The sequence below is a fragment of the Syngnathus floridae genome, chromosome 7 (assembly GCF_059516105.1).
Source record: "Syngnathus floridae isolate MCC-2025c chromosome 7, RoL_Sflo_1.0, whole genome shotgun sequence".
Lineage (NCBI taxonomy): Eukaryota > Metazoa > Chordata > Actinopteri > Syngnathiformes > Syngnathidae > Syngnathus > Syngnathus floridae.
The window spans coordinates 6,565,001-6,676,797 of NC_142419.1; the positions used below are offsets into that span (position 1 = coordinate 6,565,001).

The 111,797-nt window shown below is 41.6% G+C and overlaps 2 protein-coding genes and 1 pseudogene across 6 annotated transcripts in view; 2 read left to right on the top strand and 1 right to left on the bottom strand.

Annotated features, from left to right (window-relative positions):
* The window catches only part of fzd4 (frizzled class receptor 4), a 7,782-nt gene extending 1,423 nt beyond the window's left edge, over nt 1-6,359 (bottom strand). Inside the window, exons 1-6 of one of the 2 annotated variants that reach the window (XM_088381415.1) lie at nt 5,669-6,359; nt 3,657-3,794; nt 3,161-3,544; nt 2,064-2,209; nt 1,413-1,660; nt 1-1,227 (exon numbers count right to left, since the gene is read on the bottom strand). The exon at nt 1-1,227 is cut by the window's left edge and continues 1,423 nt beyond it. In XM_088381415.1, coding sequence (XP_088237541.1) covers nt 809-1,227; nt 1,413-1,660; nt 2,064-2,209; nt 3,161-3,544; nt 3,657-3,794; nt 5,669-5,932 — 1,599 coding nt within the window. In that variant the 5' untranslated portion in view covers nt 5,933-6,359 and the 3' untranslated portion in view covers nt 1-808. The remainder of the gene's footprint in view (nt 1,228-1,412; nt 1,661-2,063; nt 2,210-3,160; nt 3,545-3,656; nt 3,795-5,668) is intronic. The other variant, XM_088381416.1, reaches the window with a different exon arrangement.
* Nucleotides 6,360-49,598: 43,239 nt separating this feature from the next.
* On the top strand, nt 49,599-110,160 carry dync2h1 (dynein cytoplasmic 2 heavy chain 1). 4 transcript variants are annotated; one of them, XM_088381121.1, is made up of 96 exons: nt 49,599-49,761; nt 49,960-50,145; nt 51,188-51,503; nt 51,609-51,727; nt 51,938-52,082; nt 52,227-52,372; nt 52,489-52,575; nt 52,814-52,948; nt 53,034-53,147; nt 53,221-53,332; nt 53,457-53,581; nt 54,136-54,311; nt 54,626-54,821; nt 54,920-55,015; nt 55,322-55,483; nt 55,588-55,686; nt 55,779-55,918; nt 56,002-56,230; nt 56,335-56,462; nt 58,536-58,651; nt 58,810-58,937; nt 60,056-60,205; nt 60,381-60,586; nt 60,674-60,829; nt 60,920-61,034; nt 61,145-61,315; nt 62,119-62,277; nt 63,534-63,602; nt 63,706-63,860; nt 64,266-64,398; nt 64,484-64,601; nt 64,704-64,816; nt 64,930-65,043; nt 65,164-65,314; nt 66,168-66,373; nt 67,613-67,795; nt 68,051-68,233; nt 68,451-68,674; nt 68,822-68,937; nt 69,942-70,141; nt 70,254-70,385; nt 70,501-70,633; nt 70,712-70,919; nt 71,002-71,131; nt 71,960-72,115; nt 72,304-72,563; nt 72,661-72,907; nt 73,355-73,506; nt 73,642-73,786; nt 74,397-74,499; nt 74,625-74,789; nt 75,018-75,142; nt 75,449-75,697; nt 75,801-75,909; nt 75,983-76,096; nt 76,549-76,691; nt 76,815-76,887; nt 77,558-77,718; nt 77,854-77,991; nt 78,705-78,818; nt 78,907-79,067; nt 82,362-82,485; nt 82,571-82,692; nt 83,103-83,189; nt 84,092-84,218; nt 84,861-85,002; nt 85,532-85,641; nt 85,916-85,936; nt 86,245-86,343; nt 86,677-86,800; nt 87,110-87,273; nt 87,366-87,485; nt 91,333-91,467; nt 92,314-92,457; nt 92,888-92,977; nt 93,790-93,855; nt 93,987-94,037; nt 94,132-94,185; nt 94,422-94,553; nt 94,761-94,833; nt 97,445-97,605; nt 97,999-98,124; nt 100,035-100,145; nt 101,085-101,154; nt 101,263-101,348; nt 102,115-102,190; nt 102,340-102,560; nt 103,375-103,479; nt 105,221-105,337; nt 106,172-106,279; nt 106,383-106,484; nt 107,201-107,290; nt 107,968-108,077; nt 108,142-108,223; nt 109,331-109,447; nt 109,896-110,160. In XM_088381121.1, exons 2-96 carry the CDS (start codon nt 49,963-49,965, stop codon nt 110,055-110,057), a joined length of 12,921 nt encoding a protein of 4,306 aa, XP_088237247.1. In that variant the 5' UTR covers nt 49,599-49,761; nt 49,960-49,962; the 3' UTR covers nt 110,058-110,160. The 4 variants fall into 4 exon arrangements, with proteins under 4 accessions (XP_088237247.1, XP_088237248.1, XP_088237249.1 ...); XM_088381122.1 differs by lacking the exon at nt 85,916-85,936; XM_088381124.1 differs by lacking the exons at nt 49,599-49,761; nt 49,960-50,145; nt 51,188-51,503; ... (9 more) ...; nt 54,626-54,821; nt 54,920-55,015 and having other exon boundaries at nt 55,437-55,483; nt 56,002-56,038; nt 56,149-56,230.
* On the top strand, nt 80,054-80,926 carry LOC148394909 (uncharacterized; annotated as a pseudogene).
* Nucleotides 110,161-111,797: the final 1,637 nt, after the last annotated feature.

Consider the following 111,797-nt stretch of genomic DNA (forward strand, 5'->3'; position numbering starts at 1 on the left):
AATGACAACTGGTTATTCTGTTTACATACAGTAGTTGTCCCTGATTTACTGAAGTCTTCAAATAATTGATGCTCGATGGAGTCATTATTGCAGCATCCAAGTAACTAGTGGATTTCTGTGCTTTTGACTTTTCATGCACCAGTCTGCTGTTCAAATTAGTGCACTTGTGGCAGGCACAAACACTTCATGTTTTTCATCATAGTGCATTCCAGGTTGAAGCCGCTGCCCCCACCCCCCCCCCCCCAACTTACAAACATCTGCATTGATCAAATAGTGTCAGCAAAAAAAAGTTGCTACCACATTATAGGAACGTACGGCCGTTTGACACGTGATTCTAACTCTTGGTCTGGTATGTCTTTTCCATTTCCCATTCCATTTAAAAGAGAAAGACACGAGGCGCTTTGGGAAACTTCAGCCTGTATCTGAATACCATCTGGACATGGAGTGATCAATGGCCTTCACAGGCCTTTAAGGTAGAGGGGTTATTGTACCCAGCAGGTTCAGTCCCTGCTGCTGAGTAGAAAATTGAGGCAGAGGTAGACGTGGCACTACTAAGCTTATTTTGTTTCCAATTTTCATGGTAATGCTTCAATGCTACCTGCTTTGTCTGTGTTCTTTCTCTTCCATCTCTCCGGGTTAGAAAAAGTCTTTAGAGAGTTCAAGGGGCTACCATTGCTACTAGTTTTTGAACATTTCCACCTTTTTTTCACCGCCTTTCACATCCAGTGGTTTGTAGTACATCCTCCTTTTGTCAGGGTGAGTGTCTGTGAGATAAAGAACCAAGTTCAGTCTTGTCCATGTTTTTTCCTCACACCACTGTCTCGTTGCCTGTCCCCGGTTTAATCCAACCCTTGCCTGGTCCTCGCTTTCCCGCTCGACCTACTCTGCTGTCCTTGAGTAGACGGGTGGAGCAGCGTTGCCACGTGTGGAGGGTCTTGGCTGACCAGATCCACATACCCGAGGTGATGCCCACCAGCAGCGACATGAAGATTCGGAGCATCTCTGACGCAACGTAGGAGTCTTGCGTGGTGGCTTTGAAATCTCCCCAGTGAGAAAGTTGGTAGAGGTAACAGCCAATCACAGTGGACGCAGGAACTGTGTAAAGCACGGAAAAAACTCCGATCTTCACCATTAAACGCTCAAGCTTGTCTGTCTTGGCGCCATCCTTCTGCAAATTGGAGCGGATCTTGAAAAGTGCGACGAGGCCAGCACAGATGAATAGGGTGCCTACAGTTCAACATAAAACACATTAAATTAAATAATTATATGTAAATAACGTTTGATGCCCTGAAATTCTACAAATATTTTTTGGGATAAAACATTAAACAATACTGCTGTTATATTATAATTTATGTTCAGTAAAACTGGAGTTAAAAAGAAATTTATTGAGGCCTTCTCACACTTTTACTTACCTATAAGAAGGTAGGTTGCTAGCGGTGCTACTACAAAGCCCGTGAGCGCCTCCTGCTGGAGGTTGCCTACATAGCAAAGCCCAGTCAGATCGTCAGCATCCACCAATCTCATTATGAGAATGACAATAGTTTTAACAGCTGGGATGGCCCAAGCCGCTATGTGGAAGTAGGAGCTGTGCATTTCAATAGCCTCATGGCCCCACTTTAATCCCGCAGCCAAGAACCACGTCAGGGTCAGGATCACCCACCTGAGAAGAAGAGAACATCAAACGATGCATGATTGTATATGTCTACAGTGTAAATACAGATAGGGCCATTCTGTGTTATTCTTTATGGCGGCAGATAGTAAAGGGTTACACAACAGATGGCGGTGTCATATTTTAGGCCAGAATTAAATTCTTTGTGTTTACTTTTCCTGGAAAGGGGAAATCAAGGACAAAAACCAAAAGGAAGACTTTATGCTGTGTTTTTCCAAGAGTCGCACAACAAGATTGTGCAAAGTGGCCTCGTTCCACTGGTGGTGTTTATACGTATGAATTTATCCATTAAGTGCAGGCGTTATGGGACAGGATGGCCCGATTTTAAAACAGGATGCTCGTCTCGTGTTCCAATTGTTGTTCAACATGAGATGGTTTGCGCGTGTGCACTAACCAAAGAGAGGAGGCCATGCCAAAGAAGTAGAGCAGTAGGAAGACGATGGCACAGCCGGTGCTCTTTAGTCCTTCCTGCACTAGAATAGGAACTTCGGTGGCATCCAGGTCACATGACACACGTTCCCTACCCAGAGTCAACCGGACCTGAGGGGGAGATAAAAATACATGATTAAACCGGAAAGCAATTGCAAAACAAATCTTTTCATTCTTGACCTTTCTACGGTTATGGCAAAACAAGACCACGAAATTTTGTTATGTTCATGGAAAGAGCACATTGGAGAAAAACATTAACTAAATTAGTCTTTGACAGTGGCTGTGTGTGACTAAAAGAGGGAATTGTTTAATCTTAATGACCGATTATCCACATGGATACCAATGCGAGGTACAGCTGCCCGGCCAGTTGTTTTAAATACACTGCCTTCCCAAATGAACTAAATGTACTCTGTAAGCACTGATCTCTGCCAAGGCTGAACAATAATACGAGATATGGTAAATTCCTCCCTTCAAGCGCGGTGGCTACTGAGACGTCATATGGAGGAGAAATGGAACGATTGAAAGAGGGAATTGTTTTTCTGTTTCATTGCACACATTCTTTTCCCACTAACACTTTTCATATGTTACGTTCAATTGTGTCCCGTTACTGTATACTGGGTCTTAATGCAAATTTACAGTCGCATGCATCTGCCAACATTGTCCATCATGGTAACTGGGCCATTCCACAGTCTTCCACATACTTGTATGAGAATTTATTGCATTTTTGAATCATGCAGATGCCAAGTATTTTCTGTGAAATAAAATTTCTGGGGAAATTGTGTGCGAATGCTGGAAAAAAAATTGGAATCATGTGGTATGATACTAAATCAAATGAAATCAAGCTCAATGATGTTGAATGATATGAAATGACATAGCGTGAAATAGAGTGATAAAAAGTACATGTTAGTGGAAAATGTGACATGATACAGAATTACATTGATAACTATGGAATGAGTGGAATGGTATTGAAAGATAAGGAGTGATGTGCATTTATTTGGAATGCTTTTGCTAAAGTAAAGAAGTCAACCTATATATACGCACACACACAGAGAAATTACTCACCAGGTATGCAACACTGTACAAATTGCAGCACATGGACAGGAAGATGATGGGCCTCTCAGGGTAGGAGAATCGTTGGGAATCCAACAGAAAGGTCAGGACTGTTAAAGTGGTGGACAGAAAGCACAACACAGCCCAAACTGCCATCCAGGCATCCGTGAACACTTTGGCCCCACGCCTGTAGAGCCCGCTGTCGTAGCCGCACTGGAGTGCACAGCTGTCTGTCTGCTTCAGCCAGGTGTACTGGTCGGCCGCAGATCCCAAGGCCTGGCACTCCTCCTGGTGCGGAGGATGGCGGTAATATGGCGGATCATCATCCGCTGGGCCCTCCATGCACATGTGATTGTGGTCATTCTGAGGCGGGAATTGGCTGCAGTTGAGCGCCTGCTTAGGGAACAAAATGAAAAATACATATTATCATGATTAGGCTCCTACTGACTTACTTTCTCAAGCACTGTGATTGATATATTTGCAGTATATGTGAAGGCTGTTGACTTACATCGGGCCACTTGAAACCAAACTCCTGAAGCACTGGCTCGCATTTTCTCTTGACAGATAAACACATGCTGCCACATGGTCCGATAGGAATTGGCACTTTGTCCGTGCACATTGGCACATAGACCGAGCACAGGAAGAACTAAAGAAAAAACAAAAAACAAATTGCTGGTTACTGTTGGAGATTGGGTATCAATTTTTTCCCCAAAACTGATCCAAGGAATGCAGCAAAAAAATGATGCTACTTCCTTGCAAAAAAAGTGAATCTTATGACACCGTGGATTTTTTTCTAATAAAGTCAATTCTGACTTTGACATAGAAATTAAATGTACTATTACCATAGAAGGCCGTATAAACACAGGCTTGTTTTGATATCTGCTCTGTACCCCATTGCATCATCCAAAACCATTGCATCATGTCTATTCGTTGCAGGTCAACATTTCCACTTATAATAGCACAAACAACTTGGGTCAAGAAACCAGAGCCAGCATCAACCTGCTGCAAGGTTAGACACACAACTCTGCGTCTCCTAAAAACAACCCGAGGAGTAAACACAAGGGGCATGAGCCATGTAATGCTGCATAATCCCCCCTTAATCCAAGGCTCGATTTTCTATGCCATGGCAACTGTTTTGAAATAGAGCGATAAATCCGGGTTTCAAAGACATTTTCAAGAATGGAGTTGAAGTTGCATTTTATCGTTTCAGATGGTTATGATGTGACCTCGTTAAGGGGTCCAAAAGGTTTGCAGTTAATTTTTCAGTTTCTTGTGAGGGAGTGAAATGTCACTTTAATGAAGTACGTATTGATACATCGAGTGTTTGAATGCTACTGTATTAAAAATATTGTTTATAATGTTTATATTTCAATAATTTGTGACTATATGCCTAACAGCTTGAATATAGCGATGACAGAGAAATGGTGAGGGTGTTTTCCATGAGCGTTTGTAAACTGAGCACTGCCACTTCAGTGCCTAAAGCTGCCCTGGTTATTTGCCAGGAAGCCTCCCGTTCGAGCAAATGTTTGGGGATACGGTTTCCCTTTCACCTTTCCTCCCTCTTCTGTGTGTAGGAGGGGTGTCGGCTAATCTTACAGGGCAATTTTGAGCTGGAGCAGGCCAGGACTATGGGGTTTGCAGCAGTTCCTCTTTTCTCTGCCTGCCTCACACCCTGAGCACAAATGTCTTTTGAAGAATTTTGCTGACTGTAGCACATTCAAAGCAGTTGCCCTATATTCAAGCACCTGTCCATAGCAAGTCGTTCAAGTTCTAAAAAAAAAAACAAAAAAAAACCACAAACAAAACAAAAAAAACACCTGCAGATAGGTCATGAGAAAAGATGCAATAAATTGGCAAAAAATGCATAAAATTGGGGGGTAACTATATTACAAAAATTCTAATGTGGGGAATGCGCTCAAAACGGCACATCACTAAAGCTGTTAAACGTATACTGCACAAATATAGGCGATTGTGCAGAAATCTGTGCCTGTTTGGTTACAATTTGGTACTATTAATGACAACTGGTGCTTTCTCCCATGTAATGAAAAAAACATTTCATTGTTCTGCTTGCCACTCAGTGACAGAAATAGATGCAGTAATTGAGATTTGTGGACAAATCAAGTAAACTTAAATAATTTCTTGTACAGTGTAAAGCACGCATGGACTGAGGATGGTTGGCAGATGATCGAGGCTAAACTGGCATTGCACTAGAGTCTAGTGACTAGACTGATATGAACTTTCCACTTGCAGTACTTCCTCGTCGCGGTACCACCAACGTCAATACTTGTGATGGCAACTCTTTGTTGGTATGCGCTCCCTTTCCTCCATCCGCGCAGGCACGCAGGCACGCATGCACGCACATGCTTGCAGCAGACAGTCTGGACCCAGCATTGGCTATTTGAGTCTCTGTCCCCAAATGTGTGCGTGCTTGTGCGTAACAGCCACGGTTCTCACAAGTTGTTCTGTTGCGGTCTCCTTATAAATAAACACTCGACCCGGGGTCGTATATGTGTGCCGTACCTTGAGCTGGCTGGAGCAGCCGTACTGTATGAGAGGGGTGAAAGTGTTCAGCTGCAATTCTGCGTCAGACTGGAGCACGTTACCGACGTGATTGGGCATTTTCGTGACGTTGTATCCCAAGCCCTGGCACATGCTGATCCGGATGGGGTCACAGGTGATCTCTTCCACTTCATCACCGAAGCCGCGCACCTCGCACGGCGCAGCGAGTAGACCGGACAGGAGCAGGAGGACTGCCCGAGTGAGCGACACCATCATCCGCTGCATGCTCACTCCAAAACGCAGTCGACCACTTTTGCAATCTTATTCCTTTAAAAACCTCGCCTTGGGAAACAATATAAACTCTCCAACGCGCCCAGGCGTAGTCCCTTGTGGTCACCTTATCCTATACGAAGGCGTTCAATAGATGCGTATAAATCCAGAGAGAACTCTGAAACAAATATAAAAGCCGGTTCTTGTAAAAACTGCGCATGCCGCTGCATGCCAAAACAAACCCCACGTTTTTCCCTGGAAGATTCCGTAAAAGTCCGCCAGTGAAGGGACAGCTCCAGTGACCAGCTTTTGCGCCGCCAAGCTCCAGGCGACCGACCGGCTTCTTTATTGTGTCTGTGTGTGGGGAGACTTTTGGGTCCGTCCACGATACAGCCAACCAATCGTTGCGCCTCACTTTTTCTTCTCTAACCAACCCACGGCCGGGGGCGGGGTCCGGTAGACAAAAAAAAAAAAAAAAAAAAAGTACTTTACTCCTGTCCTTGAGTTTCCCTCTCCAATTGTAACGTGATCAAGCACAACAAATTTTGACAGATATCAAAAGCGCAATTTTAGAGCTCAAGTGTAAACTTAGGGGCTGATTTCACATTTAAAATGGTCCTTTGAAGGAGCTGTATCATGGAAAATTAACTTTTTTGCCATGTTGGAATGGCAATTCCTCATCACCACCCCCCTAAAGCGTTTTCCTCCATTCACTTATCTTGCTGCGTTGCTGCTCACTCCTCATTTCTAAGCACTAGCCTGACCCGATCAAAGTAAAAAAAAAAAGTCCTCACATTGCGATGTCACAAAGTGAGCTCCACCTCCCATACCGCCCCGCCCCCTGCAGACGAAACTCACGCCCACTTTCTTAGCAGCAGCTATCAAAGTACTAATCTGAAGTACTAATTATTGTTGGTGACTTTTTTCCTACGTAACATTGAGATGTCCTACGCACCCCAAGTCTACTGATGTGTGACAGTACAGCAGAAGCGGGGTTTGAGTGAACCAGGCGTCTTAATTTCTTAACTCATATTTCTTAAGAAAGTAGATTGCCGAAGATAATATAAAATCATATAAATGCCTATAATTAACTGTGGAAAGTTTAAATAGCTTGAGACAGCTCATTTAAAGCTAAAACTGTATACATTGAGCTTCCATTCTCTAAAGGGTCAGCACCTCTAAATGGCCTTTGAACTTGGCATTGTAATTGAAAATAGTTGCTTAAGTGATGCTGAAGCACTGCAAATCTGTTTTGCATTGCAATGAATGCACATACTGGACAGGTTTTGTTTCGTTGTGGCACCCTGGGAGAAGGCTTCACCTTTCCAGCATGAAAGGAGTGAAGAGTGAAGGGACTTTAGGAAGAAACTGTAAAAACTCTTAGTCGGATTAGGTTTTTGTCTGTTTTGCACACTTCTTTCTCAGTCGATGCATATTCCAGATGTAATTGTACCTACCAGCTTGATTTGAGAGGTTAGGAGCCTACAAATACCATTGCCCTCACCCCACCCCCTGCGCCCCAAGAAATGTTTTGGAACACGATTGGAACAAGCTTTGTGAAATTAAACAAAAGTGTTTTAAAACTGAGAAAAGCAACAATGGCACGAGAGAGAGACTTTTACTTAAAGTTGGAAAACCCTGCAGCTACAGCAATCTGGTTTTATGGTGCTGCTGTGCTGTGTTTTTATCACTGGTTAAATGGAGTGACGCGAGAATCTACTGTGACTATTGATTGGCATCAGCAATGACCACCCCGGCAAACCACCCTTCCCCCAACACATGCACACACCCACGATCACCATACCCCCTTTGTATAAATCAGAGGTCAAGACCAAAAGTAATTAGCACTGAGCCAAAACAATAGATTGTGCTGCCCCAGGAGTTGATGGTTATCAGTGGTGTGTGCGTGTGTGTGTGTGTGTGTGTGTGTGTGTGTGTGTGTGTGTGCGTGCGTGCGTGCGTGCGTGCGTGTGTGCGTGCGTGCGTGCGTGAGTGTGTTTATGTATGGCTGTGAGAGATATGCACATGAATTTGAAAGCTACAGCCAGACTTTTTGCACTCTTTACTACACTAGAATGTCTTTTTGGATAGCTAGAATGAAGGTTTTAATTTACAAACAAACAAAAAGTATATGCATTAGAACAATACAGACAAAGGGGAAGTCCAAGAGTTGCCAGTTTACTTTCCCAGTTTCTGTAAATGTGAATAGCAGCAGACAGCATGTTGAAGTGCAAGCAAATGAGCGTCACACTGAGTGGATAATGAGCAACAATAAAACTATGAAGCTATTAAACAAGTTATCTAATTCAAATGTTTAACAAGACTTGCGCAAACTGTTTGGTCAGACTGAGTGAACTCAATAAACTGCATTGAAGTTTTTACTATGGACATGTTTGCCTGCTTGTTAGGACATTTTGGTGTATGTTTGTTTGGTAAGTGTTTTTTCTTGACCATATTACTTTTGAGCACGAACACAGCAAACTAGCACTCAAATGATAGAGGGCATCAACATCGGTCTGACGACACTTGGCTCCTTGCGATAAATCATAAATATTATGATTATGTTGACTTGGTAATTGATAGTGACTGCATGCAGTAGGCCACGAATTGCACTCTGTAAATATAGCGTCAAATTGTGTCAAACACTTCATGTGGGAAGAAGACGGGTTTCGGATTTTCCGCTGGGCACTTGAGGACACTGATGAATCCACTGATGGTAGGTTCACATGAACAGCATGCAATCTGTACCAAACACCTGTTATAACATCAGGTCCTGTTATTAATGAAGTGAAAGGGTAAACATTTCAAGCAGCGGAGTGGACAAGATGTCAGCACTATGGACAGCATGCACTTTGAGGTTTGTTTTGCAGTCCTGGAAAGCTACTGTACTTTCCACTGCTTTGGGCCAAGTGAAAATGGCATGGATTTTCAAGTAATCTATCCCACTCTTTTCTCCAATAACAGTCATTTTTCTCTCTGTTTTGCCTAGTGTATGTTTTTATCAAACAACCTACATATAAAACATAATTTAAATTAGTTGCTTCAATAAAATTGAATCTCACTAAGTGAAAGCATTTTAATTAGGTGGTAATTCTTTCCATATTGTTTTTTACACTCAAGGAATAAACCATTTCTTTCAATGTGTCACTAAGTCTGTGGTCAACATGAAGTTTTGACAATTTGAAGTGAAATTACTTTAGAATCAGGGGTGTCAAACTCATTTTTGTTGCGGGCCGCATCATTGTCATTGCTTCCTTCTGAGGGCCATTATGACTATCAACCCAAATAAATGTATGAACGTCTCATATACAGTAAAGGCTACACAACAAACTGATAACTCGTTTTGAAATCAGAGACTAGTAAGAACTGTTCAATTTTTTAAAAAGAGGAATGTTAATAAAAGTCTCTGTTTTTTAAAAGTGAAGATAATTTTCAATGTTAGTATTGACATAAAATCGATACACAATTTGTCTTTGTGGGCCGACTATAATTACCCTGCGGGCCAAATTTGACCTGCGGGCCAGAGTTTGACACCCCTGCTTTAGATGTAGGGATGTTAACACTCCATCCTTTCAGTTTGAGAGCAAAAAAAAAAAAAAATTGTGTATCAGACACCACATAGCATCTCATGGCTCATGGCCCAGGCCTTCAAGTGCGGTATTAATAGGCCTGCCAACTCCTTGGAATGGTGTCAGTATGTGTGAGTGACAGACCAGACCTGTCTATAAGAGTCCATGCACATTGGTTCATTTAAAATGTTTGTGTTAACACTATTGTTTTGTGTATAGTGTACTGTATGTATACAGTATATGTATGTGCGAGTGACATGTTTTTGTTGGGAGTTTGACAGGAAAGCATTTTGCAGGTGTTCTGTCCCATGTGGGAGAGCAGGGTCAGGTTACCTTGCAAAGCACATGTGCAAACTGCAAACCACACTGGAAAAAAACCCAACATAAATTTACACCAAGGTATCAATGAGAATGTTGCACTGGGAAGATGAGAACTGATGCCCAGATTGTCAACAACTTCATCTCGGTATTTATGAAGCAGTAAAGTGACAGCAGCGCCTCTAAGGCTTTCGATAAAGCAAATCCGCACTCCTAAAACAAAGCTTTGTCATTAACATCATATTGTTGTGCACGAGTTTTGTGAATGAGGAACTCTGGTCCATACTTAGACTGCAATTCTTCATATGAGAAAACGATCTGATTATTATGTAGTTTGTAAGCACGGGAAAATAATATGTGAGGAAGCATTGCAACAAAAACAATGTTTACTATTGAGTAAACAGTACAGTACTTGGGAGTACTTGTTGCTTCTATGAGCTCATAACCTTCCTGTCATTATCCAAACAGTAAAATGTAAATGTAGTTCCCTGATTCAGGTATCAGGTTCTTTGTTGCAATGCTGTTCAAATGCTGATAGGCTGTAATGGTCATGACACATTCAACCCCCAAAAGAATATCATTTCAATGTTGTTTGTTAAATTGAAACTGGTCATGTTTTGCAGCAGATCTCCTCATGTATTTTAATACTTTCCTTTTTCTCCTTGAAGGGAAATTTGATTTTCATTCTGGTTTCCAAGATGCAAATGAGACTGCTGACCATCTCTCAGGAAAGTGTTTCAGTTTCCGTATTTTTGGTTTCTGCAGAACACCTTGCAGCATTTCTGTAGAATATGTGGATTTTCCTTTTATCAGTACTATAGTTGCAACCAACTGTCCCACTTGACATAATTTTTAATTTACTCTATGGATACTTCTACAAGTTCTTACCAATTAGTCCTTCCACCTACTACATGCTTCTCCCCATCTGCTGCTCAGTTGAGAAACTGTCCAGATCACATTTTCTCAGTTTTTTTTGTTAATGTAAATCAATTACAGCAGAAATGGCAGTACACCAGCTGTGATCACTTTGTGCAAACAAGCAATAAAATTGTGAGGGGTTGTTATGGGACTGCAAGAGTATGAGAAGGAACACATTTTCTGAGCACATCACGTGGACTACATCCTATGCATCATAAAAAAACATTTTGGCACGCATAAGGATAGTCTATTCATTTCTAATTCTGGCTACATTTTGCAGCTTTAGCTTCAGCCCAAGGCGACTCCGTGTGGTGTCAGGCAGCAGACTGCTGATAGATGGTTCCTGTCCATGTCTGTAAATGGGCCTCTTGTTGGGGAGTTAACCCCTCTAACCCTGCTCGTCTGTAACTCCACACTGATCTCTTACTGCTTAGGGCAGATGATTTTTTGTTTCTCGGAAATCTGATGAGCAGGTGGTAGCGTCCCATTTGGGGACTGGACGGATGTGAATGCACAAAAAAAAAAAAAAAAAAGAGAGAGAGCGAGAGAGAGAGAGAGAGAGAGAGAGAGAGAGAGAGAGAGAGAGAGAGAGAGAGAGAAGAGAGAGAGAGAGAGAGAGAGAGAGAGAGAGAAAAAAACAATTCCCTTGCTGATTGGTTGTGTGGGTGAGACTCAGGCCCACTGAAGAGAAAATAAGATACATTTATCTTTATCCCTTCCTTTGTGCATCTGCACCACCAGCTGATGGCTGCTTCCTCTCATTATCGAAATGTCACAACGACACTATTTAATGGCTGCTGAAGACAATTATGCAGGATACATGAGGTCAAGGGTCATCTAAGTAGGCTTGGAAAGATAAGTCTATTTACAGTTGGGAAATGTGTCTAATTAAAAAAAACAATGAATTCAATTGTTAATCCAAACTGATTGCCAGATGGATGCATTACTACGCCTCTTGTCAGCATCTTTGCAATTTAGCAGACTGATTCAGTTCAAGTTACGCATTTCCAAACCTCATTTGCAAGGCCTGCTTTTTAGATATGAAACTAAAGTACCCCCTTAAAACCATTTTTTTTCTAGATAAGCAACGTTGCACACAGTGTTTTTCCTTTAAAAGCTTATAGGTGGCAATAAATGATTTGTCAGCCATCTTATGGAATGCTAACACCGATACTAAATAACCATAAATCAACATACTTTTCAATTTTTGCAACTGTGTTAATTGTTATTGAGCAGCTAGTCACTAAACTCACCACCATCCATTTCTTCTTACAGATTGTTATTCATAGTCTGTGCTAACTTCCTAGGCACCTGTCTCTTCTGCATCTTATTGCTCCACTCCCTGAAATAGATTCTCAAGTCTCTAGAGGAAAAGTCAACACTGTCCATGCCGTGGGAATATTGAGCCCCACCATAACACACGCAAGCGTAATTTCATAGAAATATACTCATATTTCAGTTTGATGCCATAGATATATTCTGTGAGCTATCAGCAGCCACTGAACGACATGAAGCTGTCACAATATTTCATCTTCTGGCACACAACTGTAAGAATAGGACCTCTCTGTTACGTTCAGTTACAGCTTATTAGAATGCTTGACTGATGGAATCCAAACCATGTGACACTTCCTTATGTGCTAGGGTTTAAATATTCGAGTATGAAAAAAACAACGGAATTTGTCTTGCCCTGTGCTACAGTGCCGCAGAATAGCAGATACTTTGTGAACAACTATTGAGATGTCTCAGTTAAATAGATATAATAAATAAATCGATAAATCAATAAATCAAGAAATCAAGAAATAAAAATCTGCTTTCTAAAATTACTTGGCGAAATTGATTTTAAATGCTTAAAATTTCTTTAAAGATCTAAGGTGTGATGGGGGGAGTGCAAATTGTTATCTTCGGTTATTGTGTGGACCGGCAGCATAATATTCTCACCATAAAACTTCTCAATCCACTTGCGCGTTGGCTTGTGTGCATGTGTGTCATTTTTGTGTCACGCAGTGGTTGACAGACAATGTACGTACCTACTGAATCTTTATCTCGCTCAACGTTCACACATGCACAGACTGTTAAACAAACAGACCTTACTGACACCCGGACAGCTGTGGACAAGGTGGTTTTTCTGTTTGAATGCTCTATCCAATCACAGGCCACAATTACCCTTGTCCTTGTCTGTGTGAATGCAGCTGAGATGCATAGAGCCCTTGGCTTTCATCGAGTTGGGAGCTTCAGCGTGGTCACGTGACCAGCAAGGTCTGCGTACAGTTGCATTAACAACTTTAAGAATAAAAAGTTATCACAAAGTCTGATTTCTGTTGATCACTATCTACTGAATGAGAATCATATTGGACTTCTGCCTTTTGCCTTATAAGTTGGTATTACACACAAAGAAGGCACCCTGATATGATGGATCTTTTACAGTCATGGTACAATTGACTCCTACTAGAATTTCTTGCAATAATTCATTTAAAAAAAATATATATTTTTCAAACAAACCTGTGACTGGTACTTCATAGTTAAGAGTCAGCATACACTATACCCCTGGCAAGCCTGCGAATTACAAATCTTCTGGTTTGCTTATATTTGCTTGGGAACCTGAAAAGGAATGCAAAAAATGGAGATAGCTGTAGTGATTCATTTTTAATAAAGTCTAGTTTTGAAAATTTATTACTCGAATTTGGAGCACTGATACCTATAGTAACCTCAACTTAATCAGTAAATCTTGTTTTCAAAATAACTTCTAATTTATGTTGATTATTCACTTACCTAGCAATAGCAACAATAGCAAAATCCAAAGCAAAAATGACTGAACAGTCTCTTGGTCTAGATCTCTGAGCTTTGCTTTCTCGTAGGAGAACACTAGTCAAATGATTTACAGAGCAGCTGGATACATAAAAAATGTCTACTTTTCCTTTAGTTCCCTAAGAGGTGGCCAAGAATGAAATTGAGCGTTTGCATTCTTGTATGTTTTCCTTTGCGAGGATTGTGATTTGGACAGTTGGGATGAGGATTTTTTTTTTTGTTAAGCGGGATTTGGACTGGATAGCACTGATTAATATGCAGCAACGTGAGGCTTTGAAGATGGGTTATTTTTAATGTGCAATTTAATGACTGATTGGTTTAACATTTACACTATGTGCTCACTCACTGTTTAGCAAAGGGTCAAAGGTCACACATGTAAAAGTAATTGTGTCCTCCCCTGCGTCACTGGTTCTGTCTTCATTCCTTTTATATTACTCTTCTGTCGTTTCTGCATTCCTTCTTGCTGTATTTTTTTCATGTTTTCTTTGTTCAATGTCTCCAGTTCTCTAAGGCCCAGTAGCAATGTGTACCTGGCAATATGTTTTAAAGCTCTACAGGGGCCTGGAGAGTAGTTTGAGCCACGAAAAGCAGTTCGGAATGAAAATAAAGAGGCAGCAGATAGAGAAAGGGTACAGTTATTGGAATTTTTTTTTCGAACTGCTAACAGCTATTATTTTCCCCTTCTTTCCACCCTCAATGCGGAGAGTGCATTACTGGCTTTAAATACTGTGACTGAATGCACATCTGCTAATCTCCTAGACTGAAACTTATACACCATTTGACTTACATGACTTTATACAGTTACCAGCATGCAAGATTTATGGTTACGTATTATGTTGTACACACAGTGCAGTCTGTGTGTGGTGGAGGATGTGGTGTGGTGTATTTGTTTGTCTTACTAAGTGTCACTACTACCACAGACCACAGTGTAGCCATTTTGCCAGTCTGTCATTTGGCAGGTAGCCTGTAGTTAATGTCAACATAAGATGTGTGTGTTTGTGTCTTTGTCAGACCCATTTTTAGTGGTTAGGGCAGTTTGAGGAAGTAAGACTCACTTTTACATACACCTACAAATAGCTGTAAGAATCTGGAAAAGTTAAGACATTTTTTTTCATTGTATATATTTTTTATGTAAGTCCTCACATCTACGTTGGGTCATCTGAGCAGTCAAATATGTACAACACCAGACGTTGGCTTATACGAAAATGTATGTCAAAATACTGTTTACTTTTACGTGAGTATCGTGTTAAGACACCATACAGCAACAGCAACTTTGGAAAACTTGTGTTATTTGTAGAGTTGTCACTGTCACACATTGCGCTGAAAAACAAAACAACAAAACATCTCTCCGGGTTTGGGGGCATAGCTGAATTGTATACATATATTAATATAAAAATTAATACAAGAAAGTTGATTACGTAGCACTCACTGAAAAACCAATCTAATATTTTAAGTATGAGAATAGTTTTGAGTAGCAAGAGGATGGGCCACTTAAGTGGGGAGGGGGACATCGGAGTGGACAGTGGATTGAATGTGAGACAAATATTTGTGTGGATGTGTTTATAGTTCACATTCTTAGCTACAGTAACTAAAAAGCTTTCCGGGCCTCACAGGAAACCACATTGCTAGAGACAGTTTGTTCATTGTTGTGATGTACAATGATGACACTGCAAATGTAAACCTTGATCCTATAATGACCCCTGACGATGATGGAAGTGGATGTGGTCTCTTCCAGGAACCACATGTATAATGGGATACCTGCGGGTCCAGTAAACAGCAAACTAGATTACCGGGTGTACATATCAACTCTGCTATTTTACAAGCCTCCTCGGTCCTTGGTACTTTGGCCATGAAGATATCAACTGTCTTCAATGCACACCTGAAAAGTGAGTAGCAAGGAGGCCCCATGGAGGAGCTATAATGCAGCCTTTTAGACTGACAGTCATTTTAAAGGGTCTATAAAAACAGATGTTATGTTCTCCCATGCATTTAGCGACAATAAGAAAATTAAAACAACTGAAACACAGTTTTGAGGATTTGACCGTATTTTGTACAGTAAATAATTTATTTGTATTCATCTCAAAAATGGTTTCTATCAGTGGTGGCTGGAGGAGTTTTCACAGGGGTGAAGGGAACACACCATATATATATATATGAAAAAAAAAAGCAATATATATTTCAATTATCTTTTTTCACTACGCGCAACAAGAAAGAATAAAACACCACTTTGGTCCCTGATGGACTCCTCGATGTGATCTCGGGTGGGAGGAGCCAACATAAATCAGAGCGAGACACGAGGACCAAGCGGGTTGCAAATAATGAAACGAGGTGTACCCCGGATTTCAACTCAATAGATCAGACAAGGAATATTTTGATTGTGTCAGACCACAGTACACTCCTTCACAACCAACACCAAAAAAGGCAATCTACTTTCCAAGGAGAGTGTCCATCCCCCTTGTTCTCTTCCAGATATGTAGAATCTATTCCAAAGTACACTGAAATTGTTCTGGCATTTAGAAACATATTATCTTGGTTTTACCTGTCATTTCTCATTACTATACGGTAGTTGCAATGGGAGGGCAACATACTTCTCATACTTTCACAGTTTGAAATGTAATTTAGCTGCAGAAGACGAGATGCCCAATTACATACAGTGGATGTCATACAGTGAATATGGAAAAACAATAATTACAATCTATTTGAAAAGGGTAATTTATTTATTTTCAAGCATAAAAATAAATCCAATATGACCGTTGAAATCTTTTTAAGGAAACCAAGCACGCTGGTGTTCAAATTGCAAGTCTCCATAATGAAGCAATAAAATATAGGAGCCAATGTTGCGGTGGAAAACTCTGCGTGGACCCACTGTGTTGTGCAGCCACCCAGGAGAGACAAAACCAGAAGTTCCTAGTAAAGATAGCTTCGAAGAAAGGACATCTTAGTTTTTGCACACACTTATTTTTTTTTTACTAGATGAAGTTAGACTTTTGTTTTTCAACACAGATAACAAAAACATGTATATCTTTTTTTTTTTTAATAGAGGTTATTTGTTCAGCCAGTTGCATTTTATATTTTCGAGATTGCTCATACATGGCGACAGCTGTACTGCATTCCTAACAATAAGGTCTTTGGCGCCTGGGCATCATGGTTCATCACGTCATATGGGCAGTGGGCAATTTTTAGCACTCACCATACTGTAATAGGGTAAATGCACTTTTAGTCTATGCATGTACTTTACATGATAACAATGTTACTTTTTGGGAGGATTTTCCAATTATAGTCTCTGTTTTTAAACTGCGGGTCTGTGAAATGTGAACAATTGTGGTTTAGTCCAGCACATGGTGAATTAATTTGACGCCTGGGAGAGTGTGTCTGTGGATGCGTTTTGGGAAATGCCACTGTAGGAGCCTGATGTTGCTGTAGATTATACTAAATATACACACACGCACACACATAGTTTGGCATAAATGGGCTCAATTATTATTTTTTTACATTTCCATGTGTCATTTAGTCTGTGCACTAAATATTATCCTTTACAATTGTGTCTGTGGTGGCGTGTACGTGTGTGTGTGTTTGTGAAAGACTTTATGAGATCATTGAAAGCAATTAGCTGTGGCACTGCAGGCCTCGTTAGAAACTTGTTGATGGATCGGAAACATCCACTGCGTAGTCACACTTAGTTGTAGTCTCCTCAAAAATCCTTGCTCTGGTCAACTCAAGTTTGTTGTCCATTCGTGCAAAAATATGTACATGCATACACGACAATGCAATGATTATTTTTTCTTTTCGGGGGCAAGATTTTCTTGCAATTCCTCTGATGATAGCCACCTGTTATTTATCAGTGACACACACATATACTCATATCTCGACTCTCATCTTGTACATACATCACTTCCAAGTAAAACTACCCATAAAGTGATAAACTCTCCACACATGCCAAGTGCTCAGTGGATGAACTGGCCCAGCTTATGAGCAGCCTGGTGTGGAAAGATGTTTGGCTTGAGTAGCGGCATTTGATGAAAACCCTATCATTTTCATCCTTGCTCTTGCATTTCTATTTCAATCACCTGATGTAATTTTGCAGCGGGGAATATGTTGGATGGCAATGTCCACTTGCGACCATGGCTATGCTTCGCTCTTCGAAACCAGCTAACACCCAATCTAATCAGTATACATTCTCTTAACATGACAACAAACCTCCTGGTGATTGTGTTAGGCAATAATCATTTTTATGAGTGTGTCCATGTGTGTTTTGCATTCGTGTGTGAATATGCGAGCAAGTGAGCCAGATATTGAGCATGTTATTTTTTCTCCAGCGCGCAAGTTTGTGTTAATGTGGTAATAGCCACAATGTTGTACTCTCAAATTAGTATGTGGTTTTGGAAAAGAGTTTTTTTGAGCAGATGAAAGGGATTTGCTGGGATGGGGAGGACTGGGTACTGTATGTGATGTTTGCGCGCATCTGTGCCTGATACATTTCTATGTTTTGTGAACGTGTTCGTATTACTGGAATGTAATTATTTGTATTATAACATTACTACCTCGAAACCATATGCATTACAATACTGTATGTCTGTGTTGCTCTTGATTTACCGTCACCAAAACAAGCAGTTGTACTACTTTATGTACAAGAGTTACATCGCTAGAGAGTACCAATACTAGGTATTGGTACCGCTAACAGCCTTATGTCGAGGTATTGGTACTCATGGCAGCGGCTGATACCAGTATTGGCTGCCTTCTTGTGGACATTTTATTTTCAGGAACAAGAAATTCGAAGTGACAAAAAAAATTCCATAAATTTCATGTAATTTTAAGGAAAAATACTAGATTGGAATATATGTACTACCTAAAAAATTGCGATAATTATTTTTGAGGGGAATTTTTATCAATAGCAATTACTAGTGGTATCCATATTTGGTATTGGTATCAGTGACTGTCCAAGAATTGAGAACTCTGTATCAGTCTTAAAAAAAGTGTTATTGAACATCCAGAGTTTATTGCGTACAAAAAGTAATACATATATGGCTAATTTAGGTAGTTGCTAAAAGCAGGGGGAGTCAGTATAAGAGCTCAAAACGATTCTGGATGGGTGGTTAGTGATAAAAGTTTCAAACCTTGCAAAGCACTCGGTAAACAAAACAAAGGATGAGCTCAGGGTCAATGTCCAAATGTAGATATCCTCACTGAGGTACTGCAGCTTAGTGCAGAAGCTGCCAAAAAGCAGCAGGACAAATATTGTCTTAAAGATGATAAAGGGCAGGTTAAGGGAAGGTCCTCATAAAGGAGAGACAAACAATGTTGTTGGAGACGAGTGGTGGAGGTCTTAAAAAATGACCTGGCTGCAGTTCAATAAGTCTGTCAGAGAAAGATGTGTCTGAAGGTGGACAAGGAAGGCCAGGAGGAGACAACACAGGCCTGCTAAGATTCAGCTCAACGTTAAACAAGTTGTGCATGCTTCCACTGCAGTTCCTTTAGTTTTGGGTTTCAAGACATGACAGGGAATCAAATCATTCTCCATTTCATCTCAAAAACATTATCTGAAAGTTTATCTCTGTCCTTTTGCTGAGCATCATTCATTGCTTTCTTTCAACAACATGTAGTTTGTGTACTCCTGAGAGGGAAAATTAAAAAAGAGGGAGGAGGTGAAAAAACTGTGGTGAGTGGAAAAACTGAGTGTTTAAATGTGTGTTACCAAGGCGCAAACATATTTGTGTAGTTTACAGCCCTATAATGAAGGAGGAGTGTTGCAGTTCCTGCTGTGGTTGCATGAATGAAGGATGAAGATTATAAAAACGAAGAGAGAATTGAGTTGTGGTCGCAGCTGTAGCCGAATCAAAGGAACGGGCTTGTGCTTCTGTGTGTCAACATGTGTTTCAGTTGTATCTCATGGCTGCTTCATCTGGTCCTCATTTAACTTAGTTTGGCTGCTCCTGTGTCAAACTACATGTGTGCCTGAACAAGTGCCTGTGTCTGCTTGCTGATAGCCAAATAAAAAAAAAAAATTTTTGTTGTTTATTACTTGTGATAGTTTGGCATTGGTGAATATTTGGTAAGGTGGCAAAGAATCAAATCTGAGGTAGGAATTAAGAATAGCTACTTAGGGAGGGTTGTAAACTGTTTTCTTCCTAAAGCATCTCTCTTGGTGTGATTTACATCACTGACTTAACGTGCCACCAGTTAGCCATCGGTCAATGATGAGCTTCAAGTAAGTACAATTGTGGCATGCCCCGCCCATTGCCATTTTTGGCCCTTGTTTTTGCCTTTCCTGGACAGTTCAGTACACTGCGTTGGCAGCATGGGTCAGCCGATAACCGCTGCAAAAAAGACAACAACTTGACAGCTGCACCATGTTTGCGACATCCCAGCTGTTACTTGTTAGCAGACTTAGTTGTAATACTGTATTGAAGAATGCATTAGATTGTAAATGCCTAAATTGTGAAACACAGTTCAAATTCAACATACACATTTGCAGAACACAGGTCTGGTTCTCAGGCTTTGCACTAATGTGGGGTCAGAGTTGGGGCCCCTCATCAATCACCACATCATTAGAGCTCTGTAATGACCCCCTCCTCCTTTCCTTTTACTTCTTTTTGTCCTTTCCTCATTGCCCCCTGCACCTATATTTCTCCAATCCTTGCTCCCATTATGTGAAACAGTTCTTGTAGAACAGTGGTGTCAAGCTCATTTTTGTTGTGGGCTGGATCGTAATCATTTCCTTCGGAGGGCCATTATAACTGTCAACCCAAATAATTGTATGAACTTCTCATGTTATATACAGTACAGGCTACACAACAAATTGATCAACAACTAGTTTTGAAATTGGAGACTAGTAAAAACTGTTCAATTAAAAAAAAAAAGATGAATAAAAATAAGAATTGCTAGCAACATCTCTACTTTTTAAAAGTGAAGACAATTTGCAATTTTGGTATTGACACAAAGTTGATGCACAATTTGTCTTTGCAGGCTAAATACAATTACACTGTGGGCCAAATTTGGCCTGCGGGCCAGAGTTCGACACCCCTGTTTTATAAAATTGTCACAGGCACTCAGACCCAAAGAAATTACATTTGTATTAAATCGTAGAATCCAAACACTACTTATTGGTGATGCAACTATGATTGTGTATGGTTGGGAGCAAGCTGGGATAAGCTGCAGCAACACCCTAGTGAGGATAAGAACTACAGTAAATGGATGGATACAAATGCAGAAAAGTTTTGAGTTGATGATTGACAATAAGGTCGAATTTATAGAACACTAAATAATAAAACTGGAATTATGTTTGAGTAATGTGGAAGATGTTAAATTCACTTTGCTTCAATATAGTTCTACTTCACTGGTTGATATTTTGAGAATACAATTTCCTATAGAAATCCGGTTTGCTTACAGCACATGTGTGTTTTGATTACATGACTGATAATAACTCAGTGTGGAAAGGCGAGCACCACATCTTCCCAGTGGAATCTACCCGTGGGACCTTTCCATAGATTCAAATAGTTTTCATGTTTTTTGTGTGTACCACCTCCCCTCTTGAAATAGCATTGTTATTCATTCTCCACTGTTATTTGTTCTGCTTCTTTTCTGAGTGGGAGACCAACTTGTCTGTTTAATGCAAGAAGAATTTGATTTAAAATAAAAAAGTAACACAGCCATATTGAGAGGTTTGTTGACTTAACATTCTTGTCCCATGACTTGCGTTTGGATAGTAGGATGGTACAAAAGTGTCTGCCAAATTTGTGGTATTATTTGGCTCCACACGGTCTCCACAGTCAGTACTTTCTTTAAAGTTATTCTCTGCAGGTTTTAGGCCCACAAGTCAAATGGCACCATTATTTATGGTTGAAGTGAGAATTGGCTGTTGAGGATGCCAAAAGAAATACCTGTCTGAGGCCCCTCTCAGAACCCATTACACACATAATTGGCTCTAGCAAACATTTAAGTGCCAGCCAGTGTGTCTTTTATGAAGAGAATCTAAATAAAACACAGTGAAAAATAAGACAGAAAGTCATAATTTTCATAACTGCGTGTCCCCCACTGTGTCAATGAAGCCTTTTTTAATCAGCCTGCTCTGAGCGGGCCTATTCCGCACAGTGCCACCTACAAAACCTTGTAACCTTCTTGAATATTATTCACAAGTGTGATGAAAATAAAAGCCAATTAATAAAAAGTAGGAAAAACGCCTTGTGCGTGTGTATAAGCACTGTTTGTATTCTAGCAGCTGCCCTCCTCGCTCAGTGCCACATGTGGAAGTAATAGAAGACCAAATGTGTTCCTCATTATGGCAGCAGCAGCAGCGTGTATGGACATGGTCAGGATACACAGACAAATTAGCTCATTTCCCCTCACACACGCACACACCCATGCACACACACGCACACAAATACTGTACACGTACGTATATGCAAACGACAACGCTCACAAGCTTAGACAGCCGTGTGTACATTTCTCGAAATTCGGATGCATAGTAGTTTGTTGGCGATAAATTCACAGAAAATACTGTATGTGTATAAATAGCACTGCAAGAAGAAAATATGTCAATTCTCTGGAATTAATCTGTTTGCATTTTTTTTTTCTTGAACACAAAATGTAAAGGTCACAGTGTAGGGTGGGACAAGTATGTGAACCTTTTGGGTTTAATAAATGGTTGAGCTTCCTCTCTCAGCAATATCATCAACCAAAATGTTTCCTTCCTTCCTGCACAACAGTCAGGCGGACTTTTGGACCATTCCACTTTAGAAAACTTTGAGTTCAGCAATTAAAAAATCTTTGGGATAGTTGGTGAAAATGTTTTTCTTTGAGATTTGCTTTGCAATTAAAGATATTGGTGAGTCGTAGAGGGGATGCGAGACAGCGGTGGGTGCAGTGGCATGCAAAGCCTGGGGCGAACGGCCAGTTTCGATACGGACGTGCGTACACGAAGATTCTTGCATCTGGATTTTCTTTTGCATGAGGTGTATTTTGGATTTGATCATACGCCGTATTTTAGTTTGAAAGATTTGCAAGGCTTTGTATGTGAAGCCCCTGAACTTTTTCCATTTGTAGACAATCTGTTTTGCCATGGCTTGATGACCATCACGGCTTTCGTGACCCTTTTCGGTTTAATGCAAGTTAACGATTCTTGATCGTTGCTTTTCTGAGATCTCTTTTGTTCAAGTCACAGTTCACTTCTGGACAATGCTTCTTGAGAATGGAAAACTTAAAACTACACAGTCTTTTTTTTTTTGTACGGCAGGGCGGCATTAATCAACTATTACAATCTCGTCACATTGATTGAACTCAAGATTGGCTGGCTCTCGACTCTGATTAGCGCTTACAGAAGTCATTAACCTAGGGGTTCACAAACATTACTTTTCCATCCTGCATTATGAATGTTTTCATGTGTGTCCAATAAAAACATGAACCCATATTTGGGTGGTAATATCTTGAGATCAGATCACGTTTTGTGCCAATTTATGAAGTAATCCAGATGGTTCCGAAAGGTCCACACAAACATGGCCTTGTGCTTCATAATGTGTTTGTACTGTACACGTATAGTGCTCATGTTGGTGTCAAGCACAGATTTATTGCAATGCAAAATAGAAAAAAAACATAGTCATAAGTATCCTTATTTTTCCTTTCTTATGTGTTTTTGAGTGAGCAAGATTTTACTTGTGAGTGTGTATCATGTCTTTAGCAAATGTGTGCACAACGGAAGGGTCTGGCTTCCTGCTTTCCAATTGGACAAAGTTGCAGGAAATTCACTCTAACCCCCACTCCAACCTTCAGACTTAATTTTTTTCAGTCATGTTGTAATTGTCCTTCATAGACCTGCTAATCAACGTCATAAGATTTTTACCTTTGAGAGAGGAAATTCAAATGCGTATAAGGTGGTGGCAGAGCGACAGATGGTTAAGTCAGTGACACAATGAATAACTTTTATTGGGCTGGAATTTGAGAGTCATACTATTTAACTTTGGTGGCGAATGGTATTGTTTTATGGCTTTCACATGGAATGGTTAAGTGTTGTAGCATATTTGTAGAAGACCAAACACATAAGATTGCACTTTTATAACACCTCAAATAGACACACACCTGGGAAAGATAATTTGTTCCTTTGCTGAGCATTGACATTCTAGTGAAAATTTTATTTCGGATTAGACTTCCTGGCCTCGCATTCATTTCTTTCTATTCACTGCGGTGCATTGTTGTTTTGTTGGCAGGTCCCATTTTGGGGAGCACAAGTGCATTGGTGGTGAACAAAGCAATGGGCTGGTTGTGGGCATGTTGCTTCAGGTACTTGTGGTGCATGGAATTTGATCTTGAATGTCCACAAGAGTAACTGATCCATGAGATTGTTATCAGGTGTTAATTCATTGCACAGAATTAGTTCAAAGTAGATTAAAAAGGGGTTTTACAACGATGGGGGAAATTAACATTTTTAGGGTTATTAATGATAATTATTTTACAATATATTCTATAATATTTTCAACAAATTTGTTTGCAAAGGGAGCCTATGAGAAATCAAAACAATGGCTCTTGGAACTATCCTGTGTTTTTGACAAAAGTACAACCCAGTTGAGTGTGAGTCCAGCCTTTAATTGTGATGATCTGTTGTGCCAAATTACATTTAAGAAAATGGAACGTTTTTCTTTCTACATCCTTTGATTTTTGTGTGTAAATATATGCATGTATGTTTCGAAATACTTTTTCTCGTCTGTGGACAGAGTACTGTTAAGTACACCGTCATGCTTGTCAAAGGGATACGTCCTTCTACCTTTGGCGCTTTTGTGTCTATATAAAAGGCAATGGGAGAGGTGCATGTGTCTTGGACCCTTTGTATATGTGAGCTGGAACTAAGCTGATAAGAACTGTTAGGTGAAGAAGACGGACAGGTTTGTAAGCAAGATAAACTAAAAGGAAGGATAGTCGGATAAGTGATCTCTGTATTTGTGAATGGGTACATGAGTGGACGAAAGGAGGGGTGACAAAATTTACAGGCATGTCAAGTTAAGTGAGTTAATGATCAGACAGATGTCGAAGCTTCTCCTCTCCCTCTGTCTAACGAGGCAGGAGCACTCAGCCCAGACTAATGCAGCTTTTATCCTTTCTCCTTTGTAAACCCTGCTCCTTTTTATGAGCCGGTTTGCTGCTTAATTAGTGGTCACAGTGACGGACAGCTTGAAGCCAAGAAGGAGAGAAAAAGGCTGCAGTGGTCAATAACAGACTGACGAGGACGATTAAACTTGCCTGCCTACTTCTCTTACTCCCATCCACCATCTCTGTTCTGTTCCTGTCCCCCAGTGACCTTTAACCTTTTAGTATTGAACCCCCTGCCTATTTGCGGTTCACCCTTTACGAACTCATATGATCCTAATGTAAAAAAATAGATATTGATTATATTTTTATAACAATTTAAATAACAAATAACCACCTTATGTTATTTGAGTTTGAATCTGTTGAGCAATAATGGTGCAATTATTAACATGGGAGATAAATGTATATATATATTTTGTCTATTTCTCAAGCTCTACACAATAATGATGTATGAATAACGGAGCCCATGTGAACTTGTCACAGAGTCATATGAGCACAACGTGATTATAATTGGCCTGGAGTTGATCTTTGTGTAGCCAACTAACTCACTCGCTCACTCGCTCGCTCACTCACTCGCTCACTCGCTCGCTCGCTCACTCGCTCGCTCGCTCACTCACTCACTCACTCACTCGCTCGCTCGCTCGCTCACTCACTCACTCACTCACTCACTCACTCACTCACTCACTCACTCACTCACTCACTCACTCACTCACTCACTCACTCACTCACTCACTCACTCACAATTATGGCCCTGTGATGAAATCTGAAGAAAGGCAGGCAGTGATAATATAGTTCAGTGACAATTGTTTATTTTATTGAAGCAACCTCCAAAATGACATAAGGTGACTTCATCTTATTCAAAAGCACATTTTTCACGGTGTTGTTGTATTTGTGCATGTGGACAGACGAATGACATAAGTTCTGTTCAATCTAGCCTATTCAGTGACTCATTCTCCATCCTAAAGTCTGTCAAGAGCAACTTTTCCGCTTAGCAGGACACCAATTGGCTGGACCACCTGTTGCTGTTGGCGACAGCACCCTGACAGGAGAATGTGATTGGATGGTGAGGTCGTTAACCTCTGCATAGAGAAGGAGGTGAACCCTGGCAGGGGGGGCGACAAGGACACACATCGTCTTGATGAGCACACATACACACCCATGCTTACACTTACAAATACCCCCACAACCCGCTTTTGTACCCCCGCCCCCATGCCCACACATTTAAGCACACTCTCCCCTTCGCCTGTCCTGCTCCTCCCCTCCTCCTCTGAGTGAACGTTTAGCAAAACAGCGACTGGATCTATTGAGGACCAGTCTCTTTTCTCTTCTTCTCTTTGTCCACAGCTGATTGGCAATTTGTCTGGAGACGAATTAGTTTGCTGGTTTCACAGGAGAGGATGAACAGCATAAAGGACCAAAAGCCAAAGAATTTGAGAGCTAGTTAAGAGAGGGTGATAGACACACAAGCAAGAGGGTGAGCCCGAGAAAGACAGAGGCGCAGATTGCGGGACGGCAATACTGAAAAGACTGAACGAGAGTGTTGATTGAAATGCCGGCTATGGTTGTCTGAAGGCTTTCAGCTTGGACAGAGTCCTTCAAGCAATTAAAAAGGCTTACTGCGCCTCTGCTGCCATTGTTGGAGATGGAAGCATTTCACATACCTCAAAGCTTTAATGATACTTTGTGTGGCTCCTTAGTTCAATTTCACTCCACTTGAAGCTAATAATGTACCTAATAATATATTGGGGACGATTATAGCTGTAATGTAATGATATGATGGTCAGAAAAGCACACATTATTGTGGAATTTTGAAAAAAAAAAAATATGTTTTTGAGTTTTTAGTGTGACCCTCTACGGATCTATCAATTTGTAATCATCTATGTCAACATACTGTCTTGATAAAAAAAATATCAGATTTAAAACAGTGATACAAATCCACATTAGATGCACAGTTTTTAACAGATGACATTTGAATATGGACACATCTTGATAAAATAATATCTGACTTAAAACAGTGATACAAATCCACATTAGATGCACAGTGTTTAACAGATGACATTTGAATATGGACACGGCTTGATAAAGAGAGCTGAAACAGAACAAAATTCCTCAACTTCACTTCGCAACGTAATCACATAACAACTAGAAATAAACAATTACACCATCTCACTCAACTATATTTATGGTCCTCCACCCTTCCTCCTCTATGTTGGAGCAGCTGCGGAGGAGTGTCCACTATCCAGGATTGCGGCCAGTGAAGGGTTTTAGGTCCGAGTCCACCTCTCAACTGCACCCAGGATGCTGGAAAGCTTCCCGTTGCTCCTTGGTTTCATAAATAATGTGTTCCTGCTGCGTTCAAGTCACATTTCATGGATGTGTTTACATGATAATAAAAGTCAAGGGAATCTATGCAAAGCTGAGCACATTCATCTGCAGTTAAGTTACTCAATATCAACAAATTCTGTTACTCACACATTCTTGGGGTGAGGTGAAATCTCTACCAGCGATGATGTGTCTATACTTTTCCGCTGGGACGTCCCTTATTGGGCATATTTGATGATACTAATCTCACCGACAGACAATGGCTCTTCCTGAAAGGCTGTATATAAGATCCTCTGACTTGGTTTCATTGACATCTCCTTTCAGGATGCCTATTGTTCATTTTGTTTTGCAAACCTTTTTGAGCAGTGGCACTAATTGTGTGTATTGTGTTGTATGGTGTGTAAATTTTAACCTCATGTATCCTACGGAGACGATTTGGATGGAATTATCAAGTGAGGCGATGCAACAACTTGATGCGCTTGTTGGAGCTTTTCAACTGTTTGACATCAGAACAAAACAGTCCATCAACAGTTTAATCCAAGAGTATGTGTTATCCAATTAGTTTTGTTTAAATACATCCTTGTCTCTCTCAACCACACACAAAAACACACAATCCAAGCTGCCGCATCTCTCGCTGTGTTCTTGAGTGCCAAGTGTTGAAACTCTAAACACATGTTACGTTATTTCCTTTTCGACTCAATGCGTCTGTGACTACAAGCTGTTCTAATAATTGTCCAAGTGCATTTTTCAGATGTCTGCCGTTGGACCACCTCATTGAGGCTGTCAGCACGGGAGAAAACAAGAAGCCAAACAATCAGATTTTTGAGGAGGCAAAGTAAAACATTAAAAAAAAAAATTCTTCAGACAGACAGAGGAAGGGTATGAGAGACGTCTGCTAGCAACTGCTGGGAGAGAAAGAACAAGAGGTCGGGCTGTTAATGGAAATGCGCCTCTGTCATCAGAGCTCAAGTCTAAGATATATTGTACATGGCCTTCATTATATGTGGATTAAGCACGCACACAGGTGCCCACATGCACACAACCAAGGGAACATGGTCAAATTACAATGCTATGTCCCAGCCAGCCTCATGTGCAAAGCAGGCTTGCTCTTAATCTACTGAATAAGTTACAAACGCAAGAAATGGACCTGCTTCAGTCAGACCAATCAAGCATTTAAGCTTGCTATTTATTTGCAGCCCATGGCAATTAGATTTAAATAAACATCCAATCAGTGAGAAACACGTACAGTGAGGCAGCCAGGAAGTTGCCTCACTATTAAGCACAAGATGGAAGCAAAGCTATGTCACGTCACCACTTATAACAAAGCAAAATTGAAACGCGCTTAATCTTGTAGGCATACATGCTGCCCGACTGTGTTTTTGTACTTACCCATAACTCGTTTTGACAAAGTGGGACTGAATGTGGAGCATGGTTTTAGGCAAGTTGGCCACCATGTACTGAGAGTATAAATGCTGGCATGAAGCCCAGGCTTCTACCACATGGCCTACACATTAAACTCCAAAGACTTAGTTTGCAGATGGAATACTGAGAGGTAGCTGGTCGCTACTCAAGTAACATTACATCAATGGAAAGAAAAGCAAGTGTACTTGAGACCTTTAGCACAGTAGTTTTCTCCTTATCTCTTAGTTAGCCTTTGTCATTTTTTGTCTAGTTTTACTTTGCCGTGTGAAGGGACATCAGGTCAAATGTTCTCTTTTTACTGGCTCTGTTTCAACCATCATCATCTATTATCTGTCCTCCCCCCTGATTCATTCTCTTGCATGATTCCCCCCCCGCCCCCCGTCTCACTTTTTGATAACCGATCGCCCTTTTCTGCAGCAAAGCAGTTCTCCGTCTTTGTTTCTCACGGCGGTGCCATTTACCATGTCACATCATTTTCCTGCTTATACTCTCTCACACTATGTTCACTCCCTCTCGCAAGTCCGGCAGAGACAATACACAAGAATAGGTGTGTAGCTTGTGGAGGGAGGTGAAGTTGCATTTCAGTAATGTTAGAGACATCCTGTTACACGTACACACACATGCACACACGCACACACACACGAAGTACATGAACTCATTTACAAAGCGGATGTTGGCTGGACAATGGATAGCTCTCAAGAGTGTTTTGGAGGAAGGGGGCCCATCTATACCTCACCTTCCACTGCCTATACACTACTCCCTGTTTAATAGTTTACGACCCATGAAAACATATCCGACTTGGGAACTTTTACTTTTATGACAGCATTTGTCTTTGCAAGAAGATGCACTTCTTTTCACATTAGAGTATAGTTTCTCTCTATAGGCGGTGTCATGTATTTAAACTGTTGTGACAAAGCAAATTTGAATTTAGCAACAGTAAGTGAAAGTGAAAGTTGAGCAATGGGAGGTACAGCAAAAGAGTGGTTCAATTAAGGCCCTTTTTATACTCTAAGAAACTGCACACAAACTCAGAAACTATACTGTAAAGTGGAATCGGGACCGTAGCAAAGCCAACTTTGCTTTAAACCTGTCTTCATTGATTATTGAATGATGCGAACAGAGAATGCACAGCATGTTCATGTAATTCTCTTCCATCCTTCCCCAGACACTACAATTAAGCAAAAGTGGCCTGAAAAATACAACTTTAGTTCAGAACAGCTGAGTGTGTGCAGCTGACCATACAATAGTATGACAAGGGACGTGTGTTGCTCTTGCTTTCATTTGTCAGAGTCCATTTTCACCCTGCAGTCGAGATACTGCTTTTCTTCAGTGCTTCACAATTTACTCCTGCATTTTCTACAGGCTGTCTGACTGGAGTGGGAACTTTTGAATGAGAGTCATCCAAGCCAAAACATATGATAATGAGCCTTTGTTGGATCGATGTAAAACCTCCAGTGTATGCAAGGTTGCGAGGTGGAGATGAATGGAGGTGGAGAGCAAGGGATGAGGAGAATGCAGAGAAAAGGAGGGGACTCGCGGCAGTGAGAGAAGGAGCAGTGCCCCGGTGTTATTGTCCTGTCTGTCAGCTGCCGGAGGGGAAGAACAAAGCAAACTGGTGGCCTGTGACGTATCAAATGTCTGTCTCACTTGCTCTGACTCTTTGCCATGTTATTCACTCTCCCACTCAGTACATTCACCCCGGGAAATGTGTGACTCTTGTGTTTGTTCTGTCCCTCTGCTCCCCCCACACCTTTGTGTCTTTTCTCATTCTTGATCTTTTACCACGTTAATATCCAGTCTCCTTCCCACATTTAGAAAGCTCTGTCCCAGGTAAGGTTGGAATCATTAGAAGCTGCATCTCTGGATTACAAAGACTACACCACCGGGTGGAAGGTCATAGCAAGGCCAGTACACTCCACACCTGTCTCTTGGCACCAGGGCGTAACAAACCTGTACCCCAAAGATTCAATTGTTTCCAACTTTTATTGACCCAAGGCATCCATTTGCAACAGGTGTATACAGAGGTTTGTTGTCCCTTCAATCATCTAAAAATATTTTAATTGTTCTGTCTGTCACTATACGTCACTGGCATAGAGAGATGAATGAAGATATATTTTCAATTTATTAATAATGATTTATGGAAAAATTGGGTACTTTCCTGCCCAATGATCTGTCATGACAGACAGGAATTTGGAATTACCACATTAGAGAGCGTCCTCGGTTTGTGATGGTCTTGAGCTATGACATATAGTGGTTATGAACAGCATGTAATGAACTAGTTTGCGACCGTTCCAGTGTGCTAGCCAACCACCTGTCATATATTTCTGCGTGGACTTTGGGAGTAGCCAGAGTATCCCTTGAGGACCCGCATAAGCACAGGGTGGAAAAACAAACTCCACTCATGAGTCTAACATCAAATCTTACTGTAAGACAGCATTGCTAACTAGTCTTTTACTGTGCCACAGAAAACAAACCGGTTTAAAAAAAAAAAAAAAAACACCCTCTGGTCAAGTACTCCTTAATGGGAGAGTAATTCAGGTACTCTGCGTTGACATTCTGTTCTGTGTGCCTTGCTAAAAAATAATCTTGATACAGTATTTGGTACCGTCTGGTTCTGACTGTAGAGGACTGGATGTTTTACTTCCTGGTATTAATGAGGTAAATGACCTGAAGAGCATTCATTGTGAGGGGAATCCCTACTTGTTTGGCTCAGTCCACTCTGACTCATGTCGAGGTGAGAAGTGGAAAAAGCAGCTCCTGTTTTTTCCCAATCTGTCATCTACTCCACTCTTCTCTTCCTGTGGTACACGATACTGTCAAATACCTGTGAGAGAGATTTTTTCCCTCAGTAAAACTGGGAGAACATTTGTGGCTTCCAGATAACATTCCAATAAAAGCAGGCCGCTGCCTCAATCTCTGTCATCTCTTGCTCGCGCTTTAACAGTTTTTTATGTGAGCTTGACTTGCTGCTTACTGATGTCCAAACCTGGAGTGGTTCGACTCAGCCGCCGGGAGGGTGCCAGAGAGGTGCAACATGGCCCCAAACATGGTAGAATTGACTTGCACTGGCACAAAAATTAAGCCAATTTTACACCGAACGCACGGGCATCAGTCTACAAAAATAGAGGTCTAAAAATTTAACATTGTAATAATATCTATACACATATTTCCATTTTGCGATTGCCACAGTTAAATATTGTTTTTTTTTTTGTTTTTTTGTGTTAAGGCAGGCGCCAAACGAATCTTATAGGACTAATAATGAATTATACATCTTCATTAAAATGTCAATAATTACATAAAATGGGCTTGTATGAGCCATGAAACGCCAGGGCTGACTCTTGACTTATTGGAATGTTGTTGTTGATTTTGATCAATGTGAATGTTTGCAATTGAAAGACAAGGATGATATCAACATTAATATCAATTACCACTGAGAAACTGTTGTATGAAAAGAAAATGAAAATCTACCTGTAACTAATAGCTTTCATTTATAATGGTGCTATTATACATATATAATAATTATACATTATTATAAAATAAAAATTGTGTTTACCTTGCCTTCCTCATGTGCCTGTTTTGGTTGACATGTCATTTCCGTTTTTCCAAAGCTCCTTATTCATTTTGAATTGATTTAAATTGAAAACTTCGAGCATGAAGAATAATATAATAAAGCATGTGTTTAGCAACTAAAGACCATTTAATCTCCTTTAAAACTGATGCAGTGCGCGCAATGAGCACATGCTTCACCCAAATAGACGCCTTTCATTCCAAACTACTGTCCAAATTAGCTTGAACAATCAATTGTACTCAAATGGATCAAATGTCTTCAAATATACTTAATGACTATTTCTACATGACAATATGTAGTTTAGGCTTTATAGCCCCCTCACGGAGAAAGTGATTCAAAACGACAACAAAAAATATTTTCAAATCCCATTGTATAAAATCTTTAATGTGAGAGAACACACAAATGGCCTTCACAGTGTGAATCAAGTGTTGATTGGACAGATAACACGGGTGCTGTTGCTGCTGCTATTTGTTGACAGGATGCAGGCCGGCTTTAACCTTTGACTTATGCCAGTGGCCAACTATAACCTTCCAACCCCTTGCTTTGTGTTTTTCTTTTTCTTCTTCCTCTTTCCTCTTGTTTTGCCATCCAGATTTCCCAGGGGGTAACAGACCTGCGGTTATGTTGTTTCTCCACAGCTACACAACATACAGTCTGTATTTTTGCCAAGAATGATTTTCCCTCTATGCATTTCAGCAAACCTCTTAATCATTTGCCATTCCCACAGAAGAATGTGATTATCTTCATTAAGATGTCTCCCTTTTGTAATTATGTAAAATGAACATTAAGTGCGGTTTTCCTTTTCTCTATTTTTCTAACCCCCTTTGTCACATTTTATCAGCCTTGATATATGTACATGTGTTAATATGATTGATATTGTTGCTATTTGAACTGAGCCAGGTCAGACACCTTTGGCCCCTTGGGGATACATTACCAACACCCCACTCACCCTCACTCCCTTATTTAGCCTTCAGTGCTACTTTATTTTGAACACAGCATGGCAAAACTCATAACAAGTATGCTGAGTGAATCCAAAGGTGGATCCGTTTTGTTTGGCTCTGTCACATTCACACGTGTGATCCGCTTTACTGGAAGCAGTTTCTAAGACGTTTGTTGACAGACTGTTGAATTTAATTTGTACACGTCTGCGTGTTTGGGAAAGAATCTGACTCCATGCTCTTGCAGTCCTGTCTTGTAAAGTGCATGCATGGACCCATGGGGAGTGTTTGTGAATGGAACTGGGGTGAAGGTGATTCATAGACCATATTTTTTGACACCTTGGAGGTGAACTTTGACCTGGGTGACGGATTGTTCTGCCAGCTTGAGTTAAGTGACACCAACAGCGTACACACGCACACAGGGAAGCCTTTGTCAATGTAATGGATACACATTTTGAAAAGTCTTTCTTACATTTAAACATTGGGGATTAAATTAGAATTATCTTAATTCAACAAAAATAGTTTCAGAACTAACTGAGAAGATTTTCTCCCCGAAACAAATGATGATATCTCCCAATTGTATGCTGTCTTTCTTGATTAACTTGATGGTCTTAAGGGGGCATAAATCTGTCACACAGATGGATCAAATCTTATTTTGGGGACTTTCCCTCCATTAGGGCTCAAGAGGCAAAGCTTTGTGATACAAAAATAAACATTTGCTGTATGGTAAAGAAAGGATTGTGTAGGTTTTACGAAAGTAAAGTTTGATAGTCTTAAAAGGCTCACGAGTGTGTAGGCCATGGAAAGAATTCATGGAGTGAATGTGGGAGTATATGTCCTAATAAAAAGATAACATGGCATAGCTGTGTGTGTGTGTGTGTGTGTGTGTACGTGTGAGTGCATGTGCGTGTGTGCGTGCGTGTGAGAGTATGTGTGTGCGTGTGTGTGTGTGCACATCCGTGTGTGTGTGCACGTGTGTGTGTGTGTGTGTGTATGTGTGTGTGAGTGTGTGTGTGTGTGCGCGCGCGTGTGTGCGTGGTGCAAGAGAGAGAACTGTATTTATGAAACCCCGGGTCAAAGGTTATCCTTTCTAAACTAACCCTCCCACACATAGACACACAAATGCAAATTTACAAACATTCCTTTCCCTAATAACTAAGAGTTTTGTCTCCAAACTCAAATACTTATTTGAAGACCCAAGAGAAACAAAAAAAGAGGACAAGAATAGCTACTCTTTCTCTAGCGACTAATCCCTTGTCATCTCCATGGCAACACACGGTTAACAGAGGGTTCAGGGGTCAGCAGGTGACCTCCACTGGTCCCATCTGGGTCAATGCGGTGACAGAGGGTGATGATAGAAGTTCTTGACATGAATTAAGAGGAGAAAAAGTGATCTCCAGTCCATGCGTATGTGCAGATAATGATCAATCAGATTTAGGAAGAAAACAAATGAAGTCATTAAAAAATAGTAAAGCTTGGGGTAAAAATTGTCACCAGTTTACGGACAGCGCGCCAAATCTATTCATCAATTGGAAGAGAGCCCCAACTGCAGTCCCCACTGTACTGTAATCTGTGAAAAAAAAAAAATTGTGCGTGTATGCATGTGTGCAAGTTACACTCCTGTTGAAGATACAAAGGTAAAATCATGATTGTCGTTCCTGAAGTCTCACTGGTGAAGAAGTTGCACGTTGATGTTACACTACAGTAAAGCGGTCAAATGACCCTGTGGCTTCTATGGAGACATGTAAGAAAAAATAAAAAATAAAATCACAGATGGCGAGGGACTGCGTAGCTCCAATGTGCTCAAGCAGCCTGCATGGAGCAGTAAATTATATGGTTTCCACCTCAAAGGAAGTCTGCTGAGTGTTCAACAATGCACTGACTGTAGATGTGAGTTCTCCAGGTGTTTGGACACATGACTGTCCCTCATTTTTCTCCCTCCAAGTCGCTGTTTACTTTAAGTTCAAGACTGAGAATACTGTATGAAGAAGATGCTGAAACTTTGGTGATTTTAAAATCTACAAAACAATTACCTTGAGATAAAGTCCGAGGTGAAGCTTCACCTGACAGTTTAAATGCATGATTTTTGTATAACTTTGGAGGTGGAGTTTGTTTTAGCTGTGTAATGGATATATTAAATGGTGTGTTTATGGATTTGGCATGGTAGTTACAATATTACCATTTAATGTCTGGTTACAAAATTAGAAGGGAAGTGAATAACTGTGACACTGTGACAGCTTTTTGGTGATGGTCCAAAGACACGTGGATTCCAGCGTCATATATCATTTATTGCTGCTGTTGCTTTGCGGTAACCCAATAAGGCCTATATTAAATTTGACATCTGGACTCGATGTAGAGGAAAATGGTTAATTTCGAAAGAACAAGAAACACACTTGCAATATAGTACAGACCTCAATGCAAGACTGCTTGTTGGAGCAAGCAAGGGAATCGTTGCGCCTGGCTGTAGTGAATAAAACAGGGATTAGTTTGAGCACCGAAAGACAGATAGGAAGAGAATGAGAAGTGCAGCGGAGGCTCACTTGTGGTTCTGATGGTCCACAGAGTGATCTGCCTGCATGTGCACACGGGTCAAAGTGTGTCTGCAAGACTTTGCATTAGTGTGGTTGTGACTCTGGAGTCCTCCAGAGCATAGACCACAGAGGTCTCACTGTGACCCTATTATCTACACGAAACATGACACACCACGGGGGAGAAAGGCATAGTGAGAAGAATGGGGCGTGTTAGCCTCAACATCGATTGTGTCTCAACATTCATCCATCCGTCTGAAACTGTACTACTGTAACAGTGTGTGTATGTGCTTGACACACAAGGACATAACATGTTTTGTGTCAACACGGAAACACGTTTTTACTGGGCTTGGTCCTTAATACATACAGTAGTTTCTTTGTTGGGTGATATATTTGTCCGAAACACGGGGGCGTGACCAAACATTTTTTATGGGGTGGCCAAGGTGACTCCACTGCAAAAAGAGAATCAAGCACAGTGTTCATTGCAAACTGTATGTGTGCTAGCAGTACTGATACAAGGTCATGTACAGGGTCCGGCAAAATGATCATTTGTAGGTTTAATAAAATGCAAATAAATTAACATACAACATATATATGATGCCATTTTGTTTTGTTTTGTTTTGTTTTGTTTTGTTTTGTTTTGTTTTGTTTTGTTTTGTTTTGTTTTGTTTTGTTTTGTTTTGTTTTGTTTCGTTTCATTTCGTTTCATTTTCGTTTGCTTGATTAATCAATTTATGCTCTCTGTTAATGACGTTTACCGTAAATATCACTAATCTAACAATCTGACGACTGGAACTCTGACTGCAAACAACAACAACAACAACAACAACATATCACAACATGTAAAGTCAGCAGCTGTAATTCAAGAGTTCTAATGACGTTTGAAAAGTTGGCAATATTTGAGTTTGTTGCCAAGGGAGACAAGTGACTTCAATAGCATGTTAGGTTGCACATGCAATCAATGAGGCTTGGTTACTGTTGGTGCTGTAGATGTTATCACTGAAGGGTGAGGGCTGGGCTGCACTTTGGTGTATATCAGTTTGGCTGCAGTGTGGTTTAAGGGGTTCTACATTTTGGTATAAGTAGGGGCTCCTTGCTGGGGGTTGACTGGAGACATTCTAAACCTTAGTTCCTCTCTTTCTTTAGGCCTGCTCAGGTTTCCCAAATGCTGCCAGCTACAAAGCGATATCCAGCCAAAAAAGAGATGGGAGCACAAGTACAAGGGTGGGGGTGGGTGTTTAGTGAGGTGGGAGGCTGGGGGAGATGTGAAAAAAGGGAGTCCAGGGGGAGAGCATGGGGTGAAGGAAACTAAAGGTATGGAGTGTAAGAAAAGGATGATTAATTGATATATAGAAGATAGAAGAGAAAATATGAAATGCAGAAGAAAATAGGTGTAAATAAAATATAGCAAAGGGTATTGCAGGTTTGAGACTAGGAAAAGAAGTATAATAATAAATTGGGAAAATTTTAAAAAGGGGCGTAGCCCGAAAGTCAAAGTAGCCCCCGTCTTTCTGCCTCTTTCACTCTTTCTTTCAGTGGGAGCCGTCAAAATAATGGATTGTCACGCTAAACGGCCGGATACAAGAGGGCAAAGAAGTTGCCCGGGCAGGGGAGTCGGGAAAGGAGGGGGTAATTGTAGGAGGCCAGGGGGGGAGGCCACTTTGGACAGACGGGGGTGAACACACTAAGGGGTCTGCTATGCTTCCAAGGCAATTTATTCCCTATTACCCAATGGCGACAAAACATTGTGAAAGACCAATTGTTATTCCAATGCTAAGATCACACTATTAACTACTTTTGCATTTTAACTTTATTTCCCCCAGAGATATAAACACAGTTATTTGTAACTAGAATTGTCCTAGACTTGGAAGGGTCTGCACTGTATTCAGAGACACTATAATTTGGACATTTATTCACCACCCGGGTAAAACATAGCCACTTACGCCATCTAATGAAATCAAATCCAAGAGCTGCATAAACATTTTCTTTAAAAGATAACATTGATTGATTGATGCTGTCAGTGGTTTTAAATTTAAAACTTTTTTTTTTTGTCGGTGTAATTGGTGGTATACAACACTTGTCTTCTTTTTTCTTTAGAGGTCAAGTAGAAATGTCAAAATAAGATCTTGTAGAAATACAAAACTTAGCTCACTGGATACAGAAACAGCCCAAAGTTGAAGACATTGCTGAGACATCGGAGTTGTGAAAGCCACCCAGTCCAGAAAAATTAGGAGAAAATAACACATTCCGGACTCCAAGAAATGGAAAAAGGAACAGTGGAAGACTCGTTGGAGCGACTACTCGGATCATTTGAACAAGTACTGGAAAAAAGGAGCCAGGATAGACGATGATAGCTGAGGAAGGCTAATGTCCAACTATGCACATAGAGAGGTGTTCCTAATTTTTAGCTAAACGGGGTGATCAAAACAGTAGAAAGGGGTTCAACATGTTCGGCGCAATTCTACACTGCCGTAGAGTCAAGAGGCGGTCTGTCTCGCAAAATGAACAAACGAAGGAAGGTTTGGGTTTCTCGCAGAATTTTGCTTAGCCACTTTAGCCTTATGAATATTGTTTGGCAACCCTTGTAATATCTTTGAACAAGTTACAATATATCTTGGCTCGCTGACTATTTTGAGCAGATTTTTCCTGGCCCACTTGTGAGCTGGTCATTTGTGGCTTTGCAATGCTTCTGGCTGCTTGGAGTGTGAAGTTCACTTGAGCCACACAACTCATCATTGCTCATCAGGAGGAAATGAAAATCTGTGGCTAAATATGTCTTTTGTGGTTCACCTCTGATGTGTTTTTAAGAATCATTGTGTGGTAGTCAAATTGGTCCAGATTGTAACTAATGTGTGATGCTTCTCCACTGCAAAAACATTTCCTTAGAATATCGGGTCATTGATCTTTGAATGGAGTTTCAATGCAGTAAAATATGAGCCACAGCTGCTTTCCTAGAGGCTGTTTCTTGGTCTTTATTCACAGAAGGATTGCCTGTTTCCCCCTCTTTTGCCCCGCTTCCCCAGCCAGTCTTGGTACTAGTGTGTTTGATGTATATTTGATGGATTCCAATATCCCTGTATCTTTTTCTACTTGCTGACTACAGAGGATCAATATTTTGTGTGTGCGTGTGTGTGTGTATGTGTGTGTGTGTGTGTGTGTGTTTGCGTGCGTGTGTGCGTGTGTGTGTATGTCAGAGAAGAACAAAGATGAGATACTCGCTGGAAGCGTTGTGTAATGAGCATATGTCATAGTCTTCACTTTCTTGCCATTAATAACAGTCATGTAGCTGAAAGACAGAGAAGATGGCCCATGTGAGACCGTCCAATCCTATGGAGAGTTGAGACTCATAATCTTGCAACATTCGATTTAGTGGAAAGATATGTGGATCATATTTTAATTTCCCCAGCCATACTTCAACCATGAAAAGAATGAAAACAAAGGAAAACATTTGGGAATGGGGTAACGGGAATCTGATCGATGGAAGTGAAGACAAAAATAACATAAATATAGGAAGTGTCTGTGACTATAGACAAAGGAGAAATAGTCAAGAAATCCGGAAATGACAGATGTTCTGCTGATTTGCAGACCTTAAATGGACAAAAGCTTATTGTGAAGTAAAGCATTTTTGGGGCAATCCATTCCTTATTTCCTCCTCAAGGCTTGTGAGTCCCCTTGGATAGTTTGCTTGCAAGATGATTTTGATCTATACCCAGTCTCTAGAATAAACATGCATGAATGCTTATTTCCAACCTGCACACTTTAAGGCGTCTTTCGGCACTATTTTGTCTAATACTTCAACAATGTCTCTTCTGCTTCCACTAAAACCTCTGGGACATCCAAGCAAGCATGCGTTGCATCCTTCCCCCACTGGCCAATGCTCCTCTCTGAGAAAGGCGGGATGCTGCAATACCTTCATAATGAAGTGATGGTGCCTTTGGACCTCCAAGCCATTTGAAAAGCAACCAAACAAGGTCTCTGAGGCAAGCTTTGAAACAAAAGCGCTCCTTTTTTCCAGGCATTAATTCAAGTAAGCATCTTTTTTTTTCCATGTGAAATCGCTCCAGCAGGACCCATCAAATAAAGTTTAAAACAGACAAAGAGCATGTTCAGTTCAAACCCCTGAGCGAGATAACTCACGTTGGTGTACATGTACTTATCGTATAAAACAGTGTGTTACATGCATAGCAGCAGCTGCAAACTTATAACAATCTTTATTTCTAATTCACAGGGTTTTTTGCTGGATTATTTACAGAAATCCATCAAGAAAAATATTCATCACTTGTCTGTACGGCTGCAAACACATGGTTGTGCATTACAAACAAGTGTGGATTCCCTGTCAGCTTGATGGGAACCCCCCACCCAGCACACACACACGCACGCACGCACACACAGCCTTAGACAACGGGGGAGAGTGCCAGTGCTGTTCCCCAGATCTATTTTCGAGGTGACGGGAAAATGATCAAAGCTATGTGAGCTGTCTACTGGAATGACCATTCTAACCATCTCTAAGGTGTCTCAGCAACCACTCACATATAGAGTACATATTTACACTTCATCGATATTTACAAACTTGGACAGCAGTTTCGATAACTAAATGTGGAAAAACATGCACAGACTATCAGCTGCAAAGAAGTAAGCTGTCTAGTAGTGTGGAGTATCCCCAGCTTGTCAAGCATGTCAGCCATTCTTCCAGACTTCGTTTCTCAGTTTCAGTAGCTAATTGCGTCTCCTTGGAGCTTGTGGGTGCAGGCGCAGATGGAATCGGACGTACTGTACAATTGCTTCTCTCCCTCCCAAATCTGTCTTTATGGAACAATGGAAATTTCCGGTACATAGTGAAACAGACATGATCATTGCTTGAGATGAGAAATCAGCTGCAATGTGCTGTTAGCACTATTTAAAGGTTTTCTAATTTTTTCCCTGCACCTTAACGGATATGAGCTATAATTTTGATTATTTAAAATTTAAAACTACTCCCCCACTTTCATCTCTCCCTAGAGGGTAAAACAAAGATGTGACTGACCAAAGATAAAAAGCATCCAAATCAACATCAGGAGTTTAAAAAATATTCATCATCAATTAATACAAAACTCTGGAGGAAAGGCAATTAATGTGTGTCTTCAAAGTCACATGGGCAACTTTCAGCCTGGCAAGAACAATAAAATACAGCATTTTAGGTCGATTCTTTAGGTCGATGTGAACAGGGTTTGCTTGACAATATTTTCATCTTGCTTACATGAATCTTTTTTCCCAACTAGGTCATTGTTGAAACATAGATAAGGTCACTGCACAGGGGAACAGTATTGTAGAGCTAACACAGGCTACAGTCATTTGCTCCCACGACATACATTTCAAATTGAGATGGCCTTTGATGTTGATCCTCTGCAGAAACACAAAGCTGCCAACAAACTGCAGCCAAGTGGACTTCTCGTTGCACCCTCCCCTCTTAGTGTTTCCTCCCATGGGCTTCCCTCACACGGTCCTCGCAAAAGACAATTTGTTTCTGTCTCATCACATGTTTTAATGTTACTGGTGATGACCCGATGAACGGATGAATGGATCCGTGCATGTACAAATGTGAGAGTTTTTTGGTTTGTGGGGAAGTAAAGGTCACATCTTCAGCAGTTCTATATATATTGGCAAGGTCTGCTCAAATTTCGCTCACTCATACACTTAAGAGACTGGGTCCCAGCCTAGTTAAAAATGCCTTAGCCAAAAACTCATTTGGTGTATCACCATTACATTATGGTGTGAATAACTCCACTGGGCATCATGCCAAAATACTTTTCTGTGCCTCTCTATTCATTTAAAATGTTGCTGATGACATTGTGCTACCATACACGAGCAATACTTAGAAAAATATTTCAGGCAATTATCTGTACTGCTTGTCCCCACGGGGGTGCTGGAGCCTATCCCAGCAGTCATCGGACAGTAGGCGGGGGACACCCTAAACTGGTTGCCATCCAATCGCAGGGCATACAGAGACGAACAACCATTCGCACTTGCAATTAGGGACAATTTGGAGTGCTCAATCGTCCTACCAAGCATGCTTTTGGGATGTGGGAGGAAACCGGAGTGCCCGAAGAAAACCCACGCGGGGCCCGGGTAGAACATGCAAACTCCACACAGGGAGGGCCGGAGGTGGAATCAAACTCACACCCTCCTAACTGTGAGACGGTCATGCTAACCAGTGCACCACCTAGCCGCCCCTATACAGTGCAAAGTACTGATGTTTTATATATACGTATATATATATATATATATATATATATATATATATATATATATATATATATATATATATATATATATATATATATATATATATATATATAGCCTCGGTTTTCGACCACAATCCGTTCCAGAAGGCTGTTCGAGAAGTGAATCATTCGAATTCCGAATCATGTTTTCCGATTACAAATAATGGACAAAGTTTCATCCGTTCTAAGAAAAAAAAAAAAAAAAAACGCCGCCTCTTTTAATTTAACTTTTCTTTTTTCATTTGTGCATTTCTGTCCGATCGCGCAACTGCAGCGCACCGCCGAACGCGTAACCGTAGCGCGTCACCGACCGCGTAACTGCACCGTGCTGGTTGCATTATTGAGACAGAGCCGTCGCTGAAATTTAGAAAATATTTTTAATGTCCGGATGTACTTTTCAAAATTTAAGTGGACCTCAGTGCGCAGGGAGCTTAATTTTGTCCGATCGCGCAACTGCAGCGCACCGTCGAACGCGCAACCGTAGCGCGTCGCCGACAGCGCAACTACACCGCGCTAGTCGCATTATTGTGACAGAGCAGTCGCTGAAATTTCGAAAATATTTTAATGTCGTGATGTACTTTCCAAAATTTTAGTGGACCGCAGTACGCAAGGGTCTTAATTTGGTCCGATCGCGCAACCGCAGCGCGCCGGGCGCTCGCTGTCGCATGGTTTAAGAGCTTCTTTGTGTTTTAGGATGGCTTTACTGCTCACACTTGCTTCCTTTGGAGGCATGATTAGAGTTGATGCAATCCTGAGAGTAACTAGAATGTAATAACGAACGGAGTCAGTTGGCATGCGGGTCCTCTCGGCTCATCTCGCGAAGTTCGACAACCGAATTTCGTGTGACATCCGAAGCAAAAAAATCTCAAGTCAAGTCAAGTCACGTTTATTTGTATAGCCCTAAATCACAAAGAGTCTCAAAGGGCTTCACATAGCCAAAAATGGACAATTATTCTCAAAGCATCCCCTGATCATAAGCTCCCAAAAGGGCAAGGAAAAACTCAAAAAAACCCTGCCAGGGGAAAATGAGAAACCTTGAGAAGGGACCACAGATGGAAGGATCCCCCTTTCAGGATCACCAGGTTGTAATGGATGCAGAGAGGGCACAAGTAATACATAATATGAAAATCAATGAAAAAATGGATGTCGGAGGTGCCCTCGATTGTCCTGGCAGTGTCTTCAAGGAGGTTGAGCAGCAGTTTCTTCATCTTGAATTGGTCCCCGAGAATCCAGCTAGCCGCTATCAGCTTTTGCGCCACCTAACCCCCTCCCCAGCCAGGGAGGGGGTGGGCAGAGAGAACAACACAAACTCCGGCATCACAAATTTTTTGTTCGAATACCGATTTGTCCCCTCCGTGAGTCGTCACCTTATCGTGGTGGAGGGGTTTGCGTGCCCCTAGGAGCCATGTTGTCTGGGCTTCATGCCCCTGGTAGGGTCACCCATTGCAAACGGGTACTAGGTGAGGGGCCAGACAAAGCACAGCTCACACAAGCCCCTTATGATGAACAAAATAAATGGATTGTGTTTTCCCTCGCCCGGACGCGGGTCACTGGGGCCCCCCTCTGGAGCCAGGCCTGGAGGCGGGGCTCGAAGGCGAGCGTCTTGTGGCCGGGCCTTCGCCCATGGGGCCCGGCCGGGCACAGCCCGAAAAGGAAACGTAGGTCCTCCTTCCCTTGGGCTCACCACCTGTGGGAGGGGCCAAAGGGGTCAGGTGCAGTGTAAGCTGGGCGGCGGCCAAAGGCAGGGACCTTGGCGGTCTGATCCCCGGCTGTAGAAGCTGGCTCTTGGGACATGGAATGTCACCTCTCTGGCTGGAAAGGAGCCCGAGCTGGTGTGCGAGGCAGAAAAGTTCCGACTAGACATAGTCGGACTTGCCTCCACGCACAGTTTGTGTTCCGGTACAAGCCATCTCGAGAGGGGCTGGACTCTCTTCCACTCTGAAGTTGTCCACGGTGAGAGGCGTCGAGCAGGTGTGGGTATACTTATTGCCACCCGGCTGGGCGCCTGCACATTGAGGTTCACCCCGGTGAACGAGAGGGTAGCCTCCCTCTGCCTTCCTGACTGTTGTTTGTGTCTATGCACCAAACGGCAGCTCAGAGTACCCACCCTTCTTGGAGTCCCTGGAGGAAGTGCTGGAGAGCACTCCTCCTGGGGACTCCATCATTCTACTGGGTGACTTCAGTGCTCACGTGGGCAATGACAGTGAGACCTAGAAAGGTGTGATTGGGAGGAACGGCCCCCCCGATCTGAACCCGAGTGGTGTTCTATTATTGGACTTCTGTGCTCGACACGGATTTTCTATAATGAACACCATGTTCAAACATAAGGGTGTCCATGTGTGCACTTGGCACCGGGTCACCCGAGGCCGCAGTTAGATGATCGACTTTGTAGTCGTGTCATCGGATTTGCTTTGGACACTCGGGTGAAGAGAGGGGCGGAGCTGTCTACTGATCACCACCTGGTGGTGGGTTGGCTCCGATCATGGGGAAAGATGCCGGTCCGACCTGGCAGACCCAAACGCTCTGTGAAGGTCTGCTGGGAACGTCTGGCAGAATCCCCTGTCAGGAAGAGCTTCAACTCCCACCTCCGGCAGAGCTTTTCCCACGTCCCGGGGGAGGCGGGGGACATTGAGTCCGAGTGGACCATGTTCCGCGCCTCCATTGTTGAGGCGGCTGACCGGAGCTGTGGCCGTAAGGTCATTGGTGCCTGTCGTGGCAGCAATCCCCGAACCCGCGGACACCGGCGGTAAGGGATGCCGTCAAGCCAAAGAAGGAGTCCTATCGCGCCGTTTTGGCCTGCGGGACTCCGGAGGCAGCTGACAGGTATCGGATGGCCAAGCGGAACGCGGCTTCGGCGGTTGCTGAGGCAAAAACCCGTGCATGTGAGGAGTTTGGCGAGGCCATGGAGAATGACTTCCGGACGGCTTCGAGGAAATTCTGGTCCACCATCCGGCGTCTCAGGAGGGGGAAGCAGTGCAACGTCAACACTGTTTACAGTGGGGATGGCGTGCTGCTGACTTCGACTCGGGACGTCCCGAGTTGGTGGGGAGAATACTTCGAAGACCTCCTCAATTCCACTTACACGCCTTCCATTGTGGAAGCAGGGCCTGGGGACTCTGAGGTGGACTCTCCAATCTCTGGGGTCGAAGTCACTGAGGTAGTTAAAAAACTCCTCGGTGGCAAGGCCCCAGGGGTGGATGAGATCCGCCCGGAGTTCTTAAGGGCTCTGGATGTTATGGGGCTGTCATGGCTGACACGCCTCTACAACATTGCGTGGACGTCTGTGACAGTGCCTCTGAATTTGCAGACTGGGGTGGTGGTTCTCCTCTTTAAGAAGGGGGACTGGAGGGTGTGTTCCAATTACAGGAGAATCACACTCCTCAGCCTCCCTGGTAAGGTCTATTCAGGGGTGCTGGAGAGGAGGGTCTGTCGGGAGGTCGAACCTCAGATTCAGGAGGAGCAGTGTGGCTTTCGTCCGGGCCGTGGAACAGTGGACCAGCTCCACACCCTCAGCAGGATCCTCGAGGTTGCATGGGAGTTCGCCCAACCAGTCCACATGTGTTTTGTGGACTTGGAGAAGGCGTTCGACCGTGTCCCTCGGGAGGTTCTGTGGAGGGTGCTTCGGGAGTACGGGGCGCTGAGCCAACTGATAAGGGTGGTTGGGCCCTGTATCACCGATGCCAGAGTTTGGTCCGCATTTCCGGCAGTAAGTCGGATTCGTTCCCAGTGAGGGTTGGACTCCGCCAAGGCTACCCTTTGTCACCGATTCTGTTCATAATTTTTATGGACAGAATTTCTAGGTGCAGCCGAGGCGTTGAGGGGGTCCGGTTTGGGGACCTCAGTATCGCGTCTCTGGTTTTTGCAGACAACGTGGTGCTGTTGGCTTCTTCAGGCCGTGATCTCCAGCTCTCACTGGAGCGGTTCGCAGCCGAGTGTGAAGCGGTCGGGATGAGGGTCAGCACCTCCAAATCCGAGTCCATGGTCCTCGATCGGAAAAGGGTGGAATGCCCTCTCCGGATTGGGGATGAGATCCTGCCCCAAGTGGAGGAGTTTAAGTATCTTAGGGTCTTGTTCACGAGTGAGGGGAGGATGGAGCGCGAGATCGACAGGCGGATCGGTGCAGCGTCAGCAGTAATGCGGACTCTGTACCGGTCCATCATGGTAAAGAGAGAGCTGAGCCAAAAGGCAAAACTCTCAGTTTACCGGTCGATTTACGCTCCTACCCTCACCTATGGTCACGAGCTATGGGTCGTGACCGAAAGTACGAGATCCCGGATACAAGCGGCCGAAATGAGTTTTCTCCGCAGGATGTCCGGGCTCTCCCTTAGAGATAGGGACGCGCTGGAGAGACTATGTCTCTCAGCTGGCCTGGGAACGCCTTGGGATCCCGCAGGATGAGCTGGATGAAGTGGCTGGGGAGAGGGAAGTCTGGGAGTCCCTCCTGAAGCTGCTGCCCCCGCGACCCGACCCCGGATAAGCGGAAGAAGATGGATGGATGGATGGATGAATACCGATTCTGTCGAGAACCGGGACGTTCGAAAACTGAGGCTCCACTGTATATACATTTAACCAGTGCGCCATTGAGCTGCTCCTATATAGTATAAAGTCCTGATGTATATACTAAATACATCCATAAATTTGACCAGCTCAGTGGCCTAGTAGTAGAGTGTCCACCCTGAGACTGGAAGGTTGTGAGTTCAAACCCCGGCCGGGTCGTACCAAAGACTATAAAAATGGGACCCATTGCCTCCCTGCTTGGCGCTCAGCATTAAGGGTTGGAATTGGGGGGTTAGATCACCAAATGATTCCCGAGCGCGGCACCGCTGATGCTCACTACTCCCCTCTCCCCCAGGGGATGGATCAAAATCACATGGGGATGGGTTAAATGCAGAGGACAAATTTCACCACACCCAGATGTGTGTGTGACGATGATCATTGGGACTTTAATCCTTTAATAAAACTTTCCTAATTAAGTTGGAGTCTTCCATCTAGCAAACCTCGTTTGTTTATAGATAACTGATGCTTCTTATCATCACAGAAAAGTTGACTTGGATCCGCGAGGTGCAACAGCCGTGTAACATTCCTGACCTAAAACGGCTGTTCAGGAGACGCCAGAGAATTAATGTTACTTGTGTGTACACAGCCCACACTGAATTCCAGAAGCCTCTTAAAGCCTCTTTCTTCATAAATCTGTCAAATCTAGCTCCAAAAGTGTTCAACCCCATCATGAGCAATCTAACAAAGGCTATTTTAGTCAGGAAAACTCATCAAAAGAAAAGTTCAAAAGTCCCCGCTGCACTTCCATGCTTATATGCAACATACATGTACTGTATAACATGTTGGAAGTGTAGAATCACGACAATTTAGAGAGGAAGTGGCAAGAATAGGCATCCTCAACAGGCATCATGAATGACATAAGACAATGGAATGCATAGTTCTCTACTGGGATTCTGCTGAACCAATTAAATGCAATGAATGGAATTTTTTTGCTTTTCATTTGAGCTGATTTGTTATTCCTGAACTATGCTACGATTAATTCAGCAGATTATAATAAAGCACATTTTAGTGGTAGAGTAGTAATCTCCCATTCCAGAGGTTGGGGGCAAGGGGGGGGTGCAATCCATTGTGACCATGTTCAAGTGTTCTTGAGTAAAATACTGAACCCCCACTTGCGCCTGATGCTGCGTCACCAGAAAGCAAATGAGATAACAGTGCCGTTTTGAGTACCAAAGGTAGAAAAGTGCTATAACGAGTGTTAGTGTGCTTTTTTCTAAATTTCCAAATAAAAGCTACAAATTCGGATTAAAAAAAAAAAATCTGATTTCCACATTTCCGGCCGCGATAATGTTATACTGAATGTACACTGTATGTAATTTGATTTTTTTCACAGTGACTAGAACAACATTATAGGAAGATAAAATTTCTCTTTACTTTATATTACACTCAATATATCCACTCTCACTCTGCAGCCATGCAGTGCTCTAATCACAACTGTAATATCCTGTCGTTTCAGATTATTTTCAGAACACCAACAACCTAATCCTCCTCATGGTGACCAACTCCAATTTAATTGCTTTAAATCAATGCATTGTGCACCGGTTCCCCGCACAAAAAAATATAATCTGTTTATAAATCCTGTGGTATGGACCCCATCAGAATAGTGTGGCAGAGGTCACACAGTGCTTGCTGAGAAATGCCTCAAAAGATTAAGTACACAGGCTGTTGTGTCATTGGAAAACAGAAACCTGCTTATTATATTTCTCAGAATTACTAAGAGGCTTAAAGAAAATACTGTCCTTTTGAATTAATTATTCAAGAAGAAAACTGAGTTGACTTTTTGTAATTCAGTGTCTGAAATTCACTAGTTGTTAGATTTACTCCTTGAGGTCAAGCAAGTTTGTCTTGCGAAGTTATTCAGGCCTTTTTGCGCAGTGAGTAGTGCATTTAAATGTTCCGGTGTCCAAATAGTAGCTCTATTTCATGTTGAGGCTAAACACCTCATATCCTCTTCAACAGACTGATGTTTATATTTCAACCCAGCCTGACATGCTGTGTGTTTCTCTTACAGCCACCGCAGAGGAAAGTCCAACTGGTTTGTTTGGGTTAGACAACAGAGGAATGAGGGGAGAAAGACAGAGAAATTTCAGGGCGTGTGGAAGTGGGGGGTTGATGGCAGAGAAGAGGGGTGCACAATGTTGAATTAGAGAAGGGAGCCCTCAAGGGTGAGAGACTAGAGGAGAAGAGAAAGATTTTTGTGATGTCACTTGGTGTGTGTGACGTGATGGGCCAGAGGACCAGATTATTAGAGGGAGGGAAGAGGAGGGCACCAAAAGTGATGTAGACGTACAAAGATAAGTAGTGGTGAGGAGAGAAGGAAAATTAGTCCATGTCAGGGGGAAGAGATGGAAGGGGAGAACAGATGTGGGGAGAAAGGAAAAGTTGGGTGGGTTGGGACCTCAGGGTTACATTCCTGAAGTGCAACCAACCTGGTGCTGCTCCTCTCCCCAATATAAACACAGAATGGAGAGGAGGACTGACAGTCTGTCACAGAATTAGAAAAAGATACATTTCTCAGGGTGGGATGCAATAAAAACATATAATTATGTAAGTGTTTTACAGTTGACATTAGCAGACATTATGGCAGTATAGCTTATGAATTAAATGTTGACTATCCAATCATTACGTTCTAGTGTCACCCCATTCAATTATTCTTTTCTGTCGAAGAGAGCATCATGCCTCATCCTGCCAGCTACTTTAAATTGATACTTAAATATACCTGGCTCGTTGCTTTGCACAAAAACTATTGTTTTTGCCTGGTTGCGCATGTTAACTTTGCTTCGCATGTGCTGTCGTTGTGTCAGCACAACGTTTGTTTGATTAATTATTGTTGCTTTAGCGACATCTAGTGGTCTAAATGATGACATGATTTTTAAATGACTTGCAATACAAAAGCTACGCGACAAAGAAAAAGCTCCAAATGTAACACAGTAATTAGAATTTGATATTATATTAACAAATGTTTATTAATGTACTTGTAATTTGCAGTGGAGTAGAACTTCACTGCATCATCAGAGATGTGTCTAAATTTTTGATTTCCCTACTTAAGTCAAAAGAAAAATATAATTCTGTACAATGTACATGAAAGTGGCAAAACTATTACTTTCACACACACAACTGGGTGCGGTGAAATTTGTCTCTGCATTTAACCCATCCCCGAAGGGAGCAGTGGGCAGCAGCGGTGCCGCGCCCGGGAATCATTTGGTGATCTAACCCCCCAATTCCAACCCTTAATGCTGAGTCTTAATTGATATTATTTGAACGTAATTGTTCCGTCGTAACCAAGAAACTTCTGCAAAGAGGAGTTTCCATCAAGTTGCGTAGTTTCACGCAAAATGCGTAGTATTCTGGGACAGTCTGGTCACGTGACTGCGGGTTTTGGTGTTGTAACGCAGCAACCACGCAAGCGTATTCGAGGAGGAGCAAGGGAGCGATCTGCAACAGTTTGCTATGCTTCACTCCACGGATCAAGACTTTATTTATGAGGAAGAGGTTCAGTATGTGGCTGAGCACTAGTAAAGTGTTGTTTTTCTCCAAGAAACAACGCTGTCAACATCTGATCTACTGACGTGAGTAGCATCCTTTTACCGAGGCAGCGTGCTAACCACAGCTAGCTTCTTAAGTCGCTGCAAGGCTGCGCTGAAACACTGCTAACATTCTGGTTTACATATCTAATGGTTTGTGTTAGAAAGCGATCGATACTTGCATGTGCATGTTAAAGGCAGTAAATGCTGCTTGTTGTATTTCTGTCCGTGTGTTTCATATAGGAGATGGCCCAGGAACCAATCGATGCTCGCAAGAAGTTTATTCTTACCACTACGGGAAACTTCTATGAGCTAAAGACGCCATCCCTTCTCAATGACAGCCCAGAGCTCAACAACTTCTTGGATGATGGAAACCAATTTGTCTTGTCCATCAGCAGACATGAAAGTAATCTTCGCCTATCAAATAAGGTAGCGCAAACTGCAAATATCACTTGGATTTGTTGTTTTAGTATACATATAAACAGCTTTTTAACATTCATTTGACAAATTTAATAATACTTTAGTCCCCAGATGTTTTAATGATATGTCTGTGGTGTGCTGTTGTCAAAATGACCAAAGGCTCAAGAATTACACTACATATTACACACTCTATTCTAATTCCTGCTGAAATCAGCCTGTTTTAGAAGCTTTTGTGTGTGCTGCACCCTTACTCTTGTGTGTCTCCTTGAGATGCAACCTTATTACGACATTAGCTTAATTTTTTTCCTGCCCCACATTCATGAAGAAAAACACTGAAATGATCTTTCTCCATAGAAATGAATGAACATGCTGTTATTCCGTTCTAGCCTCTAAAAAACAACCGAAACAATTTTAAAAAAGTGAATATTTTATGTTAGTATCAAAAGTGACGTAATTAGATTTTTGTTACACTTTCTCCTAAAATACACATCAATCCATCCATTATCTGTACCGCTTATCCCCACGGAGGTCGCAGGCGTGCTGGAGACTATCCCAACTGTCATTGGGTAGTAGGTGGGGGACACTCTGAACTGGTTGCCAGCCAATCGCAGGGCACACAGAGACGAACAACCATCCGCACTCGCATATATTGGTAATTTGGATTGCTCAATCGGCCTAACAAACGTGTTTTTGGGATGTGGGAGGAAACTGCAACATGCAAACTCCACACGGGGCGGGCCGAAGGTGGAATCGAACCCGCACCCTCTGAAGTGTGAGGTGGACGCGCTAACCAGTGCACCATCACACACGTTGTGCATCTTATTTTGTTGTGCACACCTTAGCCACCTGGGGGCAATATGACATACATACCAGTATACAGTCTGTCTTCCCAATAGGCTCACTCACAGCCACGTTTTTATAAAACAGCAAAATGATTCATTTTACACTCTATGTGTGGGCAAGCACTCTCAAAACAGCTATTTGCCTCCAAGCAGTTAAAAAATAAATTTTCCTTGTTTCCCCTTCAAATTAATTCCTCTTCCTTCATCAGATCGAAGCATTGGAAGCTGGCCGAGAGAAAGTGTTGGTGTTCTTCAAGCTCTACCCCACAGTGATCACAGAGGAGAACCTTCACCAGAGCATCCTTGTGTCATCCATGTTGGAGTCTCCTATCAACACTCTATACCAGGCTGTGAGACAGGTCTTTGCACCAGTGCTGCTCAAAGATGAACGCTGGCGTTCGGCGTTTGATCCAAAGCTTGCGAGTTTGCTCAGTGAGTTAGAGTTGGGTTTGGGCTCAGTGGTCCGCCAGTCTGGAGCACAACCCTCTGAATTGAAGAGAGGGCACTCGGAAGAAGATGTTTTGGGTATGTCCACACAGACCAATAGGTTATGCATGGGTCATTGAGTTGCAGGTCATTGTCTGTATCCAACAATTCACACAATGTTGTGTATGCGTCTAACCTATTCAGGTATTCTGACGCCCAATGATGAGTTTTTATACTGGGCGGATGTATCTGAGTCTGCAAAGAAGACAAATGTGAAAGAAAGAGCTGCATACTTCACAGAACAATTTAATCTTGTAGAGAAGGTATGCATATAAAACAGTAAATGTAAACCTACTTAAAGTTGCTGCTGAAAACGTTTTTTTTTTTTTCAAACAAAGTAACAATGATACTGTTATCAATTTACTTTGGTTTGACATAAAAATGAACAATGAAGATATTTTCTCGTAAATGTGATGTTTTTGTTCAAAGTGATGCAAAATCATACTAACTCCACTTGTATCCGTTTCCAACAGGAGTATTGTGGTCTTGATGGCCTGTCTTTGTCCGATGTGCTGGATCTTGTAGATCAAAGCAGAGACGCACTCGATGGTGTTTGGCGACAGCTTGATTATGAACCTTACCCAGAAATACGAATGGTCCGATTGATGGACGTTATTGGTGAGAATAACTGACAAAAATATATTTTTTTTTGCTTCTGATGCGAACATGTACCTTATTGTGTAAATGTACATTTTAACAAATCATTTCTACTCAACATTTCTTTCAAGGAAATTATGATTTTTTTTTTTTTTAATCTTCAAGGTGGAGCCCTTGGACGGTATGTCCAGAAGAAGCTCAGTGATCTCAAAATTTTTGAACAGCCCTTTGTGTCTGTGAGGGAGAGCTGGAAAACTGGGATAGCCATCTGTGAGCATTGGGTTGCAGCTTGTGAGCATTTGACTGGACAGGTGGGAGAGACTACTAATAAATAATAATAAATCTCTGGAATGACTGAGAAATATTGTCAAAAGAAGTGACTGTCCTCAACATATCTTTTTTAATCCTTTGTAAATTACATCGCCAGGTCTGGAAGAGACATGCTCCTCAACCCTGGAAGGGAAACAAACATTGCCCGCAATCCCTACATTGCCTTGGCAAACGATTGGATGAGGTGTGCTATGTCAACCCAGTTCATTTATTCTATTGATCTATTTACAGTATTTACATTCCTACTTATGTACTTTACCTGCCTTCATTCCTAATTAATGTCCATTTGTGTTGTCGCCTCATCGACATATTCTAGACATTCATAATGGAGTTCAAAGTTTGAGTGTTTCTCGCATTGTTTTATACATTTTTTTGACCCCCTCTCAATGAGTTGTGTGAAATGCACTTTCTCTGTCTATCAGGTGGTGTCTCTGCGGGTTTTCCATGAGAAGCTGCTAAGTTTGTTACCAGGAGGAAAGCAGCAGACTCTGACCTCAGATTGTGTTTTTGAACCTTTCTCTGGCCTTAACCCTCTCCAGTACAACCCCTACACTGAGGTTAGTTGAGTGGACTGCATGTGCGCCTTGAAAGATGAACCTTTTCTTCCTCCTTGATTCAAATCTTTGTTGTATGCCTTTGTAGCCCCTTTGGAGGGCAGCAGTGGCTCAGTTTGAGCGCATCATGGCTCCATCAGAGCGGGAGGTGGCTGGCAGACTTAAGAGCTACATTGCTGATGTACAAGACAACCCACAGCAGGTTGTGTAACAGCGCTGATTGAAATGTACGGCCTTGAATGTCTGCTCACCTCGAATACATGCATTTTATGTAGCTGTTGCAGGTGTTCCAAAAGCACAAGGAGTTAATCAGGCGGCCTACCATCAGAAAAGAACTGCAGTCTGAGAGAGACACTCTAATGGCCAGACTGCTTGACTACAACAAGGGTGAGCTCGATCGTCTCATATATCTCATCATTTTGAACCACTCTTTTTTTTTATTTTATGGTAGACTTTTTTTTTTAAATAACAGACATTAAATGTGCTATTTGTATGTTAACCCCTTTTATAGGTTTGAAGACAGACTTTGAGAGTCGCTGCCATGGAAATCCAGGAGAGAAGGCCGGCCCACTCATGGGGAGAAATCTCTCTGATGTGGTCAATAAAATTATCTGGGTTCAGCACATCATACATAAGGTAGCCTTTTGAACAAATACACATTGCAAGCATTTTAGGGACTATTAGATTTGCTGGTTTAGCAATGCTAACATAAATAACATCACAATCAAGGGCAAAACTAAAGTTGAGAAAATACATGTAAAAAAAACAAAACAATGTAAAGCTTTAAACAGATTCTTTTGTTCATACAATAAAAATTTTAGATGTTACCTGCTGACAGTTTCGACTGCTACTCTAGTCTTCTTCAGACGGCTCTGAAGAAGACTGGAGTAGCAGTCGAAACTGCCAGCAGGTAACACCTAAAATTTTTATTGTCTGAACAAAATAATCTGTTTATAGTATTACGAAGACATGATGAATCTCATTGAAATAATACAATGTAAAGCTGCACGGCTCTCCACAGCCTAAACTCCAAGCTAAAGTCATTGTTAGATCTCTTTTAAGGTATGTTGACATGCGGCTGTGGAAAAACATCATTGAAACAAAAGCGCTAGTGATGGACTTTCGCATTGTGGTAAATATGTTAAAAGTTGTTTGTTTTTTATTTTCTTGTGCTTTCATCCCTGCATTAGGTGGAGGACTGTGTCCGCATCAGTGAAGCTCTGCTGTCAGATCTATCAGGGTTCAAAGGGTTTGTGCATTTCTGTGATGACTTTCTGGAGATTTTACGGGCTTATGAACAGGAGCAGTTTGAGGAATGGTCCAGAGATTTATTGTCTGGTTTGGCCGATCCCAAGTCAGGACTCGGGTAAGACGCAGTCCACTTTTTATAAAATGATTTATAAACGCTGTATTCACTGTATTACTGCTTAATACTTGAAGACACTAATGTTTTCAATTCACATTTTATTGTGCAAGTTTTGTCACTGCACAATTCCTAAATATGAATTATGCAAGTAAAATATTAAAAATGTAAAGTAAAGTAAGTCATTTGAAGATGCATCGACTCCATTGTTGTTCCATTCTGTGGTCCTATTGTAAAAATATTTTCATCTGAATTGAGCCTTGTACTTGCACTTGTACTGTACTCCAATGTAATGCACATAATCTTTGTCGCTTTAGTCTCCAGGCGAGTGATCGAGTGATGGAACTGGATCATGCAGATGGCAGGTTGAAGATCCATTACTCTGACAGATTGGTCAGTCTGCTCAGGGAGGTCAGGCAGCTCTCTGCTCTGGGCTTTGCTATTCCTGCAAAGATCCAACTGGCTGCTAATACTGCAGACAAGTTCCATAGGCAAGCCATTGTCCTCAAACAGGTGACCCTTTCTCGGTTTTCTTTCATGGTCTTATTTTCTCTTCTTGTTTTTGTTTGGTTTGGGCTTGCATTTTAACAAAGCTTTGTTACGTTTTATAGGTGGCAAATTTTTACAACACAATTGACCAGCAAATGATCCCATCTCAGAGACCAATGATGCTCACGCTTGCTTTGGCTTTTGAGCAAGTCATCAAGGTATTCCAAAAACAATAGAGCAAAGGCAACTGTTTTGCGCTTGACAAGGAGCGAAATGTTAAACCATTTATTGACTAAAAGTGGGTATAGACTATATTATTGTTTATTTGTGGATAGCTGGAATTGAATAAAACATGTAGTGTCTGTTTTGGGCTACCATAAAAAAAAAGGGTTGTCGTCGTCCTTATTAGAAGCCATTTAATTATTTTGAAGTCAAATCACTGCATAATTGTTTTTTAATGGCGCCTAGGTTATGATGATTATTATGTGATAATGTCTTATAATAACATCTCGTCTCTTGGACAGAATCCTCGTTCTCATTCAAAGGAATCAGGCAGTAAACTGCACATCACTTGGAACAATCCAAAAGAGCTGGAAGTTTACATCTCCAAACTGCAGTCTGCCACTGAGAAACTCTCCACTGAGAACAGGAAGCTACGGAAATGGCACACAGATTTCACAGACAAGGTTGGAGCTCAGCCTTAAGCTTTTACCAATTCCTGTTACGGACTGTATGAATTTGTGGACTTAACCCACAATTGGCTTCATGTTCATCTTTGTGTGTTCTCAAGGTGGTGACTTTGATGAATGTCGACTTGCTGAGACATCAACAACGATGGAAAGAAGGCCTCCAGGAGCTCCGCACTGGCTTTGCCACTCTGGAGGCTCAGGTAATGATTGTGCACATGTGCCTGTGTTACCATGAAATCACTGTGCTTGATTGAAGCTCAAGTATTTAGGATTTTTCCATCTTGAAATTCAGGGCTTTAGGTCTGATGACATGCAGGCATGGCGGCAGCACTGGAATCATCAGCTATACAAGGCCCTTGAACACCAGTATCAGACCGGATTGGAAGCTCTCAACAAGAACCTACCTGAAATCCACATTGACCTTACGTTCAAGTGAATGCAACTTCTTCGTCATTATCCACAATTCCTCGCTTGAGTTTCCCAAAATGCATTCTCTTTGTCCTTTCTCTGAACAGACAGGGCCGGTTGCAGTTCCAACCGCCATTTGAGGAGGTACGGGCACGCTATTACAGGGAGATGAAAAGGTTCATCGCAATCCCGAACCAGTTCAAAGGTGTCAGCGCACCGGGCGATCCGGTTATCTTTGGGGCTATGATTGACAGGAATGCGTTTGGGTTCCTCACCATCTTCAACAAGGCAGAGGACCTCTTCAGCCGCTTGCAGGCTATTCAACACAAGTACAAGGTGCCAGAATAACATTACATTGATGATGATGGTGACAGTGAGTAACATTCTGAACTCAACTTTATTTTGTGTGTGTGTTTGTTTCTTTTTTTTTTTTTTCTTAGGAGTGGGTGGTACTGGGCCAGGTAGATTTGGAGAAGTTAGTGGAGAAGCATCTAACCTCTGTGCAGGATTGGGAGAGGAATTTCAAGGCCCTGAAATCCAGAGGAAAAGAATCAGAACGTCTGCCTAGGTACATATTAATAAAAACAACACGTATGGCCTTAAAACACTTTGGATACTTAATCTACTGCTAAATTATTCAAATCTTATTACCGTATTTGCCGGTGTATAAGTCGACTCGGTGTATAAGTCGACCCCCTAAAATTCGACGGAAATTTACGATTTTATGATATATCCTTTGTATAAGTCGAGCTCAATTGTTGCATTATATTAAACTTCAAAATTCAATCAGAAATATGCGAAATTTATTGACGAAATGTGTTCAAATTCCGGGAGGCCGTGCGCATGCGCAGTGGCCGGAAATAGCTCCAGCCGAGCGGATCGGCTGTTTATAAGCACCGCGGAGGAGATCGCGGAGCCTCATTCGACTTCCAGCGGCCGGCGAGCTCGCGCACGCCGCCCGGCACCACCGGGAGGCCGGAAATAGCTCCAAGCCGAGCGGATCAGCACTTTATAAGCACCGCGGAGGAGATCGCGGAGCCTCATTCGACTTCCAGCGGCCAGCGCACTCGCGCACGCCGCCCGGCACCACTGGGAGGCCGTGCGCACGCGCCAAGTGGCCGGAAATAGCTCCCGCCGAGCGGATCGGCTGTTTATAAGCACCGCGGAGGAGATCGCGGAGCCTCATTCGACTTCCAGCAGCCGGCGAGCTCGCGCACGCCGCCCGGCACAGCCGGGAGGCCGTGCGCACGCGTCGGGTGGCCGAAAATAGCTCCGGCCGAGCGGATCGGCACTTTATAAGCACCACGGATGAAATCGCGGAGCCTCATTCGACTTCCAGCAGGCCGCGCACTTGCGCACGCCGCCCGGTTCAAATTTTCTAAGTGCCAACGGCTCTTGCGCCATAAAAAGTCCGCCTCGGCTGGTTCCCCATGTCGGCCAGAACAAGTGAAAATTCGGCCTCTTCCCCTGGAAGTCCGGCCAAGTTTGGCGAATATTTTCTAAGTGCCAACGACTCAACCGCCGTAAAGTGTCCGCCTCGGCTGGTTCCCCATGTCGGCCACCACAAGTGAAAATTCGGCCTCTTCCCCTGGAAGTCTGGCCAAGTTTGGCAAATATTTTCAAAGTGCGAACGACTCAACCGCCGTAAAGTGTCCGCCTCGGCTGGTTCCCCGTGTCGGCCACCACAAGTGAAAATTCGGCCTCTTCCCCTGGAAGTCTGGCCAAGTTTGGCGAATATTTTCTAAGTGCCAACGACATTCATTTAGACATGGCGATTGAATGTTTACGTACCGGTAGTTATTGTCGTTGCTTGACGCGCGATGACTCGCACATTCGCTCAATACCCAGTACTTCCCCCTAGCAGTCATCGTCGCTGCCTGGCTTTCGATGTCCGTTATTGAGGTGAGAATATTTGAAATTGTTGCTGAGGATGCGTGTTAATGCGACGAACGCTTTATAATGATTCAGTTTCTCGCTGTTTGATGAGCCTGACGGACGCACACCCACGCACAATGAGATGCATGAGAAACGGCCTTGGTTACCATCACATTTGAAGCGATGAATACGAAGTTAAATTTTATGACTCGGTGTATAAGTCGAGGTCGATTTTTTTCGGTCGATTTTGGATCGAAAAAGGTCGACTAATACACCGGCAAATACGGTATTTATATCTGCAACCCTCGTGAGGAAAAATGGTTCAGAAAATGGATGTATGGATGGATAGTATATTTATAAAAAAATAAAATATTCGCACACACATTCACACCTATGGACAATTAGAATCTTCAGTTAACGTAACATTCTGATGAACAGGGATTAGATCGAAAACCATAGTTTCTGGGGAAAAAAAAGCTCATACAAGCACGAGCAGAACATGAACTCTACACAGGAAGGCTTGAACCAAGATACACGGTGCCTCTTGACTGAGGCAAATGACCTAACTAACTCCCCAGTGCTATTTGCAATTTAGCAAAGAAAATATGATAAAAACGGAGTTTGGGTCATTCAACATTTAAGCAGTGGATATAGATAGACAGAATGCACAAGGGCCCTATCAATCAACAATGGAAAACTATTTCATTTTTAGAACGATTGAAACCAACGTCTTTTCTTAACGCATGTCGCGTCCTTTATTTTTCAGCCAGGAGAAGGTTGACTGTGTCACAGTGAACTGTGAGCCGCTTAAAGCTGCCATTGATGGGCTGATCCAGAAGCTCTTTGACCTGCTGCTGATGTCTCTTCGGAAGTCCATACAAGGTGGAGTGCACAATAAATATACTGTTTATTTCTTTACAAACAAGACAATAAGTGTTTCTCTTTAGTCTTTTTGTCTGTTATTTTCTGATAATTTTATGCCTGATTCTTTGTTATTTAATTGCACTCATTTTGCTCACCTTGTAATGGCTCAATTTCAGGTCACACACAAGCCATAGACAGTTTTGTGTCAGAGTCTATGGAGACCTTGTCCACACGACCAGAAAATATTGAAGCCATTAGTACTGCCAGTGGAAAATATACCAAGATTGTGGCCCACAAACCTGAGGTAAGAAACAAATATCACATACTCTAGAATTTAAAACATATTGTGTAAAAAATTTTTTGCATTTTACAATATTCAAATCACTGAATCTAAAAGGTTTAACAGATTCCTTTATAGCACAGGTGTAAAACTCAAGGCCCGGGGGCCACATTTTATGTGGCCCGCAAAGACAAATTGTGCATCAAATTTGTGTGTCATTACTAGAATTTCAAGTTGTGTTCACTTTTAATCATGTCTGTTTTTTTAAATATTTGACCAGTTTTTACTCTGGTTTGAAAACGAGTTATTTGTCAGTTTGTTTTGTAGCTTTTACTGTATATAATATGAGGTGCTCATACATTTATTTGGGTTGACAGTCATAATGGCCCTCCGAAAGAAGCTATGACTACAATTTGGCCCGTGAAAAAATCTAGTTTGACACCCCTGCTTTGTAGAATGATTTTTGTCTCTGCATTTTAAATTGTCATTTAATTGTAAAAGGAAATGAACTGCTTTACAATAAAAGTTAAAAACAATGTACCTAATTAACTCAGCTCATTAACGCTTAAGACGCGTAGCGGATGCAGACTCGTGACATGGTGATGAACCTGCAGACGGTAATAATACTGCGTGTGCCTCAGCGGTGAGACAGCTCAGTTTGCAATTTAAATTCTGCTTCCTTTATTGATGATGTGGACTTATTGTTGATCTAGGTCTAATGTACTGGGCAGTTTGGAGTATGGTTATAATCACCGTTTTCTTGTATGCCGTTTCTGATACGCCTCTGCAGTTGCATCACAAAAAAATGATGAAAAGAAGAAAAACACTTATGACACAGTTGAAGTCACTTGTGCATTTCTCCCAAAAATTCTATGGCCACTACCTACCTTTGGAGGGACTCCTTTCTGGCACAGAAAACGACTATCATTTTATCATCATCAGAAGCTACATCTATATAGAATGTTTAATGTAGTTTTGATGAAGTTACGTTTTATTACTTTAAATATAAACTATTTGAAAATAGAACCAAAATTAGAAAAATATGTTCATGTTTGTAGCATAAAAATCATTCCTTGTATTTGAGGTCTTCATGGAGTGGTGTAGGTCATGCATCTAAAGGTTAACTGTTTGGGTTCGAATAGATCCTGCCTCAGTTCAAGTCAGCAGAGGAGAAGAATCGTTTGCTGCGAACGGTATCTGGGGCGGGGCTGGACTCCCTTTCCTCCCTGAGGGCCAAATGGGACAAACTGGAGCTTGTCATGGAGAGCCACCAGCTCATGATAAAAGATCAGGTACATCAACAGAGCATCATGTTTGGAGTTCTTGATGGGACACATTTTCTGTAACAGCATTTACTTGCTTGTAGTACTGATTTCTTCCTTTATCTCGCAAGCACCATACCTCCTTCACTGTATTTCCCAGTGTCTGACTTTTTTCGATATCGCTCATGCTCTTCTCCTTTTGTAGGTGGAGGTGATGCGAAGTCACACCACAGATCGTATCAATGCCTATAGGGCAGATCTGGAGAGGTTCAAGGCCCGCTGGGACCAGCTGAAGCCCAAAGAGGAGATGCTTGAGTCTGGTGATCATGAAACCCTACTAGCCAGTCTTCAAATAATCAGAGATAAGCAGCAAGAGTTCCAGGAGTTAGAATTAGTGCGCAGTAAACTAATGTAAATACTTTACTATATATTTTATATCAAGCATATCAAAATTCCACTTCTGGTGCTGCTGCTTCACCGTACTTCTCCTCTCTCGAGTGAGGACTGTGTCTACTTTGACCTGGAGGTTTCAACTTTCCCTCTGGCTGAAGAGACAAAACAAGACATGGAGGTGTATAGCCAGATGTGGGGTCTGTATGAGGAATGGCACCAAGGCTTTATAGAAAAGGCTCAGGAGGACTGGATCTCATTCAGGTGAAGTTTCAAATAGAGCCAAAACAAATCCTGGATGCTATTATTGTTGTTTCTTAAAATAGTTTTCTTTGCTTGAACATTTTTTTACAGGAGTAAGACCTACCTGTTTGAGGAATTTCTATTTACATGGCAGGATAAACTCAGGAAGCTGGAACAACCTACTGCCATTTCTGTTAAACTGCAAGAAGAAGTGGATAAATATAAGGTACACACTCCAGTTAAATATTTTTTTTGCTTTCCTTATCAGTTGACCTCTTATGTGTGTAATGAGTTTGTATTTTGTCTAATGAATAACTTTTCCATCTGTGTGTTCAGAGCATTGTTCCAGTGCTGAAGTATGTGCGTGGGGAACACCTTTCTCAAGACCACTGGTTGGACATGTTCCGCTTACTCGGTCTTCCAAGGGGGATGGCTTTAGAAAGACTCACCTTTAATGACCTTCTTGGAGTGGCAGATAACATTATTGCAAAGGCCATGGAGCTTAAGGTACACTGGATATAAAAAAGCCTACACAATACGGTTCAAATGCCAGTTATTCGTGACATGGAAAAATGTGACAAAGATAAATCATTTCACAACTTTTCGACCATTAGTGTGACCTATAATGTCCATAACTCAGTTGAAAAAAGGAATCTTTTCAGGAGGGAAAGTAGAGATGAACTGAGATAGAGTGGCTGTGCACCTTTTCATAAGTGGGAATGTCCATGTTCAAAATTACCCAATTAGGTTCAAACTTAAGCTCAATGGGGGCCAGCACACACATGGCACCATTTAACCCCCAAATAAATTTGAGCTATTCTAGTATTCTGTTATGCTTTTTCCAACATTTGTTGCTTTCTGGCGGACGTTTTGTACAATAATTGCTATGTGAAACTGTTCATCATTCCCTCTACCTTGACTAAGGTCAAATTAATGGCAGCAATGCTTTTGAATGATTTATGTAGGTCACATTTTTTTAATATCACAAAACCTTCATTTGAACAGGGTGTATAAACCACTGTAAGACATGCACACACACAACTGCACTCTAACACCGCGAGGCAGTTATCCGTCCATTTGCCTACCTAAGTAATATCCTTTTATTACCCTCCTTAATGCAGTAAGTGATGAGAAACTGGAGAGCGTAATGCAGGAAAATTAAACATATTTGATTCAGCACATTTACACTTTATAAATTCATAACCACTTAAGTCTGTTGGAGCACAGGTCAGTTTTGATTGAAATTTCCAGAAATATTTTTTGTCATTGTAACACTACAGTTCACTCTGTCTTGTTTCATGTGTTTGTAGGACCTGAACAGTCGTGCCCAGGCAGAGGTGACAATCAGAGAAGCACTGAGAGAGTTGGATTTGTGGGGAGCAGCAGCTACCTTTAACCTCACAGAGTACACTGGCAGCAGCGGGCATACTTTAAACATCATCAAAGACTGGAAGGATATAGTCAGCCAGGTAGAAGCATACACACACTGAACCAAATGTGCTCGCACATAGAGTCCTGAGTACAGTATTGAGCCTGGTGAGGGGTACACATATGAATTTATATTGTGGCCTCCTCCAGCATGGCACAATTAGAACTGAGGAAAATGCAACTTCTATGAGACCATAAATATAAATCGACCAAACGAAAGAGAAAGTGCGGCAGTTAAATAAGCATACGATCCTAAACCACTGTGCCAACTAGCTCGCCGTTCTTAAGCCATAATGGGTCTATGACCAACGTTATGTTCCAGACCAATCAGTTGAGCATCATTGCCCTACAACTGTGCATTGCAAATTGCCAGACTGAAAAAGTCTGTGCTTTCAGCTGTGTGACTTGAGTGCAATGCATTGTAAAATACTATTTATACAGAATATTGAGCAGGCATCACGTTGAAGCACCATTGAAATGATTTCAGACAAGAGACAAAATTATTCAGGTCATTTTACCAATAATCATTTTAAGTTACACTATATGATTGGATAACCTTTTTAATATCCCATGAGATAATCTGTATTGTTCAACTTCATTTTAAATTTGCTGTTACCCCTATTTGAGGAATCAGTTTGCGAGACTGCAGTTATTGAGATTCATCCCACGTTTTCAGATATCATTTACAGGCCAATAGGTTTTGGGGTCTTAAATGTATCGAGTAGTAACTAACTGCCAGAAAGCAGAAACATAAATCCTCCGTTTCACTTTTGTTTAAACTGGCAAACTTTTTTACCTCATGATTTACACTTCATACACACCTTCTGTCCCTGAACAAAGCATGATCAATTCCATCTTGTCATCTGCACGTTATGAGTCTGATACACTCAACCTTTGCCTCTGCAAAAATGGGTTTTACTCACATAAACTCATGTAGAATCTGATAAACTCACCGTACGCACTGAGTCTGCCAAACACACAGATCATTTTCTTCTGCGAGAAGTATTTACAAACCTCAGACCATTGATTTAGTGTATTTGAAATTTTGTCTTAAATGCATCTGCAAACAGCACAGCTGTGCATAGCCATGATGCAGATGTGCAGTCAAATTGTTTTAAACACAGTAAAATAAAAAAACATTTGCATTTCTTCTGTAATAGTTCCACCAGCTCATTTACATGCGTCATTTCGTCTAGATGAATTTGCATTAATCCTAAAATCAGTCCAGCAGACACTAAGAGACGAAATCTTCGCAGTTGAGCCAATGTTGGCCTTTTGCCACTTTGTGTCCATCTAGGTAGGAGATAACCGCTGTTTGCTGCAGTCTCTGAAAGACTCTCCCTACTACCGCAACTTCCAGGACAAGGTCAGATAAAAGTGTGGATTGAGCTCCTTTGAATAAACAGTAACAATTAAGACAAAAAAAAGGGTAAAATAACTATGTGATGTTTATTCCGATGTATTTTCAGGTCAGCTTGTGGGAGGTACGTCTATCAGACTTGGACGAATACCTTCTTAGTCTCAATGCCATCCAGAGAAGATGGGTTTATCTGGAGCCTATCTTTGGACGGGGAGCATTACCCCGAGAGGAGGCCCGCTTCAAACGAGTTGATGAGGACTTCAGGTAACTGGAATGTAAATCTGACTTTTGTGAAAAGATGGTGGACTGTCTTATCCTTAGTCCTCCTGAATCTGAATACTTCAAGTAATTCAGGGTAGTTTGCAGGGTTTGAGTTGAGTTCGACTCAATTTACACTAGCAACGGGAATAAAAAAATATGCACAGTCAACATAGAAGTTCCATAAAGATACACTTGGATGGCCTTGGAGTTGAAGAAATTGACAAAGATCCCTGACCTCAACCGCATCAAACACATTCGGGGTGTGCACTTGTATATTTTCTTTCATTTTCACGTTCTGTATGTGGGATAGCCAGATCTCTCAATATTTGCGTCCCTAGTTTGTCAGGATATGCAATTATGCAGTGTAAACATGAACTAACAGAAATCTGCCACCCATGTACCACTCAGGGCAATCATGTCAGATATTCAGAGGGACAACAGAGTCATTTCTTTGAGCTCAAGGGCTGGCATCAGAAACTCCCTGGTGACCATCATGGACCAGCTGCAGCGCTGCCAAAAATCACTCAATGAGTTTCTGGAGGTACATGCACACTAAAAGCACCATCACAAGACGTCAATCTCTTCATGTATCACAGCTTCAAAAAATCTGTGTGTGTCTGTTTTAGGAAAAGCGCTCAGCCTTCCCAAGGTTTTATTTTATAGGAGATGATGATCTTTTAGAGATTCTTGGTCAGGCTACCAACCCAACGGTTATCCAATCACACCTCAAGAAACTCTTTGCAGGTCACAAACCTTTATTCTATACACATTTAGTGGACACACACCGTTAAAACATGAAACTTTGTGGCTTGAATAGGGAACCTAATTAATGTACTTCCTGAACAGGTATCCATAGTGTTGTGTTTGATGAGCAGTGCCAGCACATTGTGGCCATGTGTTCCTTGGACGGCGAGATGGTGCCTCTCAAAAATACTGTTCAAATCTCCAACCTTGTAGAGGTAAATAACACGGGGAGTGTGACATATAGACTATAGAAAAAAATAGTTTGGTATATTTAATTTCAATACAGACATGGTCTGTTACCCATTGTTTCGAAATCTGTGTTTTATAGGTGTGGTTAAATGAACTTTCGAAACAAATGAAGGGGACTTTGAGGGAAATGCTGTATGATTGTGTCACTGCAGGGAAAAAAGGGGATGTCGACCCCTCACGTTATCCGTCACAAGTACGTATACGTACATCCTTTTTCACATGGTTTGTGACTTAAGACTGCTTCCCTTTTAATTTTTTTGTTCGTCTTTCCATAAAAAGCCTGTAAAGTCAACAATGTAATTTTTGGGTATAGATTTTGTGTCTTGCAGAGCAAATCCAGTTTACTGAAGATGTAGAGCGAGCGCTCAAGGAACACAGTCTCCAACAGCTAGAGTTGGAGCTCAGTGCCAAGCTGGAACACTACACCACAGTTGACACCAGCTCTGATGACCAGACAAATACAGGTTGGCCTACTGGAGTTATTGACTCTTTTTTTTTTTTTTTTTTTTTAATAGAGCACTCTATAAACAACTACCAAAGTTTTTTCTACTCATGTCATAACACAGAAATTTGTCTTTTTTACTTGTACAGATTTAAATCATTTTCTAGACATTGCTTGGTGGGTTGGTAGCTACGATCCTTAATTTATCCTGTGTTTCTGTTGATCATACAATCTTAATTACAACATTGCAACCATATTACAGCAAGCAAACAAGCAGCAGGCAAATCCTTATTATTTCAGGTCAGAAGCAATAGTTGAAAAGCGTATGACTGGCAATAATAATTATAAAAAACAACAACAAGCAAGGGAAATTGAAATGGTAATTGTAAAGCGTAAATCATTTATTGTAATGTGAATTCTCTGCAAGTTATTGTGATGGAACACTGTTAACCGAGTTTAAAGCTGCGTTTTGTATTCCAAAACACTTGCTCTCACCACTATGTCTTTTTGTACAGTCCATTTGTATTTCCTACAAACACACAACTTAACCACTTGCATTTAGTAATATGGTTTACGTGCAGTGGGAGCTAATTGTTTATGTAAGGAGCAAATTCATGTATTGAACAGCTGTAAAATTAGCATCAACTTTCTGTCCAAACAACATTGTAAACAAATGCAATATATTCTATTTGCGTCAGCCTTAAATAGACTGAACTAATTTAATTGCTCAGTTTATTAACAGTATTTTGTTGGATTGTAAATGAGAAGGTGGCAAGTAGGTATGAAGATTGTTTACTTTGCATATATTACTTTACATTTCATGTAATATCACATTTCACCCATGCATTGGTCCATATAATAATGTCCCTGCACAGACACTGGCATTCTGCAGTTGAAGTTGAAGGCCTTGATTCTGGACATAATCCATAACATCAGTGTGGTGAAGCATCTGAAGCAAGCTGGAGTCAGCGACCTTGAGGCCTGGGCCTGGCAGAAGCAACTTCGTTTCTACATGGGACCTGATAAATGCTGTTACATTAATATGGTGGATGCACAGTTCAGCTACACCTATGAGTACCAGGTGGGTACTGCAACTCCTATTTTTTTGGTCTTTTGCAACAATCCACCTCCTGCACAGATTCAAGGAAAGGCTTCGCTTTGAGCATGACCTTGTGATAATTATTGAGGAGGACATCTGCAAGGAACCTTTCCATAACGTTGGCACACACTTAAGTCCAATAACGTGTGTCGCCAATAATTAGTCTGAAAAATATGAAAATTGGAAAAACTGGACAGGATCTTAATGGGAAGATGAAGCTGGTGCTGGACATTTAATTCACAAATGCCTGTGTGTGAGAACATTGACTCGGGTTGAAGTCATTTGTCAGACATCAAATTTGTGGGTATAGAACATTCTAGCCAGCTAAATGTCTCATCTCATGCCATTCAATAGACTCATAGTCCTCTACTAACCCTGCCCTCATTTGATTCAAGATCAAAATGTAAACCTGACTCCACATTCTATATATCCCTGACTTACAAGATTCTCAGATGTTAATTAAAAATAAAAACTATTTTGGAGCCAAAGGTAAGCTGTGCTTTCACATTTCTAGATCTCACCACTAAATTTAATTGAAATAAAAAATTCTATAGGAAACAACAGAGATGAAAACATTATATAATATATTAAAATTTAATTGAGAACTATCTGTATAGTTTTAAACACTACAACAAGCCATAGTCAGATAAACTAATGTAAACTGTCACTCAAAGTATTGCATAATGGAGCAAAATGATCCCTTATCATGCACTTTTTGTATCTGGCACTCTTGGCTTCTATTCAATGAAAAGTGTATAACATCAAGTTTATTGTTTGGTCTTGTTTAAAAAAACATACATTTGGAAATATATGTTTTAATTGGACAGTGATGTGCCTACCTGTATTCATCCATACTCATCATCTCAGTTTACAGCATCTATAGTAAGGTGTCTTTGTGATTTTGCAAAATAAATAAGGCGCAATTTGGGGAACTTTTGAGATGCATATTTCATAATGTCCAAGGAATATACTACCATTTGGGGGAGCTGTTTATTTAACAATGGGTGAAGGTAAAAGCACATTGTGTTTAGACATGAAAAGACATCAAAAGCATCTGTCATTTTGTTTTGCTGGTCAGTCAGTTCTTTTGAGACAGCGTGTCTCTTCATCACCCACCTTCTTTTTCTCTGTTTACATTGTTTCATTCTACTGTCATCTTCATGAGCTTTTTTTCTCTCAATTCCCTTTCCATTTCCCCCCTCTCTCTTTGTTGCGTTGCAGGGAAATGCGGCAAAGCTGGTTCACACTCCACTGACTGATAAATGCTACTTGACTCTGACTCAGGCCATGAAGATGGGGCTCGGGGGGAATCCCTACGGGCCAGCTGGAACAGGCAAGACCGAGTCAGTCAAAGCCCTGGGTGGGTTGTTTGGGCGCCAGGTTTTGGTGTTCAATTGTGATGAGGTAAAAACTTGGTCCATATATTATTATATACGAGAAAGACATGATTAGTTTGTGGTAGATGTCTGTTATTCACCAAGGTAAACATCATTGGATAACTTCAAGGATATCTTCAAGGATTGATGTATTGTTTGTAGATGAATAGACGATGTTTGTCTTTAATCTTTGTCATATCACAATATCAATATTTACAAATATGTGACTTCAAAAGGAAGAGCAAATGAAAGTCTCATTTCCGGTGTTGTCTTTTTACCCTAGGGTATTGATGTGAAATCAATGGGACGCATTTTTGTGGGCTTGGTGAAGTGTGGCGCATGGGGCTGCTTTGACGAGTTCAATCGTTTGGAGGAGGCAGTGCTATCTGCAGTTTCTATGCAGATTCAAGCCATTCAAGACTCCCTGAAACATCACAAGCGCACATGCGAACTGATGGGGAGGGAGGTCAGTGAATAAGAACTGATGCAATACCATTTAGTACAGATGCCAAGTTTTTGTCTCAATGTTCTTCGATGATTCTATCCTTCATTTCAGTGGCTATTTATACATGTACTGTACCTATCAACTACAACATTTAATCTACAAAATAAATTAGACAACCAAGGAATGTATATGTATGTGTGTATCGTACATTATGTATGTATTTTATTTTTTATCTAAGGTTGAATTGGATCCAAACTCTGGAGTGTTCATCACGCTGAATCCAGCAGGAAAAGGTTACGGAGGCAGACAGAAACTTCCAGACAACCTTAAGCAACTATTCAGGCCTGTGGCCATGAGCCGGCCTGACAATGAACTTATTGCTGAAGTCATTTTGTACTCTGAGGGCTTCAAAAACGGAGAAATACTGGGGCGCAAACTGGTTGCCATCTTTAACCTGGCCAGGTAAGTTGTGTTTTAAAAAGCCTTGGAACGGCAATGACTTCCATTGCAGTGTATTGATTATGTGGAAAAGTTATCTTCACACTTGGACCACCATCCCTGCAGTCAATTGAGAACGGTTAGGCAAGCTTCTTTTCTTTTTGTGTCTAGGGAGCTTTTGACCCCGCAGCAGCACTACGACTGGGGTTTGCGTGCTTTGAAGACAGTGCTGAAGGCCTGTGGTAGTTTGCTGCAGCAACAGAGGAAGAGTCATGACAAGGACAAAAGTGAGACCCTCTATGAATACTTTTCGTATTTTTAGCATTGCAAAACATCTGTACTAAAACTAGCAGGGCCACCTATCTGGTGACCTCGAGCCATAATTGTTGCAACAAAAGCATCAATATCAAGCAGCTAAAACCATTCGGGCTTGACCGATATGGATATTTTATGCTGCTGCCAGTTCCGATTAGTCAATTAAAAAAATAGAATGAACCAAACTACAGGCAGAGCTTTAAATCATTATTACTTTGTCCAAAAATACCTTTCTCACATTATCAAAATGTCAATTAATTATTTGTTAATTAATGGGTGCTTGCACAACACAGAGGAGCCAAATTTACTTCTTTGAAAAGCAATACATTACTTTAATGAACCACATTTGGGGCTGTGCAACTTTTTTATAACCTTAGGCTGTAATTTGTCTTTGCTACTGTGTACTGTTTCTAACTTTTGTTTGTGCCACTTTCATCCTCTCTCTTTCTCTGTCTTCTTCCTCTCACTCCACTGTCTCTCTCCCTCTTAAGTCTCAATTCCATGTGGTCTACCACCCACCCTTTATCTGCTCTACACACTCATCTTCACACGTGCCCGCGTGCGCGCACACACACACACACACACACACACACACACACACACACACACACACACACACACACACACACGCGCACACGCACACGCACGCGCACGCGCACACAAATGGGCAATGGGTCCCAAGGTTCTTTGGTGTTTGGCTCAATGTGTAGTCCAGTCAAGTACTATTTTCTACTGTGCTCTGAATAAAACACGCTTGGGTAGGAAATGTTTGCAACTTGCATTGAGTTAATGCAATCTCTGAAAACATGCCACTCTCTTAAACAACAAGAACAGCAAGTTGCATTTTTAAATGGTATGGTGAATTGTTTTTTGTACTTCTCTTATTTTTAATGCTCGCCCCAGAAATTTATTTATTTTACAGTTTAATTCAAATGATTGTGTTTTTATTTGTTTCTCTTCTATTGTATGTATGCAGTTCAAGAGATCAATCTGGTGGTCCAGGCATTGCGACTTAACACCTTGTCCAAGTTGACATTTGCTGATGGCTCACGATTTGATGCCTTGCTCAGAGACGTCTTCTCTGGGGTCGGTTTCACTGATGTTGAGGACCTGATCCTTACTGAGGCCCTGGAACAGGTCTACAAAGAAAATCGATTAGAGCCCATACCCGCTCAGGTGTGTGTGTGTCCTTCCGTGCAAACACTCTTCCTCATACCCTTTTGAAAACTCCTGCAAACTATCACCTTGGTGACCAGATAATGATTTTCGTGTGTGTTTGTGAGCATAGCTCAAAAAGGTATTGGAGCTGAATGAGCAGCTGAGACAACGCATGGGTGTCGTGATCGTAGGGCCAAGTGGAGCGGGCAAGTCGACTCTGTGGAGGATGCTTCGGGCTGCTCTTAATAAGACAGGCAGAGTGGTGAGTGATGAATACTCTTCTTTCTAACTTTTAAACCCACCAGTTCCATCCCTTTATTGACTTAGCTTGTTCTGGATAGAAAATGGACACATTTGTGTATTTTGTTATGTTGTAGGTAAAGCTGTACACAATGAACCCTAAGGCAATGCCCAAACAGCAGCTTTTGGGACATATTGACATGGACACCAGAGAGTGGGCTGATGGCGTTCTGACGCATAGTGCGAGAAATGTGGTTAAGGAATTGCAGGGTGAGAAATGTGGTTGGTTGTGCACTACATTTGTTTTTATTTTATGTTTATTCACATTTAATTTCAATTTCCTCCCAGATGTAAGCTCCTGGATTGTGTGTGATGGTGACATTGATCCAGAATGGATTGAGAGTTTGAACTCTGTGCTCGATGATAATCGGCTTTTAACAATGCCAAGTGGAGAACGGATCCAGTTTGGACCAAATGTCAATTTCCTGTTTGAGACTCACGACCTCAGCTGTGCCTCCCCAGCCACAATATCTCGCATGGGCATGATCTTTCTAAGGTTAGCATTATTGAATAATGTGTGTTTATTTGCAATTTATTCCATTATTTCCCTTGTTCTAACATCCCCTTTCATTTTTAAGTGATGAGGACATCGATGTGGGCGCCTTGCTGAAATCGTGGTTGTGGAATCAGCCCGAGCAGTGTCGCTCTAATTTAGAAAACTGGCTAGGAGATTACTTCCAAAGAGGTCTCGACTGGGTCCTCAAACAGGTAACTTTTGCCCTCCTTCTGCAGTCACTATTTACTTGACGTATCATTGGGGACACCTCCACAATCAAATGACTTCCAGGCCCTTGTGAATGTAAGCACCTCTCAATTTTTTGGATTACGGTTCCACGCCATTATAAACTACAACCGCAATAATGAGCATATTGCGACATTCACCTCTCAGGTCAAAAGGGAACATTATCAACGGTACCTAATGAGTGTCAGTCCAGATCTTGATGTTAATGCAAATTTAATAATTGAATGTCAATTTGCTTTTGATGTTAATGCAATATTAATAATTGAATGTCAATTTGCTTTTGATGCCTAATGGTGTAATCAGGTGACCATCAATAGTTTAAAATTGCACTGTGTGGAATTTAATTTTTGGTGAGAGTTTTAAACCAATTACACAAATTATGAGTCTCCATTTTAATTGAGTTCCAATTATATTCAAATGTGTGGATTGTGCCTGTAAAAAACTAATACGTATAATAAATCAGAAGAACAAGTGAACTGACGCAACAATTTACTTGATGGATGAGAGACTAAAATAAAATGCATGAACAAACCTGTTTATATTACCTTTCAAAAATTAATTTCTTACAGAAATGATTGCTCAATTATTATTTTTTTTAATTATGTGATAATATAAATAGTTATTTGAGTGTGTAGCTATTTATAGTTCCTTGTATGAATCTTTTAGCATGCTATTAGCTGTAAAATGCTAAATACATTCAGGAAATTATATTGAAAGCACTTTAATTTCATCAGGGAAAACAATGTGCACACTAATGGGGTAAACTGTTCTATTTCTTTTTTCCCCTCCCTAAGAATGACTTTGTGGTGGAGACCAGTCTCGTGGGCACTGTACTCAACGGTCTGTCACACCTTAGTGCAGTGACAATGCGCGGTCAGTTCATCATTGGTCTTCTCAGAGGCTTGGGAGGAAACCTCAACCTCAAAACAAGACAAGAGTTTGCCAAAGAGGTGAGCACTTATAAGTTTTGCAGATTCTGAGAAGCCAATTTTTTTTTTTTTATACAAGTACACTGGCAATGGTATTTTGATGGTGCTTGCAATAAGTAATGTCATTGTACATGTTTGTTGTCACCTGTGAGCATAAAATTGAGAATGCATAAACATGTCTGCTGCCATATTTGTCTTTTTCTTTTCAGTTGCTGAGCTGGGCCAATGAAACCCCACCAAACATCAGAAAGCCACTCGATACCTACTATGACCCGGACAGCAGCCATCTTGCAGTTTATACATTGCAGCGGCCTGACAATCTCAGGCTGGAGCAGCTCTCTCATTCAAATTCACTGCCTGTTATTGAGACTCCAGACATACAGAGGGCACTTCACTGCTTCTCCCCCTGGCTCACTGCTCAACATAGACAACCCTTCATGGTGGTGGGACCAGAGGGCTGCGGAAAGGGGTAACTACACACGGACGTGGAAAATTCATCGACTGAACAAAGTCAGATTTTCAAATACTAAATAAACAAGTCTTAATTGTTTTTTCTTAACATCTAGAATGCTCCTGCGCTTTGCCTTCTCTCGGCTACGTTCCACACAAGTGGCGGTGGTCCACTGCAGTGCCCAGACTTCATCTCGCCACGTCCTTCAAAAGCTCAGTCAGACCTGCTTGCTGCTCAGCTCCAACACCGGTCGAGTCTTCAGACCCAAGGACTGTGAGAACTTGATTCTCTACCTAAAAGACATCAATTTACCCAAACCTGACAAGTGGGGAACAAGCAACCTCACAGCTTTCTTGCAACAGGTAGAACATTTGCATAAAGAATAAGTCCAACTTAATATAAAAAATGAACAAACTATTTGAAATGTACTCGCTTTAAATCAGTAATATGTACGTATTACCCTTGAAACTGTGAACTATCGAAGCAATACGTGACGTTTATTTAAATGAAATGGTTAAAGGGGTGGTAAATTATTTAGAAGGCAAATGTTTTTATCACGCATCAGCAGTTGGACTGCTGAAGGCAATAACAGTAATTCGCTGTGATTGAAGTTACCAAAAAATCCCCATGAAACAAAAAGTTTTTTTTAACAAGTTATTGAATGACAAACAAACAGCATCTTTAATGTATGCATATATTCATATGAACTTTGCAATAATTGGTTTGCTCTTTAAAAGTTCATTAATCATTAATGGCAATTTCCAGTAAATGAGTGTCCTAACTGTTTTATCCCACTCTTCCCTCTACAGGTGTTGACATATAAAGGGTTCTATGATGAAAATCTGGAATGGGTCAGCCTGGAGAACATTCAGGTGGTGGCCTCAATGTCAACAAGTGGTGCTGTTGGGAGCCATTTGCTAACATCTCGCTTTTCATCGATAGTTCGCATCTGCACCATAGAGTAAGTGCAGCGGTGATTGCACCTTCTTTATTATTATTTTCCCACCATCAACCTCCTCACTATAAACTGTGCTATTCCTGTTTACTACTCTCCATTCCTGTCTACTCTCTGTCTCCATCTGCTTTGGTGCCTCAGCTATCCAGACCGGGAGCAGCTGCAGACTATCTACTCCGCGTACCTGCAGCCAATTCTCCAACACAGCTTGGGTAGCCAAGCATCCTGGGCCAGCACAGGCAAAACACACCAGCTGGCTGGTTCGCTGGTGCAACTCTATGAACAGGTACTGAATTGGATTGGACATTCATGTCAGCATCTATATTTGTAGCCACACTATTTCTGCAATTACTGAAAGCATGATCTCTAATGAGTACAAACTGAATTATAGGTTTACATAATTTAAAATAGGGAAAGAAAGACAATGAATAATTGCACTTAAACATCATTTGCTGATGTTCTATAGCAGGAAAATAATTGTGGGTTCCTTTATATAACTACCTCCCTTCCCTCCCTCTTGTGTTATGTTAGCAAAATGTAATCATAAAGGTTAGCTAGGGGTGTGCATATCTCCTCAAAAGACAATTCGATACGATTTCCGATACATGGGGTACGATATGATTCTAGGTTGTAACAAGTACAAATGTAACAATTCAATTTGGTTGGACTCAGTGGGATTACGATTCGATATCGTATGGGGACACAAGGTTGTATCTTTTGTCGTGTTTATTAATATGCAACAATATGTAAAAGTGCTTCACAGACCAAACTATCAAATGTCATTAAATTCAAAGAGACATCAAATTATTAGCACCATCAAATCGATATAGATCAGGTCTCCGTCCTACTGCACGATGTCAATATCCAAAACTGGAACTGTGTTTGATTCCTAACAGGTGAAAGCCAAGTTTACAGTGGATGACCATAGTCACTACCTTTTTACCCCGTGTGTCCTGACAGAATGGGTTCTCAGCTTATTACGATATGACCTCACTGCAGGTAACCTAATCCATTCTCATTTTGTAATGGAGCTATTGTAGCTTTGTGAAATAAAGTAAAATTGATTTTTTTATTATACTATATATTTATTATTATTATTATTATTGTTATTTTTGTTTTCCAAGCTCAATCAGATGTGACCGACAGTGTGCTGGTGGTGGTAGCACACGAGGCAAGAAGGCTTTTCAGAGACCGGCTTGTTTCTTCGAGAGATCTCAATACCTTTGATAACATACTCTCCTCCATCATCCGCGGGGACTGGAGCTCTGATGCTCTTGAAAATATGACTGGTAAGGAATCTCTTTCTGTCATTCCTGTTCCTCATTTCTTGCTTAAAACACACAATTTTATGCTCAGACGGGAAAGTTCCCTCTATAAAAACAGACTCTTGAGGAATTAAAATAAAAATGTATCCCTTCTGACACTTGTATGCTTCTACACATACATTCATTATTTTTTCTTAATTATTCACCCTTTACAGTTGTCTACTGACGAGTTTTTTTTTTCCCCATGTGCAGATGGATTTTATGTAACATGGGGAGTCTCTGAGGGGGTTTTAATGACTCCAGGCCAGTCTCTGCCTCCTCATGGTAAACAACTGGGACGTCTGCATTCTTCTGACCTCAAGCAAGTCATTCAGAAGGTATACAACAATATGTTGGATTCTTTGCTTTGATTTCAAAGTAAACCTTTACAGCAGCTTTCTCTTGTGTGTGTCTTGTTTGAACTCACTTGTAAAATCATCCCCTCACATTTTTTTTATTTCATTTCAAAACATTTTACTTCCTGTTGAACATGTAATATTTTGAGAGTGATTGATTGTCATTGTACTGAGTATTGTTGTTTTTTGTTTTCTTATTTTCATCTGAGTTTTATTGTGTCCGTCAGTGTATGTGTTGTAAAATGATAGTGTCTGTACACCTTTTCCCCGTGTTTGTTTTCTCTTTAGGGTCTCGTGCTGTACAGTCGTGATAACAGAGAGCTGGACCTCCTCCTTTTCTGGGAAGTGTGTGATTTTGTGTCCAGACTCGATCGCGTGCTGAGCCGGCCAGGTGGCTCTCTGCTCCTGGCTGGTCGGAGTGGCGTCGGGCGGCACACAGCCACATTCCTGGTGTCGCACATGCATGGGTACTCTCTGTTTACGCCAAAGATCTCTCGTGGTTATTCTCTGAAGCATTTTAAGAATGATCTCAAGACGGTAAGTGGTGTTTACATTTGAGATTTTGTCATTCTAGTTACTGTGTCATGTACTGCAAAATTTGTGGCCACTCTTTGAGCTTCACACATTAATATGTGTCCAGGTGATGCAGTTGGCTGGACTAGATGGGCAGCAGGTTGTCTTCCTGTTGGAGGACTATCAGTTTGTCAATTCTGCCTTCCTAGAGATGGTTAACAGCCTGCTCTCTTCTGGTATGTCATTTCATAATAAATGACCTAACGTGGACAAGTTTTCAAAATTTTGAATTTCAATTTCAATTTTAAGGTGAAGTTCCTGGACTATACACCCCAGAAGAACTGGAGCCTCTTCTCTCTTCCCTCAAAGATTCGGCTTCCCAGGATGGATTTACTGGACCTCTCTACAACTACTTTTCCTTCAGTTAGTATGCTGCATTTTTCTGTCATTATTTTGGACTCCCTGTGTGGTAAATGTAATCATCTTTTCTCTCTACTGTGTATATACAGTATATCCCTCTTGTTCAGACTATCCGGCAGTTTTTTCTGTCGTTGTTCGTTATCTATCTCCAGCACTCGTTTTCACTTATAGAGCAATGTACGTACTATTGAAATGCTGCAGGGTCACTAAGGTTGAATCAGTAGCCGGATAATTTATTCCATAGCTTAATGTTAAAGTCAAACCACTAAAAAGCCTCCTGACAGCTCATTATTCAGGTCTGCCTGATAATTATATTTATAAGGACAATATTATGAGCATCAAGAAACAAATACCCGAGATACATATTGTCACTTGTGATCTCAATTTTGTGAGGAAATGCTTTTATGGTAATATTATATTCTTCTGCTCATCTTTCTGTGTCACATCTCCTTCAGGAATTCAGCAGAATCTTCACATTGTGCTAATCATGGACTGTTCAAACCCCAACTTCACCATCAGCTGTGAGAGTAATCCAGCTTTTTACCGCAAGTGTTCTGTTCAGTGGATGGAAGGATGGTCTGAAAGTAGTATGAAGAAGGTCAGAAGCTTTTGGGTGTTTTTTAAGAACATTTCTAAATATGTTGAATACATATTATTTATTCATAAGCAATTAGTATTATGCATTGAGTGCATGGGTTTGCATAAAATTGTGTTTTGTCAGATTCCGGAGCTGTTACTTGCAAAGGCAAACAGTGAGGATGAGAACAATGAAGGTGACAAGAAATCAAGAAAAGGTAGGAATATCTTTTAATTTTTCCTTTTGGTTCCATTTTACATACAGCAACAAATCTTGAAACATTGGAGGAATCACTGAATCCAATGAAGAAGAAAAAAAAATAGGGCTGTTTGTTGATCTTCAGAAAGCTTTGGATACCATCAGTCCTTATTTATTGATCAGCAAATTACAACACTATTGGATTTAGGGATTTAACATTTAATGGGCGCAGTGGTTACATAAAGAAAAGACAGCAGTTTTTATAGTTGAGTTAGTTCAACTTCATTTGCTTGCAAATTGTGGGGTGTGTACCCAAGGGGTCAGTAATGAGACCAAACTTGTTCATCCTGTATACAATTTTGCTAATACATTAACATAGCCAAGAGCTAGCCGTAGAGAATATGTAGTGGTGAATGCTTTGTGCTCATAGACAACTGTGTGTGTGTGTGTGTGTGTGTGTGTGTGTGTGTGTGTGTGTGTGTGTGCGTGTGTGTGTGTGTGTGTGTGTGTGTGTGTGTGTGTGTGTGTGTGTGTGTGTGTGTGTGTGTGTGTGTGTGTGTGTGTGTGTATATATATATATATATATATATTTTTTTTTTTTAATGTTTTTACTATTCCATCACTGCATGAATCAGAATGTTGTCAGTTTGTTCTTTCCTCTATTGTTACATTATGATGTGTTATAACAGAATCTGGACAGGAAGATGTGAGCCGTTTGTTCCTGATGGTCCATGAGTCATGTCGAGAACATGGCGCTACACCCAGCCAGTATATGGCCTTTCTACACCTTTACAATGCAATTTATAGCAGGAAGCAGATGCAGCTCACAACGAGACAACAGCATCTGCAGGTAACGAATGCGATGTAGCTATAAACTTGTTTAGCTTTACAGTCACAAGAAAAGTGTTACTTGTTTTCTCTTGCTACTATTTACGCGAGACGAGTTAATATGATAAGCAGAAATGACCTTGACTTTTGTTTGCAGGCTGGTGTGTCTAAACTTAATGAAGCCAAGGCACTGGTTGATGAGTTGAAGAGGCGGGCTGCAGAGCAGAGTGTGCTGCTGAAGACTAAACAGCAGGAGGCCGATTCTGCCCTGCAGGAAATCACCACATCCATGCAGGTAAATGATTTGATTGGATTGGTATTGTCATTTGAAAATTGTACGCTGACTGTCAGGCAGGATGGGTGTCTTGGGGGAACATGTCTTTCATGGTCCTTTATGAGTTGTAACGCATCTTCTCCTTTGCATATTTCTTGCATTTCCCAGCGATGTTACTTATTCCCAGCTGTGAAGAACATGGTCACTGAGCTAAAATGCACTTCTATTTGTTTCATTCCATCTGTTATACTCTCTCAGTAGATATCCAGAATTCTGAATAGGATTATTTTTTTCAACTAATGACGATTAAGGAAGACTGAATGAGCAACCGTCAGTAGTTTGATCCCGGTTGGCTGGTAGCAGATCACAATAGTTGGTGAAAGGGATAAATTACTAGAACCATTTTTAAGGCCAATGATTTTTTTTTTTTTATAAAGTTTTAACCAAGATGGAAAAATGAATTAAGTATGGCCTTGTGCAAGGATTTTATTTGGGTTGAGAACAGAAAAGGAGGCTTTCAAATCAGCTGGGTAGGAAGACAGTGTAATCATTGAAAAGGTTTGCCTGGACAAGGGTGCATTCCCGTTTCCGACAGTTTCCATGTCATTTTCCTTTGTCCGACATTTAAAAATTTAAAATTTGTTATATAGAAATAATTTAAATTTCAGTGTGTGGACAACTTGTTACAACAAAATGCCTTCTTAATCTACCAAAAATAATTGTTGGCCCTCCAGAATGCAAGTGACCAGAAGGCAGAGATGGAAAAGCTTCAAGCAAGGATGGCTCAAGAAGTGTCCAAGATAGAAGAGCGGAAAGGCAACATTGAAGATGAGCTGAAGGAAGTAAAGGTAGGCTGTCTGGTTGATTTGTCAAGAGCTGACCTCCACAATAGCTTGGGCACATTCACATACATTAATTTTATTTCTTTCCTTTAAGCCTTTGGTAGATGAGGCGAAGCAAGCAGTGGGAAACATCAAGCCTGAAGCTCTGTCTGAGATCCGCTCTCTCCGCATGCCACCTGATGTCATCAGGGACATCCTGGAGGGGGTCCTGAGACTGATGGGTACCTTCGACACCTCCTGGGTCAGCATGAAGAGGTGAGCTAAGGTAGCAAAAACAAAAGCTTTAAGGATGCACACAGAGGTGACGCTAGAAATAAAATGACAGATTCAACTTTTGGGACTAATTAAACTAATGACGATGGTATTTTTCTTGAAAAATAAAACAGCTGCCTCAGGCTCCAGGGGTGAACATGGTCTGCAACTGTCATAAGACATAATAATAATAATGATAATATAAAAAAAAAAAAATCAATAAAAAAAAAATGCAGAAGTCAGAGTAAAAGATGTGTTAGCAAACCACCTCATACCATTGTACCGTATTTTCCAGACTATGTTGCTCCGGAGTGTAAGTCGCACCAGCCATAAAATGCATAATAAAGAAGAAAAATACATGAATATGTCGCACCGGAGTATAAGTCGCATTTTTGGGGGAAATTTATTTGATAAAATCCAACACCAAGAACAGACATGTCATCTTGAAAGGCAATTTAAAATAAAAATAGAATAGGCAACAACAGGCTGAAGATACGGTATGCTAACGTTACGTAAACACATAAATAAGGAACTGAGAACGTGCCTGATGTAACATATTAAGATTTATTCAAATAACTATAGCATAAATAACATGCTAACAAGTTTTGTCCAACCATCCGCGTCACTCCAAATGATTAAATCCAATGAAATCTTCATCCTCGGTGTCACTTTTAAACAACTCCGCTAGTTCTGGAAGTAGAAGATGCAGCGCTTCCTCTTCTGCGTGGCTTACGTCAGACACATCGTCAGTTACAGTTCCAATTGTTCCACAGGCCTAGAGTGTCCTTTTGCAGTTTCGTGTGAAATGATATAATGTGTTAATAATTTCACACATACACATAAGTCGCTCCTGAGTATAAGTTGCACCCGCCACCGGCCAAACTATGAAAAAACTATGACTTATAGTCCGGAAAATACGGTAAATGCAAGTGATATTCTTCATATAAGCTAGCCATATTTGCCAGCCATATATTTGCCAGCTCTTATCCTCTGCCCTTCCCTCTGACCCCACTTCTTCTTCCCCTGATGACCTCGCCACCATGCTCAACAACATCCTTTCTGACTCCCTTGATTCCCTAGCCCCCTGGAAAACTTCCTCTGTTACATTCACTAACTCTGCCCCTTGGTACACCCCGGAACTCCGCTCCATGAAACAAATTGGCCGTCAACTCGAACGCCTCCACAAAAGAACCTGCCTCACTGTCCATGCTGAAACCTTCAAACAACACATCTCCTCCTATCGTGATGCTCTTCTTGCTGCCAAATCTGCTTCTCATCTCTCATTAATAACACCAACCGGAACCCCCGCGTACTGTTCTCCACCGTCAACAAATTGCTCCAGCCACCGGCCACCAAGCCACCCTCTTCACCCGCCCTCTGTAACTTCTTCCTTGTCAAATTAAACAACAAAATCGCCCAAATCAACAGTTCTCTGACCATCAATAACTCCTCCTCCCCCACCTCCCCTGCTCTCCTGCCCCCCCCCCCCTTCCTGACCTCCCGCCCTTCCCCTCTCTCACTGCCTTCTCCCTTGTTGACTCCTCCACCATCCGAGAAATCATCCCCGCATCCAAGACAACCACCTGCTCTCTCGACCCCCTTCCAACGACCTTAACTAAGGCCTGCCTCCCTGTCCTCTTCCCTCACCTCACCACCCTTTTTAATCAGTCTCTATTCCTTGGCCACTTTCCCACTGTCTATAAGCTTGCAGCCATCACCCCAGTCCTCAAAAAGCCCACCTTGGACCCAGTCAACCTCTCCAACTACCGTCCCATATCCAACCTTTCATTCCTTTCCAAAACCCTTGAACGCATTGTCTGCACCCAACTCCACACCCATCTCCAGTCCAACAATCTCTATGAACCCTTCCAGTCCGGATTCCGCCCAGTTCACAGCACCGAAACAGCTCTTGTCAAAGTCACCAACGATCTCCTCATTTCTGCAGACTCTGGTGCCCTCAACATCCTACTACTACTCGGCCTTAGCGCAGCCTTTGACACTGTGAACCATTCCATCCTCCTTCTAAGGCTGCGCCAACTAGGTGTTGAGGGCACTGCACTCAACTGGCTCACCTCCTATCTCGTCAACAGAAACCAGTTCATCTCTCTCTCCGGCCACACATCCATCCTCTCCCCAGTTACACAGGGGGTCCCCCAAGGCTCAGTTCTTGGCCCCCTCCTATTCATCTGTTACCTCTTTCCCCTTGGTAATGTCATCCGCAAACTCAATCTGAACTTCCACTGCTACGCTGATGACACCCAGATCTATTAACGCACCACACCAACCCAAAACCCTCCCCTCACCCACTTTGAAACCTGCATCTCTACAATAAAAACATGGCTGACCCACAACTTTCTCAAACTCAACAGTGACAAAACAGAGCTCCTCCTCATAGGCACTAAATCCTCCCTTAATAAAACTGGATCCATCACACTCACCATTGACTCCTCAAGCATCACTCCCTCCCCTCTGGCACACAACCTTGGCGTTATTTTCGACCCTACACTGTCCTTCCACCCTCATGTTAGCTCAGTTGTTAAGACCTCCTACTTCGACCTCCAACGCATTGCCAAAATCCGGCACTGCCTCTCTCTCCCTGCCGCTGAATCTCTCATCCATGCCTTCATCTCATCCCGGCTTGACTACTGCAACTCCCTTCTCACTGGAATCACTGCTCACTCACTCCATATACTTCAATTAGTCCAAAACTCTGCTGCCCGCCTCCTTACCCACGCCCGGTCCCGTGAACACATCACTCCTGTTCTCCACTCTCTTCACCGGCTCCCCATTAAGGAGCGTATCATCTTCAAGATACTACTCCTCACCTTCAAAGCCCTCCACCACCTGGCTCCCACTTACCTATCCGACCTCCTTGTCCCCTACTGCCCCAACCGTCCCCTCCGATCCTCCAATACTTCACGTCTGACAGTCCCAAAATCTAAACGCAAATCCTTCAGCGACAGAGCCTTCTCCTGCACATCACCTCGACTCTGGAACTCTCTCCCTCAGTCTGTCTGTGGGTCACCCACACTCCCCATATTTAAGTCCCATCTAAAAACTTACCTCTTCTCTCAAGCCTATGACCTCCCCTACCCATAACTGGTTTCCTTTTCATAATTTTATCCCATTGTCTCTTCCCCATCCCCCTCCCCTCCTGTATGTCTTTGCCTTGTTCCCTGTAAGCGTCTTTGGGTTTTTGAAAGAGCGCTATACAAATTGAATGAATTATTATTATTATTATTATAAGGTTCTTGTAACCATCTGTTTTTTTCCATATCTCCCCATCCTAATCTTTAGCTTCCTAGCTAAGCGCGGTGTCAGGGAGGACATAGTCACATTCGAGGCCAGGAACATCACCCCAGAGATTCGCCAGAGTGTGGAAGAACTACTTCACAGGAATAAAGCTTCCTTCGACCCCAGGGTCAGTTTGCCCCCATATACCACAAATACTACAAATACCACTATGTCTGATTAACAGATAAATGTTCTTCTGTTGACATGGCCAGAATGCAAAACGTGCGAGTGCAGCAGCAGCGCCTTTGGCTGCCTGGGTCAAAGCCAATGTTCAGTACTCACATGTCCTACAGAGGATAGAGCCTCTTGAGCGAGAGCAGGCTGGACTAATGGAGTGAGCGCGCGCGCACACACACACACACACACACACACGCACACACACACAATCATATACAAACATACATCCATATAATATTACCAACAATAAAATATGTTGAGAATATTAGACGGCAGCTATTTTCATCTGAAGTAACCAGTAAGCACACTAGAGCCTGATTTACTTCATCTGTGCATGCGATAAAGGTTGAATGTGATTAATCAAAGTTGAGATAAACTGTGATGGCTTTAAATAGTGTGTAAAGCTCAGCACAGCACAATATCATTGTTTTATCATTAGTTTATTCTGTCAAATGACTATAATTAAAAAAAAAGAAAATTTTCTGCATACTGAGTTTTAAATAACCCCGAGACACATTCTTTCAGTTTTGCTTAATGTTGATAACATTATTTATTGTGCTTGTCCAGCAATCTGAGGAAAACAGAAAGTCGAAGGAATAAGCTTGAAACCCTGCTCAACTCTGTTGGAGACAAGGTTAATGAACTCAAAGAGAAGTATGCACCTCCTTTAATATTTGCTATATATTTTATTTATTTATTTATTTATTTTTTGCAACATGGCCAAAGGTTTATTCAGTTATTTATATTCAGTTATTTTTATTATCATTCTGTTTTATTCATTTATTCTGATTGTGTGTGTCTGTCCCTGTGTCTGGGCGTTTAGGTGTCAGGGTTAGCCTTAGGCTTCTATCAAGTAACTTTGTGGGAACCATTTTAGGAAGACAATTTTCTGTTTCAGTATAAATTTCACGTGGTTTGAACATGGCGTGGAGGAACATAATTTTTTACCTCAACCTCATTGAACCCAAGGAAGGACCTCAAAATGAGATTCTATAAGAAAAAAATACAATGTAATACAATGTGGATTGTTGCAACCTCAAATGTTAAAGCTCTCGGACAAGGACTCAATCATACTTGCCAAGTGCCAAGTGATAAAACTTGATTTGATCATTTAAAATCAGCCTACTTTAAAAATGTCAGCGCATTGCAAGTGAGGTGCAGGAGGTAACCAAACTACCACGGTTACTGTAATATGCCACATAATCTCTTACACTCTCACCTTTGGGAAATTGACTTTGACGACATCAGGAGCAACTGACTGTTTAGCATGTTCCTCAAGGTTCCAGTCATCACATTGCAATTCTACAAATCCACCTGCCATCCTTGAACAAATGTGTTCTTACTGTCTGTTTATTGCCTCTGCTTATTATTGTCATCAAGGATATAAACAATCACGGTTGCCTGAAGGGCAGATCTATTCCCCCTCTTAAAATGTACTGGACCATGATGATTGCAATCAGGTTAAAGGTCAATAACATGCTGCTTGTATCAATGTGACTTTATTTTTCTATATCCTGTATTTTGCTTTAAAAACCTCTTGTCGTTCTTTCTGGTAGGTTTCAGTGTCACACTGCAGAGGCAGCTAAGCTGGAAGCTGAGGTGACAAAAGCTCAGGACACAATCAATGCTGCCCAGCAACTGATTTCCCAACTGGATGGAGAACACAAGCGGTGGAATACGCAGGTTGTGTAAAGTATTGATACTGCCTTGGCTAATATGGCCATTTTATTGTCAAATTGAAACACAGAAGACGTTGGGGTTGACAAAGGGCTGGAGCTCTGATGTCTCAGGTCACTTATTTGGCTGTTTAACTTCTTTCGACAGCATCTGTCTGGGTGTTAATTAAAACACTCAATCTCCTTCTGACACACAAACACATTCATTCTCTCACACGCACACGCTCAACATTCCTCAACATTTGCTCCATAGTAACACTTGATCGTCTTCAGAATTTACAGTACAGTATATTTTAACAATAATTACATACCATCAAGTTCACAGTCACTTCAAACTCTTGGCTTTTTTAAATACTATATGACAGAGTTGGTAAACTTCATAATGTTTCAATTACCTTGGCGTGCTTCAGTGGCATCAGCAAGTATGTAAATTGTTTTCAAATTTTTAAAAAGTTACATTATGAGAGCTTGGTATTTTTGTCTATATGGCATTAGTAATCAACCTTGAGGTGACAACCTTTAGCCACGGTATTGCAGTGCCATGAGAAATTAAATTAGTATCATAATAAAGTGCTGAAAAGACCGATTATATCTTTAACCTTATCTTGACTTGAGTTCTCGCATATTTTTTTCTCTTTCTCACCATCAGATGTTGGAGATAAAGAACGAGTTAGATACACTCCCTGTGAGGGCGATGCTTGCTGCAGCCTTCATCACATATTTGTCTGCAGCTCCTGAAGATCGTCGTAGACATTGTCTAGAAACCTGGATGGCTCAGTCAGGACTACAAAGTAAGTGTGAAATTTAATTGATAGACTTATGGACATAACTCAGTTGGACAGCTGAACATTATAGATAAAGGACCTGAAAACAAAACTAATCGTGACCAGTTTTAAAGGCTTTCATTCTTTTGGGAGAAGTTTCTTCTTTGTGTTCTGAGGCAAGTCATGTTGGAACAGAAAAGAACTGAAGATGGATTCAAAGGGTTTGAGGGCAACTAACTAACTGACTGATTAGTATATGTATTGAAATAATGATGTATTCTCTCCAAATACTCCGAAATTTACTTACTCATTGGGAAAATTCGGCCTGTTTACGTAGTTGAATACCAAACTGAGATAGTAGCAAGATTTAAAGGTCTTTAAAATTTTTTGGACCAGTAGCAAATGGCACACCTGATAATCTTCCATGGCACATTAGTCATTCGGAATAATTTCTGTATAGTATGTAGAATGTATTATTTATGTTTTTTCATTATACATGATAGAATAGAGAACACTGGTGGCCCAAAACACATTACATGCCTTTTTGTTTATATAGAGTTTGACTTCAGGACATTCCTGTCCCTGGAGAGTGAACAGTTGATCTGGAAGAGCCAAGGGCTGCCGTCTGATGACCTCTCAATGGAGAACGCCATTGTCATACTACAGGTTGGGAATCAATTGCTATTCTTGCCTTACCTTATAATCTCATTTGTATTATTGAGCTCTGTTCTCATAATGCATACTATGAATATAAGAATGCAGTCTATTATGTTGTCTTGTCATCCTGTCTTTATTTGATCACCCATTTTCACCCCTTTTTTTTCCATACCGTTTTTGAATCATCATATAAAGTATCAAGTAATTGCGTTGAGCATGTTGCCATTCATATAAACATATTACATCTGTCTTTGTGTTTTGTTTCTCCATTTCTGATTTATAGATCAATGAGCTTAAATTACGGGTAAGGCTTTGTTCCACCATACAGCCAGTGTTTGTGTTGTTTGTGCTTATGCCATACATCTGAAATCACACAATATACGTAAATACCTATTGACTTCATTTGTTTACTTTTGGAATATCTGCAGCCAACAGCAATTGAAGTACGTATTAATAGATATAACAAAACAACAGAAGTAAGCAGAAATGGTACTTCTGTTCATGGATTTATTCTGTGCATAATCAATATGATCATGTACCTTCAGCACATTTCCTAGTGATCCAGGCCCTAGACATCTTAAAATGACGACAGTTGTGTGTTTTTTTTCTCAGAGTGTCGCATGTCCTTTCCTCATTGACCCTTCCTCCCGAGCCACAGAGTGGCTCCGCACACATCTCATACAAAACCGACTTGAGGTTATCAACCAACAGGTAAAAACGACTTGAAAGTCAGCGGATGTCATTGGCTATCAAGGATAGATAGAATATAGAATCTTTTTGAATCAAAATTATCAAAGACGTACTGTATTACATTAACATATGTATTACTTTATCTGTCAATTGCTGTGGCATCTCAGTGCACAGTGAACCAGCAGATCAGCGAATGACTAATGTATGGTGGTAGGCCACCACTTTGTGAATCACATTGATTTCGCCTACATGACTGAAAAATTCCAATATTACCTGCTGTGTCATTATTTTAAAACACATTTGATATAGCTCACTCTCTGATCCTAACAGTCACACTTTTGTATGTCTATAAAGGACAGTAATTTCATGACAGCCTTGGAGCTGGCAGTCAGATTTGGAAAAACTCTCATCATTCAAGAAATGGATGGAGTGGAACCTGTTCTCTACCCACTGCTGAGAAGAGACCTCATCGCACAAGGTACACTTGCACAATGCACAAAACCATATCTGATTATTGTTTTAGTGTTGTGATGTAACATGACTGTAACTTTTCATTATTTCTCTCAATTATCCTTAGAATAATTCACATCATATCAATGAAAAACTAATTTTTGAAAATGGGTAGATAAGGAGGTTGTTGAGTATAGGAAAAAAAGTGGAAAGACAAAGACCATGCTGCGTTAGGAAGTCACAGTTGTTACTTTTAAGACCATCTAATTGAAAAACTGAATTCATTGTTTTTTCTTTCCTTTCTGGCAAAAAAAATAAATAATGCACATGTGTGCAGGCCCAAGATACGTTGTACAGATCGGAGAGAAGGTTATTGATTACAATGAAGACTTCCGACTCTTCCTGGCGACACGTAATCCTGCTCCCTTCATCCCCCCTGATGCCGTTTCTGTGGTTACGGAAGTCAACTTTACCACCACAAGGGCAGGTCTGCAAGGACAGGTGATTTTTTTTTCTGTCGACCTAAGCACTTTTTAAAGCAGAACAATGTTATATGCTACAAATGCTGTATGTCTTTGTTTGTTTATGAATAGCTTCTGGCCTTGACCATACAACACGAGAAACCAGAATTAGAGACGGAGAAAACAAGACTGCTTCAACAAGAGGAAGACAAGAAGATACAGCTTGCACTATTAGAAGAGTCACTGTTGGAGGTACACCATTAACAGAGAAACAGTCGTAAAAGTATAAATAATTGCAACCTCAATGCCCAAACATCCATCCATCCATCCAACCATCCATCCATCTTCTTCCGCTTATCCGGGGTCGGGTCGCGGGGGCAGCAGCTTCAGGAGGGACTCCCAGACTTCCCTCTCCCCAGCCACTTCATCCAGCTCATCCCGGGGGACCCCAAGGCGTTGCCAGGCCAGCTGAGAGACATAGTTTCTCCAGCGCGTCCTGGGTCGTCCCCGGGGTCTTCTACCGGTGGGACATGCCCGGAACACCTCCCCAGGGAGGCGTTCAGGAGGCATCCGGATGAGATGCCCGAGCCACCTCATCTGGCTCCTCTCAACGTGGAGGAGTAGTGACTCTACTCCGAGTCTCTCCCGGATGACCGAGCTTCTCACCCTATCTCTAAGGGAGAGCCCGGACATCCTGCGGAGAAAACTTATTTTGGCCGCTTGTATCCGGGATCTCGTTCTTTCGGTCACGACCCATAGCTCGTGAACATAGGTGAGGATAGGAGCGTAAATCGCCCGGTAAATTGAGAGTTTTGCCTTTTGGCTCAGCTCTCTCTTTACCACAATGGACCGGTACAGAGTCCGCATTACTGCCGACGCTGCACCGATCCGCCTGTCGATCTCACGCTCCATTCTCCCCTCACTAGTGAACAAGACCCCAAGATACTTAAACTCCTCCACTTGGGGCAGGATCTCATCCCAGAGCCGGAGAGGGCATTCCATCCTTTTCCGATCGAGGACCATGGACTCGGATTTGGAGGTGCTGACCCTCATCCCGACCGCTTCACACTCGGTTGCGAACCGCTCCAGTGAGAGCTGGAGATCACGGCCTGAAGAAGCCAACAGCACCACGTCGTCTGCAAAAAGCAGAGACGCGATGCTGAGGTCCCCAAACCAGACACCCTCAACGCCTCGGCTGCACTTAGAAATTATGTCCATAAAAGTTATGAACAGAATTGGTGACAAAGGGCAGCCTTGGCGGAGTCCAACCCTCACTGGGAACGAATCCGACTTACTGCCGGAAATGCGGACCAAACTCTGGCATCGGTGATACAGGGACCGAACCGTCCTTATCAGTTGGCTCGGCACCCCGTACTCCCGAAGCACCCTCCAGCGAACCTCCCGAGGGACACGATCGAACGCCTTCTCCAAGTCCACGAAACACATGTGGACTGGTTGGGCGAACTCCCATGCACCCTCGAGTATCCTGCTGAGGTTGTAGAGCTGGTCCACTGTTCCACGGTCAGGACGAAAGCCACACTGCTCCTCCTGAATCCGAGGTTCGACCTCCCGACGGACCCTCCTCTCCAGCATCCCTGAATAGACCTTACCAGGGAGGCTGAGGAGTGTGATTCCCCTGTGATTGGAACACACCCTCTTCTTAAAGAGGGGAACCACCACCCCAGTCTGCCACTCCAGAGGTACTGTCCCCGATGTCCACGCAATGTTGTAGAGGCGTGTCAGCCATGACAGCCCCACAACATCCAGAGCCCTTAAGAACTCCGGGCGGATCTCATCCACCCCCGGGGCCTTGCCACTGAGGAGTTTTTTAACTACCTCAGTGACTTCAACCCCAGAGATTGGCGAGCCCGCCTCAGAGTCTCCAGGCCCTGCTTCCACAATGGAAGGCGTGTAGGTGGAATTGAAGAGGCCTTCGAAGTATTCTCCCCACCGACTCACTACGTCCTGAGACGAGGTCAGCAGCACGCCATCCCTACTGTAAACAGTGTTGATGTTGCACTGCTTCCCCCTCCTGAGACGCCGGATGGTGGACCAGAATTTCCTCGCAGCCGTCCGGAAATCATTCTCCATGGCCTCGCCAAACTCCTCCCACGCCCGGGTTTTTGCCTCAGCCACCGCCGAAGCCGCGTTCCGCTTAGCCATCCAGTACCTGTCAGCTGCCTCCTGAGTCCCGCAGGCCAGAACGGCCCGATAGGACTCCTTCTTCAGCTTGACGGCATCCCTTACCGCCGGTGTCCACCAGCGGGTTCGGGGATTGCCGCCACGACAGGCACCAACGACCTTACGGCCACAGCTCCGGTCGGCCGCCTCAACAATGGAGGCGCGGAACATGGTCCACTCGGACTCAATGTCCCCCGCTTCCCCCGGGACGTGGGAAAAGCTCTGCCGGAGGTGGGAGTTGAAGCTCTTCCTGACAGGGGATTCCGCCAGACGTTCCCAGCAGACCCTCACAGAGCGTTTGGGTCTGCCAGGTCGGACCGGCATCTTCCCCCACCATCGGAGCCAACCCACCACCAGGTGGTGATCAGTTGACAGCTCCGCCCCTCTCTTCGCCCGAGTGTCCAAAGGAAATCCGATGACACGACTACAAAGTCGATCATCGAACTGCGGCCTCGGGTGTCCCGGTGCCAAGTGCACACATGGACACCCTTATGTTTGAATATGGTGTTCATTATAGAAAATCCGTGTCCAGCACAGAAGTCCAATAATAGAACACCGCTCGGGTTCAGATCGGGGGGCCGTTCCTCCCAATCACACCCTTCCAGGTCTCACTGTCATTGCCCACGTGAGCATTGAAGTCACCCAGTAGAACGATGGAGTCCCCAGGAAGAGTGCTCTCCAGCACTTCCTCCAGGGACTCCAAGAAGGGTGGGTACTCTGAGCTGCCGTTTGGTGCATAGACACAAACAACAGTCAGGACCCGTCCCCCGACACGAAGGCAGAGGGATGCTACCCTCTCGTTTACCGGGGTGAACCCCAATGTGCAGGCGCCCAGCCGGGGGGCAATAAGTATACCCACACCTGCTCGACGCCTCTCACCATGGGCAACTTCAGAGTGGAAGAGAGTCCAGCCCCTCTCGAGAGGGCTTGTACCGGAACCCAAACTGTGCGTGGAGGCTAGTCCGACTATATTTAGTCTGAACTTTTATACCTCGCACACCAGCTCGGGCTCCTTTCCAGCCAGAGTGGTGACATTCCATGCCCCAAGAGCCAGCTTCTGCAGCCGGGGATCAGACCGCCAAGGTCCCTGCCTTTGGCCGCCACCCAGCTCACACTGCACCCGACCCGACCCCTTTGGCCCCTCCCACAGGTGGTGAGCCCATGGGAAGGGGGACTCACGTTTCCTTTTCGGGCTGTGCCCGGCCGGGCCCCATGGGCGAAGGCCCGGCTACCAGACGCTCGCCTTCGAGCCCCGCCTCCAGGCCTGGCTCCGGAGGGGGGCCCCGGTGACCCGCGTCCGGGCGAGAGAAAACGAAGTCCATTTATTTTAGTCATCATAAGGGGCTTCTGTGAGCCGTGCTTTGTCTGGCCCCTCACCTAGGACCCGTTTGCCATGGGTGACCCTACCAGGGGCATGAAGCCCCCGACAACATGGCTCCTAAGATCATAGGGGCACACAAACCCCTCCACCACGATAAGGTGACGACTCACGTATGTTTAATACAACAATCAATCAATGTTATGCAGTGTATAACAATGCTATGACAATCAGCGCTTGTCAAAATTAGGCTTAGATCAATACTTTCTCAGTCAAAATTATTTGCCTACAAAATTGCTAGGTTTTGTGTCAAGGCCACACTTTGTGTAAGAGAAAAACACACACAGGCCATCAGTGATACAAGAAAACAGTTTAGAGATTTATTACGGTCAGCTTCACATTTCCATGCTTCACTGCTTTCCCATTTGTTTTATCTGAATGTTTTGGTGAATACATTTTATTTTCAGTCATTTTTAGAAAATATGTTTTGCAGTTGGTTTGATAAATCTGTTAATGTCCCACATGAGACATGTTACAAGACGGCAGCAATTGCTATAACAGATCTTGTCTCTCTGCCCTCCCACCACCCCGCCGTGTCAGACTCTGGCTACATCGCAGGGGAATATTTTGGAGAACCGGGAGCTGATAGACAGTCTGAACCAAGCCAAAGCAAGCAGTGCTCTCATACAGGAGTCACTCCTGGAATCGCACCGTTTGCAAGCATCTCTGGACCAGGTATTTACACACATTAAATAATTATTCTCATGAGCAACATAACATTCTTATTAGCCCAGCATCAAGGCCAGGCAGCTTAATCTGACATATCTTCCCCGTGTCTCAGTGCTTACCTCGAATCTTGCTCAAAAGTAGACCTTGAAGATTTTCAGCCACCCTCAGGCAGCTACGTATGCTGAACATTGGTAGTTGCAATCGTGGCTCTGAAATATCTCTGAGAAATGGGGCCAAATATTTGCTCCCCGGACTCCTTTTCATGCCTGCAATTTCTCTCTGATTATTAAATACTATTCATCTTTCCTCATTATGTCTGGCCTTTGGGCTACTGTGGGAATAGAGGAGCAATCTTTTGCCGTTCTTGGGCACCATCTTTATTCTACACTCACCTGCACATTTTCTCAAGTTGGATGTCTCTAGGGCTCCTGCTGTTGTTCTGCCGCACTATGGGCGTGTGATGGGTCAATATTGGAATTTCTGTCTTCCATAGTGGTGCATTTGAACAGAAAAAAAACAGTATCAAATACATGTATAAGATTTAGTAAGTAGCACAATTGGTCATGTACATTATATATTGGTGTTTTTTATTCACTGAGCGAAATGGGCTCAGCAGTGTTTTTAGTGAATATATACACAACTGTTTTACTTTTTAAACTTCTCCAGCAAAATGTATTTTATCTAAGAAGCAGTGTTCTACCAACACTATTAATCTATTGAACCCCAATTTTTTGTATTCCTGTTCTTTTCTTTTTTTTCTCTTCTCACACTTTGTCTCTTGCTGTCTATCCCAATTCCTTTCACCCCACTCCCACATGATCATAAGTCATCTTTAATTTGTTTGGATTTCAGGAACGGGATGCCTATTTGCCTCTTGCAGAGAGTGCAAGCAAGATGTATTTTGTCATCACAGACCTGTCAAAGATCGACAACATGTACCGCTTCAGCCTTGCTTCATTTCTGCACCTCTTCAAAAGGGCTCTTCAGGCCAAGAAGGTGACTCTGTCCTTCATGTCACTTACCTACAAAATAACATTTTAGTATGGGCACTTCTACAGTTATTCAAAGAAACACGCACAAACAAAGCAATATTCAATTTTATTTGAATGTCTATATTGAATTCCTTGCAAATAAATGTTCTAAGTGCTACATGACATTTGGGCATTTACAAAATAACAAAAATGTTCTGGAATGGAATATTTTGCTAGTGATATTATTTTATTATTTCCAGAGTTTTATGTATTGTCTACTACTACTTCTACATCGCAATAAATCCTATTGATGGTTTGGTTCATACTTGTACTATTTGAATTCTATGGACTGCAAAAGTGCATTTTCACACCTCTGGTACTGAAACTAGCAAAGAAAGCTGCAATTGATGCGCACAATCTTTGACATTCACATTGTATTACCCCGTACGCTGTAGGAAGCGGTGCAAACGGAAGCAAGGATCACTACATTGGAAGCAAGCTTGAAGAACATGGTGTATGAATATGTTTGTCGTTCACTTTTTAAGGTAATATACACACAAACACTGAATATTGTGTCATTTTAATGTGTAAGATTATTAAGGATCCAACTAATACAATTATACAATTACCTTCACAGAAATCTGAGAAAGCTTCATGTTGTTAGGTTGAAATTCAGATTATTTGGACTATTTTATATTAAAATAGAATTGCAACATGATCAACAAATTAGCAAAATAATTATCAAATAATTTCAGAATAAATTAGTTATTGAGTATTCGATGCACAATTTAATTAATTCCAAATGTTTGCACCAAAATGATGCATTAGTGAACACTGTATTGGGGAAAGGAATAATGTAGTATGTCCATGAGATATTGAAGAAATCCAACAATCCAATTGCATGCATGCTATTTCATTAAGCTTTTCCAATTAACAGTAATCAAGTGTCCAGTATTGACTAGGGCTGTTTACATTCTAAAGATCACATAATGAACATTCAATGTAATTTCTATTTGAGAAACATGTTTATGTGCCTTTAATGGAATGTCAGCAAGAGTCAGGAAGTTACTTAATGAACATGTCACACTTCTCCAAACACACATGTGAGACTGAAACAAAGGTGGTAGAGTGGCAGTCTTGCATTTGGAAGATGGCAGGTTTGACCGGCGGCTTTTCCCAAAACACTTTGATAGTACACTCGAACATTGTTGGACAAATGTGGGCGTTTTTACTGTAATGCCTAAGGCACTGTTTTCTTGACATTCAAAATAATTTGTTCACAAGCAACTGTGTTTGTACCCAGTGTAACATACAATATCCTCTTCATATTTTTGTACTTTGCTCTTATATCTTTCAGGCTGACCAGTTAATGTTTGCTCTTCACTTCACCAAGGGCATATACCCTGAATTCTTCCAGAAAAATGTGAGTATGCGTATCACTGTATTTTATAAAGTATGCATTTACAGTAACTCTCAGTTTACACAATATTCTGGCCTATTTTGATACAATTTATTCACCAAATGTCAGCAATAATAATAATAATTTTGCTATAGGAATGGGAGGTCTTCATTGGCTCCATTGTCGGGGAAATGTTCAAACAAGAGGTAAGATTATTTTCCTCTATAAGTAGAACACGCTGTGGCCTTTTTATTTAGAATCACCTATCCCTCCATCCCCCTTCCTTCTTCCTCATGTCAGGAGCTCCCATCTTGGATCGATCAGGAGAGGCACAAATCAGTAGCAGTTTACAAGGTAAACACTGAAACATATTTACTGGACAAAATGGAGAAAACATGATCTTTCATACTGACAATGTAGCTGACATATCGCAAATCAATAATACAGTATGGATCTGTAAATGAGAGATTGAGTTGATAATGTGATTTCAAATTTTCATGTTGTCTTCCAAGTACTGTAGAATAGAAGTAATTCTCAGTCTCACATTCCAACTTTGCCTTCGTTAACATCTTTCATTCTTTCTCTCTCAGGCTACATTCACAGACCTTTATCAGTCCTTGTGTTTGAATGACTCAGACCTTTGGCTGTCCTTCGCACGGAGCTCACACTGCGAACAAGAAATTCCATCCTCAATTGCCAAGAAAATTACTCCCTTCCAGCAGGTCAGATTTCACTCGGACAAAATGTATTCAATTTATAAAAAAAATAATAATGATAAAGATTTTGCACGCACGGTAAAGCAAACAACACAAATCACATTCTGGTGCATTACTGATACATCGGGATTTTTTTTAAAATTTTCAACAGTCTGACAACCAAACAGTTTTATATCTTCTCCTCAATGCACCCTTCTCTTTTCTTCCCTCCAGCTGTTATTGGTTCAGGCAGTCAGACCAGATCGACTGCAGAGTGCCATGACAGCGTTTGCCTCACAGGCATTGGGTAGGTGTTTTAATTTCAGACTATTTCATTGGTCCTTTAGTTTGGCTTTGTCATATTAGGGTCAGAATCATCACAAATCTAGCAAAGACACAAGAACAGATTCCATCCAGGAAAATAGGTTGAGAAGACATAAAAAAAAAAAACTATGAGGATTGGTCCCACAGCTATAGTGATAATGAAAGGGTGGGGATGGGCAACATCAACAAGAAGTTTGTCAGTCAACTCTGCAACTGTAATGAAGTCAGGAAGTTCATTATTAATATCAATATCCCCACAGTGATAATACACATAGTTCATGTTTTGCTATTAATAAAATAAGCCCTTGCCGCGGGAGAAAGGTGGATTGAAGAGAGATGACAAAGCCAGACAGAATCAGGCTAAAGTAGAGTATTAAGATGACGCTGCTTCCAATAGGCATGTGGAAGTGCTTCAAATGTGTTGCTACATTTGTAAAAACATATCCAGACAAAATGGACATGATTCCAATGTCTGTTTGTCAAATTTGTGTTCTTCCATTCATCAATATTACTATTTGTCTTTTAGATGGTCATTTATGTGTATTATTTGGATTCTTCCTTACTTCTCTTTGACAACCAATGGTCCATTTTGCTGACAGTAAGTTCTCACGTAGTAAATTTGCCTTGTCATTTGTGAACTTGGATTATTTTTTTAAAGAGTGCGATGAAGTCTATTAAGTCTCTTGTTCTTATTGTTGTATTTTGATGTACTGTCAGACCTGATAACGAAACACATTTGTTATTGTGGGTGTAGAAAAAAAATCCTTGCACGAGGGGCAAACTCTTAGCACTATTGATGACCACAAAAAAACATCAATACCTCTTTGACTGTGTCAGTCAAAACTGATCATTATCTATGGAAGGCAGAATATATAATACAGCTCTAGTATTAGAGTTCATTAAGTACACAATTGGACAAAATATTGTGGCTTGTGTCAGCAGGGTTTGCCAACTTGTTGAACAGCAAATGAGTATACCATTGAAGTTGTAGTCAGTATTTGCAGAGTATTAGTCTTTATCCATGGAGGGCAGCAGATATACTCATAACAAAGCAGGAGCGGAGTAGAGAGACAGTGTGCGTATTTGTGTCTTTGGCAGTAAATCTGTATGCTAATGAGGCATGGTCTGTAATCCTTTTACAACTAATCCCACCCAATCCTTTCAGTCTGGCCACTGCTCGCACGCACACAGTCATGCCTCGCTTAACTTAAACTCAAATAATTTTTAAAATGTCTCTGAGTCATCCTATTTCTGAGCCGGACTATTCATTTGACTTGACAGCTGTCATATACAGAACAACTCTATTTAATTAGTTATTTTTAATTGTACTATTTGTCAACATGTGGTGGCATGTTGGTTCTTCACTTTCCATATTCCAAAAACAAGAACATTAGGTTAGTTGGACACCCGAAATCGTTGTGAATTGTTTTCGTCCATTTTTGTCCATTGTGATTGGCTGGCTACAGTCAAAGGTGCATCTGCCCTCTTGCCCGAAGTCAGGTGGGATAGGCTCCAGCACACCCGTGACCCTAATGAGAATAGGCAAGATAGAAAATGGGTGGATGGATATGAAGATGATAGCAAAGCAACTCTTACGCTTCCATTTTCAGGCTGATACGTGAGCATATACTACATATGACATACACTTTTTCAAGTTATATTTGAAACGTGTTTGTTTTCTAGGTTCCTCTTTGCCCTAACTGCATGTTCCAAAAATCAAGGTGAATGTTGTAATTCACCGCCTGGAGGCTTGTTTGCAGTCCGAATACTGATTACCTGCCGGTAACATGGGCGGCAGATGCGAGTTTGTGCACACAAACAAATGCCCCTACACCACAAGTCATGTGGTCAGATGACGTTTTTCTTTATGTTGCTATGGTGAATCAGCTAAAGGCTGTTCTAAGATGTTTTCTACCAGGACTGCTTTTAGTGTCTGTGTTTGGAAGGGTGGAGCAGATTGCATTTGGCAGCGGCCACTAAAGTCTGGCTAAGTCTGTTTGATTGTGTGCGTGTGTGCATGATTATTAGAGTATTAGACTGAGATTTTGAAAATGTTGCCTCTATTAGCTAATATCTGATGTTTCATTCAATTACAGCTGGATTACAGCCACATGCGCATTGTCAAACAGCACACACACACACACACACACACACACACACACATATGTACTGCATGAAGACACATTGGCGAAGGGCTACAACAGGGAGCTGACAGTATGAACACATTATGCTTCTCTACGTACTGTATTGCTCTTAGTATGTATCGTGAATCAGCTTCCTTATCTTCCTCATCAGACAATTTTCTTTTGCCTTTCCATCTATTCTCCATCCGTTGATGACCCATCTCCACCTTTGTGCTGCATTGTGGAAATTTAATTACTGCCGAATCAGCAGCTCACATTCTTCTGCCACTGCTCCGTATTTACATTTGTATCAGCAGTTGCCTCAACTTGTCCTGCTTTTTTGACAGGCTTTTATTCCCTCTCTATGGAACCGCCATCTCAAAACAGTTCACTTTTAGTATCTCTAAAAAAAAAAAAAAAATCCATACAAACCTCACTCATCTTTTTTGCCTTTTCTTATTGTTTCTCCAGGTATGAAGGAGCTCTCCCCTCCTCCTCTGAACCTGCGGCGTCTTTATGCTGAGACACTGGAGTGGGAGCCAGTCCTCATCATCACTTCACCCGGGGCCGACCCCTCCCAAGAGCTTGTAGAACTTGCCATAGACATTGTGGGTCGGGACCACTATCATGAGGTACACAACAGATATGAAATTTCGGATATTGTGAATGCAAACAAACTAATTTCCTGTTTAAGTTCAAATTGACTTTTGGTGGTAACTAGCCGGAGTTCCAAAATTGGCTGTTATTTTCTTTTTGGCAAAGCTGTAATTGCAAAGAACTTTAGATGCAAATGAGTTAATTTGTAAGACCTCAACTAAAGTCAGCTATCTACATATTTGATTGGATTGGAATTTGCAAAGTAATCGAGTTTTACAATTGCATGCTTTTCACCCATTGAAGGGAACATTTCAATGGTGCAATCACATTAGATACCCACTAACCTCAAATGCCAAGACAGAATTGGATTTTCCATCCCATTTCCTTTGTTTGGTGCCCTGCCTGAGTGTGGGTCTCTGTCTGTCCAGATCTCGTTGGGTCAGGGACAAGCTGATGTGGCCCTGGCTACACTCAGAGAATGTTCCCGAAACGGAGAGTGGCTTTGCTTGAAAAACCTTCATCTTGTCACAGCATGGTTACCTCTCCTCGAAAAAGTAAGCTCTCTCTCTGCTATTGTGTGATATGTTTTTATTTTTATATTCACTTCTTGTTGTTATGTAGGCATTTGTGTTCCACATGGTAAGGCTCTGCTATTTTTTAAATCTCTACTCTTCTGAACAAATCATTTTAATACTCAAATATGGCTTTCTTACCCAGAAACAATTGTGCAGTTTGGTTATAATGAAGACTGGATACTATTTCTGATAGTCTGTGTTAGATGTAAATCTGGTGCAAACTGACTTTTGTGCTCTTTGGATCTATTCAGTGGAATTGTGCAACTTATGCCAGTTATGCTGCATTTGAATGATAAGCAAAATATACATTGATAAACACAACATACTGTACCATGCTGGAAACAGATTGTTATATTTGTGGCATATTTTCAATTTTATTTATTCGCTTAAACATGCCAACGCTTGAATGACATCAAAAGCCACACTTAAAACGTTCTGACTTTTTTAGTCTTCTTTATGGAATGATTTCTCACAGTACTGTTTGTATTTTTTTATGTGTTCCAAGCATGCTGTGTCAACCTCTGTCTCACCTGTTGTTACACCTGACTGTTTACATATTCATTTTTTCTATGCAGGTTTTTCTTTTGTTTTATTTATGTCATTGTACCTTTCCTTGGGTTATGTTTGGTAATGTGTGTGGCAGGTCAACACTCACTCGAAGGCATAGTTGTTGGGGCAGAAATGTGTGTGTGTGCGTGTGTGTGTGTGGGTGTCCTTTAGTCCAGCGGCGTTGCTCACAGTACGGAATAAAGCTTCTTCTTGTATTTCCCTCACCTGTGTTTTACATTCCGGATATCATCTGAAGCAGCAACGCATAGCCTGTGAACCTCAAACCCTCCCTCTGTTCCTCTTCATCACCTTTTTTCTTTGTTTCGCTCTTAACCATCAACTGATGAGGTCTCGGCAGTCAAGCTTGAAATGAGAAACTGCCGTGACGAGGGAATGACGGGGGCAGTGTGAGAAAGGAAGTTAAGATGAGAGTATGATGAATGAACAAAATGGTGGTTGTGAAAGGAGGAAAATGGACAAAGATGACCAGAGCCTCTCTAAACCTGGCGTAGACAAAAAAGTCTATCTTGCCACTTTACTTTAGTTATTAATCCATGTAGGTGTCTCTCACAATATAGACACTTTTTTTCTGAAAGGGATGTCAATTCCTGTGTTTGCTTGTCTCTGACCATGTGCATTAATAGCAAAATGGGACCGTAGAGGACAATGCAAGAAAAGAGAATGCGATAGAGGGGAGAAAGTCATTGGATGAGAAATGGTGAAAACATGTCAAATATTGTTGTTTTAATTACTGTGTATTATTAACCGAGTGTACATTATACACATATATCTTCCTTGTTGTAAATTCAATTGTTATTACAGAAGCATACTAAAAATGGTTTCACCAGACTCAAAGTCAAGCTACTCCCTTAACCCAATTGAAAACTTGCAGAGTGCGCCATAGAGGAGAATGCAGAAGAGAGGCACCATTTCGGATGATTTAGACTCAATTTATCTTTCCGTCTTGTGAAATTAAAGGTGAATTATAGGAGATTCTGTGTTGTTTTGTTTATTATGTGCTAAAGAACACAATTAACCGGGGGGTATAAATATGGTGGTGGGCACTGTATGTGTCATAGAAGTGATGACCCTGCCTCTCGCCATAAATCAGATAGAATATGTTTCAGCTTATCTGTGGCCTTAATGCGGAAAACTGTTTTTGAAAATGTGGATGGACGGCCAATATTTGTTGTCTACCTGTGAGGCTGATGGGCATGTGATGTACAAATTTAAAATGGAAACAAAGCAGAGCTTACCACATTAGTGGCTAGGAGATGCCTAGTCAAGGAAAACAAGCATACCCACAATGTTTATAAATGTGTACCATCTTCATTTCATAGGAGCTAAATGTGCTTCGACCCAAAGAAGGCTTCCGTCTCTGGTTGACATCAGAGGTTCATCCCAGATTTCCTCCCATACTGCTGCAATCCAGCCTCAAGATCACATATGAGGTACACATACCACACAATGTTTAACACTATTTGTATTATTTTGAGATTTCATTAGCTTTTGAATATGGCTGTCTTTGTGGCTAGTTGATTCCTGGTGTAAATGAGAACAAACTTTTTTCAAAGGCCGCTGATGCCGTACATACGGTACACTCTATATAGCTGCAGATTTTTTGCCCAGAGATGCAGAGGTATGCAGAGTGTGTGTTAGTCAAGCATAATTTATTGCATGGTGTGTTTCTGATGAGAGTACCGCTCAAGGGGAAACCTGCTTTAGCAACCACGCAGGCAGCATAACCTGCTCCTCTGTTGTTGTCTCTCCATCTTTCTCTCTTAGCTGACAGACTCACATGAGGAAACACATTTTAAATACCTCATCAACTCAAAAATGCAAGTGTGTTTTATGCGAATGGATTGTTTTGGTGCTTCGGCAAGACACTGAGTAGTTTATAATGAGCTTTAAGTTTATCAGCTGAATGGGTGCTCTGCTGGGGTTTGTTTTTTATTTATTTATTTTTCACACGTTGCTGTTTTATTTAGAGCTCGTTCACGTTGTCTTTAAAGTCTCACCACACAACACAAGTTACCTGTCACGGTCACTTTTGCTGTCTAATTGCAATCTAATTTTTTTGTATCGAGCATTTGTAAATGGAGATAATGTGATACATAGTTGTCATCTACTACCATGGATTTATTTTTATTCCTCGTTCTATTAATTGGACTGAACATCTGACCACAACCCGCCTGTTTGTTGTTAATTATTTCACAAATGATATACCAAATAATGTGATAGAATGAAAAACAAACATGAATTGTTCTTATGTTGGCATAGATGCACATAGGTATTAATTAAGCAAGTGTAATTTTGTTTGAATCTCAGTAAACTTCACAATCTCATCTTTTGATCTGCATTCCTTACCAATATCTGTATTGTGTATCAAGGATCCTCCTGGGTTGAAGAGGAACTTGTTGAGGACTTATGAATCCTGGACACCTGAACAGATTAGTAAAGGTCTCATCTCTTCTCATAACATTTTATTGTTAACATCTGCTTTGCTATTTTTCTAGTTACATTGAACTCAATAGATTATTCAAGATGATGTTAAGTGGTTTTGTTTAGGTGGGATACTCGCCCGGGCCCAGTCTCTCTTCTGTCTAGCCTGGTTCCATGCTGTCTGCCAAGAGAGACGTAACTACATACCTCAGGTAGCACACACAGACACACACTGTAATGTAAAACCACTGTTGTAAAAATACTACACAACAATTACATGATTACAACCTATAACATACCATCTCATGTGGGAGGCAACATACAGAGAGGAATTAAATCAGGAATTACCAAACATACATGCACAGCCCCCTGCAACATCAATAGGAAGACCACCAAAAATGCATCCAGATATAGTATTTAAAGTAAACAGTACTGTAATTTATTTGATTAGGTCGGTCAATACTGTAGACAGTGTGCATGTGTGTGTACATGTGTTCTGTCTGCAAAACTATTTTCCCCTTGCTGATTATTCAGGGTTATTACCTTGACATTCTATGAGCTGAGTCACTGTTAAGAATGTGTGGAAAAAAACAGGTGACTAACTGCTGAGGTTAAGTGAAGTTTGTTTTCAAGGTAATTCAATAAAACACCATCCATCAATCTGTTTTCTACCACCCATCCAGTTTGGGTTCATGGGTGAGAGGATACAAAATGATATAAAAACCTGAAATAAATTAATTAAAGAAAGAAAGAAAGAAAGAAAGAAAGAAAGAAAGAAAGAAAGAAAGAAAGAAAGAAAGAAAGAAAGAAAGAAAGAAAGAAAGAAAGAAAATTACAGATGAACAGATCACTTGAAACAATATGTAATATTTAACTTCTTAAATTAAATAAATAAATAAATAAATAAATGAAATAAAACTATTACAAATGAACAGATCGCTTGAGACAATATGTAATATTTAAGTTCTTATTTTTTAGGGATGGACTAAGTTCTATGAGTTTTCCTTATCAGACCTGCGCGCTGGCTTTGAAATCATCGATAGGCTTTTTGAAGGTAGGGGACTGACTCTCTTAAACCTCTGCTCTCTGATTAAACCATTTCTATCACCTTGGATCCTGTTTAGCTGGAGTGTGTTGGTAAATTCTCTTACTTACATTCTGTGTGTACTTCAGGGGCTTTGAGTGTGTTCTGATCTCTTTCAGGAGGGAAACCTTTTCAGTGGGAGTTTGTCCATGGCCTGTTGGAGAGTGCCATCTATGGCGGACGCATTGACAACCCATCTGACCTCCGCATCTTGCGCTCATACCTGGAGCAGTTTTTCTCTGCACGACTCTTCTCCTCCATCTCAGGCGGACAGGGAAAGAGCAAAGGAGCACGTTTTCTCCCTTCTCAGATTAGCCTTCCAAATTCTTGCTCCATCTTGGTAGGTTGAGGGGATTACACAACAAATATTTTGCAAGCAAACATTTTAATTTACGGTTGCTAAGATGGCGGTCCGCTTATGTAACATCCCTTTAAGCCATCCAAAATTAAATCTTGTTAAAAAGAAATATTAAATGGAGCAATTCCATCTTTGCCTCTTGAAGCAAATGCTAGTCAGACTGTATCCTAAATGAAATCTGCTGCATTGGCTAAGTAAAAAGTATCTGTAGGGAAAAAAAAAAAAAAACTACAGACTTCTGCTAGTGGCCACCCAAGCTTATCACTGACTCACACTTCTTGGCGTCTTTGAAAGCGCATTTTGCTATAGCCACTTCAAAGTTGGGTAGACATATGGTAAGAAAAGAAAGTCAATATGGAAATCTGTGTTGTGAATTGACAATTTGCAAAGAAAGTAACAACTATTTAAGTGAGAGCTTAGTTTGTGCTATGTATGTTTTTTCATATTGTTCGCGGACCTTTTGTCACGTTAGGTCAACAACACAAGCACACACACAATCAAGCATACGAACACTTAAGCTATCTGCTCTAGCACATAACAAAACATTTATCACATCTTGCTTGCTTAAAAATGTGAAACCCTCGCATTACGTGACCTTAGCAGCTTGTACATTCTGAGTTGATAAGGAGCTATAAAACCAATACTTGTAATCAAGAATAATTCTAAGTTGTAGATTCTCTTCACATACTGTTCTTGCTTCATGTCTTGTTCTAAAAATGTGAAAATGTTCTTTTATTGTGTTTATATGTGCTATGTTGTACATCTTGTAAACACAAGTGTGTTTGTGTGCTCTCAGGACTATCGTGGCATCGTGGAGAATCTCCCAGAGGATGACAAGCCTGCATTCTTTGGTCTTCCCGCTAACATAGAAAGAACCTCCCAGAGAATTATCAGCTCCCAGGTGCATAACAAAAACCCACACATTCTTACCTGGTTGCTAAATCAACCACACATGTAAACAATACATAAGTGTTTGTCTACAAATGTTGAGGACATAATACTGTTTTGGTTGATAGACACTCAGCTGCTTAGCTGGGCAGCTACTTTGGGTACAAGGTACACTTGCACAATCGGATATTAGGGTTCCAAGACATAAGCTTTAGCCACAATAACATCAGAGGCCCCTCTTGGAATGATGCAGTGCAGTAATGCAGCAAAACAACAACAAAGCATTCAGCAGTCTCCAAACAATCCTATCAAGCAGCCATCTGCTGTATTTATCATAGTGTGAGATGAAAGCCCCTTTGCACAGGCGCACAACTTTTACGGGAGTAATTCAATCATTCATAATGTGTGTTTTGTCTGCATCAATCTCAGGTTGTCACGGTGTTGTTTTATATCTGTAACCATGATTGATAGTAAAAACTCTCTGCAGTTACTATAATGCTACTGCGACAAATAGAATGTTCACCAGTGATGTGGATCAAATTCTTAGAGCTTGAAAAAGCACTGTGCCTATCTTTGCTCTCCGAAAAATATCACAGAAACAAAACATCCTCGATGTTTGCATTATGCGGCCAGCCCTGTTTTTAACACAGGATGGTTGTGAGACAACGCAGGAAGGCGGCATGGGCAAACGTGACAGGCCAGGCAAAAAAAAAAAAATTGGTACGGCAGTCACGGTGTAAAATGAGAAACCTAGTGGGCCGTAGTGAGACGCGGTGAACATAACAAAATCTAGCAGCGCATCATAACACAACTTTGAGGCAGTCTGCAGCATAACTGTTTACTTATAAAGCAAGTGAGTGAGTGAGTGAGTGAGTGAGTGAGTGAGTGAGTGAGTGAGTGAGTGAGTGAGTGAGTGAGTGAGTGAGTGAGTGAGTGAGTGAGTGAGTGAGTGAGTGAGTGAGTGAGTGAGTGAGTGAGTGAGTGAGTGAGTGAGTGAGTGAGTGAGTGAGTGAGTGAGTGAGTGAGTGAGTGAGTGAGTGAGTGAGTCATGGGTAGTTTGCCAATAACGGAACTAATCTTTTGAAAGTAATTTCAGTGATTGGGTTATTATGTGAGGTGCATTTACTCTTCATGGCAGAAAGGAGGTTCAACAATTTGGGGACAAATGAGGGATGCAGTGCAAATCTGTATGCGTGCATACACATTCAGTATGAAACACAGACACACATTTAATCACCCAAGCAAAGAAGACAAAGCAGGTGGTTTAAGGAGTTTGCCTGAACCTAATGGAAGCCATTCATCACCAACACTTGTCTTCCTCACATACACCTTTGCATTAACGCACATCTTGATTCTATGTGAAAGCACAATACTGTCCTTTAGGCCTAAAGCTAAGCGTGTTTGATGGGCTGTGGAAGGATCTCTTATGAGTTACGCTTGGAGTTCAGACTTTTTTTTTTCTCTCTAAACCCGAACCCGTGCTCCATGTCTTCGTCTTCCCCAGTAATTTGTATTCACAAAACCACCGGATGAAACATTTTCACTGCTGGCATTTTCTTGATCGCAAAAACAAAACAAAGGAAATTATGTAGTTTGGGCATTGTAGTTTGTTATATTTTTATGGTTTAATTATTAATATAGGTGAGGATATGCCACTTAACACCCACTAAACGCTCCTTGTATGAGGAACTTTGCAAACAACAGCTAATATGTATGTAACAACCTTTACCATATTGTTTATCATTTTTTCACAGGTGATTTCCCAACTTCGTGTCATAAGCCGCTCAGTAGCAACCGGGTCAAAGTTTGACAGAGAGCTCTGGTCTAATGGACTTTCACCTATCCTCAACTTGTGGAAGAAACTCAACAAGGTACTTTTCAGTATTTGCTCTTTTTTTGTGATAAGTGTACAGTGCTGTAGAATATAATCAGTCTTGGATATCCTTCACTGGTAAAAAGATGGTTGTGGGTTTGAGTCTCAGCCCGGTCCTCTTTTGCATGTTCTCCCTATATTTGTATGGGCTTTCCTCTGAGCCACACTCTAAAAACATGCACGTAACGATTGTAAAATTCTACATTTTATTTTGACCGTACCGTATTTTCATCACTATAAGGCGCACCTAAAGACCTCCAATTTTCTCAAAAGCCGACAGCGCGCCTTATATATGGACCAATATTGAGCCACTACAGGAGGTGTGTCCAAATATATGGATTTATATATGGACAAAGTTTTAAAATGGGCCATTCATTGAAGGTGCGCCTTATCGTGCGGAAAATGCGGTATTTGGTGTGGGAAAAACGCTGTCTTGAATTAACATTGGTGTGCGTCAATTCTCCTGTCTCTCAAATTTTTGAAAATTATGCAGCAGAACATAACAATAGCTGACCTTCAATGCAAATGACACAGGATCAATTCCCACTCAATGCTCCATTCACAATTGTCCTTTGATTGACAGGTGATTAGTACAAGGTCTGACCCGCCTTTAACCTTAAATCTGCTGGGACGGGCTCCAGCTTCTCTGTGTCATGAAGCAATATAGATAATGAGTGTTTGAGGCAAGTCCTCAAGTTTCTGTTGAATTCTTCCCAGGCTTTGCATATTTTCTTGATGGCAAATCTTGTTTTAAACAAATAACAAATAATCTTACTTCCCTATTATATTTGAAAGCAAACATATTTCTGTCTGGCCCCCATCTACATTCCAGGGTTCTGCATTGATCCAGCAAAAGGTCACACCACCCACAGATCAACATGGTTCCCCAGTACTGTCATTTATTGTTCTGGAGCAGTTTAATGCCATCCGCTTGGTTCAGGTGTGTAAGGCAACCACCATTAAGAGAGATAGCATGTCTTGAAATTCATTTATAAGACTAGCACTTGTGTGATACGTGTCCTAATTTCTAATTGCTATCGCAGAGCATCCACCAATCACTCGCTGCCTTAAGCAAGGTGATTAGAGGGACTGAGCTTCTAACTCCTAAGGTGCAAAAACTGGCAACTGCTTTGCTCAATCAAGAGGTAAGTGGAAACCATTTATGGATGAAGTCACAATTACAAAAACAAAAACAGTTGGCTGTACGGATGTTTAAAATCACAGCCAAAATCCCATTATTGATTACTCGTGTTTGGTTATTTAGTATATGAGTATATTTGCAGGGAAAACAAACTTGATATTGCTTACCATGTCACTTCACACGACTTAAATTAATTTTTGTTTAGTCCGAATGAGGGAAAGCATAAAGGAGGACAACTCTGCCTGAGATAAAATGCAAACAGCTTTTCTAAAGCCCAGTAAAGGTCAGCTTCTTTGTTCGTACTTTTGAATGCATAGCCACCCCTTCAACCCTCCATTATCCATTTTGCTTCTCTTACCTTCACACGATACATGCTGAAAAATGCACACACTGCATTGTAATGACTTTTTAAAACTCTTTTTATGTAAAACACAGCCAGCCAAGGGACTAATCCTTGCAACTTTTTAGGCAGGCATGGGCTGCTTTCCCCCCGGGGGCTGACTTTAATGCAGCTCAAAAAATTTGATTTCATGCTCCGCCATGTAGTTTTCTGCATTGACAGCAAAAGTGGGGGAAAGATGTGCGTTCATTTGACCACGCATCAGCTGCAGCATGTACAGTACCTATCTGACTGACTCATATTTGAGAAGGGCATCCTAATGCCAAGACTGTTGAAAAAGATTTCTAATAAATTGCTTGATTATTTTTGTTCTTTCTTAGTGTCCTTTAACATGGCAAAATATGTGGGAGGGACCTGAAGAGCCAATGCAGTACCTGGGTGCTATCATAATGCGTGCACTTGCCTTACAGGTAATATTCCTCATCAGCATAGTTGATCGTTATGTGCCAGCATAAAGGCCTTTGATAAAGTTATAGGAAATCGTTGTTAATGGTTGATGGAATTCATTTTTTGACAAACATAAATAGTGTTCTCATATACATTTAAATTGCTTGAAATTCACCAAAGCACTATGTTGGTGCCAAGAGGTAAAGGCTTTGGCTCTGTCTACTTTGGACTGTGTCAGGATCCACGCCTACCTCAATATGTTCTGGCAGCCGAGAGACACACTCGCACACCCTTGCGTGTGTGTTCAGAAATACTTATGTCCATGAGAATCCGACTCATTTTATTATCTGTGTGAGGCAGAACCGTCTGTCGGTCTGCTATTACGTCTGCCTGCACGCCCAATTGTTTGCATGCGTGTATGGCATCACTGTTTCTTTGTATCTACTGACCTCCTTGCACTCCATCTTTCTTTGTGTCCCTTTCTTGAGGTAACTCTGTCTAAATATCTCTTTGTGCCCCTCGTAATGGTAGCCAGCTCAACTAATATAATAAAAGCTGGCCGTAGCTTGAATGGCACAGACTGGCTCGCTGTGTATTTGTCAGAATGCATACATCTGCATCTGCATACATCTGCTCGTCTCCATTCATCTTTAAGGCCAGTCCTTCCCTGCTTATTTGTGTCTTTGTTCCATTTTTACAGAGTTGGGTGGAACATGCTGGCAAACAAACTCTTCTGTCGGACACCTTAGATCTGTCCGAGCTCTTCCACCCTGATACCTTTCTCAATGCTCTGAGGCAGGAGACTGCCAGGTAGGATTTGTTTGACCTTGTTCTACAATGAGACTGATAAATGACCTCTTTTTGTGGCTTTTAGATCTTTAGGTTGTTCAATGGATAGTTTGGTGTTTGCATCATCATGGAGGGATCCCATTGTTGGAGCCAAACTTCAAGTTAAGGTAGAATGGCACACGCACGCACGCACGCGCGCACGCACACACACACACACACATGATATACAGTTGCAGTGTGCCATTAATGGCCATCAGATACCCCACTATTGAAGCGACAAAAATAGATGGATTCAAATATGCATTAGGTCAATGCTGTTAACTGACATCAATCATTTGCTCCCGCCTGTAGTCTGATGTGAGTCACTTTAGTGATCTGGATTCATGTCAGTTGACAAGTTAATAAGTCGTTCCGATAATGCCGCCATGGTGACTCAATGCAATGTAACTCCATTTTCAAGTGACCAAATGGCAATCTGTTACCTCAAATAACATTCGACATTGGTTTTGGTTTGAAAACATGTATTATCAAGGCGCTTTTGGCATCTTGTATGACTTGACTAGTTTTGAGTGTATAACAAGAGATGGGTGGAATGTGGGCTCCTAACAAGAAGCTGTGGGTGCATGCAGAGAAGGAAAACACTCCAAAATCTGACAGCTGAAGATAGTGACTGAATAATCATTGTGAAGCAAAGTGCTCTTTTACTGACACACACACACACATAATGTAGCTTTGTGTGGATATTTCTCTCCTTGCCCTTTTTTCTCTTGCCCAGATTATGGTGATTTAGTAGTTGTCTTTGTATGTCTGGCTTGCCGCCAGAGTTCCTTTTATTGTCTGAGCTGCAGTGGAAAATCTCTTGAGTCACTGGAGTGAATGCACTCGCTAACATGAACTGCGAGTTCACGTGTTTGTGTCTTTGAGTTTTCTCTCCAAATTGGGGCTCAGATCGTCTTGTCTCTGCATCTTCTTCGCATCTCTCTTCAGGGACTGTTTCTGTCCTTGTTATCATTCTATTTGGCATTGATATGCGTTTTAAAACGCCTGTGTGTAATTATCACCTTCCTTCTCCTTTCTTTGTCTTCTTCTACACCCTTTGTTGTGAGGGAGAAATTGTGGTGAGAGGTGTTATTCTGATTTTGTTTGCGGCATTACAAAACATGAAACATTATACAAGGTTTCCATGGTTCCTTAAAAGTCATTGATTCTGTGAAGCTAAAAACCTTGTTTGGCATTAAAAATGTCTTGAATGATCAATGATCCATTTTTTTTAGGTGGGAGGTCTCCAGCTGGAGGGTTGTAGTTTTGATGGTGTCCGTCTCTGTGAAAACCAACATGACTCTCCCGGTGTGTCAGCTGTGCCGCTCTGCTACATGGCCTGGGTTTCTCAGGTATGGGTTCCAAAATACTTTACAAGGGAGGGGCCATATTGAGTAGAGTAGAGTCAAATGTGAAGTTGAACCATCATTGACTTATATTTGTATGTGTTTGGCTGACAAAATACAATTTTGTGGCGAAGGATGACATCTCGTCATTGTTCTATTCAAACCTGCAACTAAAATTTAACGCACATTTCTAATAATGTAATATCTCTGAAATATGAGCAAAACAGCTAATAAAATGCAGTGCTTTAGTGGTGTCCTATAATGTTACCACTTGGATCTTAAAAATGTTGGATTGGGATAGAGTTTTACCTCAATTCTGCTACATTTTTCAGGAGTGTAACTATTTACTCATTGATTCGGCACGTGACAAATATTTGTTTACACCTCGGAGGAGGCCTGTGCTATATCTGTCATTTTGGTTCAGTTGTCATCTGTGTTTTGTGCTCACTCGTAGAATTCTACTGCTGACCACGCTGCTTCTGAGGAGAGCATCTGGCTGCCTTTGTATAGCAGCTCTGAAAGGGTGAAAGTGGTCACGCACATCAGTGTGCCCTGCAGAAGCAACCCCAGCCAGTGGATACAGACTGGCGCTGCCCTCTTCCTTAAGCAACAATGACAGGACACCTTGAACTGTTCAACAGATGTACTGTGCATTTTATACTTGTATTTATTTTAGTCAAAAAAAATAAATCTGTCTCAATTGTATATTTCTCCAGAAATCGTCTGCTTTACTGTGTTGATATATAAGTGAAAATGTTCCTGACAGTGTGTATGTACTTGTGTCTGCATGCTTGTGCTGTGAGCAAGAAGTGAAGTGGGTAAAATGGCAGTGTTGTGGAACGGCAGGTTAGAAAAAGGGAGAGAATTGGATTTTGGCCCAAAACCGGTTGGGTTACCGACCAAGTGGGAAAGAGGCAGTGAGACAGTGGACGGTGCTGCTCTGAGTGGGGAGACAGAAAGTATGGGGAAAATCACAGAGAAGTCGTCTAATAGGAATGAAAAAGATTACTTCAAATTGGAGGAGAGCCAAACTATGAAAGAACAGTAGAGAAGGTCAGAGTGAGAAATAAACAACGGAGGACTTGAGTTTGACACGTGGGCTCTAGAGTGAATGATTTGTGTGACAGAAACATTTCTTGTCAACATTGTTATGTATGACTTCTTTTTGTATGCATTTTGGAGTTCCACAAGGTTCCGAACTGATTGGCCAAATCCTGCGGTGATATTCGTGGCCTCTTTCGCTGCTGATGTGTCGTTCTCCCAATTACCGCTCTGGCTTACACAAGAGGTCATTTCGGGGAAAGCTGGTGAAAGGATAAACTTCGACTGTGCAGCATAAAACACAACAGAACATAATGGGCTTCACCAGAGGCAGGAGGCCAAACTGTTAAAACAGAACTTTCCATCGACCTGCTGCCCTGCAGGTTTAATTGAGGAGCAGCGTCACCAACCTCTGTTGGCCCTGTAAATCTCGGTGAGTAAATGTACGCAATACAATGTGTTCACCTACAATACGGTCGATTATTCTTCTAGTCCTGGTTTGTTGGTAAATTTGCATGATACTCTACAAATTTATAATCAACTAAGCACTTGTGGCAAAACATTCTTTTAAAAGATATAATGAAACCACACATAATCAGATCATCATCATGGTTCCGCAAATTACTTTTTTAACAAACACATTTATGTTTGCTTGTCTTGTGTTTTTTGAGAACACCAAATCAAAACACTCTATTTTCCTGCACCATATGGAAATATTAATGCACAATAAACTGTGTCTTCAAACAAAGTTGGGCAAAAATTAAGTCGACAAGATATTTTATATAATATACTCTTTCTATTTCAATTGAATGTAGAGTGATTTTAACCTTTTTTACTTTGCGTAGTGCCAAAAAATTAACTATATCTTTTTCAAATTTATTTATTGTTATTTAGTTATTGACATCAAACCAGTTTCTTAACACTATTCAGAACCTATTAACCCTGCTGCTTAACTTTTATCTCCCCTCTGGTAAAAGGTACCGCTTCTTAAAATCGAGAACTTCAAGATTGAGCAACAGTTTTTCTCATCAGGTTGTTAAAACCATTACCCCAGCCCTGCTCATCCCATGCGAAGACTGACGCGGACCCCCCCACCCAACACACGCACACACACACGTGCACACACACACACGTGCACACACACACACGCACACACACACACACAGACACACAGACACACACACTCACATTTAAATAGTTTAGAAACATTGCACAAATCTATCTATCTATCTATCTATCTATCTATCTATCTATCTATCTATCTATCTATCTATCTATCTATCTATCTATCTATCTATCTATCTATCTAGCTATC

What these genes read in the sequence shown, in the direction of transcription:
- dync2h1 (XM_088381121.1), top strand. Translation starts at nt 49,963, where the DNA reads ATGGCCCAGGAACCAATCGATGCTCGCAAGAAGTTTATTCTTACCACT. An exon ending in TCGACTGGGTCCTCAAACAG is followed by an intron (nt 71,132 to 71,959) that starts GTAACTTTTGCC and finishes CCCCTCCCTAAG; the next exon opens with AATGACTTTGTGGTGGAGAC. An exon ending in GAGCAGGCTGGACTAATGGA is followed by an intron (nt 82,693 to 83,102) that starts GTGAGCGCGCGC and finishes GTGCTTGTCCAG; the next exon opens with CAATCTGAGGAAAACAGAAA.